At 32.4% G+C, this 142,204-nt stretch overlaps 14 protein-coding genes, 3 long non-coding RNA genes and 1 pseudogene across 30 annotated transcripts; 12 read left to right on the forward strand and 6 right to left on the reverse strand.

Moving 5' to 3' along the window:
* Positions 1-436: 436 nt before the first annotated feature.
* LOC105134588 (uncharacterized) lies at positions 437-1,927 on the forward strand. Its single transcript, XM_011039048.1, has 3 exons — positions 437-713; positions 834-1,059; positions 1,244-1,927. The coding sequence occupies exons 1-3, from the start codon at positions 471-473 to the stop codon at positions 1,663-1,665; spliced, it is 891 nt and encodes a 296-aa protein (XP_011037350.1). The 5' UTR covers positions 437-470; the 3' UTR covers positions 1,666-1,927.
* A 7,826-nt stretch (positions 1,928-9,753) lies between these two features.
* On the forward strand, positions 9,754-10,893 carry LOC105134589 (transcription factor bHLH118-like). Its single transcript, XM_011039050.1, has 3 exons — positions 9,754-9,957; positions 10,100-10,441; positions 10,548-10,893. The coding sequence occupies exons 1-3, from the start codon at positions 9,793-9,795 to the stop codon at positions 10,713-10,715; spliced, it is 675 nt and encodes a 224-aa protein (XP_011037352.1). The 5' UTR covers positions 9,754-9,792; the 3' UTR covers positions 10,716-10,893.
* An 8,871-nt stretch (positions 10,894-19,764) lies between these two features.
* Positions 19,765-22,311, forward strand: LOC105134593 (uncharacterized). The gene is made up of 4 exons (XR_844019.1): positions 19,765-20,116; positions 21,048-21,143; positions 21,923-21,956; positions 22,037-22,311. It is a non-coding gene; the product is annotated as an uncharacterized LOC105134593 (long non-coding RNA).
* A 1,778-nt stretch (positions 22,312-24,089) lies between these two features.
* Positions 24,090-55,273, forward strand: LOC105134590 (tetratricopeptide repeat (TPR)-containing protein). 4 transcript variants are annotated; one of them, XM_011039051.1, is made up of 19 exons: positions 24,090-24,273; positions 41,405-41,665; positions 41,805-41,913; positions 42,353-42,460; positions 43,022-43,203; positions 44,167-44,362; positions 45,418-45,675; positions 46,446-46,592; positions 47,374-47,455; positions 49,184-49,297; positions 49,396-49,562; positions 50,031-50,143; positions 51,473-51,584; positions 51,702-51,770; positions 51,982-52,108; positions 52,241-52,355; positions 52,959-53,149; positions 53,263-53,375; positions 54,655-55,273. In XM_011039051.1, the coding sequence occupies exons 2-19, from the start codon at positions 41,415-41,417 to the stop codon at positions 54,916-54,918; spliced, it is 2,718 nt and encodes a 905-aa protein (XP_011037353.1). In that variant the 5' UTR covers positions 24,090-24,273; positions 41,405-41,414; the 3' UTR covers positions 54,919-55,273. The 4 variants fall into 4 exon arrangements, with proteins under 4 accessions (XP_011037353.1, XP_011037356.1, XP_011037355.1 ...); XM_011039054.1 differs by lacking the exon at positions 24,090-24,273 and adding an exon at positions 24,430-24,505 and having other exon boundaries at positions 54,655-55,272; XM_011039053.1 differs by lacking the exon at positions 24,090-24,273 and adding an exon at positions 24,571-24,618.
* Positions 30,688-34,767, forward strand: MEF7 (Tetratricopeptide repeat (TPR)-like superfamily protein). The gene is made up of 2 exons (XM_011039055.1): positions 30,688-34,303; positions 34,704-34,767. The coding sequence occupies exon 1, from the start codon at positions 30,832-30,834 to the stop codon at positions 34,105-34,107; it is 3,276 nt and encodes a 1,091-aa protein (XP_011037357.1). The 5' UTR covers positions 30,688-30,831; the 3' UTR covers positions 34,108-34,303; positions 34,704-34,767.
* Positions 55,274-57,814: 2,541 nt separating the features above from the next.
* Positions 57,815-58,572, forward strand: LOC105134594 (14 kDa proline-rich protein DC2.15-like). Its single transcript, XM_011039057.1, has one exon. The coding sequence runs from the start codon at positions 57,933-57,935 to the stop codon at positions 58,341-58,343; it is 411 nt and encodes a 136-aa protein (XP_011037359.1). The 5' UTR covers positions 57,815-57,932; the 3' UTR covers positions 58,344-58,572.
* Positions 58,573-58,635: 63 nt separating this feature from the next.
* Positions 58,636-59,415, reverse strand: LOC105134595 (uncharacterized). Its single transcript, XM_011039058.1, has 2 exons — positions 59,168-59,415; positions 58,636-58,977 (listed from the first exon to the last, which is right to left on the reverse strand). The coding sequence occupies exons 1-2, from the start codon at positions 59,323-59,325 to the stop codon at positions 58,746-58,748; spliced, it is 390 nt and encodes a 129-aa protein (XP_011037360.1). The 5' UTR covers positions 59,326-59,415; the 3' UTR covers positions 58,636-58,745.
* Positions 59,416-59,573: 158 nt separating this feature from the next.
* LOC105134596 (uncharacterized) lies at positions 59,574-59,918 on the forward strand. Its single transcript, XR_844020.1, has 2 exons — positions 59,574-59,633; positions 59,671-59,918. It is a non-coding gene; the product is annotated as an uncharacterized LOC105134596 (long non-coding RNA).
* A 223-nt stretch (positions 59,919-60,141) lies between these two features.
* Positions 60,142-63,184, reverse strand: LOC105134597 (60S ribosomal protein L5-like). 2 transcript variants are annotated; one of them, XM_011039059.1, is made up of 10 exons: positions 63,153-63,184; positions 62,974-63,066; positions 62,764-62,833; positions 62,552-62,643; positions 62,035-62,161; positions 61,858-61,937; positions 61,618-61,734; positions 61,042-61,176; positions 60,730-60,899; positions 60,142-60,467 (listed from the first exon to the last, which is right to left on the reverse strand). In XM_011039059.1, the coding sequence occupies exons 2-10, from the start codon at positions 62,974-62,976 to the stop codon at positions 60,368-60,370; spliced, it is 894 nt and encodes a 297-aa protein (XP_011037361.1). In that variant the 5' UTR covers positions 62,977-63,066; positions 63,153-63,184; the 3' UTR covers positions 60,142-60,367. The 2 variants fall into 2 exon arrangements, with proteins under 2 accessions (XP_011037361.1, XP_011037362.1); XM_011039060.1 differs by having other exon boundaries at positions 62,974-63,055; positions 63,141-63,175.
* A 5,147-nt stretch (positions 63,185-68,331) lies between these two features.
* Positions 68,332-82,781, reverse strand: SAC9 (sacI homology domain-containing protein / WW domain-containing protein). Of its 3 annotated transcripts, XM_011039062.1 has the most exons (15): positions 82,704-82,781; positions 82,442-82,472; positions 81,106-81,704; positions 80,148-80,280; positions 78,467-79,683; positions 77,704-77,811; positions 77,378-77,548; positions 76,607-76,849; positions 75,393-75,668; positions 75,126-75,329; positions 72,996-73,772; positions 72,150-72,347; positions 70,082-70,537; positions 69,755-69,985; positions 68,332-68,839 (listed from the first exon to the last, which is right to left on the reverse strand). In XM_011039062.1, the coding sequence occupies exons 2-15, from the start codon at positions 82,452-82,454 to the stop codon at positions 68,561-68,563; spliced, it is 4,905 nt and encodes a 1,634-aa protein (XP_011037364.1). In that variant the 5' UTR covers positions 82,455-82,472; positions 82,704-82,781; the 3' UTR covers positions 68,332-68,560. The 3 variants fall into 3 exon arrangements, with proteins under 3 accessions (XP_011037364.1, XP_011037363.1, XP_011037365.1); XM_011039061.1 differs by having other exon boundaries at positions 75,126-75,668; XM_011039063.1 differs by lacking the exons at positions 82,442-82,472; positions 82,704-82,781 and having other exon boundaries at positions 75,126-75,668; positions 80,148-80,270; positions 81,106-81,261.
* A 4,045-nt stretch (positions 82,782-86,826) lies between these two features.
* On the forward strand, positions 86,827-95,471 carry LOC105134600 (Rhodanese/Cell cycle control phosphatase superfamily protein). Of its 7 annotated transcripts, XM_011039064.1 has the most exons (14): positions 86,827-86,992; positions 87,639-87,736; positions 88,586-89,542; positions 89,685-89,785; positions 89,873-89,987; positions 90,338-90,415; positions 90,634-90,726; positions 91,434-91,517; positions 92,276-92,374; positions 93,605-93,667; positions 93,805-93,835; positions 94,006-94,052; positions 94,463-94,521; positions 95,059-95,471. In XM_011039064.1, the coding sequence occupies exons 2-14, from the start codon at positions 87,689-87,691 to the stop codon at positions 95,288-95,290; spliced, it is 2,007 nt and encodes a 668-aa protein (XP_011037366.1). In that variant the 5' UTR covers positions 86,827-86,992; positions 87,639-87,688; the 3' UTR covers positions 95,291-95,471. The 7 variants fall into 7 exon arrangements, with proteins under 7 accessions (XP_011037366.1, XP_011037373.1, XP_011037368.1 ...); XM_011039071.1 differs by lacking the exon at positions 94,006-94,052 and having other exon boundaries at positions 95,059-95,460; XM_011039066.1 differs by lacking the exon at positions 93,805-93,835 and having other exon boundaries at positions 95,059-95,460.
* Positions 95,472-97,953: 2,482 nt separating this feature from the next.
* On the reverse strand, positions 97,954-99,631 carry LOC105134602 (30S ribosomal protein S16, chloroplastic). Its single transcript, XM_011039074.1, has 3 exons — positions 99,382-99,631; positions 98,728-98,773; positions 97,954-98,243 (listed from the first exon to the last, which is right to left on the reverse strand). The coding sequence occupies exons 1-3, from the start codon at positions 99,512-99,514 to the stop codon at positions 98,090-98,092; spliced, it is 333 nt and encodes a 110-aa protein (XP_011037376.1). The 5' UTR covers positions 99,515-99,631; the 3' UTR covers positions 97,954-98,089.
* A 955-nt stretch (positions 99,632-100,586) lies between these two features.
* LOC105134601 (ion channel CASTOR-like) lies at positions 100,587-107,646 on the reverse strand. Of its 2 annotated transcripts, none has more exons than XM_011039072.1 (13): positions 107,135-107,646; positions 106,969-107,040; positions 106,192-106,809; positions 105,747-105,929; positions 105,208-105,267; positions 104,915-105,118; positions 104,502-104,750; positions 103,532-103,630; positions 103,094-103,288; positions 102,877-102,969; positions 102,162-102,416; positions 100,868-101,359; positions 100,587-100,801 (listed from the first exon to the last, which is right to left on the reverse strand). In XM_011039072.1, the coding sequence occupies exons 1-12, from the start codon at positions 107,525-107,527 to the stop codon at positions 101,135-101,137; spliced, it is 2,646 nt and encodes an 881-aa protein (XP_011037374.1). In that variant the 5' UTR covers positions 107,528-107,646; the 3' UTR covers positions 100,587-100,801; positions 100,868-101,134. The 2 variants fall into 2 exon arrangements, with proteins under 2 accessions (XP_011037374.1, XP_011037375.1); XM_011039073.1 differs by having other exon boundaries at positions 100,587-100,783; positions 100,850-101,359.
* Positions 107,647-113,555: 5,909 nt separating this feature from the next.
* LOC105134604 (U5 small nuclear ribonucleoprotein 40 kDa protein pseudogene) lies at positions 113,556-116,263 on the forward strand (annotated as a pseudogene).
* On the reverse strand, positions 113,862-115,003 carry LOC105134603 (uncharacterized). Its single transcript, XR_844021.1, has 2 exons — positions 114,924-115,003; positions 113,862-114,869 (listed from the first exon to the last, which is right to left on the reverse strand). It is a non-coding gene; the product is annotated as an uncharacterized LOC105134603 (long non-coding RNA).
* Positions 116,264-117,157: 894 nt separating the features above from the next.
* On the forward strand, positions 117,158-117,933 carry LOC105134605 (uncharacterized). The gene has a single exon (XM_011039075.1). The coding sequence runs from the start codon at positions 117,237-117,239 to the stop codon at positions 117,759-117,761; it is 525 nt and encodes a 174-aa protein (XP_011037377.1). The 5' UTR covers positions 117,158-117,236; the 3' UTR covers positions 117,762-117,933.
* A 2,464-nt stretch (positions 117,934-120,397) lies between these two features.
* LOC105134606 (cysteine synthase) lies at positions 120,398-127,311 on the forward strand. Its single transcript, XM_011039076.1, has 10 exons — positions 120,398-120,879; positions 121,680-121,789; positions 122,124-122,181; positions 122,872-123,135; positions 123,571-123,708; positions 124,001-124,052; positions 124,145-124,224; positions 125,021-125,080; positions 125,667-125,747; positions 127,012-127,311. The coding sequence occupies exons 1-10, from the start codon at positions 120,607-120,609 to the stop codon at positions 127,102-127,104; spliced, it is 1,209 nt and encodes a 402-aa protein (XP_011037378.1). The 5' UTR covers positions 120,398-120,606; the 3' UTR covers positions 127,105-127,311.
* Positions 127,312-135,320: 8,009 nt separating this feature from the next.
* LOC105134607 (NAD(P)-binding Rossmann-fold superfamily protein) lies at positions 135,321-138,129 on the forward strand. Its single transcript, XM_011039077.1, has 4 exons — positions 135,321-135,757; positions 135,854-136,112; positions 137,140-137,322; positions 137,686-138,129. The coding sequence occupies exons 1-4, from the start codon at positions 135,681-135,683 to the stop codon at positions 138,079-138,081; spliced, it is 915 nt and encodes a 304-aa protein (XP_011037379.1). The 5' UTR covers positions 135,321-135,680; the 3' UTR covers positions 138,082-138,129.
* Positions 138,130-142,204: the final 4,075 nt, after the last annotated feature.

The raw sequence follows: 142,204 nt of genomic DNA on the forward strand, positions 1-142,204 counted from the left end.
TTGAACAATGCCATGTCAAAGCTCTTTCGCCACATGAAAGCTTGCTGGTGGTCCTTTCTCCATTATAACCTGCCCCACAGCCTCTATTGATTAGGATAAACCCTCGCTAATTTTCTAATTAGTTAATGATTACTCCTAATGTGATTATCTTATTAAACATGACTAATATTTTAGTAGCTAATGGTAGAATACTTTGAGCATATCCAGAGTTATCACGCTAAAACAATTATTGCTCAGACTGACGTGGTACCCAGCTGCCACTGAAATAAACTTGCTCAAGCTTCCAATGAATTCTTGCCACATCAGCTAAAGCAACCTTCCTCTACGCGGTGTCTAGTTCGTCCACTTAGGACATGTTGGTCCCACGTAGCTCTCCACATATTACTATAAATATGTCACATTTTTTCTAGACTTGTTCAAATTAACCACAAGTGAAACATCAGTTTTCTCCCAACCCTCAGGATTAATTCATGGCTCAAGTCATAGCCAGAATGCCTCTAAACTACCGGAGTTTCGAAGAGAATGTTGGATTTTCCGACGATCCGGCGTATTTTACCGACATTGTTTTCGGTTTTTTGGAAGAACAAGAAGTGTCTCCTGATAGCTCATGTGCTTCAGGTGGTGAATATAACGAGGAGGATGAAGATGAGATTAGTCCTTGTAACGTTGAAGAGAACAAGAAATTTTGGGATGAACAAAACCATCTTCTTCAGGTGAATTTTCACCTTTTATTTTTCAATCTATAATGTGTCAAGGCTGATGTCAAGGTCATTGCTAGATTAAATTATGCCTAATGGGGGTTGGTATTGATTATGTCATGGTTGCATTTGCAGGCAACATTGTATAGGACAAGTTCTCTTGAGGCCAAGATTCGTCAAGCTACAAAAGATACTCTGAAGGAAATTAATGGGGTTGGCATGCACTGTTTGTGTGGGAAACTGGTGGCCGGAGATTGCCGGGATTGCTTGCAAAGAGAAATCTCAATCCGGCTTCAAAATGAAGGTTATAATTGTGCCATCTGCAAGTCTAAGTGGAAGAGATCTGAAGAAATCCCTTCAGGTACAGCAAATTCATTTCTCTCTCTTCTTTATGAAGAAAATGTTATCAATATTAATCATAGATGATGGTTATGAATTAATCGGTATTGATTAAGACCATGGGATATGATTAATGAGGTACAAATACATGAATGATCTATCTGACGTCGTGCATGGTCTGAACATTTTTCTTCAAATTTATGCAGGGGAACACACTTTTTTGGAAGTGGTGGGCAAATTAAATTCAAAGAAGGGAGAGATGAGAGTGGTAATTGAGTTGAATTTTCGAGCCGAATTCGAGATGGCGAAAGCAAATCAAGAATACAATCACCTAATTAGCCGGCTACCAGAAGTATTTGTAGGCAAAGCAGAAAGGCTAAAGGCCTTGATCAAAATACTATGTTCTGCGGCTAAAAAGTGCATGAAGGAGAAGAAGATGCACTTGGGTCCATGGAGGAAGCATAAATATATGCAATCCAAGTGGATAGCCACATGTGAGAGAACAACACCGTTACCGTTGCCTGGGGGGTTTTCGGACCGTCCGGCAAAGCCTAGAGCATCCATGTTAACTTATGATCTATTGGAGACCTTGCCTGTCTTGCATTGTACAGCAGTTAAAGTCTTGTGATTCAAATTTTGAAGATTATGCCAAAGGGAACCCTGTAATAAAAACCCCTGAGTTTCTGCCTATGTAGAAGAAGTTAGGTTAGATTGTCCACGGCGTAGATTTTTCTGTTCGGTCGCAAGTACTGCTAGCATTAGGGTTTCGTCTGAGATTTAGGTTCTTCTGTATGGGGGTGGTCATGAGTGGTCAGATATGGATATGTAATATAATTATTTGAGTTATGTCTTGCTTTCCCATAATTATATGTCTTGTTGCTCATGTTTTAGCTAGATACATAGGCCAATTCACAATGGAATGTTTGCATTTTTTAAATTTCTTTCTTGTTTTTTTATTTTTTTAATTCAATTCCAAAATCATAAACTAAATGGGAAACAAAACCCATTTATTTGCGCTAGAGCCAATATAAAACTAATTATGAAAGTCCTATGAACGGCCAATTATATCATTTCTTTCAAAAGCTCTTTAGAAAATTGGCAGTTAATCATTATCCTAGGACTAACAATTTTACAGGCCACGATTGATAGTCAATGCCATCAAGTAATTGATAAATATAAAGATAAAGATAAAGATAAAGAATAATTGATAAATATTTGTTTAAATATCTCACATAAAAATTATAATTTTTTAATTTAAAATCAACTTTTCATGTCTTTCTATCGTTTTAATGTATTAATATTAACAATAATTTTTAAAAGTAAAATAAAAATTATTATGTTAATGTATTATTAAGCAAAAAATAATGTAAAAAATAATTTAACAATTCCAAACATCCCAAAAAAAATAATATATATATATATATATATATTGTTAATTGTATTAATGAGGCCTCAAAGTGATTTGCGGGCTCTCTTCATTTGCAGGCTCTCTTCAAAGGGAATTTGTCTGGTCATTATTTATTGTATTTTTCCTTATGTTGTTGAAATACCTTTCTAATATGTTGTTAATTGTATATATATTGTTAATTGTATTAATGAGGCCTCAAAGTGATTTGCGGGCTCTCTTCATTTGCAGGCTCTCTTCAAAGGGAATTTGTCTGGTCATTATTTATTGTATTTTTCCTTATGTTGTTGAAATACCTTTCTAATATGTTTTTCTTTTCTTTTTTAAAATAAAAAAAGTACTAAATCAAACGATACATTAAGGGACTGCCTATCATCAAATCTTCAGAACCTGCGATGCTATACAGAAAAGGTCGAGTATTACTGGATACATTAAGGGACTGCCTATCATCAAAACTTCAGAACCTGCGATGCTATACAGAAAAAAGATGGAAATTTCTCATGCTGGCAAGAAAAGGTCGAGTATTACTGAATCTGGAGGAATTTGGATCTTTACTTGCAGCTCTAGTTATGTTCTCACAAACATGTCAGATGATTTCTATAGTTTGACAAATCTAGAGAGAGAGAGAGAGGGATCATGCCTGTTTTTCTACCCACTTACTTCAGCCAAAGTCAGCCAAAGTCCTATTGACAAATCTAGGTACGTGTTTGATTACATGAAAAGAGGACAAATCTCATGAAAATAATAATAATAATAATAATATAAATTATAAATTATCTTTTAAAATTTTATTTAATAATTTAAATTATTAAATTGAAATGATTCTTTAATATAATATCAAAAATTTAATAATTAAATGGTTATAATTTCAAATCTTATCATTTTAATTTATTTAATAAAAATTAAATATAAAATAATATTCATCTTTTACAAGTTTTGAAACCAAAACACTACCATTAAAACTTTAAAAATAAAATTATACTATAACTGTGGGTACAACCTTAAAACCAAATGAACATTAAAATTTACGATTCAGTAAGAAAGTATTTGACAAAAATAATTAAAAACTGTCTCATTAATTAATAAATTATTATTTATAAGAAAATAAAATAAAAAAATTATTTAGAGGCATAGATATTTGAAATAGAAAAAAAAAAAAGGGCATCGAATCAAATCTTGAGGGACATTCGAAAAGGCATAAACCTGGCACGTGATCTGTACCGTGGCTACAACCATGTGAGTAGGGCCAGCACCATTCTAGCAAGTAGCAGATTTTGGTGGGCTCGGCCCAGTTGGTGCTTGATATATACATATATATAGTTGAAAAGTGAGAATAATAATTTTGATACAGTTAACTTTTTTCAGTTTTTGAAACAATATATTAAGGTTATGCTTAGTAAAAGGCTCACGGGGGTTATTTTTATATCATGTTAACATGTTTAATTGGATTTTTTAATGGATTTAATTTTTGAGAGAAGGTTGGTGTTTATAATAATTAATTGTTTTTTAGTGTAATGGGGTTAATTTTTTTATTTAATTTCATGGTATTTTTTTTTTTGTAAGAGTAATAATTAAAATTTCATTGAAATAAACTATTTTGCTTGTACAATTCTTCCTTTTGTTATTAATATATTTAATTTTAACCAAAAAAAATCTAACTTTTTGCTCAATACTGTTTATTTATTAAAAATCAAAAGCAGTAAGAGGACATACTAAAAAAACCTAGATGATTTAAAATAAAAATAAAAAAAGGTATCTATCTCACTAAAAAAAAAATTCTCGTTAAAGTAAAGTGTTTAATTGAATTTGAACTTTTTTTATCAAAATATTTGTTTCTTAAACAACATTCTATTATTATTTTAAAAGCAAGCTTCAATTACACACACACACACATATATATATATATATATATCATTATTATGAGTGTATTAAAAAAATATAAAAATAATACATTTCTCTTGATTCTTAAACTTAAAGATTTGTATGTAAATAAAACAAAGTTTTGAACTAAAATACATAATTTTAAAAATAAAGGATTAGAAAACTTTGACAAAATTTGAAGGCATAAAGATGAAAAGGAAGCATTTCTTAATGGTAAAAAAACCTTTGTTTTAGCCATGATGTCAAATTGAGTCCTTTTATTTTCAATCTTTTCCAATCAATACAACCAAATCAATTTTTAATTATCTCTCACTAATCATTTAATAATTTAGTTATTTGTTTCTAATAAAATTCAATCCCTAATTTATTAGTCAATACAACAAACATTCTGAAAACTCATTTTTTATACTCTTAAAAATTGCTTGTTGTAATAATTATTCATAATAATTTGCCTCCAATTTTTGTAATCTTGTATTACAACGCCACCTAATTATTAATTTTTATAATTTTATACAAATAATCTTTAAATATATAGATTAATTAGTATTTAAAAGTATATTTTGATTAAGGTTTTATGTCACCATTTTGCATTTGAAGTATTAATAACTCCTTAACTAAAGCATGTTTTATAATAACAAGTCTAATACGATAAGATACCTTTAATCGATAGTAAATGTTCATCCTATACCTTTAATTGATAGTAAATGTTCATCCTCAATGCAGACTTATCACATAAATAAAAGGATCGATTGATAAGTTGAAGTATTGAAATTGAAAGGACAAAGAGAAGGTGAATCTTAGAAAAAAGATGTTGGTTTAGTTTAAAATGAAACACTATTCGATAATTAGATAATACCTGGAGTTGTAGAACTTAGATTTAGGTCTGTTTTATATGGATGAAAAGCTAAAAAATAGACCTAAAACTTTCACAAGGAAGGCAAAACTCAATTCTGCTGTTTAGAAGTCTAAATCTTAGCAATAACAGAGAAATTTGAATCTGTCTTGTAGCTCAGACATTGTTCAATGTTTAGCCTACATCTCGAGTTCTAGAAATCCCAATAATCTTGATTATTTTTTTCCTGGAAAATTGAGATAATTTCCTAGAACTTTCATGATTCAAGTTTGTTCAAATTCTGATGTTAGCAGTAATGTTTTGTTCAAACAAGAAGATAAAAATTGTTACCAAATCAAGATATGATTATCTACTCAACAATTAGTCAATAAATTAATAGTTTCTAATTCTGGCCTATAAAAAGAGGTATTTACCATGCATTTAAGCATATTGATTTTCAGATCAAGATCATATTCTTTATTTTGTTCTTTATATTTTTGTAATGTTTAAATTTTATTTCATATTATATTTTCCTTAATCTCTTGTTTATGCTTTTCATTTCTTTTACTATACTTTTGTTCTTATGTTATTTATTTATATTTCTCTTCTTTATTATGTTTATCTAAATTTATTATGTCAATGTGAAAAGATTATACTAATGGTGTAAGAATAAATGTAGTGTAAACTTAACATGAACTTTAATGTTTAATACTAACATGTTTTGTATTTGTTATCTTGTTCACTCTCAATACTTTGCTTATTAAATAGTTAATCTAAATTTATGTTGTATAACACTTGATACAACAAATTCTTGGCACTTTTATAACTCAACCGTATAATATAACCTACACCGGTGCTATGAAAGGAATTTGATTTGTTCTTAACATAAGTTATAATCATGAATACGTAATAAAATTTACAAGTATTAACATTATTCGAATAAGATAACTAATGTAATCATGTTAACAATTTATAATCCGATTAGAGCATCTTTTATGTATGGTTTCCAGTTGAATAATAAAAAGAGTTTATATTATATTTGTTTGAAATACCATTAGTAGATCCTCTAACCTTGACATTTGTTTTTATTGTTTAATATTCACATTAATTTTACATTTCAAAGTCCTCTTTAATTTCTTCTTCTTTATTATTATTATTGTTGTTGTTGTTTATAATTTATACAATTATCTTTCTTGTGATTTGATTTCGGTCTTGCTAAGTTATTTATTATTTCTATATTTTCACACCTAAAAAATATATTAATTTTTTAATCGTGTCATATATCATCTTAAAACAATCCTAATTAAATAGCTAAGAGTAAGGTTACAATTAAAGAGAAAATATGGTTGCTGATTTAATTTTAAAACTATTAGTTGGCGCCCATTTTTTGTCTTTTATTCTTTTTCAAAGCGTAATGAGAAGGCCGGTTTTTCTTTTCGCCTACAAATCTTTCTTTCTTCTTTTTCTTTACAGCATGATTTCCTCGGATAGTTTTCACATTATTTGATTATTTTTTAAAATAATTTTTAATTAAAAATATATTAAATAATTTTATTTTTATTTTTTTAATGTTTGAATTTAATTAAATCCCAACAAAGTTATAACCCCAAAAAATAAGTGGATCCATTTTAAATACACACCTTAACTATATTATTTAAACAAAACTCCACCAATAAAAACTAAAAAAGAAGTCTAGTAATTGCAAATTTATTTTAAAAATAATAAGCCCCTGCTTGTTAGAGGATTTTCATGGATATTATAAAGGATATAATGTTTTAGAATAGAGGGGATAAGCAGGTATTTAATTAATAAAGATAAAAATAAAAATATTTACAGAATAATTTTGCAATAAATTATTATTTAAAAAAAAAAACAGAAAAGATAAAAAGACATGTTAAGACTCAATCTCTTTTGTATTAAGATGATAAGATATTAACCTTGTAATCTTAAAATAAATAAAGAAATAAATAACTCCTATCTCAAGATTATTAAAATTAAAAGTTATGGAGAATTTTTCCTGACCATTCCCATGAGATGCCGCAAGGAAGAAAAAAACAAAAAAAAAAAGCTGACAGGGCCAGAATAAATGCGTGGTCGGCCCGACGACATGTTCTTGAGACATATGGGGTTGCTGACAGTGACTTCAAACACTTTACCAAATGGAAAGACTTCAAAAGTCAAAGTCTTTTGTGCGTCAAATGTGTGAACACCGAAGCCGCAAATTGCACAGTCAGTTCCCATTGTTAAGAAACACAGGGCTTGTTTTTTTTTTTTTTTTTTTTTTAACACGGTACTGTATCATTTCATTTTTTTAATAAAGCTATTACATTATTTATTTGTTAAATCTTTGTAGGATTTATTTAATTGTAGCCCTGATATTTAATTTATTAAAATCTACTTATTAGATCAAATTATACACTCGTTTTATTAAATCATATTCTATACATACATACATACATACATACATATATATATATATATAAAATATAGTCAATACATACATACATACATATATATAATATAGTTAGAGCATAGAAATATTAAAAGCCTAATTTCCTTCGGTTTAAGACTGTAATTTTAAGGCTTAAAAAACCTAATTAGGTTCTTGACATGAGCCGTTACTGTCCATAATGTGGAGCCGAAATGGGTATAGTCAATTTCCAAGAAAGACCATTTCCATGGGAGCAAGCCTCTTCGTCTAAATGGCCACATGCCCCCATTTACTTTGATGCTTTTGGACCTCTTGGTCTCAGCCAGGAACGTGCCATGAGAGTGAACGAGATTAATGAGGTGCTATCGTGAATAGACAGGTTCATGGACACACGCCTAATCATGTCCATTCCGAAATTAATTTGTCCATACTAACCAAACCAACATGTGAGGATAACTTGTCTGCGCTTTCAAATTGTTTTTTTAAATGTTTTCAATGTTTTTTTTATGTTTTTTTAAATAAAAAATAATTTAAAAAATAATTATAATGTATTTTTCAATAAAAAACAGTTTGAAAAACAATTATAATGTATTTTTCAATAATTATAATGTATTTTTAAATAAAAAAAGCATAAAAAGTAATTATTACTATACTAACAAATACCTTAAAAAGAACAATTTTTCCTTAATTTTGGAACAACTAAGATTTTTTTTATGTTTTTTTATCATGTGAACAACTAAGAAATTTGTCCATGCTAACCAAACCAGCATGTGAAGATAACTTTTATGCACTTTCAAATTATTATTTTTTGTTAATATTTTTAGATATTTTAATGTATTAAAAAAATAGTTTTTCAATAAAAAACAGTTTGAAAAACAAACATTAATATATTTTTAAACAAAAAACAGTTTAAAAAACAATTATTACTATACTAATAATACCCAAAAAAACAATTTTTCCTTACTTTTGCAACAACTAAGATTTGTTTTTTCATCATGTGAACAACTAAAAAATTTGTTCATGCTAACTAACCAGCATGTGAAGATAGCTTTTCTGCACTTTTAAATTATTATTTTTTTGTTAATATTTTTAAATATTTTAATGTATTAAAAAAATAATTTAAAAAATAATAATTACTACATTCTTGTAAATATCTCTAAAAAGGGACATTTTTTCCTTAATTTTCCAGCAAACTATTCAATTGTTGAAGATTTTTTTTAGATCATTAGTGAGTTAACCTATTTTTTATTATTAGATTTTAAAATAATTTCTCAGAGGGCTTCTTAATTTTTAAAATAAAAGTAATATAAAACTCGTCCCTTTTTATTATTTCCTGTTTTTTACGATAATATTATAAACACCATCAAATATCTGATTGTCACTACCATTTATCTTTCTTTCTAAACATCAATGTTTTTTCTTTTTTAATTATTATTTCTTAAAAAGAATGATTATCGAATCAACCACCCAACCGAGCTTGAACCCAGGAGTCATTGGCTTGCACCTTGGTGCATGTGACTTGAGGTCGCATTGAGAAAACTCATGAGTACAATACATGGTTAGATTTTTTCAACAAATCATTCTTTTAAACCTTTTGAAAACTTCTTATAATGCTTTGACTCTTATTGAATATTATCTTATTAAGCTATTTTTTAGTTTTTTTTCTCTTTAAATTCTAAATTTATCTATTGATGATTGATAATTCAGTATTTGTTTTTTTTTTAAAATCTATTGATGATTGATAATTCAGTATTTTTTTTTTTAAATCAATATGGTATTGGAGTTCTAACGAAAAATCAAAATGTTATTTATCTAATAAAATAAGGATAAATATAAATTAAATAACTCAGTTATAATTATTTCGTGACCCGAAATCATAACTGAATTGGTAATATTAATTCTAATAAAAAAAACTGAATCAATTCTTGTACGTTTAATTACTCATGTTCTCTCCATCAAATCAATAATGAAAACACCTTGCATTGAAATAAAAAATAGGCATGTGTAAAAGATTATTCTTGGATTCCAAATTGGCAGCTGATGACACTGAGGAGGACAGGACAAGGTGATGTTCACTAGATGACGAGTGCATTCATGAGCTCAGTCCACCCTTTCCTTTTGTTTTCTTGGACTTGTTTTGATGGTGTATATAAAGAACTGTCAAGAAAAAGGATCGGCCATCTTCACATCTGCTCCGAGGCTTCTCATGGGAGTCATGGTTGAAAACTTTGGAGGCACAGTAATCATGGAGAGTAGCGGTAATATTTCTTCTACAAAAACAGAGAGAAAAGTCATCGAGAAAAATAGGAGAAATCAAATGAAAACACTTTACTCCAAGCTCAATTCTCTCCTCCCTAATCAGAACTTCAAGGTGCTTTCTCTCACCATCTCCACAGACATGTCTACTTGTATTATTGCATGCTAGCTTTGACCTCTCATTACGAGGCCAAGCTGTTGTTGCTTGAGTTGGCAAATTAATGATTGAAGTTTTTACATTTGTTTTGGATGTGCAGGAACCACAGCCACTGCCTGATCAGATAGATGAAGCAATAAGCCACATAAAGAGTCTAGAGGAGAAGTTGAAGAAAGCCAGGGAGAAGAAAGAAGGTTTGACAAGCAGCAGAAAAAGATCATATACATGCACTTATGATCCTACACCAATCGCTGCTCCAAAATCACCTCAGCTAAAAATCCAAGAATTGGGTTCAGCTCTAGAGATAGTTTTGACAAGTGGGATAGATAATCAGTTCTTGTTTTATGAGATTATTCGTATTCTTCATGAAGAAGGTGTAGAAGTTGTTAGTGCTAATTTTCAAGTTCTTGGAGATTCCATTTTCCAAGTACTTCATGCACAGGTAATGATTATATATACTTTGATCAATCAAGCTGTTTCATTCCTAATATATCCTCAACATGTTCTCTTGAACAATTCAATGATAAATTTGAATTTCTTTTGTGCAGATGAAGGAATCTGATAATGGTTTTGGAGCTGCAAAAGTAACCGAGAGACTGAATATGGCCATTAATGGATCCACGAGTGAAATAGAGTTGGATTTAGAGCTATGGGACTTCGAGATTCATCCTGGGATCACTGGGGAACTCCTTACAGGACTAGAGTATGAAACTTAGCATAGAATAATGGTAAATTATGTACTAGAGTTTAGAATCTAAGTTTAATTTCTTGAATTATGTGAGCTATATAGATATTACGAACAAGTTCACACATGTATGGAAATATCCTATATAACAAAGACAGCTTGTGCCTTGTTGCATGGTTTTCCCTTCAATCTGATCTTGTTTTCCCCTTTCTTTTGAATTTCTTTAGAGCAATATAATATAATACTGTACTTATAATCTTCTTATAGAATTAAGGAGCATATAATACTGTACTTATGCCAATTATTTGTTTTCCATTGCATTCGAACACCATTTTAACAGCCTTATAAGAATGGAATGTGTATATATATATATATATATATATATATACACATTCCATTCTTATAAGGCTGTTAAAATGGTGTTCGAATGCAATGGAAAACAAATAATTGGCATAAGTACAGTATTATATGCTCCTTAATTCTATAAGAAGATTGTAAGATATGCTCCTTAATTCTAGAAGAAGATTGTAAGAGAGAAGAAGTCAGCGCCCAAGCCATAAGTTTTGGCTGTTTTTTCAGCTTATCATTGGCATTTTGTGTTCTAGAATCAAGAACATTCGAATAATCATTTTATATAGCTTTCCAATTCTTTTGAAAACTAGAAATTTCAGAGATTTTGACCTTTGAGAAAACATTAATTTCAGATAATTTGCTCTCGCACACACTCCATTCTTACATTTTTGTTTTTCTGAAAAAAAAATTCAAGTTCTTGGAAAATTTTCAAGTTTGTTTGCCCTAAGAGATTAGCAGTTGCTTGCTTGAATGATTAATTGAAGGGGAAATGCTAGAAAAAAGGGGATTTTAGCAGTTAGTGATTGTGTGAGTATTAATTTTAATTACAACTATATAAATGGAGTCTTCTTATATGATCAATTCAAACAAAAACTCTATTATTGTAAAGATTTAAAAAATGCTATCAATGTATAAATCTTTTTCTACAAAAACTCTACTCATAAACTCTCAAATAAAATCTGACCGTAGCAAAATATAATCTTTTGTTACATAGCTCTATCTAGAGTTCTTCTATTTTTTTTTTTTTTTATGTTTGCATCGACTTCATTATTATATGATCATGAACTTATGTTTTATGAATATAATGGAAACAAGAAATCAAAGATAATGGAATTTTATGAATATAATTTTATGCAACAACAAATTTCCTCACAATTTTCATTTGCAATTACCAACAAAAATATAAATCATCATCACTGAATTATATATAACTAATTATTTATCTGTGTGAAATCATACCAGTTTTTTAATTTATAAAATTATATTTTTATTTTTTAGAAAGTAATTTTATGTTTGATGACCCCATAAAAATAGTTTACATTAACCATTCAATGTACCACTTGAACTCCTTATTTTCCCCCTATTTTAAATCAAGTACTTGTCTCCTTTGAGAAACTTGTGGGAAACTTGTAAGTTTAGTGTAATATATATATAAAAGGTAGTATTCTCTTGGTGGTAGATAACTTAATGTCAAATTGTGGCCCTAACTATTTTCTGCTTCATTGATTTTGATGAAATTTTATGCTCAAGTGCTTCTTTGCATTCCATTAATGCTGGGAATTAAAAATGTATTCTCAAGAAATTATTTGAAATATATACTAATTTTAAAAAATTTATAGACTGTTTACCTAGCAAGTTATGTACATTTATTTAACCAAATTATACTCACTTTATCCTATATGAGTATACTTATATTAAATCTTAGTCATTGTTCATTTATTTATATTGTTGAATAAGTCTAATATTTATGTTGTTTGACTTTTACCATTCACCAGCTGCTGGTCTCCAAGGATAGGTATATCATTGCTACAATACACTGGCACGAAAAAAGCTAAACTTCCTTTCATTGTGACGTCAAGAAAGCTGTGGATTTGAGTCTAACACACGTTTAAACTCCAATTAAGATCAGATCATAGAGCACAGTAAAAATTGTAAAAGTCTATAGATTTATTCAACAAAAAATTCTTTAAGATCTTAAAAAATAGTTTTAAATCCCTTAAATATCCATAAATAACTAGGAAACAACCAGTAAAAATAATAATAAGGCTAAAATATAAAATTAATAAAAGAATCATATTATCTACTATAAGGTTGGTTTTTTATTAGGAATTTATATGTAAAATTTAAACTCGATTCAATAATTAAATTAAATAGTATAATTATTTTAAATTAAATTGATTATTTAAACAACTTAAATTATTTTTGTTAGTCAATTTAATCCATAAAATACTGGATTAATTGTTCCACATTCTATTATAAATTAATAAGTGATGAATATAGGTTACAAATTAGTTATATATGTTTTCATCTAATTATTTTTTAAGGTTTATATTTGCTCTTCCTTTCTCATCTTGAGAGATGTGCATCTGTATTTATGGGAGGATTTTGAGTTCCTGATCAACATGATTCAATGTTTAAATGAGATATACTATGAAATTGCACTTAAAAGAAATAATAATATAATGTGAGGTAATAATGAAATTATTGAAGTGGTAACTGTAGCAATGATGATGGAGTAAAGTGGTGATGACACGGAGTTAGTAAAGAGGTGCTGGTAATATTAATGGTAATAATAACAAGGTGGTGGTGATATGAACATGATTTAAATTATTTAATAATAATATGAGTGGATTATTATTATAAAATATAATATAAACTTTATGAGTTGAAAATATTTATTAATAAATAAATTAAAATTAAAATTAAAAGGGGATTGCAAAAAAATTATATTGACTAGTTTTATGTGAATTAAATGTTTGGAAAATCTTTGCCCTGAGAGATTAGCGTTTGCTTGAATGATTGAATGAAGGGGAAATGCTAGAAAAATGGGATTGTTTCAAGCAGTTAGTGATTGTGAAGTATTAATTTTAATTACAACTGTAGAAATTGAGTCTTATTACGTTATCAATTCAAAATAGAATTCTATTATTTTAATGATTTAAAAAATGCTATCAATGTATACATTTTTTTCTACTAAAATTCTACTCATAAGCTATCAAATAAAATAGATTTTTTTTTTCCAGAATTCTATCTAGATTGTTATTAAAAAAAAATTTGGATGTTTGTACTTCATTGTTATATGATCATAAACTTATGTTTTATGAATATAATGGCAACAAGAAATCAAAGATAATGAAATTTTATGAACATAATTTTATACAATAAAAAGTTTCATCATAATTTTTATTGGTAATTACTAATAAAATTTTTCCGTTGTTATTGATGTTGAAAAGTAGCAATAAAATATTCCGTTGTTATTGATGTTGAAAAGTAGCAACAAAATATTTTTTTTATTAATATAAATATTTAGGCTAACTTGTATGCATATCGACTAATTTCATAAGTTTTGAAATTAACGACTATATAAACTTTCAATTATCCTTAGATTTGTGAGGCTCAAACTAATGATTTCTAGAAAGCAAATTTAGAATTTGATCAATTAAGTCACATCAATAAGGATTACAACAAAATATTTTTTATTAATGTTTTTGTTGCTATTAATTATTAATTTTTATGGTAGTTCATCTATGATTTATTTTTCTTACTGAATTATAAATGTTTCTCTTAGTTTTTTTTTCCTATATAGTCACTAAAAATATGACTTGGTAGAATTCTTCACAAAGACGCGACCTTATATCACATCTCACATGATAGTTCACGAGTCATCAATCATACAATAATTTAATATAAAAAAACAGCCTTCAAATAAAAAGCTTTTATTAGTGAGTGGGTTTTAAACTTGAATTTAATTTTAATTAGGATTTTAGTATTTATATGTAATTTTCTTGACTTTACAATTTTCTTAACACACGAGTCATTCTTTTATTATGTGGCTTTTTCTCTAGCTTTTTTCTTTTTAACTTCTTTTTTTTTGTTATGGTTTAAATCTTCTTCTTTTCGATATTAATTTCCCAAAATGAATATCACTCAAAACATCGAAGGAGATCCCATGCTATTAAATTATCAATCTACGAACAACTTCATTATTTGAAAAGAAATAGTAGGCCACGTATTGCCTATCTTTCTTAGATTTTATTGATCTTTGGTTGCTAGAAAATCAAATAGTCTTCAGGTAAAAAAAAAAAATTCATTTCGACCTTGTTTCAGCTCAAAAAAACACCTTAAACATATACACTTTCTAAAACATATCCATAACTTTCAACAACAAAATATTTGCTCCAAAATCAAAATTATTTTCGGGTTCAAATTTATTATTTCAGGCAAGTTTAATGAAGGAAACACCTTGGATAAAGTCTCCCCATAAAAAATAAAAAACTCATTAACACTAAAATTATTTATTTTCATGGTCGAGATCAGTCTCAATCGAGACTTTCTCTTTACCACTGGAATTCAATAATTTTCTCTTTCCTCACTTAAACTAGAAGCCAAAAAAACAAGGAAAATAAATTTGGGATCAAATTGAATTTCATAACACTACTACAATTTTTAAATTTACCAATAGAATTTTTCTTCGGTATTTGCACTACCATTCCGTTGGTAAACAAATTACTAATGGAAAGTCTCCGTCGATGAATCTTTCATCAATAGTTATTTGTCCATCGATAAGTTCATTGGTAATAAAAGGATATTATTATTGATGGATTTACTAATGGAAAAAGCAAGTAAAAAAATGTTTCATTCCGTTGGTAATTTTCTTGGAAACAAACCGTATGTAATTCCGTTAGTAATTATTTAAAAATATATATTTTATAAAAACATAAAATAATTAAATTAATATTAATCAAAACTATATAATATTCAAAATTCTTGGAAAAAAGAAGAAGAAAATCAACTAAAATTTTTTTGGCAACAAATAAATAACATGAAAAAATAAATTCAACTAAAAAAATTCATATGAAAAAAAATTAAAAATCCTATAAATAAATCAACTAAAAATTAATCTCATATGAAAAAAATAATCCTACAACAACATTCATTCAATTATTAAGAACAAAAATAATTAAAAATAAAATGAAAAACAAATATAATGAAAAAAACATGAAAAAAAATTTTTTTTTACTTAATGTAAATGCAAGTGAAGTTAAGAATAGAAAAAAAACAAATTTGTAAAGTATATTAATTAAAAAAAAAAAACATACCTGAGTATGAAGAAAAAGAGAAAGAGTTGAGGAGATAAGAGAAAAAAAGACGAAGAAGAAGAAAAAAAAGACACATCTAAGCATGGAAGAGAAGAAAAGAAAAAAAGACGTACTTGAGCATGAACGAGAAGAAGAAGAAGAAGACATACCTAAGCATCTGGAGAAGAGAAGGAGTTGAGGAGAGGAGAAAAAAGAAGAAGAAGAAGAAAAGAGACGGGTCTATTGTAAAATTAGGGATTCTAGACTTTTTATTGAGGTGTTTTATCAACGGTTTTACCAATAAATAATTAAATATTAATATTTTTAATCATTTCATCAGTGATTCCGTTTGTAATATTTAATTTAAATTTTGAATTTAATAAAAAAATTTCACAAATCGACAAATATCATCGACGACTTTTCAATCCATCGGTGATTATGTTTGTAATATTTAATTTAAATTTTTCAGAAAACCACCAAATAACACCGATTACTTTTCAATCTGTTAATGATTTTGTTTATAAAAAATAATAATTAACAATGCAATATAAAAATGAATAGCTATAGAGCTCTCTCTAAAATACCATTAATGATTTTCTGGTTGTGTAAATTATTAGGGATTGAAAGTTTATAATTTAAAAAGTTGGAAGATCAAAATATATATTTAGCCTCAAATTTAAAAACACCTTCTCTTTTTACTATATCTTTCATTTTAGTTCCTTATCTTTAAATCCTGTAATTCCCTAATAAATATACTTTAAATGGCTATCAATTTAGGCCTATAAGGGTGTAATTAAAAGGAAAAAAAAAAGACGGATCGGAAAAAAAAAATTGCAATCCACCATGATTTGTCTGTGGATGAACAATGACGTGGAGAATAATATTTTCTACCTTTTAAAGTATTTATTAATATATCCAGAAATTCAAAAGCAAAGGAAATGTGACCGTTGGAAAATAATTTTTGCTTTTGCTTTTCTTTTGAAATGACTAAAAAATAATTATTTTATGTCGTGACACAATTTTATGGGCTTCTCATCGATTGGTGTTCGGCTTTTAAGCCCTCCAGCTTTCGAGCACTGTGACTCAACTTGTCAGTCTTGGCAGTGCTGTCTTTTTTCGTCATGCTAGGAGACCTCCTTTTTGGCTGTTGTAGTGCTGAAATTTTATTTTGATCATCTGTACAAAATCCAGGAAATGTTATTAAAAATACCCAACATCTTATACCAATCAAATATTGCGCACAGGATGCATAGCTGGTTAACAAAAAAATAAAATTTATTGTGTTTTTATTGAGTATTATCTTACAAAATAATATTTTTTTTTATATATTTTAATTTTATTATTCAACATTTAATTTATTGAAGATTAAGATTTATAATTTATTGTGGTTTACTTATGGATATCTCAATCTCATAATCCCTGTTATTAGTTTAGCAGGTTAGTTTCATTGACTTGAGTTTATTTTTTAAGTTATATATTTTTTAATTTCATCATTCAATATTTGATTGATTAAGAATTATATTTCATTATTTGTTTTTAGTTATTTTCTATGAGGCTATCCTAGTTTTATGCCCTGAATAATGGATTTTACAGGTTAATCTGGGTAGACTCGTGTTGTTTTATTATGTCCGATTTTACAGGTTAATCTGGGTAGACTCGGATTGTTTTATTATGTCCTATTTTTCAATTGAATTTTTATTAATTTCATTTTTTACAAATAGATTTATGAAAAATTAAGTTTCATAATTTATTTCAATTTACTTTATATGGAGTTATATTAGTCTCAAGACTCAAGTAGTAAGTTTGGTAAGTTAACTTAGTTTAACTCAAGTTATTTTTTTTGTTTACTTTCTATGAGATTATCCTAGTCTTGTGATTTGGTCATTGATTTGACAGATTAACCTTAATTGATTTATGTTATTTTTTATCCCGCGATTCATTGTAATAAATTCATGTTATTTTAGTAGATTAACTCGAGTTAACTGAAGTTATTTTTTTAATTAATTTTGTTTTTCAATTCATTTTTCAGCACTGAAATGATTAAAAATTAAACTTTATAATTTGTCTTAATTTTTTTTAATGAGGTTATCATAGTTTCATGACCTAGATCATAAATTTAACAGGTTAACTAGAGTTAACTCGAGTTGATTTAATATATTATTGTTTTAATATTTAAATATATAAAAAAGATATTATCTTGAATTTTTACAAGTCAAATTATATTTTTACCTGCTATTTAGATTATTTTTAAACTTGTTAAGTTAATTGGATCATCCTTGTATAGTTTTAAAAAATAATTTTTTAATAAAAAAACATTAATAATGCTTGATTTTTTTTTCTGCATTGAATATAATGGATATGACTCATTAAATGATTTAAAAAAGGGACCACATATTAGTCGAAAAAACTTTATAATTTTATGCGGATACTAATCTTAAGGATTTATACTTAGAGTGTGTTTGGTTTTGCGATAGCTGTTGTGGTTGTGATTTGAAAACTATTATTTTATAAAAAGTACTTTTAGTTGAGATTAGTTTGAAAAAATAGATGTTTGGTTAAAACTGTGGTTGAAATTGAAGTTAAAAAAAAATAATTTAATATGTTTGGTTAAAAATAATTTTAAAATTGAGTTTATAAAATAATTTTAAAAAATATATATTAATATTGATGGTTTTAAATTTAAATATTGTAAAATTAATTACTCATATTATATTATAAAATAAATAATACTTTATATAAAATATTATTTATTATTCTATTAAACTATTTATAATTCCATTACGTACAAAATTCATCCGATAAGGACTATAGGTTCCATAATTTTTTAAGCGTGCAACAAAATCAGGTAAAATATTATTAGAAACAAAATTAGAATTGCGATGAAATTTCACAAATGCTACATCATCATATGATGTTCTTTTAATTTATACAGTGTTATTAAATAATATTAAATATTAATTTTTTGAGTTAAATATAATTTTAAAAAAATTAAATTTTTTTTATCGGGTCAGACACGGTGCAATGAATTTTGCTCACATGAATAATGCAAAAAAATTCACCTAATACTGTTTATGTGAACAGTGCCAAGTGAATGCTTCTTGCATTGCAGGTGAATTATAATTCACTCGGGCACTCTTCACTTCTTTAAGTGAACAGTGCCTAGTTGAATTAATTCACTTAGCATCACCTAGCATGGACACTATTGTGAATAGTATCCAGGTAAATAAAGAAAAACCAATGGAGAGAAGCAGCTCCTGCTTTTGCAAAACCCTGTTTGATGGAAAAAATTATGGGGCCCACTAAATAAAAAAATGCTTTTCTTAGGTTACCATATACTTCATTTACGCGGTTTGCTTTAAAAGCTAAAGCTACTGCGTAAATAAACAACCACATACCTGTTTACTGGGTTTAAATTCACTTAACACTGTTTACGTGAACAGTGCCAAGTGAATGCTTCTTGCATTGCAGGTGAATTATAATTCACTCGGGCACTCTTCACTTTTTCAAGTGAACAGTGCCTAGTTGAATTAATTCACTTAGCATCACCTAGCATGGACACTATTGTGAATAGTGTCCAGGTAAATAAAGAAAAGCAAATGGAGAGAAGCAGCTCCTAGCCTTTTGCAAAACCCATGAAAAAAATTACGGGGCCCGCTAAATAAAAAAATGCTTTTCTTAGGTTACCATACACTTAATTTACGCGGTTTGCTTTAAAATGCTAAAGCTACCGCGTAAACAAACACCCATTTAAAATGTCAAGAAATAAAATAAAATAAATATTTGTGGCTGGGCTTGTAAGATATTCAGTAGATTATGGAATTAGTCATGATACACGTAAGCTGGCCCGAACACCCACGTTAATAAAAATAAAAAAAAACTTCCTTGTCCAAAGGACCCGAACCGAACCCTTTGTCTACGACAAGCTTCGCCCTGTCATCTTTTCAGCGCATTATTCGGTTAACCGTTTTTTCATTTGGTAATATTTCCTTGACTTACGGCAATGAACACTTCCACCTACAGGCTTCCATCAGCTACTAGAAACCCTAACAATTAGCATAACCTTCCTGCCTCTCACAAAAAGCCGCCGCCTTGCGTTTCCCTTTCAATTTTCAACTGCACTGCCATCTGCGTTTCAGCGTTTGTCTCCATCTAAATTCTAGCCAAGCACCAACCCACCTCTCCATCTCCCTTGCTTTTCTTCTCTCTTTACTTCTGCACAAGCCTCCTCTATTCTAGCAAGTTGCAGCAGAAGGAGAGGGCTCCTTTATTAGAGAAAAGACAGGTAAATTTTGTTCCTTTGGATTTCAAGTAATCAGTTGCATACTTCTTTTATTCCGTATTTATTGCTTTAGATTTCAAGCAATCTGTTGCATACTTCTGTATGTAGTGCTTTGGATTTCAAATTGAGATATATGCTAAGAAACTTAAGCTAGTTACCCAAATGCCTATATACACAGAATTTTCATTATTCCCAATAAATGTTGAGCTTGAGTTTGAGGTGTGTCTGGATTAGCAAAATTCTACTGATCATGCATAATAGAGGATTTTCTAGCTGTTCTGGGCTACACAAGCATATGTATAAATAGATTAATTGTTGAGAGACTGTAATGGCCACCAACCATAAAACTGTAATGACAGCCGCTCTAACTCCTCGTGCCCACATACTGAAATCCTGAAGACACCTCTGTTTCGCAGAGTGTCCGTTCTCTGCTGCGGCAGTACTGCACTCCAGCAATACTATTAGTGAGAGACTGCGAGTTAGATGTAAATATACATTTCACCAAAAAATAAAATAAAAAATAAAAAAGCTCATGCTAAATTATTAGTCTTTTGTTTACTGTTTATAAAAAAAATCTGTTTGTATTGCTTTTAATTAGAAGCATATTCCGTATGCATTGCTTCTAATTAATGGAAAAGAAAATGCAATTTGTAATGACCTCATCTTCCTTGTACATGTGTTCTGTCTTTAAAAGATAATCTGCACGCCTGATATTTAATGGGTAGATTTTTATTTTGATAACATTAGTTTCCAAGACAGTTAGCAAAATGTATTGTAGGCTTTTTTCTTGCTTTTGCATCAATTGGCAGAATAGTAGGCATAAATCAAGACAGTTGAATTGCTAACTGTCACCTTTTCATCAATGAGTTAATTAACATCTACATAGCTGAAAATAATTGCCTGATTGATGTTGTTGTTGTTTTCTCAATTGCAGATGGATAATGGGGAAGATCCTACATCAAATGAGTCAACTGATTGTTTGTAAGTAGTATTGGTGGCTTGGTGCAATCTTGGAGTATAATTGTTTTGGGTAATTAATTTACTTTACCTTGTTAATTCCCCTTAAAATTTTGCTTTGTTAATTCTTTGAATAGTTGAACTCTAATATGTTGCTAATTTGCTAGTATTTCTTTATAGCATTATCCTTGCTGGAATTTTTAGATGCTGGTATTGCTGGGTTTTTTCCTTCAAACCATGCCGGATGTTTATGATAATCTATTGCTAGTTGCTAATGTATCTGCTTGTTAATGCTAACTTTTCTAGTGCGAACACATCTTTTAATTTGAGGTGTCCAAATTTGATCATGCATCTTGCATATTGCATACTGCATTGATTTGATTTGGATTTTCATAGCTTTCATCATGTTAAAGATATCAAGATGGGAAGCATTTCAAGTTCATTGTTATTTGTTACTGATATGTATTTAAGGTTAAATCCCAATTTTAAACATCTAGCATTTAAAAGACCTGAATTTAACTTGAAAAAATCTGGTTTCTTGGTTTAAAAAGAAAATTTTAAAGTCCAATTTAATGTAAGCCAATTTTAAAAAATTCAAAAAAAGCCCATATATGATGGGATTAGGTTTCCTGTTTTTTTGGCAAAAAAACCGGATTTAACCGGACCGGTTCGGTTGGACCCAGATTCTGTCCGGTTCGGTTAATATTTGATAAAATTAATATAATTCGGCTTGGTTGGTTTTTTGAGTCTAAACCAAACCAAACTGTGAGCACCCCTAATTAATTAGTCGCTGCCCTAATTTCCTGAGAAGAGCAGCCCGCCACTCATTTCCTTCTTTGTTATCTTTTGCAGAACAATAACAACCAACAGAGAGTTATAATCACAGGTACTCTATCTTCCTTACACTACATACATTTTTCTGTGTTTTTCTTTGTTGAGATTTCTTATTGTATACAATTGCTGCAGATTTTGAATGATTCCCTTGTTTTTCCATGCTTTTTAAGCTCGTCTTGGAATTGGAACAAATAATTGAAAAAAGTATTCATTTGACAGCCATCCTTTAGATCACCACTAATTTGTTTTGGGTCCATAGTTGATTGCCTGTAGGCACGATACAACACTGGAAGAGCTGTTACAACTTACAAGTAAATCAAACTCATTTCATTTAAACATAAAGAAAAAAAAGGAAGATGATTGAAATCTCTGTTAATATTGGAGTGATTATGGATTTACTATTGGTAATGGTTTCTGGGTTTGTACCTTTTTCCTTGTTTTTTCATTGTGGCATCGATGTATTTTGTCTGAACCCTGTTGTGGAAGATGTAGCTGTCTGCATATATCTTGGGGATTCACTTCTAGAATAGGAAGCATATCAAAGATGGAATGCTAAAGTTTCAGAAAGTTCATATTATTCTGTTTCGGTTTGGGAGCTGAATAATGTCTTTGGGAACTGAATAATGTCAACTAGAATCGAATTTCTTTCTATAATTGCACTTTGATGTTAGAAACCGTAACTTTTGAATCTAACCATTGAAACATCACAGTTATGTGGTCTTTTTTGTTTTCCCTAGCATAAAGAAGATAAATTCCTATCAAAAGGTGCTGTTCCTTTGCATTTCAAGGCTCTGACTTTACCATTTCTTGGATCTTTTTTGCAGAGAACTTGTTCATGCATTTATTTATTCTAATCAGACAATCTTTGAATCTGTTTTCAGTCTTCTTTTTTTTACCTTTGCAAACATTAGTATTATCAATTCATTCTGTACGTATTTTCCACAAAATCTTGAGCTGATTTTGTGTTTGTTCACAACTATTTCCTTTCCGATAATTAAGTTGCGAATTTTAAAAGTCATTTTGAAGACAAATGAACCTTTAAATCTATTGATGGTAATTAATTATGCTAATATATATGTTAATGTGATATTTTATGCTAAAATAACCATATTTCTGGCAGCAATATTTCTCAAAGTCCATCCGCCGTGTGCTCCAACTAATCAAAGATCACAGAGGCCCTAATTTCGGTCTAGCAGGTGAGGATTTATACTTTTTAAAACAGCTTTTCTTGTGGAAGGCAAAATGCAGAGAAATCTTTAAATTAAAAGTGGGAGAAGTATTTCCAAACCTATGACTATATTCCAAAAAATTTGTGCGCAGTTTGTCCTTGAGTGGTGATCACATAATTGAGAGGCCCTAACCTTCAACTTTGTTGAAAAACTTCGTAGAAAATAGAAAAATGCTACTCATATTTTCTGGCAATCAAGACATTGAGGACCTATATACATGGGAAATCTACTTTAACATTGTCCTAAATCGTTCCAATTTTATTACTTTTCTCTGACCATGCCGCACATTTTGATCAATAGACCATATGTTTATACTTCATCTGTATGTATCTCGTGCTATGTGAAAATATGCTTTAGATTGTCAACTTGAAAATTAATGAAATCGAAGTGAGAAATACCAAATAGACATCCATTGCAATCAAGACTCCTTTTCATCGGATTCATCAATTCCTTGTATCACGACATCAGTTTCTGGGTCCGGACCACATATAGTGAACTTGGAATTTAATATGGGTTAATAACTAATAAGAAAAAAAAGTGACAGATTTGAGGGAAAAATTTTTCATTACCTTTTATTTTTTTCCATATAGCTATAAAAAATATGTGAATTTGTTAATAAAAATATAATGAGTCTTTACCGGATTTCATCGGGCAATTACAAACCCAAGTTTTATCTACTTTAAACCCAGTTAGGGTCATGAGTCAGCCAGTTTTGGGTTAACTCGTTGGTCCAGACCAATAACTATGATGCTAGTTATATTTGTATTGTTTGTCTTTTTGCAATTTAGTTTCATCAAAATTTTAATATAAGGTTGTTAAAATTACGAGGTAACTTAATAATTTTAAAAATTAATTTGTATTTAACATCTAAAATCAGATAAAAAAATCAAAAACTAATGAAATTATACTGTAAACTTCATATAATCATGCAAACCCATGGATTTACATCAGTTTTATTTTATGAGTTTTAATGGAATAGAAATACTAGCTTATTTAACTCCGCTTCCTCCCAAATTAAACCAAAAAAACCCCAGCGCACTTCCCTCTCTCAAATCACCTCAGACCCATCTCTCTCTCGCTCTTTCTGTGGTGTCATTGGATCAAAAACTTGGTAGTCTAAGGGTTGGTGCTGGTAATTTGGTATGCAATTTTTTCTTTTGTTTATGTGGTTTCTAGATTGCCTTTTGTTTCTGTTCGTGTTTTGCTCGTGTTTTTTATTCACTTGACAGCCTTTGTTTTTTGTACTCTCCTGTCATTTGGCCTCCTGTTTTATTTTCTTTTAAGCCAGCATTTTCACATTCGTGGCCCAGGACTTCATTGCGCAGGTTAAATTTGGGTATATAAACTATTTTTCCTTGAATTTTTATCTCGGGTGAACCTCTATCTTCGTCTTACGATTTTGTTCTTCCTTTTGTTTTTTATTTTTCTTGCTTTCATTGCCTTCGTTGCTGGTGTGGGTTTTGATTATGTTATTTGCGTTTTCTGGTCACCTTTTCTTCTACTTTGAGCCTCCACTCGTTCTCATCTTTTCTTCTATTTGCTGGACTGTGCAGGAGTTTTCTGAGGTTCTTGGTTTTGTTTCTGTGGTGTCTGAGAGAGAGTTCTCCAGCTGTGGTTTGCTCTCTGCTTGATTGGTGTCGTCACAAGGTTTGTTTTCTTTCTTTCTCTGGCTGCCCTCTTAGTGTTTGCTTTTTTCCCTCTGAGATTTTGCTGGAATGCTAAATTGCTAAACTCTGTAAAATGGAGGTACAAAACAGTTCATGGTTTATTCTTGACCACCCTTTCCTTTTCTTAATTAACACTTTGATTTTGTTACAGTTAGGGTGTGTTTGGGAATGCACAGCCGGTTCCCTCCATTTTTGAAATTCCTTTTTATTTAAAATAGGTTATAGAAAAAAAATTCAACATGTTTTGATTGAGTTTTTCTCGAGCTAACCGAATTATGAAATAACCTAAATTTTTAATTGAGTCAACTTGTTAAATATAATCGATTTTTAAAACCGTACTTGATACCAATTCATCATCCAAATATATTAATCCCACAAGTTAAAGGGTGAATATATTAAGAATTTGAAATCCAAAATTATTAAATTATACGACCTTTAACTACTACTAAGTGCCAATAATTAACTTCTTAAACAGTACTTAAGACTCATCTTCTGATCCTTTCCCTATTTTTTGAAAAACTTCTACTAGTGGATTATTATTACAGTAGCCACAAAATAATTTAAGCCCAGTCCAATTGAATATGTATTGGGCTCGACCGGCCCATAAGGCCTAATTAAATACAAAGTCCATTTGATTTAGTTATACTCTGGAGTCGTGTTAGTTTGTTTTGATGACATATGCGCCTGCTTCTCCTCTTCTCTCTCTCTCTTCTTAATGTTCTCTTCAGTCTTCACCCCTCGGTAGAGTTTGAATTGGCGGCACGTGGTGTGAGTTATTTGCTCGTGTTTAAAGACCCTTGATTTACTGTATCTCATCTAGGAAATATTTTCATTTCTTCGTCAGAGGTACTGTAGTTACTCTGTTTTGTTAAACCCTAAATCATCTTAAAGTTGTTCTCTTTTATGATGTTTATGTCTCGCATTATGGTTTATGTATAAAGTTCAAGTGGTTTAGTATTACATCTAGTTTTGAATGCTAGCTGTTGATTTGTAGATTATAAACAATACCCTTTAAATGGTTCTCTTTATATATCATTACTTGGACGGTTTTCTGAGTGTGGATGTTGAATAATCTATTACAGATTGAATCTATGTTTTTGAAGAAATTATGGCATGCTTGTCAACATTTCAAGTTTTGAGTTTTTCAAGTGCTAGTGTAGCTATTGGATATCATACTGAATTAGGCATTGGAAAAATGATCCCTTTGTTTGATTTTGGATTTCATTTTGAAAGTTCTAGAATCCTTCTTGCTAGATTGCGTATTGGTATGTATTTTCAATTTATTTTGGCTGGATGCTGTTAATGTCGACAAAATGTGGTGGTTTTTTATTTTTTTTGTAGTCTATAATTGAAATGGCATTTTGTAACAAATTTGGGAGCTTGGTGAGGCAGAGCATATTCCAAAATGGGCAAGTCCCAGTGGGTCCTATGCTGAACTCAATTCGCTGCATGCCATCAACAAACCTTTTTATTCGAGGTGTTGGTCAATGGCTGTTGTTTTGAATGTTATATGTTGATGTGTGTTATGCATTTGTGCTTTGCTATTGATTTTGTTATTTGTGTTTTAGGTTTTGCATCTGGAGTGCCTTTTATTGATGCGTGCTTGTTTCGTCTGAAGCAAAAGAAAGAGAGTCTTTCAAACAAAAAAATCTGGACACGCAGATCAACTATTTTACCAGAATACATTAATAATTATGTACGAATTTACAATGGAAAAACTTTTGTTCGTGTTAAGATCACTGAAGGGAAGGTTGGCCATAAATTTGGAGAGTTTGCTTTTACACGAAAAGGAAGAGTTAAGACAACTCTTGTGAAAGGAAGAGGTAAGACAAAGAAGTAGGATGTCTTGCATATCCATAAAAGCGCTCATGAAGGCACCTTTACAGGCATTTAAAAGACCTAGCATCAACACATTTGCGGTAGACAACTTTGCTCCAAAAAATAAGGTGCATTTGTGTTTTTGATAAAATGGTTGGTGGTATGTTTTAGCACTTGTAGTTGAATAAGTGATAAAATGTTTTTACAAGTTGTACTTTTATTAAATTCCATAACCGAAGAAAATGAGTCCCAAGTTTTTCCTCTGGGTTGTCTACTGTAAAATGATGCTAGCTAACTGATGGGTTAGATTACTTTTGCAATCGATACAATATCTTTCAAATTATTCTCTAGTACTTGGATTCGTTTTTGTTGAATTTGGTGGCTAATTGGCTATTCAGGTGCTTCATGCATTTTATAATTTATAATTTATATTAATTTATTTTTTATGATATAATCATAGCATCATAATCTAGCATAATAGATTGATCTGAATCATCTAATATATTATCATTTTAAATATTTATTTTAAATTATATTATATTTTATTAGTTGGTCCAGTTGTTTTTGGATCCTGCCAAGGTAATCATGCCACATAGTTTAAAAATATTTCTACTACAAAAAACATTAATAATACTTAAATATTTTTTTATATTAAAAAACCTTTTTAATCCATCTAAAGTAGCATGTGTCAATGAACACTGTTATGTGGAATCGGGGCAATTTTACCCTTGGCTAAAAAAAAATTTGAGGGGTGGAATTGTTTTTTTACCATTATTTAATTCTTTATGTGAAGTTAAATTACTTAATTACTCCTGCTTCAAAATTATCTTCCAGGAGTGCATTGGTTTTTTTATCATCTTTTTTTTTTAAAATGTCAAGTTAATTTAGGCATTTTTGTATTTTAATAAATATTTAATATAATTTTTTTTATATTATTGACACATGAAGGGACATCTAGTTAGTAAATGCCATCTTTTGTGATGATATTTCAAAGGTATCAGCATCCTCTCCATGATAGAAGGACTGACGTGTGCATCAAATGCACCTTTGATTTGGCCCAAACAAGTGTCTTTACAATATTATTTATACTTAAACAAACACCTCTAGTGAACCTAATAGACTATCATCAATCCATAATAATAAAAAAAGCCTGAATCTTCTTAAATGAAGCCTAAGACATTAAAATAAAATAAAAATAATAATTCTAAATTGAAACTCTAATTGTTATCCATGATAAACTAGGGTATAATAAAATCCTTGCTTGAAAAGAAATTTTGATCAATTAGATGTGTTGTTGTCCCTTGTTATTTCAATTAAATAAGAAAACTTCTTTAATCAATTTTTCTTCAAGGGTGCCACAAGCCTTTCTAAAGAAAAGCCCATGATTTTGAATTTAAATCTAGAAAGTTTTTTATCCTAGAATTAAAATTTATAATTAAATAAATTATAAATTTATAATTAATCAAATAAGAAAGTCTTTTGATCCAGCCTTGTTTGCACTTGGAATTAAATTAATTAAAGTTGATCTTCACTTATTAATGTTATTTTTTAAAAAATCTATCTTGATCTAAATATTGAGAACATGCTTATTGAATATATCTTTAATCTCATTTGTTTTTTATCTTATAATTTACCCAATTAAAATTTATAATATATCCTTTAATATAATTGTCATTGTACTATATTTTTTTTGGAATTCAAGAAAATTTTACTTTTTAAAAAGTGTATTTTATAAATATAGATGAGTGAGTAAAATCTCCATTGTCTTAGATTTTTATTACATGTGCACATCTTGATTCAAACTCAGTACCTACCATACAAATCTCAAACTCTTTATCACGGGAAATCATCATACTACATCACTTCAGCTTCTCATCCTTACAAAGGCTTTCGTTGAATTGCTGGGAAACCATAGTCATGTTGCTGATATTCCGATGCCAGAATCATGCATCTGTTTTTAGCCTCTCTTTTTATAGTCTTTTATGTTTTGATTTATTTTATATTAGAAGTTATGTTATGTTTAACTTTTATCTTTATAAATATTTCATGCAAATATAATTTATTTATATAACGTATTAAAAAATAATTTAAAGATAAATCACAATAACTCTTTGAAGCAACTTGAAATTAAACAAATAACTATTATTTAAAAATGGTGAACTAAACAAATTTAAAAGAGTTATAATTAAAATGGAAATAAAATATTAATGTCAAGCAAAAATAAATAAATAAGAGCACGGTGTTAATTAAAATTAAATAAATAATTATTTTAAAAAAGAAATAATTGGACACTGACAAGGCAAAAACCTATTTTAAAAAAGCATATTACATTGCCTAAACAACATCCTATAAATCCTTACAAACCTGTTTTTAACCCTAAAATAACCTAAAATCTCTATAAAAAAAATTAAAATAAACAAATTAAAATATTATTAATAGTGATTTTTTTTTTTTTTAACTTGGTTAAAGGATAACCTCATCTTTGTCGGACCCCCCTATTAAAGAGAACCCCACTAACACTTTTTTGTTAGCCAAAATATTATCATTCGATCACTTTCTCTCTTTTTAATATTTTTTTTAATGATTTTATTTTTTATTTCTTAATATTTAGGGACTGAAACAGAAAATAAATAAAGTTTGGAATTGCAACGTGAAACCCTAAAATATCAAAGGATCAAACAATAGAGAATCTAAAACCTACATGGAGCAAATTTGTTTTTTCCGTGACAGTGTCAAAATGATGTCTGCTTCGTTTTGTTTTTCTATTTTTAATTACAAAATAAATTTTTATTTTATAAAATTAATCTTCAATTTATAATCAAAATATACTTTGTGATAAAATAATAAAAATAAATTTCAACATGCAAGACTATTCTAATTGAATTTGGGGATGAAATTGTGATAAAAAATTTGAGAGCCAAAAAAGAAAAAAAAGAAATTACATTACAATGCAATGAACAGTAACCGACCCCATGATCTATAAGTTTTATTAGTAATTTACTTATGCTATCATAAAATTTATCTTAGCACTTCATTATTACAATTATAACCATAATTTAAAATAAAATGCATTTTTCTTGTTCACTAGTATACTCTCTATCATAACTCATTGTGGATGTCCTTGTTCCTATAACATTTTTTTTTCTTTTTCATTTTGGGTATCAATATTTTTTTCTTTGTTATTTCATCCTTAAAAACAAACTTAAATTGGATTGGGATGAACTCGTGATATATTGTAGGGTTGTATTATTTTTTATATAAAAAATAATGTTTAAATGATATAAATATTTTTTAAAAACTTTTTTTATTACTTGGGTTATAGACTTTAATAGCTTAAATAAATTGATTTTATCTTAATTAAATGATAAAATAATTGACAAAGATAGTAAACAAACTAAAATTTAAATAAAAAACATAACCATTCATGTATAGGATGACTAGATTGGGAATTTTCTTAAAAACAAATTAAGCCTCAACTTTGATATATCTCGTGTGATATGATGTGGGATTGTATTATTTTTTAATAAAAATTAATTTTTAAATAATATAAATATTTTTATTAAAAAAATAAAAATTTATTACTCAAGTTGTAGACTTTAATAGCTTAAATAAATTGATTTTATTTTAATTAAATTATAAAATAATTGACAAAAACAGTACACAAAAAAAGATTTAAATAAAATAATTATGATATTGCTTTTTTATAACAATACATTAAAATAATCTAAAAATATCAAATAAATAAATTTAATTTATTTTAATACCTTTAAATCACAAAAACAAATAAAGATACTGTTTGGAAATACATTATAGACTGCATTCTTTTTTAAAAATATTTTTTATTTAAAATTATTATCTTTTTATATTTTAAAATTATTTTCATGTTTTTATTCTTAAAAGTAATATTTTAAAATTATTTTCATGTTTTTATACTTAAAAATAAATAAAAAAATATTTTTAAAAAATACTTTCAAAAAAATATTCTCAGAACCTTAGAATGATTTTTAATATATTTTTTAAAAAATACTTTCAAAAAATAATTCTCAAAACCTTAGAATTACCTTTGTCTCTGCTCTTCAGAGTTCACACCCCTTCCTAGAAACCAAGAAAAGCCCCGTCACCTCCCTAACCTTCTTTCTTTCCCTTCACTATCTTTGTCAAATTCCAGCCTTTCTTGCTCTCTGTCACAACTTGATCCCTCCAAATCACGCCTATGTTTCGTTGCTTCTTGAAATCCATCCACAAGAAGCCGTTCTTCCTTAACAATTCAAATCTTTCCGTCACTTTTCCCGCTACTGCCTCCCCTCCTCCACCAAAACCACTGCAGAACAACAAAAACCAACCTGCTCTTCTCTCTAAACCCCAAAACTTCATTTCACCACTCAAGCAATCTCCTTCTCTAATCCCATTGAATGACCTTGTTAATCACTACAAAAGATCATCTCATTCTCACCTAAAAACAGTACCCATTTTCCCAAAAGTCTCGAATTTGGGTTCTTTCGATGATTTGATTGAACATTTAGTTTCTAGTTACAAGCACTCGTGCTGTCCGAAGGATGCAAATTTGTTTCATTTAAATATTCTTAAACATGGGTTTGATTCTGATTTGTTCTTATGCAACACCCTTATCAATGTGTATTTTAGAATTGGTGATTGGGTTTCGGCACGAAAGTTGTTTGATGAAATGCCGGATAGAAATGGTGTTACGTGGGCTTGTTTGATTTCTGGGTATACTCAGAATGGGATGCCTGAGGATGCATGTGGAGTTTTAAAAGAGATGATTTTTGAGGGTTTTTTGCCTAATCGTTTTGCTTTTGGTAGTGCTATTCGAGCTTGCCAGGAGTCGATGTTATGTGGGCTTCAACTTGGGATGCAAATTCATGGATTGATTTTGAAGTCACCTTATGCAAACGATGCGTCATTGTGTAATGTATTGATATCCATGTACGGGAAGTATCTGGGATATATTGACTATGCTCGTAGTGTTTTTGATGAGATAGAGATTAGGAATTCTATATCTTGGAATTCAATCGTATCAGTTTACTCACAAAGAGGAGATGCAGCTTCTTGTTTTGAACTATTCTCAAGCATGCAAATGGCAGATTCAGGTTTAAGTCTGAAACCTAATGAATATACATTTGGAAGTTTAATAACTGCTGCTTGTTCTTCCATTGATTCTGGTCTGTCTTTGCTGGAGCAGATACTTGCGAGAATTAAAAAATCTGGATTATTGGCAAATCTCTATGTGGGGAGTGCTTTGGTTGGTGGGTTTTCAAGGCTTGGATCGTTTGATTATGCTAGGAAAATTTTCGAGCAGATGACTGCAAGGAATGCTGTCTCTATGAATGGCTTAATGGTTGGTTTGGTCAGACAAAAATATGGAGAGGAAGCTGTTGAAGTATTCAAGGAGACAAGACACTTGGTTGATATTAATCTTGATTCATATGTGATTCTGTTAAGTGCTTGTGCTGAATTTGCTCTCCTGGATGAAGGGAGAAGAAAGGGTAGAGAGGTTCATGGATATGCAATCCGAACTGGGTTAAATGATGCCAAGGTTGCTGTTGGAAATGGGCTTATTAATATGTATGCTAAATGTGGTGATATTGATCATGCAAGATCAGTATTTGGGCTCATGGTTGATAAGGATTCAGTCTCATGGAATTCCATGATTACTGGTCTTGACCAGAACAAGTGTTTTGAAGATGCAGTCAAGAGCTACAATTCAATGAGGAAAACTGGTTTGATGCCTTCCAATTTCGCATTGATAAGTGCTTTGAGTTCATGTGCAAGCTTGGGTTGCATTTTGCTGGGACAACAAACACATGGGGAAGGTATCAAATTAGGACTTGATTTGGACGTTTCAGTTTCAAATACCCTTCTTGCATTGTATGCTGAAACTGGACGTCTAGCTGAATGTCAGAAAGTTTTCTCCTGGATGCTGGAGCGTGATCAAGTATCATGGAACACTGTGATTGGGGCATTAGCTGATTCAGGGGCATCGGTTTCTGAAGCTGTAGAAGTTTTCTTGGAAATGATGCGAGCTGGATGGAGTCCTAATAGAGTAACCTTCATAAACTTACTTGCTACCGTTTCATCTCTCTCAACATGTAAACTGAGCCACCAGATACATGCTCTAATACTGAAATACAATGTTAAGGATGATAATGCCATTGAGAATGCTCTTCTGGCGTGCTATGGAAAGTCTGGAGAGATGGAAAACTGTGAGGAAATCTTTTCTAGAATGTCTGAGAGAAGAGATGAGGTTAGTTGGAATTCAATGATTTCTGGATATATACATAACGAACTCCTGTGCAAGGCCATGGATTTGGTCTGGTTAATGATGCAGAGGGGTCAGCGATTGGACTGTTTCACTTTTGCCACTGTTCTTAGTGCTTGTGCCACTGTTGCCACACTAGAGCGTGGAATGGAAGTACATGCCTGTGCAATAAGAGCTTGTTTAGAATCTGATGTTGTAATTGGGAGCGCACTTGTTGATATGTACTCAAAATGTGGAAGAATAGATTATGCATCGAGATTTTTTAATTTGATGCCTGTGAGGAATTTGTATTCGTGGAACTCAATGATATCAGGCTATGCACGCCATGGGCATGGAGACAATGCTTTGAGGCTTTTCACACGAATGAAGCTCAGTGGTCAATTACCTGATCACATTACCTTTGTCGGGGTGTTGTCTGCTTGTAGCCACATTGGTTTAGTTGATGAAGGGTTTGAATATTTTAAATCCATGACTGAAGTGCATGGACTGGTTCCTCGTGTAGAGCATTATTCATGTATGGTTGATCTTCTTGGACGGGCTGGTGAATTAGATAAGATAGAGAATTTCATTAATAAGATGCCAATTAAGCCTAATATTCTTATTTGGAGAACAGTTTTAGGCGCTTGCTGCAGAGGAAATGGTCGGAAGACAGAATTAGGTAGGAGGGCTGCTGAAATGCTGTTCAATATGGACCCTCAAAATGCTGTGAATTATGTGCTTCTTTCCAACATGTATGCTTCAGGAGGGAAGTGGGAGGACATGGCGAGGACCAGGAGAGCAATGAGAGAGGCGGCGGTGAAGAAGGAAGCTGGATGTAGTTGGGTAACCATGAAGGATGGTGTCCATGTTTTTGTGGCTGGTGATAACTCACATCCAGAAAAAAGTTTAATCTATGCAAAACTCAAGGAACTTGACAAAAAAATAAGGGATGCAGGATATGTGCCCCAGATAAAATTCGCACTGTATGATCTTGAACCAGAGAACAAGGAAGAACTCCTGAGCTATCACAGTGAGAAACTTGCAGTTGCGTTTGTTCTCACTCGCAGTTCAGTATTGCCTATTAGGATAATGAAGAACCTCAGAGTTTGTGGTGACTGTCACTCTGCCTTTAAATATATATCAAAGGTTGTTGATCGTTCAATAGTCTTACGTGATTCAAACAGGTTTCATCACTTTGAGGATGGTAAATGTTCATGTCAGGATTATTGGTGATTGACCAGCCAGCTTAGTTTCTTGAAACATTGGTATCATTATCAATAATTTAATAGCATGGGATCTCCTTCGATGTTTGGAGTGATGTCCATTCTGGGAAAATGATGCTGGACACAAGAAGATTTAAAGTGTAACAAGAAAGAAAGAAGAAGCTACGAAGGAAAAGGCAGAGAAGAAAGGAATGGGGTTTAGAAAAGCCTGCATTTTTGCAATTTTTTTTCAATTCATGAAATTAAATCATAATGTCAAGAAAATTACATGTAAATACTAAAACCCTAATCAGAATCAAGGCTTAAACACACTAACTAATAATTTTTTTTATTTGCTGGCTGGTTCGTTTTGTTAAATTGTTGTGTATCTTTTGTTACTTTCATTAGTTGTCTCCAAACGATGACTCGTGAACTAAAATGTGAGTTGTGATGTAAGGTTGTGTCTTTGTGAAGAATTCTACCAAAGTCATTACAAGTTGTAGTAGCAAGACAATAGCACTGTATGTTCAATTTAATTTAATTTATTATCATGAATTTCTTGTCCATCAGATTTAACTTGGTAATGCTAAGTAACCTGCTAAGAGGCTTTTATGATTTGCTGTATAGGATATCTGAAGATAACGCTAAGGAATTCTCATTTTCAAATCCTGCTTCGGTCCTTGAAAAACGAGGAAAAATTTCCTGTATCCCAAACTGATATCTCGTCCAGACTTAAGTATAGCTGATTGGATACTGCCATGAAGGGGAACAACTTGGTGTAGTTTATGACCTTGAACCAGTGGATACTGTATATAACCTTGAATGGCAAGGTACTCCTTTTACATTTTCCCAATAGACCATATGTTTATACTTCATCTGTATCTATCTCTTGCTATGTGAAAATATGCTTTAGATTGTCAACTTGAAATTAATGAAATCGAATTGAAAAATACCAAATAGACATCAATTGCAATCAAGACACCTTTTCATCGGATTCATCAATTCCTTGTATCTCTACATCAATGTCTGGGCCCGGACCACAAAAAACTTTGTTTCTACTTCAAAGAGCCATTTTGTGCAAAATGCCAAATGTTTGTTAGAGCTGATAATTATCCGTTCACATCACTTGAATATGAGAGAGGGTGTACGCGTTTGACTACTGAATACCCGCTTCCTTTCTGCTTTGCATATTTGACGAGTGAAGTTGCATTTTGAGATTTCATTAGGATTATTTTTAGTTCCAACCTCCGTCGGACTTTCTTTAAACTCAAACCTTCTTAAGCTCTTTTTTGGAAGATTTTTTTTTCACAAACTCTTATGTTAAACTGCTGTCATGAACATCTACCTTTATTTTTTTTTCAATTTTAGATAGTTTTACTTGGCTACGGATAATTAAGGATGGTGTCATTATTTTTTATCATGTTGTTTTCCCTTTGCTTTTCCCTTTGCTTTTAGAGTGCATCTACTCTCCTCCCCACTCCTCTTTTGGTGCACAGTTCAGTAACTTTCCTTCTTTTTATACAGGACTACAACCCACAATTGATTGATTTTGGTATGTTCTCTGGTGGAATCCTTCCTGAACGTTGGTATGGAAATGGATGTGATGGTTACGTGGATGACTGCTATAAAATTTTAGGTATGAAGGATTATGCATGCTCTTTTTCCTGTTTATTAACAGATTAATCAACATTGAAGATAAATCTGCCATTCTCACTGGTGATCATAGGATTTATATATTAACAGAACGCAAAAGAGAGCATCAGAAGGTGGTGACCAGATCACATAAAACAACCTAACCACATTTCACAATATAATAATAAAAATAGAATGATGACGATGCACACCACCCTTGGATACCATGTTAGGTAAAATAGCTGCATGTCCATTCGTCAATCCTTGAATACAAGTCGACTGTACCATGTCATGTGCATTTGTTCTTGTTCAAACTCTTTTAAAGAAACATATGGTACAGAAATCTTAGAGGAGCCTAGCTGTTAAACATTTGAAGCACAAATCCATATTTTGTCTTGAAATGATACGTATGCAGATGCTAACCTTTTTATGTTTCGTTGGAAGGCTCCCTGCGCTTTAAGCTGCACAGTTGTGGGGTTTGGGGTTAGGTCTCTCTTTTCCCTCAAACCCCCTACTGCATATCTAAGGATTAGAAGGATTAGAATCTTAGACCAGTAGGTTATATCCAAGATTTAACCCCCAGGCATTGCCCATGGAGACATGGAGGATGGGACGCAGGACATGAATGAATGGACGACGAGTGAGTATGAAGCAAATTGTTCACTTGTGCGCCTAGAAGGAGAGGGGTTCATATTATGGTGATGGACTGGAAATTAGCAAGCTGGCAATGGAATCCAACAATGAAGCAAGTTGTTAAGCGATTACTGATTTTATTTGCTGTTCTTAGACATGCTGATGATCTTGGCATCGAGCAGATGCTCTGCGGTGATGATTAAAAATTTTAGAAATGCTGCTTAATCTATTGTAGGTGATAATGCTGATGATTCTAAGTTCAAGAAAGTTAATGTACTTTAACAATTAAATATTTTGCGTATTTATCTATCTTGATAAGAACAGATGGAAAGGAAAATTTTGTTTTTTTAGATTAATATGGGTGTTCGGGTCAGCTTGCGCGTACCACGATTAATCCCACGGGTCCTCAAGTTAACGACCATGTAAGCCTTCAGTGGCCATCATATGAGCAACCAAGGACTCGAACCTAAGACCACAGAGAAAACAAACCCCTAAAAGCTATAATACAACTGTTGTAGTCAGTTTGTTTAAAGTTGGAAACTTTGATTTTGTTCCTGCAAAATGACAGTTTTTGGCTCTCTTTTTAGACTTCAAGACTGAGGGAGGAAAGACGGGGAATTCTGACGTGTATGCATATGGTATAGTACTCCTGAGCCGGATATCCAAAAGAGTTTACAGAGAAGGTGTGGAGGATGGGACGCAGGACATGAATGAATGGACGAGGGGTTCATATTATGGTGATGGACTGGAAATTAGCAAGCTGGCAATGGAATCCAACAATGAAGCAAGTTGTTAAGCGATTACTGAATTTATTTGCTGTTCTTAGACATGCTGATGATCTTGGCATCGAGCAGATGATTAAATTTTTTAGAAATGCTGCTTAATCTATTGTAGGTGATAATGCTGATGATTCTAAGTTCAAGAAAGTTAATGTACTTTAACAATTAAATATTTTGCGTATTTATTTATCTTGATAAGAACAGATGGAAAGGAAAATTTTGTTTTGTTTTTCTTTATTGTGGTAGAAGATATGGAAATTTTTTATTTTTTTTTCCAAGCTGAATGCAGTCGCTATGAACACATTATTGCTGTTCAGTTTTAGGAATCTTGTTCCTTTTTTCTGTTTCTTTTCTATGAACAGCTAATCGTTTCGAATTTTTTTTTTTAAAAATACTTTCTCATATTATGTTTACTCGGTTTTAAACCATATAATTTGTTTTGGTTAATGATAAATAGTTTATTTATTTTTATGTTTTTAAAATATTTTTAAAATAATTAAAAATAATTTTTCATTTTAAATTAATATTTTTAAGAATTTTCAAATAATCATTTTAATTTATTAATATGAAAAATAATTTTAAAAAAAATATAAAATATTATTTTAATATATTTTTAAATAAAAAATATCTTAAAAAATAATTATCATTATATTTCCTAATACTTTCCAAAAAAAAGGATGCCAGCAGCCTTTGTACGGTGATTGCCAGCAGCCAATGGTCTGGGTTGGTGGTCCAAACATTTTTTATTTTTTTTTCCAAGCTGAATGCAGTCGCTATGAACACATTATTGCTGTTCAGTTTTAGGAATCTTGTTCCTTTTTTCTGTTTCTTTTCTATGAACAGCTAATCGTTTCGAATTTTTTTTTTTAAAAATACTTTCTCATATTATGTTTACTCGGTTTTAAACCATATAATTTGTTTTGGTTAATGATAAATAGTTTATTTATTTTTATGTTTTTAAAATATTTTTAAAATAATTAAAAATAATTTTTCATTTTAAATTAATATTTTTAAGAATTTTCAAATAATCATTTTAATTTATTAATATGAAAAATAATTTTAAAAAAAATATAAAATATTATTTTAATATATTTTTAAATAAAAAATATCTTAAAAAATAATTATCATTATATTTCCTAATACTTTCCAAAAAAAAGGATGCCAGCAGCCTTTGTACGGTGATTGCCAGCAGCCAATGGTCTGGGTTGGTGGTCCAAACAGAATAATTTTTTTTTTAAGATATTGTGAGTTTGTGATGTATTATATTTATTGTGTCAGAAAATATTTTTGCATTAAGATTTTATAAAGTAAGAATTGATTAAATTAATTAAAAATTATTAAAAATTATTAAAACAACAAAGATTAAATTTAACAAATAACTTTTTTTTGCCTTCTTACTATTCACCGGCCATGAAAAATTGTAGTTTAGTTATTTTTTACTTTTTCATTTTAACCCTCTGATTTTTTAAAATCTAACATTTTAGTTTTAAAATTCAATTGTTTTATGTATAATTTCAAGGAAGAGAGAGTAATTGGAAAATAAAATATCAAAGAGTGGTTCGAAATAGTTTATTTATTTTTATGTTTTTAAAATATTTTTAAAATAATTAAAAATAATTTTTCATTTTAAATTAATATTTTTAAGAATTTTCAAATAATCATTTTAATTTATTAATATGAAAAATAATTTTAAAAAAAATATAAAATATTATTTTAATATATTTTTAAATAAAAAATATCTTAAAAAATAATTATCATTATATTTCCTAATACTTTCCAAAAAAAAGGATGCCAGCAGCCTTTGTACGGTGATTGCCAGCAGCCAATGGTCTGGGTTGGTGGTCCAAACAGAATAATTTTTTTTTTAAGATATTGTGAGTTTGTGATGTATTATATTTATTGTGTCAGAAAATATTTTTGCATTAAGATTTTATAAAGTAAGAATTGATTAAATTAATTAAAAATTATTAAAAATTATTAAAACAACAAAGATTAAATTTAACAAATAACTTTTTTTTGCCTTCTTACTATTCACCGGCCATGAAAAATTGTAGTTTAGTTATTTTTTACTTTTTCATTTTAACCCTCTGATTTTTTAAAATCTAACATTTTAGTTTTAAAATTCAATTGTTTTATGTATAATTTCAAGGAAGAGAGAGTAATTGGAAAATAAAATATCAAAGAGTGGTTCGATGGTCACATCACGCCCTCTAAAAAAATTAATTTTCATGTTAATAGATTCATTTAAGAGTTTTTATATTATTAAACCCAGTTTGGGTTCACTGGAATAAAAGGACAGGTATTGAAATAACCTGATCAATCATAAAAATTATAAAAATTATAAAAATAATTGAAGTTTTAATATTTTATATAAAAAAATTAAAAAATAATTTATATAAATATAGATTATATATGTTATAAAAAAATAAAGTTTAAAAAGTTATTTAAAAAATAAAATTTAAAAGGTTATTTCAAAAAAAATTTAATTTACATTGAAAAGATAATATTTTTATTTTTTAAATTGAAGTATTTAAATAAAAAAATTATTATCTGAAAAAATATAATTTTTTTATGAATACAATATATATATATATATATATATTAAGAGACTTTTCATTTATACATTAAAAATATAAAATATTATTTTAATATTTATATAATAAATTTTAATATAAATTAATAACCAATAAAAAAATATGACAGGCTTGCGTGCATAATAAAGTTAGGCAAAACAATAGAAAGATTTTTGGAGAAAAAAAAATCTTTGATTTGCCTTCATGTTGAGAATATTTTTTTCATATAGTTATAAAAAAAATATATGAGTTTGTTATAAAAAAAAAATATAATAGGTCTTTACCAGATTTTATCGATCCAATTGCAGCCCCAATTTTAACTAAACCTAGTCAGGATCATGGGTTAATAGGTTTTGGGTCAACTCACTGGTTAGACCAAGTTTGATATTTGTGATTCTAACTATTTTTGAATAGTCTTATCTTCTTACAATTTGATTTCATCAAATCCTTCACCTAGGGTGTCAAAAAAGCAAATTAATTAATTATTTAGTGGTGGTCAAGTGATAAAGACTTTGAATCAAGGAGTTTGTTCTCTCTGTGGTTTCAAGTTCGAATCCTTGGTTACTCATATGATGACTATTGGAGACTTACATGGTCGTTAACTTCAGGGCCCGTGGAATTAGTCATGGTACGCGCAAGCTCACCCGAACACCCACATTAATTAAAAAAAAAAAACAAGTTAACTTAATGATCTTAGAAATTAATTTGTATTTAATAAAAAACTTACAAACTAATAAAATTAGACTCTTATCTGGTAAACTCGGTATAATCATGCAAACCCGCCAATTTACATCAATTTTATTTTATGAGTTTTAATGGAATATAAATACTAGCTTATTTAACTCCGCTTCCTCTCAAATTAAACCAAAAAACCCCCAGGGCACTTCTCTCTCTCAAACCACCTCACACCCATCGCTCTCTCCCTCTTTCTGTTGTGTCTTTGGATCAAAAAGCTTGGTAGTTACTCAATTCTTTCTCGTTTTCCTTGATTAGTTGGAATATCAAATAAAAAGTTTTGGGTATATATTGACTATTACGTAACTCTCTCGTTTTCCTTGATTAGCTGGAATATCAAATATAAAGTGTTGGGTATCTATTGATTAATTTGCTACAAAATTCATTAATTTTCTTATGTTTTCAGAGTTGCTGATATATACCACTACTGGTTGTTAATGTTTGTGTCATTCTGTTACACTTCTGGTGCATCCATATCCTGTCATGCTACTGCTGGTTTTTTTCGTTACCCCTTTGAAATCTATTTTTGCTTTAGATCTCCATGCCAAGTTTATATGATTGTCTATCTACTTCTCATCATGATATAAGCATATCAAGGCAGCATAATAAAACAAAGTAAAAATGCTACTATTGCTGCTACTGAATGGTAATTAATCATGATGATATTTAAATGATAGCTTTTCATAACTTCTGCTATTGTTGCAAATGCTGCTACTTGGGTTGTTTTTGTTTCTTTTGAAATACCTAGTACCTAATGCAGCTGCTATAACTACTAGTATTTTTACTTGGACTATATATTTTACGATGCTTCAATTTCATACCAGAAAAAAATTACTTATGATTTTATGTTTTTACAATTCGAATTTACATTGTATTTTCCATGAGTCTTAGTACACGGGGAACAATATTCCCCATGTCTTTTAGAGTATTTGTAATGAATTTCCTTGCCTCGTGGCATTTTTCTTTTTCTTTTTAGGTTTATTGTAATGGAATCGAAAGGAAGTGAAATTGATGAATTTGAAAAGGCATTGGAATCTGCCTTGGATGGAAGTACAGAAGAAGATGAAAACGAAGAAGGAGAATATAGTGATGACGATGAAGAGGAAGAAGAAGATGATGATGGAGAAGAAGAAGAAGAAGAAGAAGAACATGCTTTGGATTCAATGGAACAAAATCAACAATTTGAATATGAAGCTCTTGCCGAGAGAAAACGAAAAACACTTGCTGATGCCAAGGGGTTAGTTACAATAACGATTTGCCTGCTTTACGTCGCATTGTGCTTCTTTTTTCTTTATTAGTTTCTTGAGAACATAGTTTTGGTTGTGCTGTGTTGTGGATGTACTTATAATTTCTAGTTGTTAAAATGATGAGGATAGTGAAGGGTCAGCAAAGAAGGCAAGACAAGAGGACATGACTGGAGCTAGCTTGGCTGAAATAGAGGAGATAATGAATTTTGGTATGAGAAAAAGGAGACGACGACGAATGGTATGGCATTTGTTTCAGGGTTGATTACTATAATTAGTTTTTACCTAGGTGTGAATTGTTTTATGTGGTTGTGTTTGCTGAATTAGAAGCATGTGCACAATTGAATTCATTCTTTAGCTAATATTAGAGAATTACTTTAGGCAAAGTATTCCACATTGTTTTGTTTTGTTTAGTGGTTGGCTAGAGTTAAGTGTTCTGGATGTGCTTTTTTGATAGGAGTATAATCCTAATCAATGTTGCTGCTTGTTAAGGTTTTCTGGTATTGTTCCTATTAAAATCAGCTCGGATGGTTCAAAGTTGCCTGTGGCATTAATTGAATTTGATGTGTGTGGACATCAATCCACTTGGTTTTACTTGTGCTATATTTATGCATTAATAGTGTCTGTTTTCTGTTTATTCTGTGTTTTACGTGTTGTTCTTGTCCTGTACCTTTATGCAGCCCAAGAGAAGAGGCAGGCGGAAGGGATCAAAAAACAAACTTAGCCCTGAAATTACACGGATGTTGGGTGATGCTACTCTTCACTATGCTCATGGTAATTATGAAGAGGTAAAGATGATTTATCAATCTTAACTTCTGTTGCTACAATGCAGTTTTGGTAGGTTAACCTTGAAGTTGCAGTTGGTGGCTCTATGTGCTTGATAGTGGCCATATGAATTACTTAATAAGAGATTTAAATTGGTTGAGAAATGAAAAATTCAGTAGGTCAACCATGACTTTGCAGTCAATCTGTCTATAAGCTCGCCCTTGGCATATATGGATTACTTTCAATAGATTTAAATTGGTTGGGAAATGAAATATTCAGCAGGTCAGTCATGATTTCACTTTCTATCTTTGTATACATTGGTACTTTCATATATAAATTTTTTGTAATAAATTCAAATTGATTGGGAATGTGATATTTAGAAAGTTCTTATTATATGAAATATGTTTGATAATAATAATTGGTGAGAAAAGAAAGGAATCAGTTAGAAGAGGGAAAGATAAATTGAGATTACAAGATCAGGCTTCTGCAGTTGATTTTGTTGCTAGATTCAATTTTTCATAAAAACTCTTATCTTTTTACCTAAAGCTATATGTTTCTACTTTATCAATTCATCTTGGTTTCAGGCTTTAACAGTTTTGAGTGAGGTTGTTAAACGAGCACCACTGGTGGCTGACTCATACCATACACTTGGACTTGTCCATAAAGCCCTTGGAAATACTGAAAAAGCCATGAAATTTTATAGGATTGCTGCATTTCTGAGACCGAAAGATTCATCTTTGTGGAAACTACTTTTTAGCTGGCACGTGTAAGCTCTCTTAAATTTGACATTATCATGTGGTCTTTTGAATTTGGTTGACCAATATCTTTTCTTAATGGTGCTCTGACTGCATTGCGGTAAACTGAATTCGATTGATAGTATATGCTTGATCTAGATCACTGCTCTTAAGTTTTGGAAATTTGCACCTCATTCAGCTTACTTGGAATTCTGAATGGCTGTCTGAGTTTTAGTTTTCAAACTGTACTTGCTGCTACTCGGTAATTTTGCCAGGTTCAAATTTTCAGTTTGCCAGGTTCAAATTTTCAGACTGTACTTGCTGCTCCTCATTAGCTTACCAGGAATTCTGGATGGCTGTGTAGGTTTATTTGAGACTGAACTTGCTGCTAGTTGGTAATTTCACCTGGTTCAAATTTTGATTGGTACACGTAGCTATTGAGATTCCTTATTTGCTGATTTGAACTTGAATTCAAAATAACTTACATTTATGAAAAGAATTTCCTGTAAGAATCTACACTGGATCAAGTCGTCTTTATAAGTGAATTATTTTGTGTCGTTGTTAAGACGGGAAGATGACTTTTCTAATCTGTTTATTCATGTTCAAATGTCATATCCTTGTTATGAAAAAAATAATCAGTTGCTTGCTTGCTTGAATAATTAGCAAAAACTTTTTGTGCAAAAATATTATAATAGAAGCATAAGCTTACAGGATCCATAAAGGCTCAGTTCCTATAGAAGTCAGTGGAGACTATTTATGTTGTATTAAGGTAGTGAACAGCACCAGCCAGGAATCATTTCCCTTTCACTATTTATCCTATTTACTGTTGGTCACAAAATTGCCTGAATATACCTTTACTCAAAACATTCCACAGATAGCATTGAGCAGAGTCTTATAGATTCAATCATTATTTAGAACATCATGGGCATGCTGTAAAGTTAACTAAATTTGGTTTCTCCTCATTATGGTTCTTATGGTTGTTGAATAAATTGCAGAGAACAAGGAGACATAGCTCGAGCATGGAAGTGCCTTTCTAAAGCTATAAGTGCTGATCCTGATGATGTTAGTCTAAGATCCCTTCATGCATTATTTTATGATGAACTTGGAGATCATCAAAGAGCTGCTGAGTCATATGAACAAATTGTTCGAATCTGTCCTGAGGATGTTGAAGCAATAAAGACAGCTGCAAAGGTTTTCTTTCAGCTTTGTTCATAATCCCTTTATTCAATATAATTATGTTTACATGTGCAATTGTAATCCGATTATTCGCTTTGTTTTAATTAGCTATAGCAATGTGGTAGCCCTTGAGCTCTAGTTCTGTGCAATAAGGTCATTAGAGTAGGTAATGAATATTAGCAATCATGAGGAAGAACAAATAGCAGCTAGACTATGTTATTGAAAGATTTTTATAATGCTTACTTCCTAGCTAATTTTGTTTTTCTTGGTGGCCACATTGAAGAGACATAATGGATTCTCATAGAATAACTGTAGAAGGAATTAAGAAGGATGTTTCGGTTTCATTACACCAAATTACCTAGATATGTGTTAATACAAAACCAATCTGAGAGGGTAAAGAAGTTTATCTCATCAGTCGTAATTTGATGTGGTGACCTCGTGAGACTTCACTTATTCAAGTATAGTGAGGTTTTTAAGTAACATTTTTATGTTTTCTTTTATTTTTTTCTTGTCTTTGAAAATTACTTTGGTCTGTTGATAATTAGGTTTCATGCGACCAAATGCAAACCGGTGTGGTTGTGAGAGCAGCTTCTTAATGTAACCTTTTTTTTATGTTTGAGGTTTCATTTGTGATCCTCACCCTTAGTGTAAAATGTTTTCCACAAAAAGACTTGTTTCATAGACCTTCAGTTCACCATGGCACACGACGAAAGTTTTTCTTCACAGAATAATCATTGTAGAGCTGATAACAAATACCCATTGGTGGTGCTCTTCAATTATTTTACCAGAAGCCTTTGTCAGTTACTGTGTTTTCTTGTCATTTGGCTTAGTTTTTACTTGCACAGTATTTTCCTGGATCAGAAATGTTAAATGTACAAATATTTCCATGTAAAAGGAGTGGCTATGGCTGTTTCCTGTTATTATTTCTGTAGCATTCTCTTTTTTTGGTTCCACATTTTTTATTTGTCTATTTTCTTTCCCGTGAAAACTTTTTATGGCCAGCTTAGCTTGTCTCATTATTTTTTGTAGTCGATTTTTAGGAGTTCATTTGTTTCTTTCTTTCTTTTCAGATGTACCTCAATTGTGGTCAGATTAAACGATGTGTAGGCATTTTGCAAGATTATCTCAAGGGTCATCCATCTGAAGCTGATTTAAGTGTAATCGTTTTGCTGGCTGATGTATTCATGGAAATTGATGCACATAATAATGCTCTTCAGCATATTGAGCATGCTCAGATGATCTACTATTCAGGAAAAGAACTGCCTTTGGAATTAATTATTAAAGCAGGAATCTGCCATGTTTTCCTGGGAAATATTGAGAAGGCAGAGGTTTGTTGCTTTAGAATATCAAATGTTGAATTCTATCATTACAATCCCAAACCCTTATAATCCATAATCCTCCAACTTTATCACTTCTCAAAGCATCTGATGGCAGATAACGGGATTGTGTCTTATGTCAATCAGTTTGCTAATTTTTACTTTTTAATAAATTGTTTCTTTTTAACTTGCCATTGCATTTATCTGGCTAGGCTAAAAAATGGAAACCTAATAAAATCTTCATGCTTTTTGGAATCTAAAATAACAAAAATCTCTATAACTTGGAAGATTTAGGGTCCATTTGTTTGGCATAATACTTGCTCAAGTTCCTAGAGGATACTGAATTTAAATGCAGTTTACTTGATGAAATTTTCTTGTTAAATCTTGATCAGTCTCTTGTGCTAATTTTCTGAAGTTCTGATTTCATTTTTTTTTTTGGTATGTTATTTAAGAAATAGCTGCAAAATACAATTTTAGGAATTTGACAATTGAAGCCATTCAGGTATCTGGGGTTACTTATTTCGATCCTGCTAGAAAGATATAGATGCTTTGGAGGCCTTGATAACTTGTTCTAGCTCTACCACAGAAACTATTTTATTTGGTCAAGTATTTATATATCTGTAGTGTGAAAGACATTTTTACAATCTCTTTCTTTCATACCACATTTTTAATCTTGTCAACCCTAATACAACCATTTTAATCCAGTTGGGTGCGATTGTAGTTTTAAGGGTTTGGAGCATATGTATTCTTCTTGCTACTGATTCCTTTTTCTTGATTTTTAGATTCACTTTAGCGCACTACAACAGGAGAATTTCTCCATTCATCCTGAATTCATTACTAAAGTTGCTGATGCATTTATGAGTACTGAGTGTTTTCACTCTGCGTTGAAGTATTATCATATGCTGGAGTTGAATGTTGGAGCTGACAATGTAAGGGGAACTTTTAAAATTCCTCTATATTTGATTTGCATAGAAAAAGGGTGCATTGCTTTCATTTTAATTTAGTTTTATAGACACTTGTAATCATGTTAAGCACAGCATATGCTTGCGATGATCTTGGTATCATTTTAAGCACAACATACATTTGTGATGATCTTGATTAAGAGAGCTTGTTTTGTAACCAAGTGAATGCTCTCGTGATCACATTTAAACAGAAGACATAAATGAACTAGTAAATATATTTGCCCTGCCTTTTATACTTTAAATGCTATTTGTACTGTAAAAGTGTGAACCGTTCAATTACCTGTTTAGAGCCAATCTGATAATAGAACAACCTGCCAGCTTCTTTATGTTATTCATGCAAACTGATAGGAAGTTAACCAAGTTTCTGTCAGAGATACAATTTTGGAAAAAAAAAAAAAAAAACAGGAATAAAAGACAGAACTCCTCTCTACACGGCTACTCCAATTAGTCATTCTTGTCTTTGTTTGGTCTCATATGTAGTGGAATGCTTATTCCCATCCACAAAATGCTCTGCATGGCTATATTACTGAAAAATTTATGCAAGAATGATGAACTGGCTTCTCTCCTGTTCTCCTCACACTTCTGGTGGTTGTTTTGATACAGCTTTCAACATTTTTTAATTACTGAGCCAAATGATTGAGAAATAACAAAAGCATCTTTGAACATGCACATGCACACACACATTGTATGCAGATTTAATTTTTGATTCGCACTCATGTTGATCTTTATATTGCATTTTCTTCTATAGGAGGGTGAAATCCATGTGAAAATTGCTCAATGTTACTTATCCTTGAATGATCGTGCAAAAGCAATTATGTTTTTCTACAAAGGTAACGTCATCTCACAAGAAATACAGATTTTATTTTTGTTGGAATAGTATTTCACCATACGTTTTCTATCTCACTCCGCTTTCTTTTTTTCTTTTTTTTTCCCCAAAGAGAGTTTTCTGTGGTTGATACAGCTTTGGTGTTTCAGTATGCTGTTTCTCTTGTGCTTCAACTAGGACTTTTCATGTTGAACTAGGTTGTGTGAACTGATTCATGATGATCTGAATCCATATTTCAAGACCCCCACTTGATTTTTATTGTTATGTTATTTTGTTTATTTGGTATTTATATGTGTACAAGGGGAAGAGGTTTTCCTTTCTTGTCATCCAGTGTCCAAGTTCTCTGTGAATTATAAATCTACCATGTAAGTAAATGTATAAACGAAGTTTGAAAGGACAAGATTCACTTGCTAGAATGACTGAATTAATTGGCAGGATCAGCTGGTGTAGAAAGAGGGGATATCATGTTCCTTGGAATTGTTTGTTCAAAAAATCCTCATATCAGATTGATGAGCCTTATTAAATGATTCACAGTTTAAGTATTACTTTAACTTCGAAGGAACAACCTATAAAGAATTTTTATTTTTATCTTGGAACAAACTGTAGGAAATTTAGTCATGCTTCCTAGAAGATTCAAAGGCCCTGAAAATGCTATGAGGTGTCCAAATGGTTGAAGTAATATGTAGGAAGATGTTGTAAATGCAGCCCTTAATAATAGGATGATGATTTATTTGATATAATTTATGACTGGTTACGGGGGCCATGTTTTGTTTTTGTTGGTCCAGTCTATTTCTCCTCCCTTGTGCACTCATTCCATGAACATTCTGAACTTAATTGTTTGTCAAACATTTTTATCTCTAAACCTGAGCAGGGTCAAAAAGAATGTGATAGATATGTTTATGCTCAGTTCATATTGAGGGATAACATGAGAGTTGTTAATGCTATGGAATTATGTCATCTTTGTGGTGTCTTGGTGCCTGTGTACAGTGGAAAAATTCAAGAAATTTCTAAAAACAATATCCATTGATGCATTTGTTGTGGGATAGAGTCATTGTCTGGGCTTTTTCATTGCATTCCTTGTCAGAGGCTTTTAGTTCTTTATCCAAAATTTAGATCAATCAGAGTACACCTAAATTTTGATGTCAGTCAGAAATGGTTTTGTAGTTTTTGGTTCTCTCATTCAGACAATGTCTTGTTCTGCTTCCTACAATTTCTTTTGACTTTTAACCTTGTCAATAAATTTTCTGTCAAAATAATAAGAGTTGAGCAAATAGAAAGTAAGCTAAATGCATTATTAAGGAAATGAAGGCTATATGATTTGAGGATGAACAAGAGTTATGGTAATCGGAAAGATTTTTCCTTGTGCAACATAGGTATGTGAATGCACGTGCTAAAGAGTGAGTTGATTTATTGATGATAGGGATGAGATATGTTGAAGGTGCACTAGCAATATCATTGGTTGAAGTTAAATGGCTTGAACCATGCAACAAAAATGGCCTCTGGACTAGGAGGAATGTTAGTTGATATGAGTTTTGGGTCAAGGATTTTGTGCGGATGTTCAATTGGAAGAATTGTTTCCAAACCTTTTGTGATAGCACAGTTTGATGCATTCTTTGGTAGTGGAATTTGCATAATAATATGGATTCAGATATTTGGCCTTTCATTATTTCTCTTTTAAGCTGCACTCTTGGCAGTTAAGCAAGTTTTTTGGCTGATCAATTTCACTCTTCAGCTTTGCCCATGCTCAAAGATAGCATTGATGCCCGAGTGGCTTTGGCGTCGCTTCTCCTTGAAGATGCTAAAGAAGATGAGGCTATTTCTTTGCTTTCTCCTCCCAAAGATTTGGGTAACATTGTTTTGATACATTTTACTCTTTACTTCAAAATAGTTCACTTTTGGGAAAGCACTAATTATCCTTCTTTATCTAATGTTTTATATATGCAGATTCTCTCGATTCTAATTCCTACATGCAAAACCCATGGTGGCTTGATGGGAAAATAAAACTAAAGCTTTGCCACATATATAAAGCCAAAGGGATGCTTGAAGACTTTGTTAATACAATATCACCCTTGGTCCGTGAGTCACTCTATGTAAAAAGCCTTCGTCCAAAGGTAATTTTAATGCCATACAATATAAGAAACCTGTAACATTAACTCTGTCCCTCTGACTCCTTCCTTCTAGATGTCTACAAGCCTTCACAGAAGGTCTAATCTATCCGATCTTGGTCTTGATTCACCATCTGCACTCAGATGTTTAAACATATTTTTAATATTTTCTTATCAGTGACAGGGCTGTGGAAGTTTTTTTATCACTATTTTATGCAATACGTGCACTTCCTTGAGAACCTGATTTCATAACTCCTCAAATGTATTTACAACCAGCAAGCCAATGCATTTTAGCATTGGAAGTTAGAATCATTGTCTGCATTTATGGGTTCATTAATGGTCTGCACTGGGCTAAAGTAACTGAGAACACATGCAGCTGTACTCATTGAATATGTCCATGTTTAATTTTTGTTCTGGTTTTTAGACACCATTTTCTCTGCAAGTGTGGACTGATTGATTCTTGTCTAACATTAGGTGAAGAAAAGGCTGACAATAAGTGTTCTGCGTGAAAGAATCAGTATTCTGAATGTTCAGGAAAATGACGATATTTTTGGAGAAGTGAGACCACTGGCATCTAAATCAGATCTGTGAGTTTTGATTTTGCTATGCACACCCAACCCCCCAAACCAAAAAAAAAAATAAAACGAAACTTTCAGCGCATAGTTTGGGTTTCTGTACCACTAATCTTTGTTCAAGTTCGTCATCTTGGCATCCATATTTAGTAGTGTACCTTTTTTATTTGTTTTTGAAAGAGTTGTCTCAACATGAGAGCAAATTTTTCTCTACAGAAGACATGTTTGGAGGCAGCAAGAATATAGTAATTTATCTCCTAGAAGTGACTCATGATGATAAGGGTGTTTTCACAGTATATCCAAAGGATTCAGAAGCCTGAACTTGCTCAAACATTGTTTAGTGGAACAGTTTATATATATATATATATATATAAGGTTGCTTAATTGATCGAATAGGTTGGGGAGAATTATGCTATACATAGAAGTGGTGTTGGTCTGAGTTGATGCCTTTTTTATGCTTTAAAGTTGCTAGAATGGTGAACGCACCTTTTTGTTTTTCTTGGTGTCTGTAACAATGTTTGAAGTTCAGTGAACAGTGAATGTTAAACAGAAGTAAGTGATGGTTCCGTGGTGTTCAAATCATTCTAGAATGGTCAGATTGCTGTTTTGTTGTAAGGCATTGCTTTGCCTTTGGATTTTATTTATTTTTGGGCCTGTTTGGACTGCTACTATATCATCCTCAGAGTTGTCTTTTTATCATGTGCCATTTCTGACAAAGCATGTGGTACTCATAGGTAGATAATGATTACGAATTAATGTTGAAGTCTAGATGGCAACTACCATAATTCAAATGCATGCACTAGGTTTCATAGCTGGTTTCTCCATTTCCAATAGGTTTATTGTAGGCACTGGTGAGGTTTAGTGAGGGTGGACAGTACAAGGTGAAGCACATAAATAAGAAACAACATTAGTAAAATCACAAATCAAGATTACATGAAAATCAAAGCAAAAGGTTTGGATCTTGGTGAAAGAGTAGAAACAAAATCTTTCAAATTTAGAAGATAGTGGATGCTGGTAAACGTATTGTTTTTTCATGCATGGGGACATTGATGGGTCTGTGAGATAAATAGGCAGACAATTAAGAAAAAGACCTGTTCAATTGGTTAGATTATCTTAGCTTGGGCTTAGGCCAAATGAGGTTAACCCTCAGAAGTTAAAGTACGGAAATTTATTGTTTACTTTCAGATTCTTATTGCTATTTTTAATTTTATACAGCATTTCAGCGTTGTTTATTTAATACTTGGACCATAAATAGGGATGGTTGTGTTTGTATTTGCTTTTTCCTTCTTATCATGCTGATGGGAGCAGCTAATTAACCATTCACTGATGGATGCCTGGAACTAGATTGAGAGCTTGCAGAGCAAGAAAGTTGCTTCAAAAGAAGGAAGAACAGAAAGCAGCTGATAAAGCTGCTGGTATTGATTTGCCTAGTGACTATTCAGATGATGAATCTCTGGTAAAGTGCAACTGATTTTTGTATGACTTGCCCAAGCTTAGTTATTCAATTTACCAGCAAGTACTTGTCACTTGGGCCGGATGAGCTGATATATAATTCTCTTTTTGGTGGTTACAGCTAGAAAACAGAGTTTCTCCTCTGCATGATTTTTTAAAGGACGAAGCACATCATGATCTTATTATAGATGTCTGTATTTTTTTTCCTTTATTTTTATTCATCTATTCCTTATTTTTTTATTTTGATTGATTGATTTATTTGTTTGCTTGAAACTTATTGAATTTGCACTTGCAGTTTGTTATAGAAACATTGTTAAGGAATTCCACTCATGCTGAATAAAGTCACCTGTGGATATTCTTTTACTTTCTGATAGTTAGCTCTCTCTTGGTTTGGTACATAGGTGTGCAAGGCATTGCAATCGTTGCAAAGATATTCTGAAGCTCTGGAGATTATAAATCTCACCCTGAGATTGGTGTCTGATAAACTGCCTGGTGATAGGGAGGAGCAACTTCAGTCTCTTTTAGCTCGTAAGTCTCAGCCCTAGAAAGACGTACCCCCCCACACTGAAAACCATTCAAGTCTGCTTTTCCATCAAAAAATAAAATTCTGCAGGCTTTTGGGGTTTAACTGAAGCTGAGTATTTGTTTTTGTTTTCTCAGAAATATCTTTTAACGCCACGGATCCTAAACATGGTTTTGATTATGTAAGATCTGCTATTCAGAAACAGCCGCACAGCATTGCTGCCTGGAACTGTTATTACAAAATAACCTCAAGGTGATTATTATGTTATATCTTAATGTTAATTTCCTCCATTGTGTTTACTATTTTCTTATTTCATATGGAACATGAAGCAGGATGCTGGAAAATTTGTGGAATCTGGTATAATAAAGTGGTGATGTACAAATAGATGAACTTATTCTTGATTATCTTCACAAATTGCTCTCAAATTCTCACAATACTAGAAAGTTCTTGATTATATAATTTTAGTCCTCACAATATTAGAAAGTTCTTGATTATATAATTTTAGTCTATCAAATCACACACGCAATTTTTAATATATGTAGATTGAAACATATGTCTTGAATCTCCCTAAGCTTGTGCTTACCAGTGCCTCTCTGGCATACTATCTGTGTACTTTGACTGATGTTTACTTATCATCTCACTTGCCAAACAAAAGGAAAAGGTTTGTGTCAGTTTCATTCCTTTTGTTTTCCTTCTCTTTGCTCGTGGACGTAGGACTTTGTGACCTTAATGTTCACATGGTATTTCACAGCCTTAAAACAATAAACCCCAAGCTGGAGTTTGTTCATTTATACGACCACTTGCATTTTTGTTTACATCTTGTTGTTCATTTATGGATTTCTTATGATATCATAGATTGGGAAAGAGCCACTCAAAGCATGCCAAATTTCTACGTTACATGCGAAACAAACATAAAAGGTGTGTTCCACCTATAGTCATTTCTGCTCATCAGTTTACCATGCTCAGCCATCATCAAGATGCTGCAAGAGAATACCTAGAAGCTTATAAACTGATGCCAGAATGTCCTCTAATTAATCTGTGTGCGGGTAAGGCTTTCTTCTATTTTTGTTTGACAATTTGTTTATACTTGCAGTACTCTTAGATTATACAGTGATAGATGATATGTTTATTTTCAATTTATTTTGTTTTCCATCTTCAGGAACTGCCTTGATCAACTTGACCCTTGGATTTAGACTCCAAAATAAGCACCAGTGTCTTGCACAAGGCTTGGCATTCCTCTATAATAATTTACAGCTAACAGAGAACAGCCAGGTATGGTTCATTGTCGTATGTACTTGATTTTAGTTACTTTATGTCATTGTTGCTTCTTGTGGGTCAGACATTTTTAATACCTGCTTGAGATTGACTAAAATTTCTTCATGTCTTGATAAAAAAATAAAATAAAATTGGTGTTGTAGAATCCGTTGGTGGAAAGGAGGTCAAAGAATGTAAATGAAGTTTCTGACACATCTTTATACCAATTCTTATTATTAAAACATCTATATTGCTGTAGATAGGGGAAGGAAAACAGAACTGGACCTAACACAACAATTAGCCTTTTACATGCACCCACATGATCTTGTATGCGCAATAAATTGGTGTTCCTTTAATATGATCTTGCTTGATTATTAATATGTCCATGCAATTAATCTTAATCCATTAAGTCAAATAATGGTTGATTCTTCAAACCTGCTGAAAGTGGGTTAGTTTCCAATTAAAATCATTGACAACCAAATTGCAAAAGCTTTAGTCGTGATCTTGAAGCTATTTCTAATTGACCTAATGCAACAGTTGGATTCCTGGCATCAGTTTCAATGTTTGTTGGCCATTGATTCAATTATGTATTTGTTGCTTGTTATTTCTGTTTTTCATCACAACTTAATTTTAGCCCCTAATTCCATTACTTTTCCTACTTGCCCACAGCTGAGTTACCATAGAGCTTCCATTACTTTATACATATACAATCTGCTACTATCTTCTAGATTTTGTTGGGCTCTATTACCTTGCATGAATTTCAGTGATCTTTTGATTATGTATCAAAAATTAATAACGTTTGTTGGTACATGAATATCACACATGCCCTTGTGTTTTGGGTGGTTAGGGGGATTTTATAGAACTGAATGGTTACCACAACTTTTTTTTCTCTCCCTAATAAAGCTACCTTTTAGATCGTGGGCATTTCCACGTTGACCCCTAACATTAGATTCAGTCAGTAGAACATGCATCGTCCTTCAACTGTCAGGCTGCTGAGAGAGTTGCTAAACTGCGTCAAGGTGGTCTTTTCATCTACTTTTTTTGACTTTCACCTTGAATGAACTTTTTCTGCTGCAGCCATTATTCTGTTGAAGTTGCTGTATTTTCTTGTGGCGCTTGAATACTAGCATCTCTGGCCTTTGTTGTGGCGCTTGAATACTAGCATCTCTGGCTGCTAATCACTTGTATGCACAAATGCTTGGATTATTGAAAGCAAGATATGATCAATCTAGTTTCCACTTTCATGGATTTTTGTTTGTAAAATGGTGTGCAAAATTAATATATCTGCACCTTGCAGGAGGCATTGTATAATATCGCCCGTGCCTATCATCATGTTGGACTAGTGTCTCTAGCAGCTTCATATTATGAAAAGGTGCTTGCAGCTTGCGAGAAGGATTACCCCATTCCGAAACTTCTGAATGAGAATTCAGAAATGGAAAATATGAAACCAGGTTACTGTGACCTGCGTAGAGAAGCAGCTTATAATTTGCATTTAATATACAAAAACAGCGGAGCATTTGATCTTGCTAGGCAGGTCTTGAAAAATCACTGCACTTTCTGACTAAGCATCCTCGACACTGACATCAACTGGTTTGCAAGAATTGCGGGTCATCTCTTTTGCAACATATAGCTCTCTAAACCGAACATCAGATTAGTAAAGTTATGTGGAGATGATTAGATTGCTTAGGTGAATTTATTATTTAACTTCTTCCAACTTTTATTTTATTTTATTTTGTACTTTTCTCTGTCATGGAGTTTCTTTGGGGTGCCATTTTCAATGTTCTTTACTGTACCTACCCAGAGAAGAGGATTTGTCGACAGAAACTTTACTACCATTTAGCTTCGAGCTATCAGTGCATGTGGCAATATGCTAGATGACAAACGATTCTAAAATAATATGGTTTTAATTTTATTTTTTTAAAATAAAACTTACATTATCTTGTATTAATTCAAGTAAACTTTCATCTAAGTTTTGAGTTGGGATATTAATTAAACAGGATTTAATAATTTTGGTTTGATGAAATCCAGCAACCCTTTACTTAAAATGATCAAATTTGTTCCTAGCCACTGAGAACTTGTAAAAAAAGAAAGAAAGAAATCTGTCGGTAAAAAAACCACTGAGAACTTGAAAAAAAAGAAAGAAAGAAAGAAATCTGTCGGTAAAAAAGCAAATCAAATTATAAAGAAACACAATACAACATGATCGTTATCTCAAATAAATTAATTGCCAAAAAAAACGAAAAAAAAAAAACATGCTGGCAGAATTCTTGATTATTGTTTACAAATCCAAATGTCAACAAAACACTTGCACGTAAATAAAACATCTTGTCCCACATGAATTCTTGATTATTGCTTTTATTTACCTTGGATTCAAGACTAATATCAACAAATATTTTAAACATTTTCCTTGATATTAATAAATTATTGAACCTTATTATTTTTATTTTATTTTATAAAAATTATATATGAAATAATATAAATTTATACAAGTTTCTAGTTTAATGAATTTTTGAGAAAATATATTAATAAATAATATAAAATTAATCTTAAAAAATTAATCTTTTAAATTAAAATAATTTTCTGACATTCCATGCTGGCAGCCAATGCACCTGACAAAGAAGGCACAGGTTGTATCACGAGAGTAAACAAAAGAAATCTCTCCGTTTTCTTGAGTTTTTGTGCTTTTCTTACAAGTTGAAAATAAACTAAAACATGAAGGCCATTGAGAACAATGACACCTGTTGCTCAGTTTATCTATACATACGATGTGAGAAACTGAAAATTAGCACAGAGGGTAACCATCTCCTTGATTTATAATATTATTCAAGCCATAACAAGAGAACTGCTTGATGTACTTATTGTCACATATTATCAAACCACTATGAAGTTTTAGGAGAAAATCATATATCAGACAGTGACAGTCGCGTGTAATTTGTCCAGTTCATCGTAGAACATTGGGTTTATGGCTATAGGGGAGAAAGGATCCTCCAAAACACCAGTTCTGCTAGATTAACAAAAAACATCTTCAAGGGAATTCTTATGAAGATTTCATGCATGGCCCCTCTAATCCCACAAGGACCGTTGGAGGTGTTACTTGATTCTGTTTGGATTGGGGATCTTGGGATTTTTGGAACTAAACCAGACATTTTTAAGTTCTTAGAAACTGAACATTTAAGCAGAACAACGTGTCCATCGAGACCGCCATGCTAAGCTCCCATTCACATGGAGAATCATTTCTGATTATGGATTCTGTAAACAGGAGAATAAGGTGACTCCATCTTTACCAGGCCTAACGCGCAGGTCTTTAGCTTCAACAGTCACAAAGTCTGGATTAGCTACAGCCATAGGAATTTGTTTAGCAGCACAGCGCTCATATACTCTCTCAAGCTCCTCAAGAGCATAGGACAAGGAGCACCAGGGGAGGAATGGAAATAAAAAAAAGGAGTATTGATTATGAGTTTGACTATGACCATCTAAGGTCTTACGAGTCTTGCATAATCAAAGATTATCAACTGTAGGTCTCCTGATTAGCCCCAAAGACTCGTTCATGGCCCTTGACACGGCCACTTAGCACAACCGGTGCAAATGAAGTGGTCATTAGGTTATCTACTGATCAAAGATGGTTCAGGTTGAACAGAAATCCATTCCAAAATTCTGTTCAGAACCAAGGTAAAGAAAAATTACCATCAAGTAATACACAAAAAGCATAAAAATCCACATGGGAATCTCTTTGGCTGGTTAGATACTTCCCCTCTTGATCTGATGAGCAGCACATGCCAAGTGCACTGCGGATTTGTAATGTTATGTGTTCATTCATTGCTGTTTTTTTTTTTTTTGTCTCGAAACAGCAATCAAACACTTCCTTGATCTCCGATCACGGAGCACGAAACTGGACGTGAGAAGACATACCACCTGACCATGAAATCAAGAGAGGAAAACTAGCAGTAACTAATTTTTCAGATTAGATTTATTGGATAGGGAAGCCAGACATTTTCCTGCTGGTTTTTGGCAAATGTGAATTATTTGCAGGGAAGTGAGTTAATCAAAACCCAGCCTTGGTTAAGTACAAACTTGAAGCTTACTGCTATGTTTCTGATTTTTACAGCACAAGAGAACGAAGATCCTTAATTATCAATGAATGAAAAAACAAAAAATAAACAATAAAAAACTAAAACTGTGCGTGTAAGACATTCAACTTGCGTTCTCAGATCCAAATATTCATATGCAAAATCGATGAAATATGATACAGAATGATTTCCTTTGATTACCCCCACATGGAAACTCGAACTTCGAAAATTATTAGAGAAAGAAATTTTATTGCATGTGTAGGACAACTAATCAATACTGAAAAGATAGAGCAAAGATCCTTATCTTCCACCCTGCAAAGCTAGGTCATGCAAAATTATTGGTTCCAATTATCTTTTCTGCATGATTCATGCTAAGGATTTTTAAAAGCCAAGTTGTTTTTAATCTCCTCCTATAAATTGCTCACCCCACTTCTCTACTTCCCACCACCACCATTCAAATTCTCTAGCTCTTGAGCCATCAGTATAGCTTGCATTTTAGAGCTCAGACATGGCTTCAAGAGCACTAGCCTCCACTGCCCTTTTCCTCTCCCTCAACATTCTGCTCTTCACTTTGGTGAGTTCTAGTGATTGCCAAGGAAAGCCTGAAGGCCCTAAACATCAGCCATCACCATCAACAACACCAAAGTCAAAGAGCACTTGCCCTAGAGATACCTTAAAGTTGCAAGCATGTGCGAATGTGCTGAACTTGGCGAAAGTTCTAATCGGTGAAAAAGAGAAGGCCACTTGCTGCAGCCTCATTGATGGCCTTGTTGATCTGGAAGCTGCTGTATGCCTTTGCACTAGAGTCAGAGCTGATCTCTTGGGCCTCATCAAATTGGACATTCCTGTTGCTGTGGAGATCTTGCTCAATGAATGCAATAGGAAGGTTGCTGAAAAATTCAAGTGTCCATCCTACTAAATTTCCTTCAGTTTAATGAGTCCCTTTTGTTATTTTTCTTTTCACGTCGTCTCTACCTCGTGCTTTTTGTGGACCTTAGCTAGTATGTTTACTAGCCATGCCATAAACATTGCTACATCAATAATTTGTTTCTGTTATTTTCGTTTTGATGGGAAGAGGAAAGACTCTTTGCCTTTCCCCCTCTAATCATCTGTTTCTGTTATGCTAAGAAATTTGCCTCTTTCGTTTTTCTTCTCGTCTTTCAGTTTTCTTATAGAGCTATATACTACATACAATAATTCATGGTGTCCTTTCAACTCAAACATGCTAAATAGTATTATTTAGAATTCACATTTTCCCCTCGACTCGGAAAATTTTGTAGAGGAATGCTAAACAATTACAAAAGTGGGCAATTTTATATTGCTATTCAGATGGTTCGTTTACTGTCTTTCCTTTCTCTCTTAATCTGGCCACCTCTTCTTTCATAGCTTCTTTCCTCTTCTTGCTAGCTAGTACTTTTGCTTGCAAACCGCTTATACTAGGGTCCTTTTTCTCCCCTGGTGGTGGAGGTGGTGGCCTTTTGGCTGCTGCATTTGCATTCCAGCCACCGATGTTCAAACCCGTCAGAGCAACAGCCAAGCCCAATGCTATTGTCCTGCATCATGAAGGCAGGAACCCCCATCACATTTGGCTAAACGTATTAGCAAACTCATGTCTTGAGTATTCAGTTGCAGTTGCATGTAATTTGGAAGTCATTACACCAGATTCATCATAACTCGTGGTATATAGAAAACATAGATTCATCAACATTATACCATGGCCTATTTCAAAAGAAAGATACCCACCTGCGATGGACAAGTTTGTTATCTGAAAATGGCTTGGAATCTCCATGGCAAGCCCTCACTCTTTGAAACCTTGGAGATGGAACAGGTGATGTCTTCTTAGATTTGGCTACAGTAGGTCTTGCTGTGGTAGCTGGTGTTATGTAAAGTGAATGAGCCATGACTCTATCTCAGGGGATTGTCTGAATAGAAAAAGGAAAATTGGACAGACAAATTTATCAGGTCAATCGTTACATGGCGTGAAACTATTGGTGGATAGTATTTTGAGCTCTAGTTGTATTGGGAAATGTATATCCATTGGATGATACTAGATAAGCTTCATTGCTGTGCTTTACGTGGACCCATTTTGTTGCTGTTTTTATAGCTTTGATGATATCCAGCTGTATAGCTCTGGCTTGTGGCCATCTGAATCCTGCTGTATAGCTCTGGCTTGTGGCCATCTGATAATTAAAACAACAAAATAAAGAGGGCTTAAAATTGGCATCTAATTAAAACAAAATAAAGAGGGCTTAAAATTGGCATCACAGTATATTTTCCTGCAGTTGGGGGTCAATTTCTAAGAGCGAAATGAGATCGGGATTCCACAAGACATTAGTTACGATACTTCGAAACCCTTGACGACTCACCCTCTATTCCTAGGTAGAATTCGCCGATGCCCTAAAGTAACATCAGTCTCAGAAAAAATTTTGCTCTGCTGAACACTTGTTCAACGATTTTAAAAGCTTTAGGCATTTGATTCTCATTGAGCACCAGTATTTCACATTAGCCAATTGAAATGGTGAATTTCTATTGTACTTTCTGGTATTAAGCCATCAAATACCCTCCTGTTCAGTTCAGCCATAAATATTCGTGCACCTCAGATTTCGGTCTGATCTAAAAACAATTAAGTTGGGGATCTCTATCTCATCATTCCAGCTAATCACCAGCATATGATCTGGAATTGAATTTCTACTACAATCAACGCAATCAGAGCATTCAGCCAAAGCAATGTATTAAAATGCACTGTCAAAATTGAAAATGCATTCCATATCAAGCTAAAAATTTCAAGATCTTGTAAACTGAGAAGGTTGTTGTACTTCAGGCGACACAAAAGGCTGCAATAAACAGAATTAACTTTAAAGACATAACTAGATTTCAAGTAACAATTCATAGTAGACTGCCGCAGGAAATCGACATCGGAGCTTAATTGATGGGTGAATGTTTTCACTCGTCATCTTCATCATCAGCAGCTGAGTTGAAGGTATTCAATCGCTCAACCAACTTCTCTTTCCTTTCCTCGTAGGTTAGCTTCTTCAAGTTATACCTGAATACACCAACAAACTCAATGATAAATCGTGTAGCTCCATGCAAAAATGGCATGAAAAGCTGAAGGGAAATACACATGGCAAAATCATGCTGGCGATTGCGATAAATACAATGGTTGAAGATATAAACACAAATCAAAATAGTGAACAAGTGAAATACACATGGCAAAATCATGCTGGTGATTGCGATAAATACACTGGTTGAAGATATAAACACAAATCAAAATAAGCATTATAGTATTCAACAAAATAGCAACCAACCTCTTGTGCTCCTTGGGTGGCTGCTTCTCTGATTTCTTGGTTGTTGGATCTGCACGAATAGCAGCATGAACCTTCTTGTACAATGCCTCCATACAATCAGCATCAATTCCTCTCTTGAGGTACTCACTAAAGTGAGACTGGTATTTTTCAGGTTCATCCTCCATCAAAGTCTGGGGTGAAGAAACACAAACTAAACATTCATGAACCATAATACAAAATATACAAGCACAATTTCTGATTGACACAATTTTATGATGCTGAAACAACAAGATAAGGAAAGGTTAAGTGTTAATTTCAACTAGCCAGTATTACCCTCATGTATGCTGCAACATGTCCACCATAAATATATTTCCGGTGAACTTCAGCATCAAGCTGCTTATTGTCCTTTCCAAAGCCAGCAAACCTCTTTTCACTGTGAGGAATATCCAAACCACCATCAAGAGCTCCCTGTAACAGCAAACAGCATGAATTAGTTCAATGAAAAACATCAAAGGCACGATTCAAATACCATGAATAAATGATGAGGTGCACTCACATGTATAATATTGAAATTCAAAGAGACTAAATGACTATCCTGAACTACAAATACAAAAGGCAAACAGCCAAGGGCATAAAAATTTTACTTCATGGAAAGGAATACAAAGGTCCATCCATCAAAATGGATGGTATACTGAAAATGTCAACTGCAACTTCTAATCAAATAAAACCAATGAGAGCAATATTTCAAATATAATTGCATTAACACACTTTCCACATTATTGATAAAATTGACTGCATGAAATCTTTAAATAAATATTATACTATAGTGATAAAATATTTTATGACAGAACACTCTCAGAACACAAATTATGACAAAGGGGGATTTGGATAGCATGTCTCTTAATATACCTTGAGAGCACCAAAGACACGATTTCCAGTTGTAGTTCTGACTAACCCAACATCAAGTAGGGCACGAAATGGCCTCCTGGTGTCAGCTGGTTCAACTGAGAAATCCTCGCCAGTGGCCTAATACCCAAGATCTTAGTCAGAAACTTCTTGTAACATTCATTATTTTAAGTAAATAGCATGATAAAAAAGAATAAAGTCAGTTTCATCAATGAAGAAGGATCCTTTATCCTGAGAGTATACCTCAACATTGCCCTCATATTCCTCATCCATCTCAAGCATTTTCAACACGCGGCGAGCCAAGAGAAGTCCAGTACAGTAAGCTGATCAGGTTTCCAAATAAGCAAAAGGTTAGAGCCATGTGTGTATCAAGGAAGCTCACATATTGAGGAAGCTCATAGTTCTCAGCTAGATAATCACCTGCTGCATAGTTTGTAAGACCAACTTCAAGCCCATATCGAGGAAGTTCATGAGCATAAGCAGAAGCAAGGACAGTGTCTCCAGTAATGCTAGCTGATGTTATTTGTGCAACAATGTCCTTGTTGCTCTAAAAACAAGATGTTAAGGAGCCAAACCTATAAAACACAATCTAAGACATGAAGTTCTTTTCCAAATTCCATGTTGAGCAGAAGCAGACACCTACACCTATAAAGTAAACAGACTTTCATGCAAGTACATTCACATGCCACTATCTTAAGACCTAATGATGCAATTCAGAGACAAAAGGACTCATTTCATGTCAACACCATGCACAATTCATACCCATATTAAATGAAAATGCAGATTGGCCCACTTAAGATATTCAGTATTCTACTTCAACAGTTACAAAATACAGTAAATAAAGAACCCAAGAAAAGGTGGCTAACCAGCGAAAAATACACAGTAATAAAATATATGTATATATATCACAACACGTTAAAAAACATACAAAGGATACAAATCGGACAACAAATCGATACTTGGGCGTATTGTACTTGTTCTTGTCCTGATTAATCAGTCGAATCCTAGCCCTGTAGTCAGTCTTCCCCTCTACAACAAACAATTCCCATCCATTTATCAATAAAGCAGGAAAAACAACAAAAAAACATTAAAGCAAACGAACTTTATCAACACACTATATCTAATAAACAAAAAAGTGACAATCTTTACCTCTTCTTCTCTTAAACTTGACTTGAAACCTCTTGGAGTAAGCCCTAGATTTCTGAGCCTTCGCATAGGCCTATCCACACAACAACAGAAACAAACAAATTAGCAAAAACCAATTTCAATAAAAATCGTAGCTTTTTAAGTCTAGTAAAATGGAATCCAGGAAACAGTTTGACGCGTTATGTAGTTGAAAGCTATAGTTTTGAGAGTTACCATTGTTGGAGCTTGATCTGTTGGAGGGGAGGGGGGGACGGCTAATAGGGTTTGAAAGACAGTGGGAGTTATAAAGGAGCTTGAATTATAAACCCTAGTGACTGGCCACAGGAGGAGGGGGGGACGGCTAAGAGGGTTGGAAAGACAGTGGGAGTTATAAAGGAGCTTGAATTATAAACCCTAGTGACTGGCCACTGGGTCTTGAAATGGACGGCTGGGATTGAATTATTTTTAGGCAGCTAGGGTTTCGTTGATTTTAATGGTGTTTCCGTCATTTCGGTAGCCCGTTCATGAATACAAAAGCCCAAATCTGTTTTTGATGGGTCCATAATCAATAAAAATCATTGAAATTAAATTATAGATGGGTTTGACTTTGCCGTCGAAATTTTTTTAAGCAAATAGAAGTATTTATATAATGCAACCGAAATTTAAATGTGTCCAATCAAATATTTTTAGATATTAGATTATTTTTTATGTTATGATGCATATTAGATATTTTTTTAAATTTAAAAACGTTGTTAATTTTTTTAGTATAAAAAAATTTAAACTATATAAAAATTGATTTCGTTTGATTTGGTCAACTTCACATGTTCAAAAATAACTTAGGTGTCCGATAAAAATATAGTTTGAATAAAAAAAATTAAGATAATATCTCTTTTTAAATATTAAAATGATAACATATTATATTGACTCAAATCAAATCAGGTTAACTTGTTAAATTCATTACGTAGCTCCAACCTTGATAATCTAATAAAAAAATATTAAATTCAATTCTCAATAAACTCAATGTTTAAAAATGGAATTGAAAACAAAATCCAACTATAAACAATAGTTGAGTTAACTTGGGTTAACCTCTGAAATTTAAGTCATGAAACTGGGATAACCCTATAAAAAATAAATTGAAAAAAATTATGAAACTTAATTCTCAATCAACTTAATGTTAAATAATAAAATAAAATAAAAAATAAAAAAGGCAATTGAATCATGAAATTAGAATAACTTCATAGAATGCAAACTGAAATAAATCATGAAATCTAATTTTTAATTAACTTAATATTGAATAATAAAATAATAAAAATAAATCCAACTTAAAAAGAATAAAAAAAAGAATCAAATAGCCTAACCCACAACCTAGATCATAAAATCATAATAGCCCCATAAAAAGCAAATCAAAAATAAAATTTCAATTCTCATTCAACTCAATATTGAAAAATTAAATTGAAAAAATAAAATAAATTACATGGGTTAACTTGGGTCAACTTATCAAACTCGAGTCAAGATCAAGATAACTCTATAAAAAACAAATTAAAATATTTATAAACTCCAATAATTAATTAATTTAATATTAGAGGATGAGATTAAAAAAATTAGAAAAAATAACCTAAAAAATAACCCTAGTTAACCTGGCTAACCCATAAAACTCGTGATTTATGTCGTAAGATGTGATAACTATATAGAAAGTAAATTAAAATAAAATATAAATTTAAGTACCTGGTAAACTCAATGTTGAAAGATGAAATTTAAAAAAATAGATTCAAAATTTAAAAAAAAATCAATAAATTTGAGGACAAGGTGAAAAAATGTTAGATATTTTATTGTTCATTGATACAATGAAATGTTAAGGCCTTTTAATATATGTTAATAAAAAATTATTTAAGCATTGCCACACATATTTTATAACAGTAATGTATTTAAAGTTTATTATCTCTATATCTCATTTAGATAATTTGAAGGTATCTAAATATAATAAGAATGAAAATAAATATGCTTATGCTAAAATATAAAAGTTCAATTTAGCACAAGCTTAAAGTGTGACAAAATTGATAATTTATTATTGGTTTATTTCTTAAAACAGCTTGTATAATATATATATTCAAAATCCTTTTCCATTTTAGCAAAAATGAGAGTTATTTATAAGTTTTCAAAATAAACAAGTTGTTTTTAACTATTGGAATCTTATTAACAACTAAAATAGCCAAACCAATTCAAATTCATCAAGCTAATTGGTTAACTAATTCAACTTAAATCCTATTTTTTTTATAATTTGAACCTGATAAATTTTGAATTGGTTAATTGATCTTACATGCATGCACAATGAAGTGTGCAAATTTTTTTTGAATTATGCTATTAAGATAAGATACAGATTTACATATTGCACTAAAATGAATACTTAATTCTAAGTTCTCACTTACTTCTTTTTTGGATTTCTTTTTATTTTACTTGTCGATATGTTCTTCGAGTAACCTTGTTTAAATTAATTCTCAGCAATATAGTATTAATTATTTTTCATTCAATTATTATAATTAAAATACAAAAGAACATGAATATGTGACTCAAATGTCAATAAGTAGGACAATTTTTAATTAATAACTCAAAACTTGGTTCAATTAGTTATCTTTGAAATCTTTTATCTTGAATTATTGTCTAACTTGATTTTCAAGTTAAATCATGTAGGGATTAACCTAATATAACTCCGTTGACTAGGCAATCAAAAAAACAACCTAGATAACCAATAAAAACACAATCTAACTTTAAAAGATTTCAAGACAATATTATTTTTAAATACCGAGACAATAACATATTGGATTAATTTAAGTTGACACATCAACTTGCCACCGAGATGCCACCCAAGTCATAGGACCATATGGATTTAATAATAAGCTTGTTTCTTAGAGAAATTATTTTTTATTTAATTACATAATAACAAAAAAAAACCATAACAAAGCAATAAAATAAAATGACGGACAAAGCAATAAAATGATGGATTGCACATAAAAAATTGCTAATAACACTTCTATTATCTTACTCGAGAACAAATGTATTAATTAATTTAATAAAATAATATATTTTTTAAAATAGTATAAAAATTCAAGTGAGATTTAATAAAATAATATAAAAATATATTATTAATTAACTTAATAATTTTTTAAAAATAACATATATAATATATTTGAAATTAATTAATTATTGAGAAAATAATTTTTTTTAAAAAGCATGCAAATCATATGAAAAAAAAAGAAGCCAAGATGCAAGTGGCTGCCAACTAGGCTTGTGCCTGGGTTTTTTTTCTTCTCCGTGTCATTTTTTTTTTTAAAAAATTGATGACATGTCATCTGCAAACTCAATTTTTTTCCACCAAAGAAAATTGATTTAGATGTTTTTTCACCTAAACACTCACATCACCTCAAAAAAATTAATTTATCAACTTAAAAACCTAGCCAAGATGCAAGGGGCTGCCAACTAGGCTTGTGCCTAGGTTTTTTTTCTTCTCCATGTCATTTTTTTAAAAAAAATATTGATGACATGTCATCTGTAAACTCAATTTTTTTCCATCAAAAAAAATTGATTTAGGTGTTTTTTCACCTAAACACTCAGATCACCTTAAAAAAATTAATTTATCAACTTAAAAACCTCTAAGAATGCTTAAAAAAACAAAAACAAATAAAAAAAATTTCTCATCCATGATTTACTTTTTCTAGTAACTTGAAAGCCCAAAAACATCTTCATAAAACTTTTCTTATAAAAAGAGACACTTCTCATCCATGATCTCTTTTTCTAGTAACCTGAAAGCCCAAAAACATATTTATAAAACTTTTCTTATAAAAAGAGACACTTTCACACCAAATTTCATTATTTTTGTCATCTGAACACAACCAATTAACCTATCTCTCTATTATCCACTATTTTTCGAATGGATTTCTTTATCATCTTTCTCAAAGTCAGAGAACACAATATTAAAAAAATAAAGTTTTGTATCATATTGTTTAATTGCAAAACTAAAAAGACCAAAAAACAATTTAAAAATACAATTTAAAAATATCCCAAGGCAAAAGGAAGCAAAAAGGTGATAGTATCCTAAGGCAAAAGGAAGCAAAAAGGTGATAGTACAATTTTTTATTTTTTATTTTTTTTAAGGAGCTTCTATATTTTATTTGTTTTAATTATTGTCCTCTTTTTTCAATTCTTTTCAAATAAAAAATAATTTTTTTATAAAATTAAACATCAACCTAATATCAAGATATATGTTTTTTAAATCGAGACAAACATATATAAATTAGATCGAAATAAATTTTCAACATCAAATCCTAATCAACATGAAATTAAATAATAAAGTTAAAAAAAATGATATAAAACAAAAAGAAAGGGGGGCAAGAGTTGACACCACACTTTTAAAAAAATAGAAGAGTTACAAATATTTTTTTGTTTCAATTTTCATCCTCTCATTGTCAATCTTTTGCAACACAATTAAATCATTTTTTAAAAAAACAAAATCAAGCACCAATCAGAATGTTATTTTAAAATCACAATAATCATATAAAAATTAAATTAAAATAAATTATTAATTTAAAATTCCAATCAATACAATATAAAAAAATAAAATTAAAAAGAAAATAAATTGATGACTGAAGTAAAAGAAGGATAAAAAAAAACTACTCTGTAATCCACCATGTTATAATGTTATATGCGAGGGGAGTAATGTTTTCTCCACACGCTTTATTTATTTTTTAATTTCGTACTAATGTGTGTTTCTAAAGTTTAGTTGTCGGAAATCAATACTTAACTAATACTAGTTTGTTTTGAAACAAAAACGAGTGTATTAAAGAAAATTGTTTTGTTTTTTAATGCATCTTACTTCTAACCAACAGCACGGTCGTAGGATACATTTTTTTTAATTAAAATGACAACTTTCTCCATTATTGTTTTTTTTTTAATTACACATACCAAAAACATTATTGTTTCACGTAACTCTGTTTAAAATATTTTATATATTATTGATTTTATAGAAATTATGTGTCTATATATTTTTTTTACATTTATTTTTTTTATTCGACCATAATTTAGCACAGGACAATTATCTGGTTATCATCCTATGTAGCTTTTTTAATTTAAGAATTACTTACATTAAAAAAAAAAAATGAGGGCATGTCATATAAGGCTGTAAATCATGTAATATAAATGAAATATATGTAATAAAATATTTTTAGCTTGATTAAATCCTAATTACTCATTTTATATCTCAAAAGGCATAGCAATAAAATTTAACCAAACATTATTTAGCTATTTTAAACATTCACAAGCATAACACAATAAATTAGTAAACAAACATAGATTTTACCCCATAGCACAACACAATAGCCAAAACACAACAATGTTTGTTATGATGCACCGCACAGAAAAGCAAGAAATTGTTGTTTTTTGAGTAGAGCACTGCGTGGTCCGCACAAATAATCACAAAAATTTATTAATTAAGCTAACTAAAATGACAAGAGGAATTTACAGTGAGAGGGAATCAGGAAAGAAACATGAAGCCTAAAACTTGAAATCTGAGGAAGATAGAGATTAGAGATACCAATCAAATGGGAAAATTCGAAATCTTGAAGCAAAGAAATGCTGTACTCTTGCAAAATTTATCTGGGGCAAGGGCTATTATGATTTCCAAGAACGAATTATGTTATTGCATCAATGAACATATCACCACTATTACATTTTCCTAATATACAACAAACAAAAATGGTAAAAATTAAATAGCAACCAAAAAACAACCACCATCAATTCTCAAACCTTCTCCTCGTGCATGAATGATTATTCAAATTGCAGAAAGGCTAGCCCATTTCCCAAGTTCATGAGGATCTGCAAAGTAATATAACTTAATTCTGTTTGCCAGAGACAACCCTGCTGCCAGTAAAGTTCTTGTACTGGAGTCGTCCACTTCTGCTGGGTCGTCTGTGAATGCTGTAACATCCCCCAAAAGTTTGAACGATACCATACGGGTATGTATTTGTCTGGGAAAATCAAAGTACATTGCAGTTCCAGCCTTGGCTTCTGGTAGTCGGTATTCACCAATAATAACCATGTTGTTTGGTTCCTGTATAATTATTGTTTTAGTTGATCGCTCAGCAAAGATTCTTGTAACTTCAAGATCAGACTTGCATTAATTTAATTTTACGTATGAATGAGCGTGCAATAAAAGGAAAGAGCAAAGTAAAGCAATCATAAATAAATGCAATAAGCTCAGGCTTTTGAATTTATCTAATTTTCAGTTCACTGGTTTGTCCAACATCTTGACTTCATCACGTGGGTATTCAGTTATTACCCAGTTCTTAATATTCAGACTAGTCAAGCAATCATATTTTAAAAATTGCTTTGGTTGAAATAAGTGATCATAAGCTCTGATTTCCACCCTCTCCCTCCAAAGTTTCAAGGAGCGCTTTGGTACAGAATATTATAATGTCAATGGCTACATAAGTCACTTATTCCTCTCAACATGACCCTAGCAAACATAAAGTAAGTGAGCAATCCAACTCTTAAAATGCTAAAGATAGTTTGTTTCTGTAATGAGTACATTCTATTAGCATATAGTTAGGATCAGATAATGTTAGGCCAGGATTTATTGTTCGTAGGGTAGAATTCTTATTTTACCGAATACAGGAACCGTACACAGTTGTTTTTTCAATTATTAATGATGTTTTTGTGTGGCTTTCAAGGTCTTTTGACAACATCACAGTTGCTCCATTCAGAAGCCAACCTATCTGCTAGGAGGAAAGGACCGGATAAAGATGTAAAATGAAAAGGGTAGGGGAACAAAATAAATGCTATTTCTTGGTCAGGATAGGAATAGTGAAGGAAGCAAAAAAAACTCCAGAATCTGTTGAAAGATGGCAGCTCTCTATTTCCTCCATAGAGTTAGGGTTTGTGGGGTTTTTAGTTGCTGCCGCCTACTTGCATTTCAAACACCGATCAATAATACTAGTTAAAATAAAGCTGGCATGACAGATGATACCTGGAGTGCAGATACTTGTAAATACAGCACAGCAGGTGAGATGTGTCTGTCTTCTAAAAATGTGACTGATGTATCCCATTTATCAATATCTGAATATGGAGAATGGCTAACTCGAGGCTTAATTGCACTGAAAGCATCTAGGCGAAATCCAGCAAGCAAAGGAGAAGCAGGAGGCAAATACTGTTCCAAGACCAGATCATTGTCAAAGAGTCTCTCGACCTCAATTGGAACCTGGAAGACAAAGGGAGAGTTAATTGACAAAAATCCCTGGCACAGGTTTCAAGATTAATCTGGAGTTAAAAATTGGCCAAGCAAAAGGTTTTGCACCTTGAATCTATTCAGTTGTGGAGCCCTATCAAGCCAGCTATTGAAATTCATCTGATCAGGGCTTTGCGATGTAAGCCCCGTCTCGTTTTTCACTGGAGTTCCCGCCACAAGAATTCTTTGGGCATGAAGACATGGATCATTTTCAACTGCTCCACCAAAAGAGGCACGTCGATTTGCTTGTGCAAATGGGTTTTCATCAAGGGACAAAAGATTGAAGTCTTTCTCGAAATTAACAGAACGTGACCCAGGTCGCTGAAGTCGTAGTGTTATCCAAATGATTCGACATCTAACAGGATTCTTGAAGGTAAATTTCACATGCCTAGGTACTTTATCTTCTGCACCTAACTTTTCTGGTCCATAAATTCCTGAGGAAGAGGTGGCCAAGGACTGGACGTCCCATTTTCCCATGCATGACCTTTCTTCCTTCTGTATTTTATTGCTGGCCCAGATTTGAACCTGTAGTAACAATAGAAGAGAACTTGTCAAAAGCTGTCTAACTTCTCTAAGCCAGTTGTTGACTAAGTTAGGTCTTTCCAAGTCCAGGCCTTCTCAATTTCATGCATTTAAGAGTTCATGAGCTAAAGCCATATTGCAATTCCTGATTTGACAGTCCTGTTCTATTTTTAATTTATAAAGGGTAAGAAAGCAATCAAATGGATGTTTGTTACTAGAGGCTAAAGGTAGCATCTCTTGATAGGCTGACTATGGCAAGTGCGCACACAATGAAAGCAAGAACTTTAATAGCATGTCATACAGAATACAAAAGTTGAGTGCAACTGACTTTATAATTGTATCAAAACAATTCCAAGTAAAAAGGACCATCAGGACAAAGTATGAAGCAGGCACAACTAAACAGCAAAATCCAATCCCATCTCAACCAACAGAAGGACATGGGTACAGCAAGGGCATGAGCAGCGGTCAAGTTACATCACAAGATTGTTTGTTACAGATATGGTAATATGGCAACTTATTGCGATCTATCTCTGGGAAACAATCTCCAATTTAATGATAACAATCCAAAAACTAGCGCAACAGATTAAGTATTCAAGATTCAGATAAAAGAGAACTAGCAAATCTGTTAACCCTAGCAAACTATAGTCATAACAGGAACCCATTATCCCAAGACAGGCAGAGATATCAGTATTTATTTAATGCCAAAAACACCTAGTCACAACAAGAGACGATTGCTAAAGATTTTGGATGCACATCAAACCAAACAGGTGCTACCATGCTAGCTTCTGAAGAAAAACATTGCCCAGTCTCAAGTAAAACTACTTGCCAAAGGACAACAATGAAGCTGCTTAAGAGCAAAAACAAACACAAGCCCACACAGGTACACACATTTTAGTATTAAGGTTAGAGCCATCATAGCTTTATGATGTGAGGGAAAAGTTAAATTTCAATTTTCAAAGCCATGCACTTGGTTCCACCTGACTATCTATCTCTCATCAATCATAATAGCAAATATCTCTAAAAAAACTTCAAAGTTAAAGAGTACAAAATACAGTGTCTGCAGCATGTGCTTAAATCACTTCAACTCAGGCATGTTATCAAGCTTCGACAAACTTCTGTTAAGAAACTGACCCTTGAATGTGCTTATACGACTTCAATTCAACTCATGTGTGTTTTTAACTGAAACAAACTTTGTTTCGAAAAAAGAACCTAGTTTTATTTACCGGAAACGATGCAAATGGATGAAAAATCACATGCAGGGCTTTTGTGGAGAGAAAAAGAGTGTCCTGCACTTCAAGTGCATTTTGCAAGCCTATCACCTGTGACTAAAGATTTGAGAGTCAGGGAAACTTTTTCCAAGCTGAATACCAAGAGATAATCAGGGACTGTTTACATGGCAGGAAAGCATACTCTTTTAATGCTAAATAAGGATTTTGAGAAGATTTTTTCCATTCAAGCTCAAAACTGACCAAATGAAGATGGTAACATCTGACTGGCATTAGATGCTCATTTAGTGATTAGGGTTTTGACACGCACGCGTGATGAAGAGCATACATATATACACCATTTATCTACTCCCTAATCTAAATAACAGAGAAGGGACAGGAGCACTCACTGTGGGAGCATCAGTTACAGAATAGCCACAGGGACTAACAAGCAAGATAACTCCACTGACATCAGAGAGGGTGCCCAGAACAATAACAAAATCAACAGAGTTGACAGTTGGAGGAGCCTTCCAGTATGACTGCCGTGAGCCAGAACTCAATGGAGAAAGTAATGACAAAAATGGTGCTGAATCTTTTGCTGTTTCAACCTACAAAAGATAATCAATTGTCAAAAACCGAGAAAAATTTGGAGAAAAGAATTTAAACCATGCCATGAAAAAAGCTACATGAATAAATAGAATCATCATCAAAGAGTGAAACTTGGATAAAACTTTTGTGTGGCTTTAAATCCTTGGTCATGCACAGCAGGCTCTCTGTTGCTTTATGTATTTCTTTTCTTCTTTTTGTTTGATTGTAGGTCTAGAGAGATGGGAGGAGAGGGATGTCATGGCAGGCCCATAGAAAACTAAGATAGGGAAAGTGAGGCAGGAGAAGGAGAATGCATGCCACTCAAAAGAGTTAGCATACTACGGCAGATTATGAGACATGGTCTAAGACATAAAAATTCTGTCAGACAGAGAAGGCAATGAAGACATACAGATGATAGATTGAATCCAGAACGTACTAAGAAACTAAGTTAGTAGATTGAATCTAGTTAGTAGTAGAAATAACTCCATTAGGTATCTTTCTTGTGAAATTCAAACATAAAGACAGATATGGATACATAGTAAGTATCATGGAAATATTTAGCAGACTAATTTGACAGGCCACTCAAATTCTACAAGAAAAGAAGAAAATGAGAAGAAAATAATATGATATGTACTGAAAAATGAATTTGACACAAGTCAAGTGCATACCGAGTGTAAGAAACTAGCGAATGGAAATTCAGCAAGTGATTCCAGCCCAGAAAGCAAATGGTGTAGGATCCTAACAGTTTGCTGACGATTAGAATACTGACTTTTTTCAGGAACAAAGTCCCTCGAGGAAGACCCTACAACCTGGTCCAAAGCCTTATATGCAGCCCTATTGGAACGGTCTCTTCTTCGCAAGCTAATCAGAACCCTTACATAGTCCAATATCAAAGCATGGAGTACTATATCACTGCAGCATTGTTTACAAACAACACTATCCAATGTTACAGAACGATTAGTGGAGCTGTCAACCTCCCCTGAGTTATTGAGCAAAAGAGCTCCACTCCCAGCACAGCAAACTTTACAAACATTTCTTTTGCACTCAGAACACAGCAAGATAGATTTTGAAGCTCCCACAGAAGAAACTGCAGAGGGTGCAAGTACAGGTGCTGTTGTCTCAGCACGCACCTCACACATGCCCCCAGAACAGTGGTCCCCAATTCCATTAACATTCCAGAAATCTACCACATTATTGTCAACAGTCCCAAGACCAATAGAAGCATTAAGTTTGTCTTCCAGAGAAGCTTGTCCAAGCAAAGCAAGGGCGTTTGAAACTTTACACAACCTATCCACATATGATTCATCCATCAAAACATTTGGATTTATCATAGCAGGATCAATTCCAAATGGCAGCAAAGCTCTATCCCTTTCAGCAGCAGAAAGATTAAGCCGGAGTCTTTCAATTTCAAGCCTCATAGCTTCCACAAAGTTCAATTTTTTTCCCTGCAAAATTGTGTTAAATTAATTGGGAGCAGTCACTTTATTGGGTCAATAAATCAAAACTTATTAGCAGACCATCTTGAGGAAATGTAGAGGAAGAAAATTTATGCAATTTAAGGACATAGCCATTACTAAGTTAAATGGAGGTAATTTCACTCCTGTAGTAATGTTTCTTATCTGAATTAAATACTGCAATCCAGTTGATCATGTAATAGCCTGGGTTTTGACACTTAGGATCATGTAGAGTTTACAATTAGGAAAAGTTTTTGAAGCTATGCCAAGGAGAAACATTATCACCCTAAGACAAAAAATGGCCTGTGAACAAGAAACTGATAAAGCTCTTAAAATGCACATTAAATTCATATCTAACTGCTTCGCTACTGGTTTTGCTTCTTCAAATGCTCTGCTATTTCACATAAGAAGTCCCACAACCCAATGCTAAAAGCTACAAATTCCTCTCAACATCAGTATGCTTTTCATGTGTGGTTGTGTAGTCAGATGGAGAGACCAGAGAAAGGGCCTTGAAGCAAAGCATGCTGTTTTATCTGAGTATTACAGCTATTGTAGTACAAGACCTGCACTGAGACTGAGCTCAAATATCAGGCATCATACAAAAATTTCAATTTAGGGTTCCAACATTAGTATCAACATGTCTCAAATTTCACATCTTACATTTTTAAGTTTATCAGATCATATCCTCAAATTCTCGAAGGCTTTTGGTATGAGCTTATTATGATTTTTCTTCTTCTACAGGAGACATTTTTTCAATTTAATTATCTCCCTGTTTTCTCTTTTTTGTTATTTATCTGTCATTTCTTCTGCTCTGTATACTGTTCTCAATCCTGCTCTTTGTTTACTGTGTTCCTTTACTTAGCTCACAACTACCTCTCACATACAGATTTCTACGAATCCTTTAAAATTCTTTACCAAACTCTACAACAAAAGTTAAGCAGGCAGATTTCTCCAACCTGTCTCACATTGATAAGTATGCTTTTTTTGCTTGGAAATAAAATAGTCCCTTAAAATCAAAGCTCAAGGAATAACCAATTTTTTTTTTTTTTTGTAAGTGATCTTTTCAGAGAATCCCACATCCACCCAGTTTGGAGTTTGTTTCCAAACACCATTTGGTCTTTCTCCATCTAATAGCTTTTGCAGTGGTTTTCAGGTTCTCCTAAAAATTTTTACAGGATATGATGAAATACTAAAAGTGGCTACAACTACACTAACATAGAATGAACACACCAGGCATTTGATCAACCCGAAACAAAAATGATCCATAGAAAAAGGGAAATTTTTGAATAAGAAAGAAGGATGCAATAACATAGCAAATGAAAGAAAACACGAGCAGCAGCATACCATTTGTGGCCCTGCAAATAATTTTAGACAGTTGATGTACTTCTGGGCACTGCTATCTTGTGATGAAGAGAGCTTATCATCAGCTACGGTACCGCGATGTTCAGTTACAGCTTGGTCCAAAAAACCAAGCAAGTCATTTTCCTCATGTAGATTGTTTTGGGTTACTGGTTGAGAAAGAGGATGAGAAAACAAGTTGTCACTCCCCTCATGTACATCATACTGCATCACTGGTTGAGAAAGAGGATGAGAAAACAAGTTGTCACTCCCCTCATGTACATCGTACTGCATCACTGGTTGAGAAAGAGGATCAGAAAACATGTTATCTCCAGTCAAAAGATCAAGCCAGTTTGTAGAATCACTTTTTTGAATTGATGGCGTTATATCATTGGATAGAGAAGCGCTGGAAAATGGATTGGTTTCGGTACTGGATGGGAATAGGGTGGATTCCTCATGAGTTTTTTTGGCAAGTTCGGTTATTCTTGCACCAGGGCCTTCATTGCTAAACACTCCTCTCCATGGAAGAGAAACTCCAAGGATCTCTACCTGTGAGAAAATGTAATACAACATCATTGTCCATTAACAATTAAAGCAAACCCCGGACATTGGGGAAAGTTAATGAACAGAATAAGCAAAGAAAGCAAGGGGGGAAATCCTTTGATGGAAGACACTTTCAAATGAATGTCCTGGGAAAACATGGCACTCCACTATACACAGCTCCATGACATGGACAAATAATGGAAAGAAGAACATGCAAAATAAATGAATGAAAACACGTTTCAACTATCCACAGCTCCATGGCACGGACAAATAATGGAAAGAAAAATGTGCAAAATAAATGAAAATTTTCTACTTTAGTGGAAGCCAAAAGTGCTTCTCCAGCACATTAACCAACCCAATAACTCTATGACACTACCAGAACTTGCTTAAGAAATGCTAATTCTAAGTAGCACAGGTGAAGCAGTAAAAAGCCCAAGGGCATCAGCGAGTTTGATCATCACACCAGAGCATCTAACTAGTATAGCTCCTTGAGAGCATGAAACTTTAGTTCTTTTAGTCAACTTGAATGTTCCAAATGTATGCATTCATGTGAAACATGCATCTTGCTCAATGGGGATATTTTTTAAAACTGTTAACATGAAATTTTAACTTTCATCTCTCTCCAGCTATAATTTCTCTTAATAATCAATTTTCTCTTATCTATAAAAAAATTTCCCCAGCCAGTCATGTCCTGATGCATTTATTTCTGTAGAGAAACAAAGAAAGTCATCCTCCAAGAATACCATAGTACAGAAGTCCTACAAACAATTCAAAAGCAAATTCTAGAGAATGGCAAGTCCATTTACTATCAAGTTTTCCTCTATGAAGTCTCAGAGCAAGGCAATGCATGTCAGCATGTCTAGCTTAAAAAACAATAGCATGATCAAGCATTAATATTAAACATGAATTAGATTGAGAAATATTCATGAAAGAATGGTTTTCACCTCGCCAAGAGTCAGAGGACTCCTTCCAGAAACAGCAGGATAAAATGTAATTGCCACTATACGAGTTAGGAAGTCCAGCTCTCCCTCTAGTTCTTCAAACTCATACAAAAATGGCAAGGTTGATGTATTATGAGTGTGAAGGCGTGCACCAGCTCCAGTAACAGCCATATCCTCAGCATTAATTGGTCCTGACAAGGGTATCAAAAGGTTTGTCCCCTTTACACACTGAGGTATGGCAGCACCCTGTAAAGAAAGTCCAAAGTAAGACCAGGAACTATATGAGATTCTGGTATGTCCATATGAACATGCATGCTTTCCTTTTGCATCTAGATGGGCGCGCGTGCGCGCGCCCACACATATATATAGCTTTTCCTTTCTTTGGCTGGGTAGCATATAGTGCATGTTTGTAATAAACTAAAGTAGCCTCCAAATGTTTAGAGATAAATACAGAGTTACTGGTACCCAAGTAGACAGCAGACAGCATGTCTTCCATCAGATAACACACCAAACATTTTCCACTTCAAGCTCAAGAATACCGAATAACTAGCCCTTATTCCATCTATAATCTATTTCATGATGTAAAAACCTTAAACCAACATGCAGGAAAAGAAAAAAGCAAAAAAAGGAAGAGCAATGATCTATCGATGGCCCTTCAACATATTATATTCAATGATCAGGACCATATTTTTACAGAGAAAAAAAAACTATTCACAAGGTGCATTTATCAATGTAACGGTTAAGAAGCACTCTGTATAAGCATATACTACAGACCTCCAAAACTAGTTTAAGCCCATCTAGGTAGCGTCCCGTCCTCACATCAACAGTTGATGGGTAAGTGGAATCATCTGCCCCATGAGATACTGTTAGAAGAAGCTGACAGACGTGGCAAGGCTCACCAAGATAAATAAAAAGTTCAACCACATCTGCACCTTGTGGGCAAACCTGTTAGATGAATGATGCATGAAGTTAAACACGGTCTATAAAGAAAGTGAAGAAAAAAAGAGTTGAAGAAAAGTTTCCAACTTGTGAGTTGATCCAATTCAAAACTTGCATGCTACTTTCATGCAAAGACTAAGCAAAATAAAAAAGGTATTTACCCATATCAAGTCTTTTCTCTTGAAACTCAGAAGACTGGACCCACCACTGGAACTTGGAGTGATGTTGGGGACTGGCTTAAGAAAGAATCCGGAAGGTCGAGAAGGAACCTGGAATGATTCACTCATTACATACTCGGATGTAAACAGCTATCTTCAATATCTACTTAGACCAAAGGTCCGCATTTAGCAATTACCTTATTTCATGTCAATACCATAGTCAAGAGGTAATATGATACAACAGGATGTTGAGTTTTAAATACAGCAAAATTGAGTAATTGATGAGCTGATTGATAGGAATCTTGGCAAAAAACCATAAATCTGGTATTTGAATTCCAGAAATGTTTCCAACAAAATCTTAAGGTAAAAAAGAATGATAAGGCAAAGCGATAAATGCATATCTCACTAGTCATACATGATAACCCATCAAGAAATCAGAACAAAAGGGCAAATATTGAATAATATAGGAACCAAAAATCTATGCAACTATGTTTAGAAAGGTTGCCGAACTTTACACTCAATTTGTCTCAGTGAGCTCAGGTTAAAAAAAAATATATGAAGAGCATTAAAATTAAAGAAAATGGATTCAATAATTGGGGTCAATGGAAAATATGGCATGCAAAATGGAGCTAAGCAACCAAGTGCCTTTATGGTAATATGAAACTGGTCTTGCTGCATTGATAGAGCAAAATATTTAAATAAGAAAACACAGCTTGTGATAAGGAATCCCAGAATAAGTAGCCGATATAGAGAATACAGAACATACATTTAGAGGTTGAACTGGAACAGATGGAAGATGCTTGAAAAGTCTCAATCCAAGAAACATCTCCAACTGCTTCTGACGAGAGCTATCTACAAGTACATTTTTATATCTTCTCTGCAAAGTGATTTGAAAATTCTGAGCTACAGAAAACTGTTTAAATTTTCCTGCTTCTTCATTGAATATGTTAAGAATTTGACTGTGCATAGCTTTAGAACCCGTATAAAGTGTTGCATGGATATCACCAGCAAGAAGGAAAAGATTAGCCAGCTGAGATAGAGGAGATAAAATTGTTGAACTCTTGAACTCCTCAAATGACATGTCAAATCTCTTCCAGGGTTTATCTGGACATGGATGCTTCCATGTTGTAGTTCTGGTGTTGTGATCGATATAATATGTTTTCCCTGTGACTGCATCAGATCGTTTCGCCCAGCCTGGTGGCAATGGAGCTGTATACCCGCCATAGTTATTGACTGACTGATAACCGTATGTCAAATCACTATCAAGTGATATGGCCAACCTCCTGCATTGCTCCACAAAACATTGTAGAGCACCAAAATAACTAGCAGCATTGGTTCTATCCAAGGAATCTGCACAGTTAAAACGGAGGACTCCATTTTGATGTGATCTTAAGCAGAAGGCACCTGCAAAATCATCAGTATAGATGATTTCACCCCTGCAATCATTAAGTCTTTGTCGTGAAGGTAAATAATCCCCTTCAGAAATGCCAACAGCCACAGTGGGTTCTTTGAGAAGTTTCCACAGTCCTTCAATTGTTTGTTGTTCACCATTTAGTTTTACACTGGCATGCCAATCATAATTTATAAGATGTATCTGCGTACGGGGAAGTTTTCCAGTTGATTTTATATAGCTTAAAGATTTCTCAAAATGATGAACTAGAAGAGCTTCTGACTTTCCTAATCCATTCCTAAGCAAGTTGATGCATGTAATTGGAACAAAACGTTTTTTCTTTTGACCTTCCCCAACAGCTATATCAGAACTGCGAGCATCATATCGTTTACTCAACCTCTGATAGTACTGTGAGCTTCCTTTATAAGGTTCCCGAACTGAAACATAAATCTCTGCTTCTGCAGCAGTCATCTTCAATTCTGCACCCCACCAAATTGGAATTGTTCCTCGTCTCCAAATGTATGTGTTGAAAGGAACACTCTGACCAGTCCTCTTTGGCACCCATACAAGTTGCTCACATTCCACTTCATTTCCTGTTCGTTTGGTCAGTTATGCAAAACTCATTTGAAAATCATGCCCAACTAAGATAAGAGAGAGAAGTAATAAAATGAACAGCATAAATGATTTAGAAATCAAATAGAAATATAAATAAATATATGCAATAACATTGTTATTCATACATGAGAAGGGGTCTGGAGTAACAATGACTTCTTCAACAGATATAACCAGATAAACATATGCATCTAGAACCAATTCATTTCTCTATTGCTCATTGTTCTATGATGATACTTTATTTCTACAAAATAGGAACCATGGCCCAGAGAAGCCAGTATATGCCAAACAGGTGTATATAAAAAATTTAGTAAATGGTTGTTATTTATGAACAGTAAAAAATAAGATGACAGAAAATGTGAAACAAGAACAAATCAACGCGCAACCTAGGGAATTTCAACAAGAAAAATGGCATCAGATTCCAGAGATGTTTTGGTCATCTAACCTGTGCTAAAACATGAATTTATCCCCCTCGCCAAGTATCGAGTACCAGGATGCAGTCTACTACGGCGAGCTGTTAGAGCAACGATCCCTTCTAACTGCCCTGAGCTTCCAAAACTTCGACATTCTGCAAAGCCCTATACATTAATATCAACCAAACAGTATCAAATGTAAATTTTATGTTGTAGCCATGATATTACTCCTCTTAAGATAGAACAAGAATCCATTGCAAGGTAAATCATTGCGAGCAAGCAATAGAGAGTGGTAACCAGAGGCAGACTAGAAACTGGAAGCACATGGACAGTTACGACAGAGGAATTGCCTCTGATTAACACAACTGAACCAACTCAAACAATAATGATGTTTAAATGGACTGTACAATATTGTTATTTTTTTCCACTAATGATGCTGACAAGAAAATGTTTAAAGAATTTTAAGAGTTAAAATAGTGCCAACAAAAGCAAACACTGTTCAGCTTGTTTGAATCAGTTTGATTCCAATGGTCAATGGATCCCTCTTGGTTGAAAACTTGAAAACAGAGTCATTTAAATTGGTTTCCACTGGAGAAATTATAACCTAATATGCTCAATTACAGGCATGATAGCCCACAAGCATGGCATTGGGGATTGCTGGACTAAATTCAGTGGTTAGGGAGACCATAACAGTGGTTAAAACAATATCAAAATCCAATCCAGACATTCTGTCCTCAGTTCTTCATGGATGAGCCGGAGATGTCATACCTCAAGGAAAAGAATTCATTCTCCTTTGCTTAGGTTTCTACCTGGGAGCCAACAAGCTCACTCATAAGCTTTTAGCCTTACTCTCCTTCATTCAATAATTTATTGTCACTTACTCAACATCACAAGTGTGCAAGTGCAGACTAAACATCAAGAATGACAACTTTTAAAATATTTGACAATCAGATATGTGTTAGTAATAAGACACTGAGCACAAAGCAAAACCTGCATGAGTGTGACACAGTGCTGTGGAAGCCCTATGTTTTTGAAAGACATTGATAACCATCCATTCCAAACAAATTCATCATCAGGATTTTCCAAGGGCATGCGACTTGGAAAAGGTCGCGTGATATCTCTTGTCTCGCAGAAGTAGTGCTTCCCATCAATGTCAAGCTCAGTTAACTCTAGAACATTTTTCACCTCCCCTTTACCCTGCTGCTGAGGATTTTGAAGAGATATTTTGATCCATTGGCTCTCTGTTACTGTATACACAGATCCTCCACCAGGCAAATTTGGAATGCTGGCAGTCAACTTTGTAGCTACAAGAAGCAGCCCAAAGCTTCCTAAGGCAGCATATCCTAATATCGCCTTCGCATTTGTAGTACTCTTACAAAGCCATCGTGATCCATTTGTAATGTAATTTAAAGCTTCATCTTCAGATTTAAAGACATCAAAACCTAACTTCCCACTAAATCGAAGCAACCCTGTTGTTGGGTCAACATATATCACTTGAGTATCAGTTCTAGAAGACAAGCTGGCAATAATGTAAACTTCACCACTATCCAGGGTTGCAACAACCACAGATGTGAGTCTTGAACCACCAACTGCAGTAAAAACCAAGGAGCGAAAATGCATGTAAATATTGGCTAAACTAAGGTAAAAGCAGATGCATTCCCTATTAAAATTAATCTTCCTCTAAGCAGACAGCCAAACTGAATTTTGTCGTTCAAATAAGAACAGAGAAAAAAAAAACATATGGAATAAATTGACATCAGAAATGACTGAGGAGCTCCAAGAAATGTCTATCATCAATCATTTTTCCCTCAACATGGTATAATTACGATTGTGGATCTTGCAATCCATATACCATATGTCCCTCACACCCTCTCTATGACTATTCATCACTGAAAACTAGATTAACCAGAAAAACCCCAGTGGCCACTTAAAAATGCATTAATCTAGTTCTCGAATTGACACTAAAATGACAAAACTACTGATAATCCATTATTCCCTGCATATGATAACCCTAAAAAATAATCATCGGTTTTGTGATCTATACACTCCATAATCCATCCGACAAGTTGTTTATCAACAAAAACTAAATGAAAGAGTCGAGTCGAGTCAAATCGAATTCAGCGTAACAGTACATGTCCAAGTGATCCCATAAAAAAGACGCATTCATGATCTAATTCTCCAGACCACGTAACTATCTCAAGAAAACTCGCGCATACATTAGCGAGAAAGCTACACAACGTCGCCGGTGTTCTAGCTAGCCCTCCCATTGAAACATGAAGACGTTCATAATAATAATAAAGCAAATGCAAGGATTCTGTATACTCACCGGGTGATTCCATGCGCCCTTAATCAATAACCTGGTGATCAGATGCCAAAAAATCACTCAAATAATTATAAAATATATGCAAAATCGCAATTTTAAAAAAGAAATGCTCTAAAATATCAGCAGATCGGAAACCGTTAAGATCTGAATTAAGAGATCTACAAGCACTAAAAACTGCCTTTTCCATTTCAAGGACGCCAAAATTACCTAATTATTTCAATGCGCGAGATTTTAGAGAGAAAAATTAGAGAGAAAAAGAGCTTACCAGAACGGAAATTCTGAAGCTTTGAAGAAGAACGCGAGAGAGAGACCCGAGAAAATCGTGGAAGAGTGAAGAAAACTAGATAAAGCATATTGGCTTAATTCAGGAAATCACACATCAGTCCCCAAGTTATCCAGTCATTTCCAATTGAGTTTTTAAACTATTTTTATTTTCAATTTAGTACTTAAAGTTTTCCGCTATAAGTGCTTATTTTATGTAATAAAAGGAGGCTCGGTTTGGTTCGGACGTATAATTTTAATTTTTTAATATACTTGATGCTATTTTTAATTAAAAAAAAACTTTATATATAGGTTTTTTTTAAAATGTTTTTGTAGTAAAAAAATTAAGTAAAAAAAATTATATATAAACTAATCAAAACTATGTGTATTAATAAATAAAAAACCATAGATGATAACTAAAAATAAAATTAAAAAAATTAAAAGATAATCGTGGATCAAAATATTTAATTTTGTAATATAGAGCATTTTCTCGGTTGTGTTCATTAAATTTATTTGTTAAAATAATATTTTTATTCAATCAAATAAAAATAAACACGTATTAAATTGATTAGATAAAATAAAAGTAAAAAAATAATATGCAAGGCTACACATAGTAAAAATATTATCTGAAAATAATTTTTTATTTCAAAAAACAAGTTCAATTATACAAAAGATACAAAAAATTATAAATGAATTAGAAAAATATCTTCAAAAACTAAATACATAACCAAAAAATAAATATCATTTAAATAGACTCTTTAAACAAAATAAAATAGAAAATGGATGCTGATCTAAATCTAAATAAATGAGATTTGAAAAATAAAAAGCATAAAAAAGAAGCTTTAATTGAAAAAGATAGAAAAAAAAAAGGTTAGGTATTACTAGGTCTAACATGCCAGTCCAACCAACATCAACCCATTTTGACAGGCCCTGTGCACAGTTTATCCTGGCAACCCATCTAACCGGATCCTTGTTTTTTATTATATGTGAGATAGATGACATGTCGTTGTTTCTAATTTTTTTTTAAAAAATAGTAAAACAATGTGTCATATGAATTTGCTCGAATCCTGATTATTATGATGACTGAAAAATCAAGACTCGAAGTTTTTTATCCATAAAACCTAAAAAAACATCTTAAAAATCATGATTAACTTATTCATAACCTAAAAAACTGTCTTGAAAATTAAAATTAATCCAAGCTCATATTTTTTTTCACGAACTTTATATGTAAAGAAAAAAATGACACATAATATAAAGTTCAATAATCAAATGGAACCACTTGACACAGATATCGATTGTTTTTATGGTCTAGATTGGTGTTAATAATATTTTTCTCTCTGCGATTAGAATCTAACAGCCTCTTTCTTGATCAAGAATTGCAAAATAATAAAGATAAAATTTCTGTATCAAGATTGAATTGGAAAAATATTGAGTTACTGAAATTGTATAATTTATGTTATTTTTAAAGTTCGAAAACCAAAGTATATTTTTCTCAAAATTCTTAGCATGCCATTTATATTTGGAGCCTTTTTTTCCTGCTCATTTCTTCTAATTTCACAATTGATTAAGAGATTAGTATAACCAAATCACATAAAATAAAACTTTAATGATCAAAATAAAATATAAAAAATACACAAGAATTGCAAAACAATAAAAATAAACTTTTTATATTTAAATTAAAGTTTTGATAACCTCAACCTGACATCCTCTCTCTTAATCAGGAATTAAAATAATAAAAATAAACTTTTCATGTCAAGATTGAATTGAAAATATATTAAGTTACTGAAATTATATAATTTGTTTTATTTTTAAAGTTTGAAAATCAAAATGTATTTTTTTTTGAAATTCTTGGCAAGTCATCCATACTTGGAGCCTTTTTTTCCTATCCCTTGTCTTTCAATTTCATAATTGGCTAAGAAATTAGAAGTAATTGATCTTTAATTATAGTCAAATCACACAAAATAAAAACTTTAATAACCAAAATGAATTTAAAAAATACATGGGAATTGCAAAATGACAAGAACCAACTTTTAATGTCAAAATTAAAGTTTCGATAATCTCAATTTGACAACCTTGGGAATTGCAAAATAACAAAAAAAAACTTTTGGTATTAAAATTGAATTGAAAAAATATTAAGTTATCAAAATTATATAATTTATGTTATTTTTAAAATTAAAAAATCAAATTTTATTTTTCTCAAAACTCTTGGTATGTAATTCATATTTGAAGTTTTTTTTTTCCCGATCCTTTTCTTTCAATTTCATAATTGATCAGGAAATTAGAAGTAATTGGCTTTTAATTATGATCAAATTACACAAAATAAAACTCCAATGACCAAAATAAATTATAAAAAATATATAGTGCCATCTTCAATGTTTTGTGTATAGATAAACAATACTGATTTTATAGTTAAAATCTCATGTGTTCAAGTTTTTATTGTATTGTTTTAAAAATATTTTTTTATGAATATAAATATATAGTTATGGTGTTCTAAAGCTGGAAGGACACTCTTATCACTGAGATTGAATGGAAGTAATTTCTATTTTAAAAAAAATGATAAATTCTCATAGAAGGGAGATTTAATTGAAAAATTATAATATATTGGATTTAATTGATGAAAACATAGTGTTAGGACTTGATTGAAAATTAGAGGACGAGCTGGGGACAAATTTGAGGTTATCTCGTCTTGCTTGGAGAGATGATCGTATACGATACAAGGTTATCTTGCTTGGAGAGATGATCGTATACGATACGGTCATTGAAGGCGGCAACCAATTGTATTCCGGCAACCCGCATAACACATCTTAATTAAGAATAAATAAATAATGACCAGAAAAATTAAATAGTGGAGCCCGCGGGGCGTGTGATGGAGGCCGGGATCTTGCAGATGGCGCGTGAGCGTTGATTCATCTGCAAATTTCATGTTAATTCAGCAACATTCAACACGTGGCAATACAGATAAAAATATTATTAATCCAGCAGCATTCAACACGTGGCAATAAAAAACAACACGGAGTGATTTAAAAATAAAATTTTACAATAAAGTAAGTATATGTACTTGATACATTTTAACTTGAATGCATTATTTTTTAAATAATTTTAAATGAATATAAAAATCCCACAATTGTTATAGAAAAAGTCTCGAAAAAGATTATAAAAACAAAAAATTACTGGGAAATAAAATGATTGGTTCATGAATCTTTAATATGTTACTAGATTTTAATATTGTTTTTAGTATTTTTTGATGATTTTAATATATTGATGTTTTAAAAAATTATTTTTATTGCTATTAAAAATATATATCAATTTACTTGTTATCAAAATGGCTATAATTTAGTTGAAACAAAATATTTTTCATCCTTTATACACGAGAAATGTGACGTCCTATTGAGTATCTTTATAGAAGCAAATATAGGTTTTATCGACATATAAATGATTTTCTGACCCAAAGTTATCTAAGAAGCACTAACCTTGAAACAAGCTTTTTCCCATTATCTTTGCTACAAGGCTGCATGTTCAAGAACTGAGGAAGAGGCACATGTATGGTTTTTAAATTCAATCAGAAGTGAGAACCAAGTTATGAATCAATAAATTAATTTAAGTTAATTTAGGTTAATTTTTTATATAAAACTAAAAATAATATCAATTTTTTTTAAAATTATTTTGTTGTGAGTCCATCCTAGTTTATGACTAAACTATACTAAATTATTTTATTTTAATTTTTATTGAAACCCGGTTTACATTAAAATTCTAATTTATTAAAATCACATATCAACCCAAGCTCTAAAATATTATGAACGATAACGTTTAATATATTTTAAAATAATAAAATAATTTATTGCGATAATATCAATATAAACTTATAGAATATATATTAGGTTTGAGTTTGAGCATAGCAAGTCGAACTCGGTCTTTCCTCTAAAAACCTTATTATCGAGTCAAACCGAGTAATAACCAACAATTGCCATCTGGTCCAGCCCCAGCCGGGAGGGCGAGAATTGAGAAATTGACAACATCTTAAGCAACAAACAGAAAATACAGAAAATGAAGGGGATAATGTTATAATACCAAACAAATAAAGGGCAACGATATGAAAATAGTATTATAAATAATAAAAAAAATCAAATCCAAAACTCGTCCCCACCTAAAAAACGAGAGGCAAAGAGAAACCTTAGAGATGAGCTAGAGGCATCGACAAGCCACACGATTCGATTCTCTTACATGATATATACTTTTTGAGTTGACAAGTTGCCACGCAAATACATTGCCCATTCTCAGTTTCTTAGAATTTGAGTAAGTTTTAGTCCTTGTCCGGCGGGCTTGCTTTAGTTTAGCTTACTGTGTTGTAATATGTCATCTTTTTTGTTGAACGCTGTAGTTGTATGTCACTGTTTGTAGTATGAATGCTTATAGTGTTTGTATTTCGAGCAACCCAGTTGAGCAATTGGTCTATTTACGTTAAGTTCCTATGGGTTTGGTTATAGCTTTAGCTTAGTGTGTTATCCATCCTGATGATTTACACACACACATGTTTTGTGAAATGAATTCTCTACTTTTTCATGGTTTTGTTTGAAAATGGAACTAAAGCTTGATTTTCTAGAAGCCAACTTAGAAGGCCTTATCATGGTACAATGAATTAAAGTGGTCACGGTTGAATTCTGCTTATTTTGATCCATTTCCCACTTTTCTTTCATAATTTTTATCCACATTGATGTCATTTGTTTTCACTATCCAAGAGAAGGAGTTTGCTCCTTTTTTTCCAAAAAAGAAAGGGCTTTAGAATTGAATTCCAAGAAATCCTCTTAAAAGTTGATTACTTGTCATAAATTGAGATGATCCTCATTCAACTTAGCTTGGTGTGATTACTATTCATTTTTTTCAAGGGCGAATTTGAAGATTGAACTGCATGTTAATTTGTAAAATTTTTACCTCCATGCAGAACATGGAAGCTTGGTGATTTTGATAAGGTTTATATCGAGTAAACAAAAGATGTTGCCTGTTTGCTCTGCCACTCCAAGTTGTTCCCCTCATTCTCAGGTGAGATTCGCTTCCTGTACTGTAATTTAAATCATGCTGTTGAGAAGTTTCTATCATTCTTGTATCTCATGGTTTCATCTCTGCCCTTGGATTTGGAGATGCACAACCTCCAACAGGGTGGAGATTAATCCAGGACTATAATTGAAGTCTATGCTAAAAGAGAAAAATCTTGGTTCAAAAAATAAAAAGAAAAAAAATTTATGGTGTCAGTATAAATGTGTGCTTTTGTATAAAATGCGTGATGTATGTGAGATGAAAATCTGAGGTGCTGAAGTGAAGGTTTTGAATTGATGGTATCAATTAAACCTCAACTGGTTAAGCATAAAGTTCAGTACCGCATTATGTAGAGTGCATGTGCCTAAGTGATGGTTTTGAACTGAATGCATCAGCTGATACCCATGCTCTAATATGGTATCATAGCCCAGTGCAGCGTTCTCTTTCATTCTTTTTGTTAAGCCTAGACATCAGAGGGAGGTTGTGTAAATTCCTTAACAATCTAGTTGAAAGTTTGGTATGGCCTTATAACCTGCGTGCACCTTTCTATTTAGCAGTTTAAGCTTTCGGGTGAGATGACATTTTCTCTCCACTTAATCTAATTATTCCCATCAGAATGAAAAATTAAGACATGATGTCTGAGAAACTCTTCAATATTCAAATTCCTTTTCCTCCTTTAAAGAACAGAATTTGCAGCATCCGAGTGAAGTCTTGCAGGTGGTAGCTTCCATGCACTTTGGTTATTAATTCACCGTGCTATGCGTTATTGTGTCACATCTTTCTTCATATACCTGTGAAATAGTATTTCTATTGTCAAGCATTTCATTCATGTATTTGAAACAACAAAAACTGTAGATTCCATTACATGGAGGTCTGCAACCATTTTGCTCAGTCTGGAAGGATATCGAGTCCAGATTTTATGTAGAAGACAGGGTACTTTTGGGGATGTCAAATGGAACACATCCCCAAAGAATGTCCTTCAAAACACATGCTGTCAAGTCTTTCTACTCCAGTTTTGTTGAAAGCAATGAACAATCAATATCCTTGGCTTTCATTAATGATCATTCCTGCCCAAATGAATTAGGCGACATTAAATGCAAGTTTTATAATGATTGGATTTCTTCAGTTGGAGCAATAGATGAACTGCACCCTATGGGAGGAGGGGGGAAACTGAAATCTTTTGAAAGTTATAACATAGCTGATGTTGAAGAGGAACTTGTGGACTCTACAGACCAGTTAACTGAAAACACAGATGGTTTTATAGGACTTGTGGAACCCCAAACATCAACTATCGATATAACACCGGAGAAACCCAGCTTGGGGTCTGAATCCTTGGAAATGGATAGTGATTCATTATCTAGTGCGAAGACTAGTTTGGATGATTTATTGGGCGGGTTTAAGGACTCCATCAATACTTCAGTAAATAAGGGAGAAAATGTCGTGCAAAGCTCACTAAACACAATTACTACTTCAATAACATCCATTAAGAAAAGTGCTTCAGAAGCAGCTGATAGTGCCTTGAGTAAAGTATTCTCAACTTTCAATCAAACAGGAGAACTGGCTGGCGATAGATTAACTAGCTTTTCAACTGGTTTGAGGGAAGCCCTAAAAAAAACTACTGGTGCTTCTCTTGAAGTGCTGAGAGGTGCAATTGTTGCAGTTGAGGAATCTATAGTAAAAGGGACTTCTTTTGTTGTTTATTCTTATGGGTCTGCCAAGGAATTGCTTCCTCCAGAGATCAGGGGTGCACTGAATCTGTCTGAAGAAAGGGCAACAGAAATATTGAGGCCAATTGGTGCAACTTTTCAACAGGTATATTGTACTAGGCACATTTTATGAAATTAAAAAATAATTCCATCTCCTGAAAAAATTTATTAGGTTCATTTTAGAACTCTTTTTGACCTAACTCATTTATATTCCCAAACCAACACTGAATTTCATATACCATAAGCAGGTTTACATTGCTATCGAGGGGCTAGAAAAAAGCCTTGGCTTGGATCCAAATGATCCAGTTGTACCTTTTGTTCTTTTCCTTGGAACCTCAGCCACTTTGTGGTATGGATGTCCTTTCTTGCATTTAGGGATTTGTTAATTTAATCTGCATTACATGGGAAACTAAAGTTTTCTATCGGATTCGTGCAGGGGTTTTTATTGGGTGTGGGCATATGGAGGTTACTCTGGAGATTTGTCTCCACAATTGACTCTGAAGCTCTTGGCAGAGAAGGGAGACACCATACTCATTGATGTCCGGCCTGAGGCAAGAGAGTAAATTTTTCTGGCCTTTCATGTTCTCAAGTTTCTTTTGTTAAAAATCTGAGTACCTCAATGAGAGAGGCTAAAACCTACTGCTCTCACTTTTACTAAAGGATTTCTACTGTTTTTTCAACTCTCTTCATTTATAACTTCTAGTTTTTGGTGACCCCATTTCATATTTTCAATACTTATTTATTTTTCCACTAAGAAATATCATTTACATCACACCTTTCACCCTCATTTCTTTTATATTATAGTAAAAACAATCTCAAATTGGGTAATCTCATAACCTCATCAATTTCCTTTTATTTCCTTGACCTGGAATTGAACTTGTTGGACATTATTTATGTGAAGGTTCTCAGAGAAAGAGATGGCATTCCTGATCTTCGGCGAGCTGCACGGTTTCGCTATGCAAGTGTAACTCTACCACAGGTTGGTTTTCTTTTTAATACTGTCCAAAAGATATGGTTGGAGGAATATTACTATTTGTTACAAGGAAGATCAAAGTTTAGAACAATTATTTTGTTTCTAAATGTTAAATAACTCTTTGAACCAAAAAAAGAAGAAGATGAAATAAAAATAAGCATTGGAGCTTGGATGCATCCTTTCTTTTCGTAACGTTTTGTTTTATATTCCTCAACTTTGTTCAGGTTGATGGCTCAGTAAGGAAGCTGTTAAAGGGTGGAAAAGATCTTGATGACACCCTAATTGCTACAGTCATTCGTAACTTGAAAGCTGTACAGGTACAGCTTTATGTTTTAAGACATTTGATATAACTATTGTTTATGCATGCTGAAGGTTTCAGAAAAATGAGAATTCTGAGTAGTTCCAAAAAGAAAAGAAATTTTTTGGGGAGGGGTGATGTGGGCTTGGTCTAATCAATTTTTTTGTGTTTTATCATCATTAGCCTCTGAGGACACAAGAAATTGTTTCACACCTTTCCATTCTCTAAGATTTCTTTTCATCAAGCCATGCTCATGTGCGAAGGACTGTTGGACACATACTATAGCTATCCAAATGACATGCACAAAAATTCAAGTAGAAGATGCATAAAATTTAAAGTGTTCAGGGCATTGTTTCGGTGAAATTACGTACACGCATACTTTTGCTTTGAATTGTTGGTGGCGTCATGGGTTCAATGTGCCTTAGCTGGAGGTGCTGATATAATTTGTTTTACAGAATTTTACTGGTGAAATAACTTGTAATCACACTTTCCATTGAATTTTGGGTGGTGGGATTGGTCCAGCAGGGCCTAAGTAAATTTTTGGGGTGGCAGGGTGTCCCGAAGTACCTAAATAAATTATCAGGGACAAGTGATCAGTTTTACAAAATGTGTTATTTGGTATTATTATTGAAGCATGGTTACTACATCACAAACTCCTGTGTTTTCCATGTTTAAATCTGGCTCCAGGAATATTTTCTCAAAATTTTGTTTTTCTAATACTTGTAGGACAGGTACCAGGTAATAGTTATGGATGCTGATGGTTCTCGTTCTAAAGGCATTGCAAGATCCTTGAGAAAGCTTGGGGTTAAGGCAAGTATTTGAAATCTCTAAGATTTTTTGCTGCATAAATGACTGAGCATTTATGCCATCATTGAACTAAAAGGGAAGAAAGAGAATTTCTCTACTCTCCTTTGGTCGAGCTTCTTGGGGATTAACATTACTGAGAGTTTGCCCCTTATCAGTTACCTTTTCAAAAATTAACAATCTCGATATTAACCAGATTCTGGAAGAGTAACTTAATGCCTTTTGTTCATTTATAATGTTATTAACCAAAACACTGTACTCATGTATCTTTGGTGTATAAATGCTATAGATAGAACCCATTTTTCATACATGTTATTCTCAAGATAGTTTCTGCACATGAGTTTGGCTTGGGGATCTGAAGAGACTACTTCAGAAAGCACACTAGTTCTACATCTCATTCTTGTCTTTATGAACCTCTGAAAAAGGAAAACAAAAATTGTCTTTACCTTGCCTGACTTGGTAAGTTGCAATGGGTTAATCAATTTCAATGTTCTTTTAGTTCACTCCATGGCTTGCTAAGCCATATGGTTGTCTATATTGCTCGTGAAGAAAATAGTGGAATGTATGAATACAAGATAATACCATGGTTTATTCATAAAAAAAATCATATAACTTAGCTTTAGAAGCTGGTTGTATTTTGCAGTATTAAACTATGTGACCTGTGATAGAAGAAAATTGCCTAATGCCAGGTCTGTATTGTTAATCTGGAACTGCAAAACATTTTAACATATTGCCAATTGTTTGTTTGCATTTTTACATGTCAGAGACCATACGTGGTCCAAGGTGGCTTCCAGTCTTGGGTAAAGCAAGGTCTCCGAGTCAAGGAGCTCAAACCTGAGACAGCACTAACTATACTTAATGAGGTAAAGTTATGGCATGACTATTGTATTCTCTTAACTAATTGAAATATCTAGAAATGAAAAATTCTATTTGTTGCAAGCCATTGATCAATTCAAAGTATTTGTGTGGCAGATGACATGCTGTAGTATTACTTCCTTACCTTGCAATAATATATTCTATCAGCTCAGATAAATCCGGGAAAGTTTATTAATTTGACATTAATTTCAAAAACACATGATAAGAGTAAATTCTTTTGCTGGATGCACTTCGGTGCCCCATGTATATTATCAAAACGGTATTCATAAGGCACTGAACAACACAAATACACACAGACATATGAGGTGTCTGTGCATGCAAGTATATAGATTCACATGGAAACTCAAACAGTAATTTCTCTGTGTGTGTGTGGACAGTGTGGGGCACTACATGCAATCACACATGTCTGGACATGTGTGCTGTGTGCTTGTATATATGTAATGGATGGGCTACCATAAACTGGATAAGCAGGCCATGGGGGTTGTGTATGTTTTGAAGGATGACAGAGCTCAGATCTATGAAATTAAACTATGCACATTATCCTAGTGACTAATTCTTTTCATAAATATGCGCCAAATCTGAAGCAATTTTGAGAAAAATAATAATCTGTCTTGAATACAATCTAATGGTGATAGAATTGGTAGCTCTTTGCTAAACACTATTGGTTCAGATTGAATTATTTATTTAGTGCACCAGATTGAACTGTATGGAGCTCAGTAGTAGAGGTGATGGTTAGTTTAGCTGTAGTTTCAATAAATTTTCCAACATGTTAGGTGTTATCAATTAAATAACTCTTGAAGCTGTTGTGTGCATAATAAAAGGTCCTGTCCCAGATACCTGAGCCCAAGTCTATATGGGCATTATTTAACCTTCAAACAAGTTGATATGATTATTTTACAACTCAGAAAGCTCATATGAGCTCAAAAGGTATCTCGATATATGCCACGAGCTGACTTTTTGGATAATGATACAATCTGGGATCTCCTTGTTCATGCAAATCAAGAACCTTTACCTACATTCAAAACATTTGTCTTGTTGCTAAGACCATTCAGTTATGTAGGATTTATATTCATTGTGCTTTGTCAATCTGTGCTGTTCTTTTTGTTTGATTGAAAATTTTAAATATATGTACATTCTGGAAGTGCTTGCCTTTTCTAGTGCCAGATCTAAGTTTTTTCTCCAAGTACTTGACTTTTGACAACTTGACATCATTTCAGGAGGCTGAGGCAATTCTAGAAGATATCAGACCTTCACCAGTGCAAGCACTTGGATATGGTGTGGTAAGACTCGGATTACTTTTTGTGGTATTACATCAGGTCTTGGTTAATCATCAAATCACGATTGAGAAATATTTATCTCTCGCCTTTCAAATGTCCAGTGCATCCTTTGCTAACAAAAATATTAATGTTGTGAACAGGGTTTTGCTGCAGCATCATACGCATTGCTAGGTGTGTCCTTTTTCTTCCTCGTGGACAGGCTTTCTGCTACTTTCTAAGAATGATCCCCTAAAATCTGGAAGAGTTCGAGATTTTTAAGTTATATTATATAGAACCAATGCTATAGATTCTGTTTTTTTCCTCCCATCCTTCTTGCCAACAAAACTTGAACTTTGTTTCAGAGTGGGAGAAGACCTTACAATTTATTGCTATTGTTGGCCTCGGTCAGGTATACTATTATTAATTGTAGTTCTCTGGTCTCTGTTTCTTTCACAGTTACACACACACACACACACACACTGATATTCTATTGTTGGCCTCGGTCAGGTATACTATTATTAATTGTAGTTCTCTGGTCTCTGTTTCTTTCACAGTTACACACACACACACACACACACTGATATTGATTCTAAGCTGATAGTGGTTAAAACAAACTTGCACTTTCTGAACCTGAATTATTGTGCTTGTACACAGATCCTTTGATTCATTCCATAAAATAGTGTGGATTTGACCATTAAGCTAGATGCCCCTCTGGCTATTTTGCATGTGTTTAACCATAAGGAAAGTTTTATTTCATTGCTAAATTTACTTTAGTGATCCTTTTGTTTCTCTAATTATTGGTTTGTCACACTCCACCAGACTATCTATCGGCGGGTTGCTTCTTACAATGGCCCAGAAGATTTTAAGCAAGATATGAGGTATAACCTACTCCAGAAGTCTTTCTTCATTCATGCATTTACCATATCAGACACAATTGTATATGTAAACCTATATGGAAACAAGGTTTGAAATCAAGTCTGTTTGTTCGTGCTCAATGAGTTATGCAAGGCGCATTCAGTATATTGTCAGATAGATAGGTGTTATATGTTGTACTCTTGAGAATCTGATCAGAATATGCTGGTGCAACATCATTAGCCACCCAATTGACATGCTTAAACTTAAATGGACCTCGGTGTTTGCACTGGAAAAGGCATGGGAAATTTTGTATATAGCGAGTCTTGGCTTTAAATGTTCTACCAACACTAGGATCTTGACCGTGTCAGCAATCAAGTCGTGTTGATAACCAAACTACCTATGATGTTATCAAGGTCAACATTTCCTAACCTCCACAGGACTTTTGAGAAGTTATTTATTCATTTGGCAGTTGGATTCTTTTTGCTAGTGGGATCATGTATGCCCAGGTTTTTGGATTGTTGAAGTCTTGATTAATTGGGATTTTAAATGTTTGTTTGAAGGCTTTTGCTCTCCCCTGTTAGAGTTGGAGCTCAGGCATTTTCGTGGGCTACTGGAAAATTAGAAAACAACCGCCTCGGACTACCCACATCACCTTCGTCTACAGATGTTCAAAACCGGGTGCTGCAAGCTGCTGCAAAGCATGAATCCCAACCATCTGAAACTGGAGTTCAGAACCCATCATCCAATTCGGTGGCGCCATTAAATGAGAATGCAGATCTCTCAGAAGCATAGGCATCGAGCAGGAATTTACTGGTGTGGCACATCAATCTGAGAACTTGACCGAGCTGTACATATAAAGAATAAGACACATTCTACCTTTGTCCACCGATGCTGACCTCTTAGAGAACAAATTTTGTATGTTAATGCCAGATAAATGAACAAGTTCTTGTACATTGCGTTGATTTCGTGTGCTCGTTGACGCCAACACAGATTCCCATTAATAATTGAATGAATACCATGAAAGGGCAAAGAGCCTCTTTGCCAAATTCATATCCCAATTTTCTGTTCCTTTGCGGCCACTGGATGATGCCGGGGCTTTTGCCAAGTAGTCTGACATGACCATCATAAGTAAAATAAACACATAATTACCAGAATATGCACTTCATCCAACAAACTATTAAGTCCGAAGAAGGCAATTCAGCTTTCAGCCAGCCATGTATCATGCTTACAGGAACCAGTTTCCTTCCCAATTCATGCATTCTTCTGCTGATAAGACCCCCACAGCTCCCAATGCAACACAGAAACCGATAACATCCATTTCATTAACAAAGCATCAATGCTAACTTATACAGGGTGATAGACAGATAGAGGATAGAGCCATATAAAGTATGAATAGGTTCCGTAACACGTGGTCCACCTATGCATCCCCGTAACCTCCAGTGGTGGTAGGGGCAGTAGACCAGCCCTCACAAGAAAATATACAAAGATAAGGACGACCTGAAAAGGGATCATAGAAACCATGGACATGGAGATGTTTGCCATCTCTTGAGTTTTTGCTATCTGTAGAAATTAGTCGATAAAGTGGCCTGCTCCTGCTCCCGAATGTAGCTAGGAGTACCGAGAGAAAGGAGCAGAGAGAGAGATTCTCTTAAAACTGCACCATATTTTGCATGCCTAAACCGCTTAAATTGACCAAGCTGTGAACAAATCAAGTTTGGACATGCCTGTTCTCTGCTTGAAATAAATGGCTGAATCTTCCACTTACTCGTCAGCCAAAATTAAGATGTAAATAAGGGAATCATCCGGCAGAAAGAAGGTTCCTTGATGAGCTGATGCCAATTTGGGGGAAACTGTATGGTAACTGAAGATCCCATCATTTCAATGAGTGAGAAACTGTAATGAGGCATTTATCAATAAATGAGTGTGCTTATATCCAAAAGCACATGTCAGGTCAAACATAAAAGCCATCTAATACTATTGAAGCATGGTTTTGTTTCCAATTCGAGGAGGGTCTAGAGCTAATTTTTTCAGTGCACTATGCCACTCTTCTTTGCTTTTACCTTTGGAAGCACAGTCCAAAATAATAAGAGCTAAAATGCATCTCTAAAGCTTCCTGTTTAATTTCTAACGTGAGACGGATCAACCAAGTAGAAAACCGGGACAACTTTCCGTCCATTATTTTTTCTGCATTCAAGAATCTTTACAAGCTCCTCTCAGCACCATTTGGAAGATGCATAGTTTTCAGCAAAAAATAATCACAAAAAGCTTGGACTCTTCAATTGCTTTCAAAAGTGATGGAGAAATTCCATCTTCTCTCCAAGCTCGTTATCTATGAAGGTTAGGATTTGTTTACGCTTCAAAGCATCATAGAGGCAGCAGGTATAACCAGAAGGAGGGTCCTCTCCTCTTAAACGAAAGACATCATATTTCTTTGGAGGGGTAGGGATTGATGTTGAAGAAGAAGCCATGAGAAGAGAACATTCACATCATAATTGATCTTGATTTCCTTATAAGGTGCTTCAAATTGCATGCCTTTAGTTGAATTGAATGTTCTTGACACCAGATCCCTCCACACCCAATCTCCTGCTTCTTTACCCTCACTAAACCAAAATAAATCAGAAGAGCTCCAATGAATCTCAAACCAAAAGTCCGCAAGCATGGCCTCAATAGAGGTCGTTCATATCTAACAAGCAAAAACATGGGAACTCACGCTGACATCAGGTGCTTAAATTGCACGATTTGCGCAAACGCTCAACACTCAAGGGACACTGTAAACATGCTCATTGCCTCCTTAGAGGTTAAAGTGAATGCCTATTGCATTAAGCCCGTGACAGAGAGGGTCTCTAATCTTATGCCTACATGTCACCATTTATGTATTGCTAAATGCATTACTGCAATCAGCTAAATTTTCTCAAGCAGAAGCAAAAGGACGTACAGGAACATCACATGATAGATGCTCAATATTAAATTATATTGAAGTCCAACATTTAACAGTATCCATTTAGCCTTTTTATCAGCTACCTTCACAGTGACGAGAGAAAGGGAAATTGGGAGTTCGGAATAGGCAAGGAACGACAACAATAATGATATACAACCTATTGTGCTCATTCATGCTTATGTGTAATAGGCCAATCAAGACTGTAAAATGAAGTTGTACACGAGGAAGATGATCTGCCAAATACACAAGAAATAACATTCTCTGCCTTGTGAGTGGCAAGTGCTCTTACATCACCTATCCTACATTCTAATATCAAGTGCTTCATTGCTTGTGTAAACTAAAAGCAGGCAAGATAAGATCTCTAAAGTGCATTCAAGTATGTGCTCAGTAATGCTAACTACAGGCTTCTCATACAAAAACCTAACAAATGAATATAAACAGCAATACGCATCATGTTTGCATAGCATATAAGTGGTTGAACATATGCATTAAGAGTAGATATAATGACACAAACATGAAATAAAAGCAAATATTAAACTCAGGTTCATTCAACAACCTGAAAAGGGAATTTTAGCTTTCAAACCATTCAGTGCTGGATCAAGCTTACAGGTACAAAACAGAACAGAAATATAAAACTACAGAAATGGCAACTTTTACTGGGTGATCATCTTCTCTGGGTTTGAGGTATCACCAGATGGTCCCTTTTTCTGTCCCATCACAACCATTGGTGGTGGGTTTATTAAACCAGCTCTCATAAGAATGCCACGTACAGTGTCTGTAGGTTGAGCACCAACCGATAACCAATACCTGCAGAAGCAAGTAGAAGAGCAACTCAAAAGCAACAAAAACAAAATTACAGAGTACCAACTCATTTTATCAACCATGCAACTAGATGCAGCTATCCAAGAGGTTTATGTGAACTAAAAACCGATCTATCAGTTTTCTCCTTTAATTCAGATTTGATGAAAGTTGACACACACCTTTCTCATTGTGAAGATATCTCCTACTTGAAATAAATGTATAGCATGCATATTGATCTCGTATACAGTATCGTGTTTTAGTGAATTAAAAATCAATCTTAAACACTATATCTTGCTAGAATCTCCAGGATTATCTACTCAGGTTCAACTTAAACAGCGCAATCTCCTTTGATTCAGCTAAAACATAAATACTCGGATAAATTTACATAACAGCATATACAAGAAACATAAACAAAACAAAACAAAAACAAAAACAGAGTGAGAGAATATAACTAAATGGGATATTTTTTTTTATTTAAAAAAAAACTTACTTCACAAGGTCAACATTAAGACCCAATCTTCTAGCATCGCCTTTAGCTACAAAAAGGAAAAGCAGAAAGGTTTAAGAATAACTAAGTAACTTCATTAAGTTAACAATATTGAAGCCATTGCAAAAGCTAAGCTCACTAATCAAGATGTATCTTCCCCAAACAGCGAAACGAAAGATCAAGCATAATTAATGCTTTGGTGACTATAATAGACTAAATACATCTACTTTATTTGATGATATTTAAGTAATTGTATTAGTCATATGAATAATGTTGGACCAAACCTTAAAAATTAGTTTTTCCCTACTCCTGGTGATCTTTGTGCTTAAAATTTTCAGACTTCAACAGAAAACACCCTAAAGTATAAACAATCATTACTATTAATGGTTATATTAAACTACATAAACATAAAAAAATGAAATGAAATGCATCCCACTTTGCGAACAATAACCCCACAAATTGTAACTCTTTGATAACAACTTTATCTACAGAGAACCTATAATGATAGTATGGGAACCTGAAAATGAACCCAATTGAGAAAAAGTTAAGTTGAAACTGAATAAGCCTTCGAATTTCAAGTCGTTAAGAATATAAAGACATCACGTAAACTGACCATACAAAACTAAAAAGAGAAGGGTAAGAACAAATGGAGGGAACCTGCTAAGGGGTCATAGAAACCAAGAACTTGAAGGTGCTTGCCATCTCTTGGTGTATGGCTATCAGCAGCAACGATTCTGTAAAATGCCCTGTTTTTGCATCCCAGTCTAGCTAAACGAATCTTCACTGCCATTTTCTTGAGTTCCTCAAGCGAGAGAGAGCAAGACACGAAGGGAGTGTGGATATGGGTTTTTATATGGATAACGAGGATGAGATGGTTTGTGGATACGGGTTTTTCTAGTCGTTGATGATAAGGGTTTTTCTTAGTTGGGCTTCTCTACTTCTTTCTTGTCAAAACTACGCCGTTTGGAATGCATATTTTCTTTAGAAAGCTTAAAGCCATACAATTTGCCCCCACTCCTTTCAACAAACCTTCAGGAAGAAAAAAAGAGAGAAGAAGAAATTATTTGTGATAAATAACCATAAATAAACTACAATATAGTATTGATAAATTAATATTCAATAAATCAATAACCTCAATTAAATAATACTTTTATCATTCTCCACTTGAACTAATATAATAAATTAATAATTCATTGAATTAATAAGATACATATAGAAAATAAGATCTCGCTCGATGTATAAATTAATAACCTTTCTATACATTAAAACTATATAAGTACATGACTCATTTAGGAGGTTTTTTATAAAATATAGTGTTTTTATAATGTTTTATTGAACTTTATCTCTAACTTTTTTAGTACATTAATAAGAGAAAATTAAGCTATGTGATTATTGCTTGAATGTACATGGTGTGTGACACAAACACATAATTATTGTCTTCAGCTCCATCTCACTCTAGTATATAATTATAATTATTGTCTTTAGCTTTATTTTTATGTCATTTCTCATGATAATAATTTCTTTCTTGATAACTCTAATAATTTGTTGTAGAGTGGAGTTCTCTTCTTTCTTTTTTCCTTTTATTTTTGAGATCTTGTTAGCTAAAATTTAATTATAGAGGAGATTGGACGAGAAAAGTTTAACCATCAACCTTCAATTATCATGTTAACATTTAAAATAATCATGTTCTTTAGTGAAGGAGAGCGTCCCTCTCGCATCAGGTAGCCCCAAGGAAAGATCAAAAAACAAATCAATTAAAGAATGATTCTTTTGCCTTCTGTAGTAGTGTCCCACTTGCTCCAGCCAGTAACAGATAGAGATACCTGAGGACTGAGAGATATAAGAAACCGAGTGACGCAACATCTACAATCACATCCTGGGAAACAGTACAACTCTTTCGTAACCAAATATGTGGTTTGTAATACAAGTACATGATTCTGTTCGCAACTATAAACATTTTACATAAAGCTCTTAGGCTCTCTAGCATGTTAATTCAGAACAATGAGTTGTTTCATTGCTTGCTGCCTCATCACAGTATAAGCAAATTGTGGGAAAAAATCTACTAGAATTTTCAGTGGTTGGTGAGTTGTTTCATTGCTTGCTGCCTCATCACAGTATAAAAAATCTACTAGAATTTTCAGTGGTTGGCAATCGAATTTACCAATTGACCGGGGACTCTATCCTTGCCAAAAATCCAAAACTTCTGAGGTTGAACTTTTGTACAAGAAATATTCTAGATGTGAATGTACATTCTCCCATTGCACATATGTACCTCTGCAGTACTTTTTTCTTCTTCTTTTGCCAGACTCAGCAGAAACTGCAGAACACTTGCTGTTGCTATTTTCGTAGGTGCCCATCGGATTTTTTTCAAAGAACATATCCTGTTATGGTGTGTGAAGACAAAAATGTCTCATTCCCATTCCTTCTCTGCAATAACCACAAAAACGTCTTTTAGTGACCACCTCCTTCTCTCACTTTTGGCGGGTGGATTGATAACAGCTCTTTCAGCATTAGATACACGGTATCCAATGACAATCTCTCTTCTCTGTCTGGCTCGTAAGAGTACTTCATAGAAACTCAATTCCTCGCCTTCAAAAAGGTAAAGATCTGCTTGCCTTATTTGTAGCTCATTTCCCTGATGAACACAAAATGTTTCATGAATGATGAGTAAAAATGATCAGAGGATCACAAATTTCAACATCATCAATAGCAACAAGTTTATCAGCACAACCAGGATGATGCTGATCGGTTGTGGTGGATTGCCTCAGGCTCTAAGCAATAAAGATAGGGTTCACTAGCAAAACCTTTGCCGTTGTGGCACAACATATTAAGTAGTTAAAGTATGATTCAAAGGAGTGACCAACTGAATGCACTAGGGAAAGAAGCTGATGGCCACCCAATGTGTTTAATTATAAAAAATGAATCTTTAGTTTAGCTGTCTTAAGCCGATTAAAGCCACAGAATGCATTAAGAAAATCCGACAGAATGATGCAAGCTGATTCAGATCCTTATCGAATTATGGAGAGCATGACAGAGGAAAAGCTTTCTAGAACTAGCATACAGTACACAGGGAGCAAGCTGCTACTTGCGAGGGAAAAAAGGGTTGAATATTGCTAAAAGGTGTTTCAATTTCTCCCCACTTGCAAGAGTTGGCCAGAAAACTATAATAATCCTGTAAAAACTGTCAAGTTATACATCTGTCAAACCATCTCCTACAAAGAATTTCCCAAATTTTCATTGAATTGAGCAAGATTGCAGGATCTCAATTATTATGTTTTTTTTTTTTAACCTTGAGTGCATTTGAATTAAACAAATAGATCATGCACCTGTTGGGATTTTCTATTGCAATTTTGTTAAGTCATTTTGCCCTTCAAAATTTGGGTTTGCCATAGAATGAAATCAAATCTCAGAATTTAACAGGAGAAACAAAAGAATACCTCCTCTGCGAAGAGCTCTTTTAATACATCATTTATTTGTTGATCCTCTGCGACCATGGCCAGCGCCATGCTGACAAGCTCATTTGATAGAACATAATCGCTGATCTTTGACATGGACAGTAAATTTTTAGTTCTTGGGTCCAGAATTTCACTTATTATTACTGATTTATCTGAAGCCTGCTGCATCTCCCCAATCCACGTGCCTTGTGAGAAGCTCCCTCCATGAACCTGGTTTGACATTGGGAGACGCTTCGACTGCATGGATCATGAGAATAAGAACGAATGATTACAAAGATCAAAGAGCGCTAAATCTCACAAGTGACCTCCAATGTCAGCATATTAGTCAACACCAGGATTCTGTACAACTATCTTCTCTTGGGTTCTGGAGAGAAGAAACAAATTTTTTTCTGGCTTTTCCTTGATTTGATGAAGAGCTGACCACATACTCTTCAGAAATGAAGGCAAAAACCCCTCTGTTCATAAGATCACAGGGCATCTTGGAGGATGGAATGCAACAATAATTGTTCAAAAAGGGATGAAAGGTGACAAGCCCATGTTGAATGGAAAAGACTCTAGCCACCCTACCCCCTCCCAAATCATTGACTCAGTTTCACAATTTTTAAATTGCAGTTTCTGTGTGGCAGAAACCAACTGCCATAGATGATACATATATGTGTCATAGCCTATCCACCAGAACTTTAGTTAGATCAAGTACCTGAATATCACGAATCAATAGTAATGTGGCAAGAGATCTGGAGTCTGCTTGCATGGCTGAATCTTCAACTGACTCGTCAGCCAAAATTAAAATCTAAACAAACCAAATACTTCATCAAAATCTTTTTAACAAAGAATTACAATACTTCAAAAAATATAATCCGGTCATCATATAATTACATCCAAAACCCAATGATATTAAGTATTATTCTACTTACTGAATCAAAAGATTGCAAAGGAAGGCTTTCTAAATGACGTCTTATGACTGTATTTCCCTCTCGATTAACCAATTGTATATTTTCCAACCTACTCAAGTCTAGGCCGCCATCAATAAGCTTCTTTTCCCTCTCTTTTTCAGGAACATCATTGAACATCCAGAGCTCCGAACCTTGTGCTAAAAATGCATCCAACACCTAAACTTGCAATGATGAGCACACCTAACATTAATATTGTTTCTAGAAAATGAAAAAGTTTAAGAGAGAGAAAAGAGCACTCCAAATTGTAGCAAAAATATTAAATGTAGAAAGAATAGTTCCAGTGAAGAAACATTTGTTGCAACTACAACTGAATTCAGTAATGACAGAAGTATTCTGAAATGTCTACCACCACTTTGCCGCAACGGAGAAGTTATGATTTCATAATCCTTATAACATTACCATAATCATATCTTCCATGTCACGTCTCCAACCACAGAATAATATCTTTTCTGCAGACTTTGGACCAATAAAGTCTTTGGGTAGACTTCCTCTCCATACCTGCAGCATCCAGGCGAAGAAAAGAAAAGATTAGGGGCTTCACAAAAGAGCTTACCACAATCATATCATCAATGTCCCTCCTCCATCCACAGAGTAGAATCTTCTGTGGCATTCTTGCAGGTTGGGCAATGTGCATGAATGATGCTTCTTTGACCTGATGATGAAATTGATTGTATTATGTAAGTTTTTTTATTATGGTCTACCCACTTACCTAATTTCCACCGAAGGAACCATTCTAGCGTGCACATCTGAACTGGTTCTTTATATAGAACAACCAACCTGACCATGATCTGCTGTTTTAGTTTTCATTTTGTTTCCTTTTCAATTTTACTGATTTCTTTACATCATATCAAAAGCACACAAGATATCCTTCACTAAATTACACCGATCTGTTATTTAGTGAAAAGAACCATCCTCAAAGGGTCCATGGTAGACACGTCAGATGCAAAGCGATAGCATCCCAACCACACTGCAACATGTACAACACTAAAGAGTTCATGCATATATGTGCAACAACATAATTACCTAAAGGCCAACAAAATGCTAAAACTAACTAAAGTGAATCTATTTATTTATGGGTATGCTCAGGTATCTATAGGTAGGACTGACCTCATTTTCCTCTATGCAGATATCTGCTGCATTTACTATGGCCTTTTCTTTCCCTTTTCATTTTGTAATTCTATATTTGATATAAAAACATCCTGGCTCAGGCAAGCTAAGACGACTTTCTTTCGCTAACTGGGTAAGGCACAAGTCCCGTCTCTTATCATGCAAATACCACATAGGGTGACAGAACAGAGACAGGGAAGCTTGGGTAAAGAATGCGAGAAATCTATAAGAAATCTTTATTTCTGAGTGAAAAGGAAAGCACCGTAGGTAATGCTGCTGGAGCATAGCTATCGTCATCTTCTGCTATGACAAGGACTTCATCACCTTCTTGTAGAACATATGAGTCTTCAGGATTCAGGATAATTTTACCCCCAAAGGAAGCAACCTTGATCCCACAAGGTATAGCATCAGGGAAACTGATTAGTATGTCCTCAAATTGCATGCCGTGCAACTGTGGCCATCTTTTGATATAAAACTCACAATTTTCAAACCCAAGTATGTCTTCCCAGATCTGTCATAAGCCATCCATATTTATCACATGCAAAAAACAAGCAGGGAAGTAGTTTACAGCATAATAATGGAAGTAAAAATCAATGTGAAAAAATCAGTAAGGTAAATAATGCTCACACTGATGTCAAAGAATGTGACTAGAGTATTAAGGGTGCAGCAATTAACCTGTGCAAGTCCTGGCTGCCGAGCACATTGAATCATCAAGCGGCCAATAACATCATGAGCTACAACAGTTTTGACAAGATCTCCACCAACAAGTTTCACAAGAACCTCATTGTCAAGATCACTTAGCTCCACGACAATGTGCCCTTTCAGCCCTTCTCTCACTCCTATAAGACTTAAGACGGTTCTCAATGCACGAGCATCACTCTGTAAAAAACCATAAACGAGATAACGGTTATCAATGCTTATCGAATATCAGATATGAAGCACGTCACTTCTTCACTCAAGTAGCAGACCTGGTCAGCATTTCCATCTTCAGCAAGGACAATTATTGCACGGGCCTTGGAGACAGATACCTGAAAACTTAAGGCATTACTAAACCAAGAAAAGTGACAGAGAAAATAATGGTTTCACCATTCATGACAAAGTAGATACTCCCATCATCGGGTTTAGAAGAAGAAGAAGAAGAAGAAGAGAGAGGAAGTTCAATGTGGACTTGAAGAGTAAATAATATTTACTGAAGAAACCATGACAAGAAATGTATGTGCAATCTTTAAGAATACAATGCAATATTGTGCAATAAGCTTGCTTTAAGAAACAGTTAATCGTATAATTCTTGGGAACTGGCATGCTTTAGCAAAATTAGGTATGTGCCCTGAAACTAAATTAGACAAACATAAATTTTTGATAGGATAACTAATCAGGCCATTTAGCATTAATGAATCACTTATTGATTGTACGACTGAAGAAGATTGAATCTGTCCAGCAACCACAGCTTTCAGCAGAGAAGATATATGCTACAACTTGTAAGCAATATCATAGAATGTACACATACCTTTTTCAGGTCAGCCAGAATTAAAGGGCTCCCGCTTCTGCATATGACAAATGTTCCTTTGAAGTCGAACTCCATTTTAGCAATATCCATTTCCATCTCTTCTTTGTCTCGTTCAGCCATCACCACCACAATTCCTCCCCCCAAACTCTCATTGGCTATAGCAAGCTGATTCAGCAGTGATCCCTGGTTTCAGAACAAAAAGTTTGGTGACTGAGGAAAAATTTGCAAAATATTCTGCAAACACCTAAATATATTTATTTTGTGTTATCCATGTGCTTTTATGAATTTCTTCAGAGACTTTTATATTAGGAAGGAAATAATTGTTGCCAGTTTATTTAAAGGTCTTTGAGATGAGCTGTCTACACTATTCACAACTAAAACATTGCCAGCAAATGTATAGAGCAAACAAGCTTCACACTAACATGATGTGGAATCAGAATCTTACTAATTTATCACTCCACCCAAGAATTAGAGTATGGTTTTGCTCAACCACTTTGCTTTTTCCTTTCCTTAATGAATCGAACTTCTCAGAAATAGCGTCAGACACGAGCCCAAGCATCATAGCAAAAATAAGCATCCCACCAAAGCTAATAGAAACAGAAACAAGCCTTGGACCAATCCCCTCGGTATTAGCATGATTGCCTGAATCCGCTACAAACGTCCAAGACAACCAAAGACAATCCGCTAAACTATCATTTGTCACACCAAACATTGCCAAGCCACCAAGACAAATAACCAGCAGTGTCGCAACTAACAACGCCAAAGGCTTCGCATATGGACGAACCGATAAGAAAACATCCACCCGATATGCAAGCTGCTTATTCAATAGCACCGCTTCCCAGATATTACCCGACGATCTCGATGTTGATACAAAATCAATGTACTTGAAAGCAAGAACTGGAATAGACAATAGCGTAAGTGAAACAATCAAAGCCAAATTCTTTAACCCATTATCACCACCATAATCGTAATCATCAATCTCCTGCATTACTGAATCAGAAGCATCTACATTGGATAATGAATTACATGCTCGCAATGTAACATTTAGTTTCAATATTTGATCCTGCAATAAAAAATACAAATAATCCCAGTTAAATAACAACAAAACCCTGCATTAAGGTCAAAGTCACTAACAAGGACTCCAAATAATCAATATAACCGTAGAAGACTTAAAAGCACTAATCTTGATAATGAAAATCAAAACTTAAAGAGAACGACTCACCTGCAAATCAATTACTTGGTTATGTAAGGTAAAATTCTTGTATACCGACGAAGCCAAAGCAGTAATAACAATCTGCAACATCCCGAAAGAAAGCCACTTCAAAAAACATTTCTTTATTACTTTCCCAAAACCAAACCAACAAAAAGGGTACTGTACAGACACTTACAGCTACTGTGATGGTCAAATTCCATCCGAATCTGACCCGATGAACCGATGGCCCGGAAGAAACCTTCTCAGTAGACTGCTTCTTCTCACTGGGAACAACAGGTTTCCGGTCCAAAAAGGAATCATGTTGTTCTTGTTTTGAAGGTTTGACCAGTGGTCGAGGGAATTCCACGCGCCGGCGAAGTATGCCGTATTTAGAAGTGGCTGCGGGGGGGGTAGAGGAGGATGGTCGAAAAGACTGCGATTTAGAGAGTTTGGGACCAGGAGAATGCTTGGGAGTCGTGGAGAATCTGCGGTGGGATTTTGGAGGTGACTGGTGGATGAAGGAAGGTGAAGGGAAGAACCAGTCCCTGTCGAAGGAAGGAGACGGTGAGTCTTCGGAGTCAAGGGACATAGTGGGTTTCTTTATTGAAATGTTTTCTTTTTCTGTGTTTGATTAATGATTTGAACCATTCTTTCAGCAGGTCTTCTCTTTTTTTCTTTCTTTCTAGTAATAGTTAACGAGGTTGTGTTGGAGTGATTAGCCTTGTACTCGGAAGGGATTAGAATAATCAATGCGTGGAAATTTGTCCTTTGAAAGTTGTCTGTAAAGTGAGCGGAAGAATTGGACTTTGATTATTCTTCGAATATTTTCCCCATTACAGTATGATTACCTTTGCTTCACGTCATCATCATTATCTTATGGCAACTTAATTAGAGCTAACTGGATATGGTTAGAATGAACCAGATAGATGATTGTTATGTTTTATATTTAGTGTTTATTAGACTGGACAGATAATTAGTTTTATTTTGTATTTAATAGACAATGAATAAAATAATAACATTCTTACCTCATCTAATGTCTTGTCTGATGTTTAAAGGGTATATTCTAACATTTACTTTAATTTAAAATTTTATTTTTATCTATTTTTATTTTAATGAATATATATATATATATATTATTAGTATTTATTTAAATATTATTTTATTTTGAATAAAATCTAATTTTTTTATATTAATTAATCTAATTTTTTATATTAATTAACACTTATTTTGATAGCTAATTAACTAATCAAAATTGTGGAAATTAAATTCCCACAATTTTATGTTATATTTTTATGTTAATATTATTTATTTTTTCTTCCTCTCTCTCGACTTATAGCATGTCCAAGCTTTTGTAAACGGGAAACCACTTGATTGATAGCCCGCACGATAAGGAAAGAATTTTTATGGGAAAAATAAAGTTTAAAAGATGGTTGTATTTTAAATAATAATAATAATAATGATGATGATGATGTTAAATTTTGATTAATTTAATAATATAATAAAAAATTAAGACAACAACAACAAATAATTTTTTAAAAAAAATATAGTCATAAATAAAATTAAGCTAACATGTAAAATTAATTATAAAAAAAAACATTAAAATAATTTTATAGAAAAATGATACCATTTAAAATTAATTATAACAAAAACCTTAAAATCTAGCTTATTAGCTTATATCATGCCGTGGGATGGAGTAAATATTCCTTTTAAGCTTAAAAAAAATCTAGGTATTGTTAACATGTTTTTTTAAAAAAAAATATTTAAAATATAAATTTAAAATCAAATGTGAAAATGAATGATATTTTTATTCAATATTGAGACAAAAATATATTGAATCTATTTCGATTAACCTAAGTTGATATGCAAAACATGCAGAGATAGTTTTGAAAAAAAAAAACTAAGAAGCTAGATCTCCAATTAACTCAATGTTTAAAAATAAAATTGGTAAAAAAACGACACTCAATTAAAGAAAACACGAAGCGAATTTGGATGAACTAACCAAACTTACGAAACAAGTTATGCACTTTATTGAATTCAATAGTTTTTTATTTCATAGATTATTTCTCATTTAATAGATTTATATAAAAATAAAGTGTTCATCCATTTTTTTTGCATTAAACATTTTTTTAAAAGGAAAAAAAACCATGTGAGACACATGAGACTAAGATAGCAAAGATATATAATTGATAACAAATGATGGAATTGTATTTTTATGTAGTTTTGAGTTGAATAAAAAAAATCAATTGCTAAAAAATGGAGAAATTGCATTTTTTTTAAATTAAGGGAAAAAAAGCATAAAAAAAGAAAAAAATAGTTCTGGTGATGTGGTTTAATCCATCAAAGTCGTGATTCATGTTATAAACTTAATTGAGTTCAATATTTTTTTTTATAAATTTATATTTAACCTAAATATTTAAAAAAACTAAAAATGAGGACAACAACGCGTCTCAAAAGTCCAACGTTGTGGGCATTTGAAAGGAAAAGCATATGCACTTAGGCTTTTAAATTCAAGTTCGTATGTATTGGCTTGCTATATATAAAAGGGTAAACAATCTATTGTTTGAAAAAAAACAGACAACGTGTCATATTATAACCCGAATTCCAACCACCGTTGTAATGCCCAGAAAATCTGGGCTATGATTTTTTTACTTAAAAAAACCATTTTCAACCCATTTCAACTAGAAAATACATTACAAATGCCTTTAGAACACCAAGAAATCAACCTATCAACCTAACAAACCCAAAAAACATTCCAAACTGTAAAATCAAACCAAAGAAAATATTTCATCCTCGACTTAGATATGATTTTTTAGGCTATATCTAGACTTAAGACAATCATTATAAGACTCATTACTTGGTGGAACTCGTTAACACCAATTTTAACAATTTTAGTTGTCAAAAAAAGAGTCAACGATGAACTCTTTTTTTTTTACATTAGAATCTCGCGAGCTCTTTCTCTCATAAAAAAAAACTAAAAAATAATAAAAATAAATTTTGGTATCATATTTAATTTCATTAAACCTAGAGGACCAATTACATATTAAGTTAAAAAGATGGGGAACTAAACTAAATTTTATGGATGAAATTAAAATTCGCCATCTATTTTTATTGTGTTTCTTACTTTGATTTTTTATTTTTCAATTTCACCCTTTATTCAAAAAAAAAATTGACTGGCTATTAATTTGGGTTTAAAAAAGTTCAATTATACAAAGATATCAAATTGAAGATTTTTTCTAAAAAAACCTATTCTAAAGATAGTGAATAGTAAAATTACCATCCTTTTAATTTCCTTTGATAATTAATAATTAATAGTCACAAGATGAAATAATTATGAGCTGAGAATCCTAAGCATCCTTATTTCAAAACCATGTCCAAATTCTTATTTTCTCTACAATAACCAAAACCACTTTTTTCATTTCTTCTTAACTTAGCTTAACCAAAATGAGAGTGAAAAGGGACAATAATAATTGTCTTTGATTGCATCCACTACATAATTGACTTTTTTTTTTAGAAATAACAACAACACAATTAGTTTCTTTGACTCTCATAAAAAACCCACCTCGAATGAGAGATATAGAGAGAAATTTGATAAATTAGTTCTTAAAAGAACAAAAAAAAAACTGTAAATTTTAGAGGAATAAGAAAACGAAGTAAAAGAGTAAGGAAGTAAAGATTTGCTTGAGGTAACACTAAAAAGGCTTAGTAAAGACATCAGAAGTCACTTTTTGGTCAAGATTATTAGTGCTTTAAATACTAGGAAGTTTGTCTTGATTAATTATAGATGTTTATCCCTCTACTGTTTCATATTTTCTTCCTTTAACTCGGCTTCTCTCTCCATCATGGGCTTAGAGGAACTATCAGAGAGTTTTTGGTCAATACGTTAATGATAGATAAAAAAAAGACTCGATTCCCCTAAAAATGAATCTAAAAGATTCTATAAAATATATCCAATAAGAACACCCCTTAAACTTGGGCTTGATATCTCAAACCTAATGTATAATAAGGGGGGCTCGAGGAGAGTGGGTTTTGGTTTGGTAGCCTGAGCCTAACTCCCTAGAGGACATAGGCTCAGGCAAGAAGCTCAGGCATATGCAAGGCGCACATCTAGCGTGGGTGTGCATCTCAACACCCCTATGAGTTTGGGTTCGAGAGTGCATCTAGAGTCCAACATTCTTGGGTCAAAACAGTGCATCTAGATCCATTTTTCACCTTTAATAGGCTCGAACCTAACACACATCAGAGAATTTTTCTTGGATCCCACACAGGTCTTTTAATATTTTATATTGATCAAATACCTTTTATTTTGAGTGGAATACAACTCAAAATATCATAATGATAAAAAAAAAAAAAATTGATTGGCTATTAATTTGGGTTTAAAAAGGTTCAATTATACAAAGATATCAAATTGAAGATTTTTTCTAAAAAAACCTATTCTAAAGATAGTGAATAGTAGAATTGCCATCCTTTTAATTTCCTTTGATAATTAATAATTAATAATCACAAGATGAAATAATTATGAGCTGAGAATCCTAAGCATCCTTATTTCAAAACCATGTCCAAATTCTTATTTTCTCTACAATAACCAAAACCACTTTTTTCATTTCTTCTTAACTTAGCTTAACCAAAATGAGAGTGAAAAGGGACAATAATGATTGTCTTTGATTGCATCCACTACATAATTGACTTTTTTTTTTTAGAAATAACAACAGCACAATTAGTTTCTTTGACTCACATAAAAAACCCACCTGGAATGAGAGATATAGAGAGAAATTTGATAAATTAGTTCTTAAAAGAACAAAAAAAAATTGTAAATTTTAGAGGAACAAGAAAACGAAGTAAAAGAGTAAGGAAGTAAAGATTTGCTTGAGGTAGCACTAAAGAGGCTCAGTAAAGACATCGGAAGTCACTTTTTGGTCAAGATTATTAATGCTTTAAATACTGGGAAGTTTGTCTTGATTAATTCTAGATGTTTATCCCTCTACTGGTTCATATTTTCTTCCTTTAACTCGGCTTCTCTCTCCATCATGGGCTTAGAGGAACTATCAGAGAGTTTTTGGTCAATACGTTAATGATAGATAAAAAAAAGACTCGATTCCCCTAAAAATGAATCTAAAAGATTCTATAAAATATATCCAATAAGAACACCCCTTAAACTTGGGCTTGATATCTCAAACCTAATGTATAATAAGGGGGGCTCGAGGAGAGTGGGTTTTGGTTTGGTAGCCTGAGCCTAACTCCCTAGAGGACATAGGCTCAGGCAAGAAGCTCAGGCATATGCAAGGCGCACATCTAGCGTGGGTGTGCATCTCAACACCCCTATGAGTTTGGGTTCGAGAGTGCATCTAGAGTCCAACATTCTTGGGTCAAAACAGTGCATCTAGATCCATTTTTCACCTTTAATAGGCTCGAACCTAACACTCATCAGAGAATTTTTCTTAGATCTTATGCAGGTCTCTTAATATTTTATATTGATCAAATACTTTTTATTTTAAGTGGAATACAACTCAAAATATCATAATGATAAAATTACATTTCGGTCCCTCCTCTAAAAAAAAGGACAAGATTCATGAGTTTATAAATATACCATGAATCTTTCAAGTCAAATGTTCACAATCTCTTCATTATCTACTGAACATATATTTTTAAAGCATATCTTTCTAGAATATTATTTATTTTCTCTTTCTGTAAATTTACTTACTTTACCATCAGAGAGTCTCCATGTCCATAAAAGAAAATCTTTTGTGGGTATCAACTACTGGTCACCTGATTTAATAAACATCAATTGCTATTATTAGAGCTACCAATCACCTAATTTACCAAGCGTCACTTGTTATTACCACAACTACCGACCGCCTAGCTTGTCAAACATAAAATTTTATAAGTTACCAACCCTTTAGGCTTTTTATATAAAATACCTTGATTATGAAAAATAAATCAAATTGTTTTAACTAATAAATTAACTAATTATTCATCAAATTAGCTTTATTCTTAAGTATTTTGGCATTTTAAAACTCGTTGGTTAGTGGTTTTTAGTGAGAGGTTTGTGGTTGTGAAAAGATTTTTTTTTTGGTTTGGGTTAAATGGAGGTTTTTTGTTGAATTGGTTATTGATGAGAAAGAATGATGTTGAAGGAGAAATAATTAAAGGTGGCTCGGGGTGGCTGAGCTTGGTGGTGCTAATGGCTGTTAGAGGAGGCAATGAAGGTGAGGAAAGATCATTAAGAGATTCATGATGATAAAAATATATGTTATATGAAGGACATAATAATTATTATATCATAATAACCATTATATGGATAATTAAATATAATAAAAATGATAACAACAACAATATACCATCATCATATTATTGATTCTGCATCCAAATTATTTTTTAAATTAATTTTACTACTAAATTATTTAATTTATCAAATTATTATAATTTTTTTGAATTCTTTCCAAGCATGCATTGATGAAAACATACACGTCACTCACTCCGTTATTCCTTTCTTGGACTCGCGTCTTATTTGTGGCCCAAATCCAGAGGCTTGGGTTGGGCCAAGCAGCTTAGAAAAACCAGGCTTTCGATTAAACAAATAGAAGAGGAGATCCACGTATCGTTTCATTCATTCCAGCAGAACATCCTTCAAATTCATTCCAGGCGGCCAGGGTGTAAGCAGAGAGGAGACTCTCACCATCATAACATTGCATCATCAGGTGCTTTCTCTCTTAAGACCTCTCTATTTCAGCTAAACCTAGAAAAAAAAACCCTAGACATTAACTAATTTTTTGCTATGTTTCGAATCAAATCACATTCTTTGATTACCATTGAAATTGACTTTATGGGATTTGAGCTAACTTAATTTTAGTCCTCTTTTAGTTCAAGAAAACCCAAAAATATTAACCCTAGAAATATTGCATGCATTTTTATTGTCATTTTACTGGTGTTTTTCTCTTATAATTTCTTATAGTTATTTAGTTGTTGAATATGAGAACATGTAGTCTGGAAGTAATGTTCGTTTCCTTTAAGCATTGCTTGTAGTGTTGTTGAAGAAAATAGAGAAATATGGAAAGGTGATGGATTGATTATGTTTCAAGAAAATGTTGCTATTATTTTTTATCCCAAAATCTCCTTAGAGCTGTTGTTCTTGCTGGTCAATGGTGCTAAGCAGTGAGCTTCCACTGTTTTGCTGCTTTTCGCATGCTTTGTTTTAGAAATAAATTCATGTTTCTGTAGAATAGCACTGATTTAGTTTGCTGCTGGAGTCTCTATTTGGGTATTCGAGTTGATCCGTAGTGTGCATCTCCTTATTTTTACTTCTTGTGTGATTCATTTTCATTTTGCAATTTTGCTTTTTTGATTCTCAACTCTAATGCGCCACAAATTACATGTTACATGTCTCTGAGGCAACATGTGACTTTGTCACTAGTTGAATTTCATTTGATACAACCGCTATGTCTTTCATTGCACTCATGGGATTTTTTCAACTTCTGAAATTTACACAACTCCTTGGTCTTTTGCCCCACATATTTTGCAGTTGCAACAAGATATTCAAAAACAGCATGCCAAAAGAAATATGGAAGAGTCTAGTCATTGTCTTTCAACGGGTTAAATATGGTTTCTATCAGTTGTTATTAATGTATAGCACTGGTCTTCTCTTTTCTCATGGTTGATGAGATGGTGATTCTTGCTGTTCACTGGCAAGCTAGGAGTTTTGGTTGTGTTGCTTTGAGCACCATCTGCTTCAACATTTAAGATTTGGACAGTTGTATATTGGAAATATTTATGCTACCATGTCCTTGCTGAAACTTAGTACAGTACAATGCTTTGTATTTGGGTGTTAGAAGGGGTTTTTAGTTTGGATCATGTTATCATTGTGTGAGATTCATACCCATTTTGCAATTTCAATCTTGGTTCTTAGCTCCATTTCATTAGGTCTGGATGTAATATGCCTCAAGGCAATTTTGGTTCTTAGCTCCATTTCATTAGGTCGGGATGTAATATGCTTCGAGGCTCTAGCCTCCCCCTGGGAGTCTTATATATTTTTTCACCGCCTTGATTCTTTATCATATGCTGATATATTTGCCTGTAGTTCTACTTCAGTAGGAGATTGGTTAGCTTGTGTTTGATGTGGCACGCTTTTTGCTGTACTTTCTTAGCTTTTATGACTATTTTTGAAAGAAGAAGGAAACGAGGATTTTTCAAGTTCTGAAATATTCATAAATCTTAGCTAACAGTGCCATAAATCTAGTCCTTGGGCCTGCCTGGTTTGTGATTTCGATTAGAAGTTTCTCCTATTCCACATTGCTTATTTTCTTTAGCATGGATAATAACTTAATTTTGTGTTCCAACTCAGGATTTTAGTCCTTTGAGACAACAGAAGTCAAGATGCAAGTTGTTCCTAGAGAGGGAGAAAGTGCTTTGTCCGTCTCTGGTCCAAGGCCAATGGAGTGGTCTACTGTTCTATATGCAGGGCCACATGGACCTGTAAAAAATGGAAAACAGCATAAATCTAGTTTGGACCTATTATGTTACTCACTGGTCACGAGAGTGCTGTATATACTATGAAGCTCAATCCAGCTGGAAATGTCATTGCATCAGGATCTCATGACAAGGAAATTTTTCTATGGTACGTTCATGGGGAATGCAAAAACTTCATGTTATGAGAGGGCACAAAAACGCAGTTTTGGATCTTCACTGGATTATTGATGGGTCCCAGATAATATCAGCCAGTCCTGACAAAACTGTCAGGGTGGGATGTCGAGACTGGAAAACAGATAAAGAGAATGGCACAACACTCCTCTTTTGTGAATTCATGCTGCCATTCCCACAGGCCTTCACTTGTTTTAAGTGGATCTGATGATGGAACTGCAAAACTTTGTGAAATGCTCCAGAAGGGTGCCATCCAAACATTTCCAAATAAATACCAAATCACTGCTGTCAGTTTCTCTGATGCATCGGATAAGATATTCACAGGTGGTATAGATAATGATGTTAAGGTATGGGACATCCGCAAGGGTGAAGTGACCATGACACTTGAGAGCCATCAAGATATGATTACGGGTATGCGCCCCTATGCATATCTGCTTCCGATTGGCATGTAGAACAAGCTCTGCATTTGGGATTTGTGCCCCTATGCACCACAACATATTTGTGTGAAGATTTTTGAAGGGCACCAGCACAACTTTGAAAAGAACTTGTTAAAATATAGCTGTTCACCAGATGGAAGCAAGGTTAAAATATATGTGAATGCTTGTTAGATACGAAATCAAGTTACTGAACTTGTACTCATTGATTTTGAAGCAAGTTTCCGACCATGTTCATTGTCCTAGCATGGTGATATGGGGACGTCAAATTTTCATGTATTTGTCTTGTTTTCAACTATTTTTGTGTTGATTTTCAATGTCTTTTTGAAAAATAAAAAACCCAAAAATATGTTTTCAGTGTCTGGTTAGCTAAATCTGTTGTACAACCAAGCCTCCTGTCTTGCTTTGTGAAAAAGAAAGATGGGAGTTGGGGGTTTTGTGTAGATTATACAAAACTTACGAGATAACTGATATACAAGGAAAAACACCCTCATATTATTGAATCTGTGACTTCTATAGTTCATTTCTTAGGAAGAATTAGATGACTACCTTTAGGACCAGATATTTCTGTGTTCAATGAGTCGCAACAATTGATTTGTTGGCTGGAGTATGAACATGATAATGACACTATAGAAAGACGACAATTATGTTTCAAGCTATGGTAAGGAATGTTACCTGCTTGAAGGTGAATTAATCATGACGCTTGAAGACCAAGATATGATAACAGGCATGCAGCTAGTCCAGATGGCTCTTGTCTGCTTAATGGATAGACAACAAGCTTTGTACTTGGGATATGAGCTTCAACATTGTTGTGTGAAGGGTAAGCTTCAACATTGTTGTGTGAAGGGTAACCCGCACAGCTCTGAAAATAACCAACTAAATTGTAAAATTCTCCGGGAATATTTTTTGTAAAATTATCAGCATTGCTATTTTTTTTCCAATTTCATTTAAATATTGCTATTGGGTTAGTAGTCAGCGCAATAAACTTAACTGGCATTAACTTCAAATCGTATCACAACGTTAAAAGTAGCCGTTGCAACTAGTCAGCCCACTAGCATTACTAGTGACCAATCAGATCATAAAAGGAAAACTAGCCGTTGGCAAACCCTCTTTCAACGGTCATCTCCCTGCTGCATGATATATATGCCTAGATATCCCAATATCCCCTTCAACAAATTATCTCAATCTTCAAATTCCAGTCCCCCAGTTACAACAGATCATCAAAAATCTCAAATGGGTCTCATAAACAATCACAAATCTTGCCCAGTGACTGAATCCCACCACTCCCTCCACAAATTCTTCGTTATATGCAACTACATTCTCTTATGTGCAGCGTCTAGTTGTATATTCCTCACTCTTTCTCTCCGCCTATTCCCTTCCCTCTGCGGCTTCTTTGTCATTCTCCTCCACGTGGTCACCATCATTGCAGCTGTATCGGGCTGCTCTGCGTCCTTATCTGGGTCCAACAAATGGTATGCAGCTCACATGGTCAGCACTTCTCTAACAGCAATATTTCAAGGATCAGTTTCTGTCCTTATCTTTACTCAAACCGGTGATTTCTTGGGCTACTTGAAGTCTTATGTAAGAGAAGAAGATGGTGCTGTAATCTTGAAGCTGGCTGGTGGGCTTGCTTTGTTGATTTTTTGCCTTGAGTGGGTGGTTTTGGTTCTTGCTTTCTTGTTGAGGTACTATGCTTTTGTCGAAGGAAATGGGAATAGTGCTGGCGATGGTTCTTTTGATAGAATTGGGAAGGTTTGAGAAGGAAGGTTGTGAAAAACTGGCCTTTGGCCCTTGCGATTTTAGAGAAGTTCTAGTAATTATGTGGATTTGATTTGTACTGTACCAATCCTATTCTTTGTAGTTTTGGTTGTGTCATTCATGTTTGTAACAATCCTATTCTTTATTTGTTAAGAGAAAATTTTCCTATTCATTTCTTTGGTAATTACTAATTTGCTATTTTTTCATCAAAATTGTTCTAAGCCAAATTACTATATCATAAACATGAACCAAAAAGATTTGCCCACTAATTTAGAGGATCCTCTCTTGGCTTAGTTGGTCGATTATGGGGGCTTGATTGTGGAGCATTTTGCTCATTCTTATTTCTTTTTGCATCCATTATGCATATAAAACTCACAATTTTTTCTACCCAATATTTTCGAGTTAAGTTTCAAGGTAGCAAAGTTAGGTTTTTTCACACCTTCATGAAATTTGAGACCACTTGCCATTTTAGTCGAAACTAGAAGTGGAATCGCGATATGATTTTTGGAGTTGATTTTTTTCTTCATAAATATAATATTTAGGTAGAAGGGAAAAAAATGTAATTAGGGTTATAGATTTTATTAAATAAATTGATTTTATTTTAATTAGATAATAAAAATAATAATAAATTGATAAAATAAAAAAAATGATTTTATTAACTTGGGAAAAATACCTTTTTTCAAATGAGAAAAAATAATGTAGCTAAAGGCTCGTTTGTTTGATATAAAGTAGTTTTTTTTAAGTGAATTTCGAAAAAGTGAATTATTTTCTGACGTTTAGTAGAGTAATGAAAAATAAATTGGAAAACACTTTCTAGTATTTGGTTACGTCATGAAAAATAAGCTAAAAAATAACTCATTAATGTTTTATTTTTCTCAAGTTTATTGAAATAATGAGTAACAAATTTTACAAATCATAAAGTTGAATGAGAATGATATTGAAAAAAAAATAATTTTATAAATTATCTCAAATAAAATAAATAATAATACTTAACCAATTTTTTTTTATTAGAAAGTATCTTCTATTGACCAACTTTTCCAATGACAAACAAACACAGGAAAGTTTGGAAAGTAATTTCACGGAAACCACTTTCCAAAAAATAAACACAGCCTAAGATAAAATCAATCACAAATCAATTCAAGTTAACATAATAAATTTGTAAAATGTGTAATAAGAGCCAAGCCAACTTGAGCCAACCCATCAGACATGTGGTCAAGGTAATGAAATAAAGATAACTCAATAGAAGAAAAAACCAGAAAACCCACTTAAAAAGAACTAATATCAAATGATTAAATAAAAAAATAAGTAAAAAAAAATTAACGTCATCTTGCATTAACTTTTTAAATTTATGACCTAAGTCATTAGACTGTAAGTATTATATATGAAAAAAACTACAAAACTTAATTTTCAATCAATTAGATATTGAAAGATAAAATTAAAAAAAAAAATTATACAAAATGATCTAAAACCAAAAATAGCAATTAAAAAAATAAAAATTAAATCTAAAATAAAAAATAAATTAGAGGATACCAATAGAATTTTGATCAAAAGATTAAATTGAAAAGAAAAATCATTTTAACAAAAGGATCCCAAAAAACAATAAAAAAAGGACTAAATTTAAAAAAAAATAATTATATCACAAATTGAGATTGAAGGATTAAATTAAAAAAATTAAAATTTTATAAAAGGATCTATAACAAAAATAAAAAAATAAAGATCAAAGTTTAAATGTCAAAAAAATAAGAGAATAATTTTAAAATTTTAAATAGTTAGCTTGAGTTTCAAGAGGATGAAAGATAAAATATATATATATATATATATATATATATATATATATTATTTTTTTTAATGACAAACACTAATAGTATCACGTGCCACTCTACTAGAAAAAAGATGTTTTGAAGATTTTCAAACACTAACAATATCACGTGCCACCCTACTAGAAAAAAGATGTTTTGAAGATTTTAATGATACAGTGAAAGGGTCATAAAACCTTGGTTGTCTTTCATGAATTAACAAAAATTTTAATTAAATAATTATTTATATTTATTATATTATTAAATTTCTCTATTCAACTTAATAATAATAAAAAAAACTTATAATGATAAGAAAAATAAACTTGTAAACACAAGCTATAAAAGTTTGTTTTTAAAAGTAATCAAGTTATATTATTGTGTTAAAAAAAATATAAAGATAGAAAAAGTTTGGACGCTGAATTTTAAAATTTTACTTTTCAGGATAATTTATTTATTTAACCATGCTTAAAAAATTAAAAAATTAATTTTACCCTATCTAATAATAACAAATAAGATTTGAAAAAAGATTGAATTACCCTAATACCAAGGGCATCGATTTTTTAGGAAGGATAAAGTAGTAATTATACTATTTTAGTGAAAGATGATATATGATGCATTTATATTATTTTTATCTTGCTATATAACATTCCTTGTTATTATATCTAGTCTAAGCTTGAATTTAGCTGATTTTAGAATTTTTTATTTTAAAACATCATTTTAACTTTTTTTTTAATTAGAATAATAAATTAACCTCCACAGCCTATAACTCGTCACTTGGATCGAGTCCTGAATGAGCCGGGTTGGTTTAATAACTTCGATGGCAATGGCGCTGGCATTTTCCAAAAAAACATATCAAATGACAGAATGCTTCGATGCATAAAAAGAAATGAACTTGGTCGTGATGCTTATCACAAGTCCGAGTGAACTAATTACCTTCACACATCCTATCGACAACAGCGGCAACATAAGCAACACGCAAGTCAAAACACACCAAAGATCGTTAGGCGAGGAGTCCAGATTTCTTGTTCCGTCCCTCCCTTACCCAAAAAATGGCGTCCTTCTCGTCTCTAATGATGAATCCGTTGAGCTCACCATTCTACAAATCCCTAAAACCAGAGTCTCTCCTCTTGGTGGGCCCTGCAGCATCACCAACAGCAACTCAACTGTGGTTGCTGACACAAAACAAGAAGCCTAAACAGAAGCCAAAGTCAGTGTCTTTCTCTGCTTCTTCTTCGTCTTCTTCTGTGGTGTGCAAGGCAGTGTCTGTTAAGCAACCAGAGACTGAGATTGAAGGTCTCAACATTGCCGGGAATGTTACTCAGGTAAGGCTTGGTTGATTCTTTTATGTGATTTCTAAAGTGGGCTTTCTTTAAAGTCTACAACTTTTATTTTGTAGTTTATTAGAATGGGTTTTAGTTTGATTCTAAGTGGAGGTAAATGCAAGTGGTTTTTAGAGTAATTCAAGTGATCTGTGAGGTGGGTTCTGTTTTAAGTTTATTTAAAAGAGTGTTGATTTTCTTGATGTCAGTGGTTATTGAAATTGGTTTTGGAGTAAATTAAGAGAATTCTGATCTGGGTTCGTGTTTTTCCTTGAGAATTGAACTTAACGATGAAAAACGATTTTACTGTAAGTGGCATAATCAAGTGTATTTTGCAATGGTTTATGGGAATTGGAGAATTTGGTTGGCTTTATTTATTTGGAATTTGAGGTTGAACTTAGTTAATTATGGAGATTTGCTCAATGAAATGCTGTTGCTGTATGGCCCGTGGGATTATAATCTGTAATCATTTCAATTTGAATTGGAGAACAGCTTTCTCTCCCTGCATTCCAGTTAAATGTGCTATTCAATTTAATTTTCTCATGTTGTTTTGTGCTTTAGATGTATCGCAACTAGAGCTGACCTCTGGACTTTGTCTATACTCTCTTGATTTTAAGAAGAACTCGGTTGTTCCTTACGATAAATTTCCTTATTTTAGTTCTTTTTATATCGTATTTTTTAATTACCAAGCATCATATGAATTTTCATTTCTTTTTTTTACTAACTTATCATTGCTGCTTGCGAATATGGGCCAACTAAAAGCTCTTAGTTTACTGGTATTTGTGAATTGCTTTGTGATGCAGCTTATTGGGAAAACTCCAATGGTTTACCTAAATAATATCGTAAAGGGGTCTGTTGCAAACATTGCTGCCAAGCTTGAGATCATGGAACCATGTTGCAGTGTCAAAGACAGGTGAGGAGGGTGAAATCGCAAGTCTAAGAACTCAAAATTTTGCAATATCTTTTATCTTGCATAAACATAATTAGCAAGCTTAATGATTAGATGAAAAGGTAGAAGCCACACTAAAATTTCAAGCATAATCAGGTGAAATATTCCTGAAATCTGTTTAAACATCCATAGTTCATAGTCAATTAGCAAATGATTCTATTAATTGAAGTCTGAATTTGCACACTTTATGTTGATATTTGACTTCTGTCCCAGATCTCTTGGGATAGGACTGCAATTATGCCTGTATCCTCATTAGCGTTTCTCATATTCGGTCATTGTTTCTTACGTTGGGTTTCAGGATAGGTGATAGTATGATAGCTGATGCTGAGCAAAGAGGACTTATAACTCCTGGAAAGGTAATAAACCTGTGCATGCATCTGGAAATTGCAATCTGCTGTGGATTTCTCAGCATTGATTTTTGCCTCTTTCCATTTTGTTTGCTTAGCTCAGATGTGGTACATCTTGCAAAACATTGAGTAAAAGGTGCATCCAAACTATTGGTTATTTACAAATTTTATATGCACGAATAGTTTGTTGCAAAGTTTGACCAGACAGAACAATGGTTAAATCTTTGTTTAATTTCATGTGCTCTCTCTGTTGTGGGATCATTAAAGGGTTGGGTTATCCTATTGCATTGGGATGAGACTTGATCAATACTCTTTATCAAAATGCATGCTTCCCTTGTATAGCACTTACATTTATACAAGCAAGTGGGCATCTTTTGAACACGGGTACCTGCATCGATTACTGGTCATGTACTCTATCTAGCCATGTGTGCATTTCAGATTTTTGTCATTTTTTCTAATTTTACTATGTTCAATTGATGTGCTGAAACATCTAGTTGTTAATTTGACACTTTTGAATTGTAATAAATATTTTTTCATATGTTTATAATTGTGGTTTCTTGCACAAGCACAAGCCACATTTAAATTATTTCATTGCATCATTTTTATGGACCAAGCAATGTAGATCGATAACTCTATAAAATATAGTGGCTCTTGCATGGATCTTTTAACCATTCCGATGGAATTATTCTCTGTTTTCAGAGTGTTCTTGTGGAACCTACAAGTGGAAACACAGGCATTGGCCTTGCATTTATAGCTGCTTCAAAAGGATATAAACTCATCTTGACAATGCCAGCATCAATGAGTTTAGAGAGAAGAGTTCTTTTTAAAGCGTTTGGAGCTGAGCTTGTTTTAACTGATGCAGCAAAGGGCATGAAGGGTGCAGTTCAGAAAGCTGAAGAAATTGTGAAAAGAACACCCAATGCTTACATGCTTCAACAATTTGATAATCCTGCAAATCCTAAGGTTACTGAAGAGTTTTGTCCATTAATAATCTGTCTTCCTGAGGATCTTTATTAAAATTCACTGATTCATTCCTGTTGAGTCAGTTTCTATTGTTTGCTGCTATCATGTGGGCATGGTTTCATCTGGTCTGCACTAACCCAGGGGGAGGGAAAGATCCCTAATCATGAAAGAAGGATTTTTGTTTCCTTGGTTGGACACATCTTTCACATTAGAATTCTTCTTAGATCCTCGGAGTTGTGCAGTTTATGATTGAACCTTATGCAGTTCATGATTGAACCTTATCACTAATTATCTAGTTATTGAAAGACTCCATTTTTTTTGGCCATGGACTTGATTCTGTGGACACCTTCCTCGAGAGAACTTGTGGAATTAGAATGGGGAGGCATATAGATCCAGAATCCCAAAATTTGGATTTAAATGAATGTTCTATTGCAGATACACTATGAAACAACTGGACCAGAAATCTGGGAAGATACAAGAGGCAAGGTAGATATTTTTGTTGCTGGTATTGGAACTGGTGGTACCATTTCTGGAGTTGGTCGGTTCCTCAAGGAGAAGAATCCCAAAATTAAGGTGCTTGTATTTCCTGTTAAGCATTGTCAAATGGCATTCCTTGAACAAAAAATAAAGGAAAAAAGAAAGGGACAAAAGGCAAACCATACATGAACACCATTTTCTGTTGATACCCTTTTGAGCTTGTTGACGAACCAAATTTAAAACTTCATAAAGCCTGTAAGATGGAGGGAATTCCAAGCATATGTGCTGTAATTTGGTCATCTGGTTGGCAGTGAATTGTGTTCAAGAAGAATTTTGTAATATGTACTGTTTTATGTGTTGTTTCCCACTTAACATTTGAATAAATTAGGTTATTGGTATAGAACCTTCAGAAAGCAACATTCTCTCAGGTGGAAAGCCTGGTAAGTAAAGTCTACTAACTTCCAATTTATTGTGATAGGTTCTACTGTTTTTAACAATTAAAGGACTGTATATTATTTAATTAAAAACGCAGGTCCTCATAAGATTCAAGGGATTGGAGCTGGTTTTGTACCAAGGAATTTGGATCAGGATGTGGTTGATGAAGTAATTGAGGTTGAAATCTAATCATTCTTCTGTCTCACAGTTTGAATCTCATTGTATATAATTAATTGACTGCCCAAGTCATTTGGACATTGATTACTGAACTTCAATAAATCACGTTGTATCATTATGGACTGTGATGTGAGTTGGTAGGCATATAAAATCTTAAATTCAAATCTTGATACATACATGTGTGCCAAAGAACCACTCAACCCCAGCATTCAAGCTATTAGGCCACAAAAATGGTTTTTTATTGTACTTAAAAAAATATGTGATATATAGATGATGCTTTGCTTGTTTGAGAAACTGCCTCGTGTTTTTGATTTTGATAATTAGTAACTTCATTCATTAGACATGTATTGCTGCTGCGAAATCTTAGTTTCCCATCATACAAAATAATTTTTTATTTTTATTTTTTTATCAATGAACAACCATGTTTGTGTGTTATATTAATTGAATAGGATTGGTTTCTTCATCCTGCAGTATAATTATAGAGATGTGACCTATTTATGAACTTAGATTAGAGCACAAGCTTATTCCCTTGGTGGTTCCTGCTGAGCTTGATATATCTATCAAGCTAACAATTTTTATAGCACTTCGGTTTATTTGTTAGTAAGACAATAAGTGATTGCATGCATATTTAATGTTGACCAAACCCATGCCCACCATGCCTATGCAGCTGAACTGCTAGTTTGTTTCTTTTGAAGGCATCAATATATGTTTTAAAATGCTGTTTAAATCCCTGTTTGCAGTTACAGTTGGTTATTGCATTTACCTATCTTAATTCTCACTGATGGTTATTTGGCAGATATCAAGTGATGAAGCTGTTGAAACTGCAAAGCAAGTGGCACTCCAGGAAGGCTTATTGGTTAGTCCTTTAAATCTAACTTTAAGCCATCTGAAACAAAAGCAAAGTAGAATTTCCTCTGAACCCCAATTGCATTGCATGTATATCCACACGCATGCAAGCCCTAAAAGTAAGTTTAAAGCTAATATGTGAGACAAGAAAAATTGATGGACTTCTAAATCATTGTTCACCTTAATTTATGAAATGATTAACTACATCGCTTTCTTTGCCATCAAATGTACTTGGCCATTAATTATGCTTTGCTTATGAATTCGCCACTGGCCACATCCTGCTCCTTCTCTGTTATTTTTCTGAATTATGAACCAAGCCTTCTGTTTTCACAAGTGGTGCATGAGTCCATCCCAAGACAGACTCTGGTAACTAATATGTGGGATGTTATCATTTACCTAGTCTTCATGATGAGAAGTGCTAGCACAGTCTGCTGCAGCTTCTCTTTTTTCTTTCAACTAGTGATGATATACCACTACTTTGTTCTAGTTTAAGATCTCCTTTTCCCTGTGACCTCCATCCTACTCTATCCCTCTTTCTCTCATATTCATTTCTTGGTTTTTTTTCATACATAATTTGATGAATGCTTTATTACTAGGTCGGCATATCTTCCGGAGCAGCTGCAGCTGCTGCAATTAAGGTCGGAAAGAGACCTGAGAATGCAGGGAAGCTGATTGCAGTAAGTCCTTTCAAGTAGATTGTAATGGATTTGAAGTTTTAATTAGTATTGTTTTTCCTGTACCTTTGAAAAATAATCACCTTTCATGCTTCAAAGTAGCCTAACTTACAAATTGGCTGAAATATTTGGAATGTGGGGTTTGGTGGAAGCCCTGCTATGAAAGGGAAAAATGGTAATGAAACTTTTTTACATGTCATGTCTCTTTCTGAAAGGAGTTATTGCATATTGAGCAACATTTATGAAAACAAGAAGAAATTCCAAGTAACTTGTGGGAACCTGTAGTTACATATTCAATATAATCCATCTACACCAATAAAGGCTCCAAGAAAATACTACTAGGAGGCTTTGGAGACTGGAATATTCTTAAGAGTTTTGCTTGTTACACTTGATTTCATGCAATTGTAGTGTCCACTGACACAAAAACAAGCAGTTGTAGATAAATTAAGGTCAAAATGTGAGTGATGCTAAGAAATTAATGGCTGTTGTCAAGTGATTTGTTGAGGGAATAATGAAGAGACATGCATAGAAGTTTCAAAGTCACATTGGACCCAGAGTGACAAGGTAGTGACATGCATTTATTGGTGTGATTATAGCTACTGTTTTAGTTATATTTGATTACTCCTACTATATGGACCTCCCCTGTTCTGTTTTTGGTGTTGAAATTTAAGCTACAGGGGGTTCATGCTTTTATCTGCGTTGCCTGAACTCCCTTTTCTTTTTATGCTTTGGCACCTTGGAGGCATGAGTTTATGAAATGGAATGATTTCTATGATGATTTGTTTAACCTTAGTATTTGAAGGATGCATTCATTCATTATACTGGTTTGACCATGTTTTAAAGATGCTAATCCAGTGAAAATTAATTGCTGGGGGCTCATAGATTGGGCCAGTATTCTTGTTTTGGTCATCAACTTGTTGGGGTCTCAAAAAGGTTTACCTTCCAATTGGTTAAAAAAGGATTGATCCTGGACCACTTCACTAAAACATACTAGTTAGTTATACACAAGCAATTGGCTTCCACTATCTTCACTTTTTGACATCAACAATTAGAAAAGCTAGTTTGCTTAGACCAGTCTTTAACAGATTATAAAATCTGAGCCTGTCGTCAACCACTTCTAGACATGCAATTCCCCTTTGCCTTTAGCACTTAAAAGTAGTATGAATCATAGAATGTGTATTTGTGCATTTCTACCTTACTATTGTTTTTCTTTCTTATTTTTTGAATTCCATACATGTGTACTGATTTCATATTGTGATGTACTCAGGTTGTGTTTCCAAGTTTTGGGGAGCGATATCTCTCCACTGTTCTTTTCCAGTCAATCCGAGAAGAATGTGAGAAAATGCAGCCTGAGCCATGATACTCTACTAGCTTTTGTTTGTTTTATTCCTTTTTCTTATCCGTTACACATAATAAAAAAAAATGTTTTCCTTTCCATGTCTCCTGTGTGCATCATTGATTGGATCTTAGCTTAACAATCCTCTGTTGTAACTGGTCGTAGACTGGTTTTACACGTTTTTGTTGAACTTTTGAAAGGGGAAAATATATTGAAATTGGAAATTGTAGATGTGATTTTGCCACCTGAAGCTAAATTGATTGGTGTTTTGAGAGAAACAGGTTTGCCATTTGGAGCAAGTCTGAAATTCTTTGGTTGCTAAATGCTAATCCAGTCAAGGCTATGATATTATACAGTTTTTCGTTTTACCGTATAAATTCTTCTTGCACCTTAAACAATTATAATTATGGTTAGTGCCAGTGATGTGCAACTGACATTGGAGGAAAGTTTAAAGCCATCGAAGGTTGAAATGGTGTTCATGGGGCAACTTCTTTTCCATCCTCTTTATCTTTTTAGTTTCTGGGATCAAAACGTGGCATATTTTTAATGATTATTTCTCTTTCTTCAACTTTTTATTTATTTATTTATTTAGCGACGGTCGGAGAAGGAAATGGTGGAGGAGCCCTAGTGTGTGTTCTGTCTTTTAATTTTTTCTTAACATGGAAAAATTATATTTGCATCCAGTGAAACAATTTTAATAGAGGTTTCAAATCGATACACCAAAACTAACATATATATATATATATATATATATATATGTTAGTTTTGGTTGATGTGTAGATTTGTTTTAGAATATATATATGTTAGTTTTGGTTGATGTGTAGATTTGTTTTAGAAAGTATTTTTATTGTCGGACAAAAAATTTATAATAAAAATTAATTAATTTAATCTATAGTAATGTATTCAACCATCAATATGTTTTTTTAATCAAAATTAACGGTGAGATGTACTATGTATGATAATTTAGTATCTAACTTAGATTTATGTGCATGTTCCACTTTGCGTGCTGGAATAATTTTTTTTGTTGGTAAAAAAAATTATCTTGTGAATGCAAGTATATTTAAAAAAAAAAAAATCAAGAATTGAGATATCAACTTCATTACGCCAAATTAGTTGGCATAATTTAGATAATAAAAAAACAAGCAATGACCATAAATGAATCAATCTAAACCAAAAAAAAAAAAAGTTTTATGAGAATCTAAACAAAACTAATAAAAATGAAAAAGATGACGAAGCTTATATTCTAGATAATCTAATGCAGAATAACAAAATTAAAAAAAAAAAATTAAGCTGGCTAAAGCAAGCATGTCAAATCTACAACTTGATTTATGATATTAGGATAAGCTAATAAAAAACAAATAAAAAAAATAACAAAGCTTAATTCTAAATAAATCAATGTAGAAAGATGAAATAAAAAAATAAAAATAAAAAAAGGATCTAAAAAACCCAGCAAATCAAGTAAGTAAACCAAACTCCGCAACCTCGATCATGCGAATGAGATTATTTAATAGAAGACAAACCGGGAAAAAATACGAAACTTAATTCTAACATAACTGAATGTTGAAGTATGAAATATAAAAAAATATTTTTTTTTCAAAAAACCCTAGTTAAGCCGAGCTAACTTGCCAAGCTCACAGTCTAGGTGATTAAATCAAGAAAATCGAATAAAAAAAATCATAAAGCAAAATCCAATATGAAAGGATGAAATTTAAAAAAAAATAGTATAAATAAAAAACCTTTAATTTCACAAAAAAAATCCAAAACTAAAAATAACAATTAAAAGAAGAATGACTAAATTTGAAAAATAAAACACTACTAGAATTTTTAGATTTATTGACAAAATTTTATATTGGTATTTATATATGAACAAAAATGCTTCGTTGAAAAAACTCTTGTTAGTGATTTGTGATTTGTCGACAATAATTTTATCGATAGATTTACTGATGGAAAATGCAAGCCAAAAAAGAAATTACCCTCTTTATTCCATTAGTATTTTTATCGATGAATATAACACATCATTGACAGCAAATTATTTGTGATTCCATCGATGATTTTTTTGTTTGTCAGTATTCCTCTCGGTGAATTTGACATATAACAGTCAAATAGATCATTTATAATTCTGTCAATGAGTAAACAATGGTAGTGATATTTGCAATAATTATTTTTCAACTTTCTACAATATATCAATGGACTTAATTCGTCGTTAACCTTGTCATTAATAATTTAAACATATTGACTGCGCATGCAAACTAACACAAATATCTCTTAATGAATACGTTTTTTTGGTAAAAGATACATCATTACAACATTCGGAATGAGAAACTTTTTATTTTCACACCTCTTACATAAACATCTAATACCACCTCCACTAATATTTCTCGGATTAAATAGTGTGTAATTAATAAAACCCTAAACTCCATTGTAATAATTCATCATTCACAACTTTTTCAGTGAATCTCGATACATCCATGAATGATCATCTATTACTTATATCAAACACGTATTAATTAATTACATAAACTAAATAAATTTTCAAACATTGGTTTAACTCAAACTTTTCAAACTATTTTAATAGTACAACTAATTTATTATCAATTATTTACATACATTCAAATTTCTATATATTTATCAAAAATTTCAACTCAACAATAAAATTGATAAAATATAAAACATACCCATTAAATAAGTAATTATTTATTTCATCAAAAAACACCTAAGTTACAAATTTAAAATAAATTTTATCAATCTACAAACAAATATAATTTTACAAAATCTAAAACAAACCCAACAAATCATATATTCATATAACAAATTTCTATGATAAAAGTTATAAAAAAGTAAACATCTAAACAAAATACATATACTATAAAAATATGCAAAAAAAATTAACATTTTAAAATTAAGTTGAAATAAAAAAATAGATAATTTTGCTTACTTAAAGTGAGAAATCCTCAATAAAATTTGAATCAAAACAGGAATGTTAACAAACCAAGTGTTGTGGTGGACATATTTGTAGTGAGATATTAATTTGTGATAAAATAAGAGGGAGGTGTTGTTTGCTGTGAAGAAAAATGAAGGAAAAAGAAGAAATGAAGGAGAAAGATAGAGATGAGCGTCGCTTGTCATGTCACAAATTAAATATTACAAATAGATTTAATTATGTCTATAAAAATATCACGTTATTATACTTTTTGATTTTTTTATCATTTTTTTCGCCACTATAATTCTGAGAGAATATTTCTATCGGTATTTGTCGATTGATATCGCAAAGACATATTTAGTCAGAAAAATTCACTGTAATCTACCAACAAAAAAATTATATCAATATTTCTATTTATATTTGTCAATTTTCTAGTAGTGAAATAAGAGGATCACCCTCAATCTTTCTAATGAAGAATGAAATTAAAAAAAACTTATAAATTTAACAAAATAAACCAGAAAATATAACAATAAAAAAAATAAGAATTAAATTTGAAATAATAATAAAAAAGAGGATAATTTGGAATTTTTGACAGGCCAACATGAATTTTACAGAGAGGAGAAAGAAAATAAAAAAATAAAAAAATAAAATTTATGCTTTTGATGACAAACCGCACCATAAGGATTACATGTAACACCCCATATGGAAGAACACCATGTGCAACATCTGAAGTTATCTTGGAAGGCCGGGTTTTGCTACTTGAGAAGGTCGTAAGCGTCGCCAAAACGGCCTCCCTCAGTCTTTGGCGTGTGAACTGCATATGTTGACCAGACTTACACTGCTTGTTAACTACAATTCTTTATATTTGTTTCAAAATTTGATTTAGTCCCTCAATCTTTAATTATTCTAAATCAATAAAATTTAAATATATTTTGAGAAACCAAGCACCAAGCCTTTTCCCTTACAGTGCAATATCAGGAAACCAAAACAAAATATTAATTCAATTATTTGAAAAAAACTAAGGAGGATCAAATAGAAAAGAGAAAAACAACAAAAATGTTGCCCTACCCAATCCCAACTGGGACAAAATTAAAAGGGTTTAATATTTACCAATGTCTCAAATTCTTCTATTCCCAAAGCTTTAATTACTATAAATTAATAAAATTAAATTTTAATTTGTAAAAACAAATAATAAAATATTTCGTTGACACCTCACTGTCCCATTCGAAGATAGACACAACAATCCCAAACCAATATTATTGCAATGTCAAAGGGGCAAATTGAAAAGAATGTTGAAGGACTAAACATGAAATATCCAAGGGAGAGAAAAAGGAAACCATTTTAGAATATTGTTGTAATTCAAGTAATACCGAAGGAAAAAGAAATAAATAAATCTTGTAAATAAGATAATTTCAATAGAAAAGATTAAAAAATAAATATATTAGAAAATATGCATAAACTGAAAATTATAATTGATTGATTATATATATCCACATTACTTCTTAACTGAATTGATACATTATTTCAATGAAATACTATATTTCTCCCTCTCTCTAGGAATCAAAGACCAAAATTAACCATCTAGGTGGTGACCAAGTGGTAAGGACTTAGGTGGTAGCCAAATAGCAAGAACTTGGGATCAAGAGATTTGTCCCCTCTGTGATCTCAGGTTACGTGCATATCATAATGTATAATTTCATTACACCAAATCATCGACCAGTATGTGCATATCATAATGTATAATTTCATTACAACGTAAGAAAGAGAGATGAACTTGCAAATCCACGAGTCAGTAGTCATTCTGAATCAATAAAACCATTAACAAAGGACTAATTAATCCATGGTGGAGCTAATTAGTGTCAAAGAATCAAATCCCTTTTCAGCTGTTTAATTTAATAATTACTTGATTTAAACAAATTAACAAGCTGGTGTGCTTTGCCCTAATCCGACATTTCTGTCAAACGAGCAAGCACCTATAATTTCTATCAAAGAAAAAGATGGATGTTAGGTAAGATGTCAGCATTAATACTCCACAATTCCACTCTCATGTCAAAGGCTTTATTCATGATCGATGGCCATAAATCAATTATGTAGATTAATTATTGTATGGCAGCATTAACAGTACTCATGAATCCCTATAAGACTAGGGTAAGAACTTTCATGTATTTAATTAATTCACATGTATATTCACACAGTTGTTATTTTATATTTGGGTGTCTTTTTCCAACCAAAAATTATGGCCTGTATGTTGACTGTCATCACAGTCTTGAATCACCTTTGTTATTAAGTATCTTTTTATTATTTATTTCCTTTTAATCAACTTGCAGCTCCTTGAATATAGAAATTAAGTGCAAATTAAAAAAAACAAACAAAAAAAGTGACCAAATGGGTTAGAGGTCCCCCTACCCTCCTGTTCTTCCTGTTCTTGTAGTCAAGCGATGACTAAAAATAGTGGCCAGGAGCAAGGTTTAGAAAGTGTGTAGGATAGTATTAGGGTTTTGAAATTAATTTACGTGCATGTGTTTGGTATTATGTTAATTTTTATGGTTATGGTTTAAAAAAAATTATTTTTATAAAAAATATTTTTAGTTGAGGTTGATTTAATATTTATATATATTTAGTTAAACAGTGGTTAAAATTGATATTGAACAAAAAATAATTTAATATATTTAGTTAAAAATACTTTTCAAATTGAGATTATATATATATATATATATGTGGTTTTAAATTTAAATATTTTAGATTTAACTACTACTATTATATTATGAAATAAATAATACTTTATATAAAATATTTTTTATTGTTTCATTTATTGTCCCATTGAACTATCTACAATTCATTACGTATAAAATTCATCTGATAAAAATTATAATTTTTATAATTTTTTTAGCATACAATAAAATTACATAAAATATTATCAGGAATAAAGTTAAGATTATAATACAAGTGAATTTAATTCATTCTAAACTAATTTTTTTTTAAAAAAATATTTACGTGAACATAAAAAAATAGTACAAGTGAATTTTTCACTACACTAAATTTAAAAATATATATATATTATTCATATAAACAGAATAAATAAATTAAAAATTTACCCGTACCATTCATTTTAATGAAGAATACATAGAAGAAAAGCAATCAAGAGCTACTTTGCTTTTACCTGTATTTTAAATGCAAATTGCAAAAGACAGTAGGCACACCAGGAATAAATTAGGTTTTGAATGTTAGCAAACAATTGTTTCTGTCTACCTCGTCTTTTAAAGCATGAGAAACCCACTATGTTCCTGCTGTGGATTCCAAGTATGCAAAGCATAAACAGTGATTGATCATTGAACGTCAAATTGCAATATTCTTTAGGTTTTGTCAGCCTTGGTCACTGTTATCCGAGTTAGCAAGAGCTTCGACTCATTGTTTTATCCAATCAACTGACAAAATGTTATCACATACTTGTTGATTTACTGTGGGGATAATCTATCTCAAAAACCAATTCGACTCGAGTCTAGGCTTACCGGTTCTGATTGACAGGTCCGACCAGACCAGCCAGGCGCCGTCGGAGCCACTTCTTTCAAGTTATAACAGTAGCTAAAACCATGAACCCATGGAGCACTAAAAAAAGATTTTGCCATGTGGCTTGTAAACAAATAATATTCTAGACGCCACATTCTGCCAAACGACCAAGACTATGCTATGAGTTTTTTCTTTCCTTTTTTTATTTTATTTTTTGAAGTGAATGTTCGAGCTAGCTTGTATACCTTGTAAATCCAATAAATATATAAAACATCACGGGAATGAGAGGTATACACTGAAGGTCTCGACGTGACAATAAAAGAAGCTTGTCTTCTTTCACTCCTTTATTTTTCTTGTTTTGTCTATAAGCAGCTGCTGGCTAGGTTGATTGCACTTGCCACCCTTGGACCACGTTTGTTTGATTATTGGAGTCCCCTCATTAGTAATTTGATGCATCGAGTTCCTTCACAGCAAGCAAAATTACCCCCACCTCTCCCATTACGATCATATTTAACAAAAATACAAGGCGTGAGGGTTTTCTACTCTAGCACAAGACACGGTTTACTGTGGATTTATACGGTAGAATTATCCTTTTGCCTTTGAAATAAAAAGTTTCTTGATCCTGGAGGTAATTTAATCCTTTTCAGAAATCCATTAGCTATTTAAAAAAAAATTGTTTAGGGATATGCTTGTATTTTTAAATTTTCTTGCATTGTTAAAATACACTATTTTTCATCCCAAAATTAACAAGAAATGTTAATGAAGAGTAATCTAGTTTTTTTGAAATTTATGTTATTTTATTGTTTTCAATTTAGCTCTCATTTTTTTGATTTAATTTTTCTTTTGTTAAAGTTTATTCGTTTTTAAATTAACCCTCCAATTTAAATTTCTTTGATGCATTCTAATTTATTTTTTATTTCATTTTTCTTCCTTAATCTTTTAATTATAACTTTTGTTTTTTTTTCTTTAGTTTCATCCTCCGTCTTTGAAGATGCTCCGGCCTTTGAAGATTTTATGGTTATCTTCAATTTCTTCTTTATCATTTATTTTATTCTTATAGTCTAGACCGTGGGTTTTGCATATCTTTTTGGAAAAGAAGTTTTTTTTTAATAATTTTGTTTGTATTTATTTTATACAAATGAGCTTTATTTTATTAAAAGTATTTATTTTGAAATAGTATTTTTTATATATGTTTTGCCTTACATAATGTTTTTTTATTCAATTAATTATGTATTTGTTTATGTTTCTATTATCTTTTATTAATTATAATAAATAAATTTAGTAAATACAAACATGTAAATATGTCATTTTACAATATCAAATGTCTTGGCTTATATTATTTTTTTAATTTTTTCAGTTTCTATTTTGATTATTATTAACAATTTTTTTTGTTGTTTATAATTATATAAATATAATTATTTGTTTATTTGATTAGATGTTTGTATAAAATTTTTGATTTATACTTTAAACTTTTTTAGAATCCCCAGGTCAAATAGCTAGTAAATAATATAATTAAGGGGTAATATTATGTCCTTAAAAGAACTAACTTAAAATTTTAGCACCAAAACTAGCAGAATTTAAGTTCTGTCCTCTCTAAAACATCATAGCTCTAGTCTTGCCCAGAAAAAGTGGTGCTAGCTCCGGCCATTAATAGTGAGTTAAAGTAAAAGATTACGAATATTTTTACTTGGTTCTCTAAGCTGGTTTCCACATGCTCTTGCGGACCAATCCTTCAAGGATTTCTTCCAATAAAGCTTACTGTATCCTCAAGTATTTAAACTCGAGATCATCACCTGCTTAGGCGGCTAAAACCCCCTTCCACTCGGGCCAGCTTTCACATGTTATTAGAAGACTATTTGTCCCAGCACAGTTAAACGATAACAGGGAGCAGGGACGGTAGTCCTGTAGAAACCATTGACTTGCTATAATGTAGAAGGTTTGAATAACGTAAGTGGAGAAGAGATGTTAATTTCACACAGTACTCCAAGCTAGCTAGTGACATAAATTAGTTAGGAAAAAAGAACCCCACGTTTCCTTTTATTTATTATGATGTTATCGTCTCCATGCTTTGCCTTTGTTTTTCTATATAAATACCACTCAAGGCTTCTCATATTGCACTGATCTCCTTCCATTCCCAGACCAACTAGCTCCTGCATCTCTCAGTCGTTCAACAATGGAAGTAAACAAGGAAATAACAGAGCTCTATCTCTCTTCTTCTTCTTCGTCTCCTATCCCCACATTTACTACAAGGTAAGATCAGACACAAATAGCTCATTAACTATATCTACACATTCAAAATGTTTGTTTATTTGTATGGTGTAACAATGCTTAATTATGTATGCGTAGATGGTGGTCTAAGGACACAGTTGCGATGGTCACAGGAGCCAACAAGGGGATAGGGTTTTCCCTTGTAAATCAGCTTGCTCAACTTGGATTGACTGTGATCTTAACTGCTAGAGATGTAGAGAAGGGAAACAGAGCTGTTGAATTGCTAAAAAGCCATGGTTTACATGTCCACTTCTACCGCCTTGACGTTTCAGATCCTGCTTCTATCAAGACCTTCGCTTTGTGGTTTCAAAAGAAGTTTGGAGTGCTGGATATCCTTGTAAGCTATTTTCCTCTCCTTTTTCTCATAGTTTCTCGATTCTTAACCTAGATATATACTGGTGTGGAGTGAATCCAGACTCTGTGAAGTTGGGGAGTGCACTACCTTTGAAATATTTTTATAAATTTAGGGAGGATTTTCCAAGTGTTTCAGACTTTGGAGGACAATCCCCTTCCCCTGGCTAATTCATCATAGACACCAATCATCAGGTGAATGATGTAGAATTGTAGATGAGCAATACACGAAACATACACTTGCCAATACAGACTAATCTCATATGAAGCATGGGTTATTAATTAGGATATTCTAATAAATAATTAATTAATAGCATAAAAAAGCTGCAAAAGTTGACCAATAAATTTTTTCCCCCAGCATTCAAGGTTTTTTTTTATTGAAAACTTCAGAAATCTGAGGACAGCCTTCCAGATTATTTGATATTACAATATTGATTATTTTTTAAGTATTTTTTTAAGAAATATATATATATATATATATATATATATATTCACGTCAATCTGAACAAACAAGTCTTAAGAAAATACAAAAGATAGCTAGTTGTACCTGAAATTTGTGGAAGCTGACGTTGTTTGCTAACAACTAATTAATATTCGATGACTTTTGTCTTCTTTTTTTAGTTCCTTTTATGGGTAATTTGTAATGAAATTCTAGCTTGGGGATGAGGTGAAGTTCCTAGTTCGACGTAATAACATAAGAGATATCCAATTTATTTTTACATTCAAATGTTTTTTTTTTAAATAACAACTCATTAATTTTTTTCTTTATTTGAAATTAATTTTTTTTATTATTAGATTATTTTGATATACTAATATTAAAAATAAATTTTAAAAGATAAAAAATATTATTTTAATATATTTTCAAATAAAAAACACTTTAAAAAATAAGTATTATCATCTAATCTTGATATGAAATCCCATTTTATATTTAACATATTATGACTGATCAAGTTTTTATTGTAATTAATTGTTAAACATTATTTATTTATTTATTTATTATTGATAATCTCCAGATAAACAATGCTGCTGTATCATTCAATGACATTTATGAGAACTCAGTGGATCATGCAGAAATTGTGATAAAAACCAATTTCTATGGAGTCAAATTGCTCACTGAGACTCTCTTGCCGATGTTTCGCCGATCAGATTCCATAAGTAGGATCCTTAACATTAGTTCGAGACTTGGTTCAATTAATGTAAGTTAATTAATTTTTTTTTTTAATAGTAGTCGGGTTGTTTTATTTTTATTAATAATATATATTATCTAAGATTTTAATATCCTTAATTTTCATTTTAAATTTGAAGATAGAAATAGAGAGCCTTTTTTTTTTTTTATTTTTTTCTTCAGAAACATATATAAAAATCAACAATCAATTATCAATTTTTTTTACATATATAAAAATCAACAATCAATTATCATTTTAAAAAAAAAAAAACCAAACAAAATATATTTTAAAAATTGTATACAGCTTGGTTCTTGGTTTTGCTTTTACTGTACAGACTAAACATTTATTGCACCAAATTAATTAACCATATTGCATACATTAATCTTTCTGCAGAAGATGAGAAACCCTAAGATGAAAGAGATGCTTCTAAATGAAGGATTATCTGCACAGGAGATTGAGGGGATGGTGAATTTGTTCCTCGAAAATGTGAGAGATGGGACATGGAAAAACCAGGGCTGGCCTGAAATATGGACAGATTATGCAGTATCAAAGCTAGCATTGAATGCATATTCTAGAGTTTTAGCCAAACAATATGAGGATTTTGGATTAATTAGTGTGAATTGTTTCTGCCCTGGCTTCACTCAAACGTCAATGACTAGCGGCAAAGGCACTCACACCGCAGAAGATGCTGCTGAAATTGGTGCTAGGTTGGCCTTGCTTCCTCCTGGGGAGCTGCCCACCGGAAAATTTTATATAGGGTTTAACCCCGGAGTTATTTCTAAATTATAGATTGATCCACTGTAATAAAACATATATACTTTTGTGAATCCTCTTTTTTTTTTTTAGTAACTGTAGGAGTTCGGTAAATTCATGCACAACTTGATTAATTTATTAAGATTCTAAAATTTAACAATCATATAAATTTTTATTATTCCTAAAATTTATGACAATTAAATTAATAATCTCTTAAAAAAAGTTTAAAATTTGACCAAATAAGCTATATAATTCAGGATTATTTTTTTTTATATAGCTTAAGAGGTTGGTACATGCTAGCTAAGAAATAGATGAAGCCTATTAACGTGTTAATCTCACATAATATATATCAATACGAGAATAAATTATTAAATTTAGATTGCTACAAGCTAGTTAAAAATAATATTGTTTTAATATTTAAAAAAATTAAAAAATTAAAATTAAAATTTAATTAGATTGTAAGTTAATCTAAAGTTTCACTATTAATTTCTACCTAGATTTTTTAAACTCAATCTAAATAATCAAATATCAATCTTTTAGATCAAATGGAGTTTAATAAAATTAAGGATGATTTAAGATGCCACCGAACTATAAAAATAAAAGTAAAATAAAAGAATGTTAGGTTGCAAATCAAAATGTAATAATTTAGCTTCGTGATAGTGATTTTATCACAATAACACACACAACTATATATATATATATATATATATATATATAATTGGGCAAGATTCCAGGAGCCGCCCGGCCTGACTGGTTCAAATTAATAAAGCTGAGGGCAGCCCCTGATTGAATAGCTCAGTCTCCGATCTCACACATACACCAATAATGCAATAAAGTACTGTGGATTGGGGAACTCGATGAGGATAATTTATTATGCACAAACCTGACAACATGCATGCTTGATTAAAAAAGGAAAAAGATTAATGATTTTATATCGAATAAATTCTCTCTTTGTCGCCACCACTTGAACCAAGCCCATCGAGCTGGGCGCCATGCCTCATGGAGCTTGCTAAAACTATACAAGACTTGATTGAGTTTCAAAGTAGCAGAAATCAGAATATCTTTTTGATGCATACAAGTTATAGTTGTGTACTAGATGCCATCTACACTAAGATGTCACGGGCCTGTAATTTTTTTGTTTTTTAGATTAACATGTGTCCGGGCCAGCTTGAGCACACCACGACTAATCCCACAGGCTCTGAAGTTAACGACCATGTAATTTATTTGTATATTATCCTGAGCTTATGAAAAAAATATAAAAAACCATTATTAAAAAAATAAAAACAATAAAGATAATTTTAAAAAATCATATAAAAAACAAAAATTATATTAAAAAAATCAATAAAGAGAAATACTATAGCAATCTATAATATTTTATATATAAAACTATAATTATAATTCTCAACAAATTCATTATTAAAAAAATAAATTCAACAAAGATAATTTTAAAAAAAACATACGAAAAAATATTATAATAAAACAAAAATTATATGAAAAAATACTGTAGCAATAGATAATATTTAAAGAAAAAAACTATAAAGCTAAATTTTCAATCAATTTAATAATAAAAAAATAAAATTGACAAAGATCATAAAAAAATAAAAGATAATTTTGGGAAAAAAAACATGTGGGGAATGAAAAAAAAAAAGAAAAAACATGTTGTGAATGGGAAAAAAATATAAAAAAATAAATAAAATATATGAAGAAAGCTATATTATTTTCCCCACTTATTTTAGACCTATTTTAAAGTATTGTAAATAATTCTCTTAAAAATAGTACAAAAACGCATACAACAGAGTGTGTGTCTATATATATATATATATATATATATATATATATCTTCTCCAAGTGTCGGCCAGAAAAGCATATGCAAGACGGTGGGATTAAAATAATAATAATAGACATGATTACTACTATATAATAAAATCGTCTATATGAACATATGGTGCATTATTCTTGTCCAAGGTGATGATTTCACGTGAACAAGATACCACATTGAAGGTAGAATATGCATGAGCATACCACAATGATGGAGCTTCCGAGATGCTTGGTAGTTCCTACCTAGTGCATGTCTTTATTTATTAACAAAAGGCTAATTAGGTATTGAAAAACCAATATAAATAACATCTATTTGCATTGATGATTACTGGAATAGTTGATTAGGTTATTGAGGATATTGTGGTTTTTTTATAGAGTACATTAACTTTTATTGAATTAATTAAGGATAAATAAAAAAATTATTTTAAAAACCCAATGCACCAACCAAAATGCAAAATAAAAATTTTTAAACTTCAATTCAAGGTTTTTTTTTTATTTTCATAATAGTTTTTTTTTTCATGTCGCGGCAATATGTGTTATTAATGATGGCATAGTTTGTCATCATCAAAACTTTCTTTCCCCTTATTTTCTCTTTGCTCCCTTCTATTTTTGTGCTTACTATATACAATTTAAGAAATATCCTCTAATTTATGAGGATTTTATCATTTTTATTTTGATTTTTAACTTTTATTCTTAACCCTTTTATAAAATTCTAATATGTTTTTAATTTTATTATTCAATTCTTATTTGTGATATATTATTGTTTTTAACTTAGTTCTTATTTTTTTATCCTTTTATTAAATTTATTTTTCTTTTTAATTTCACTTTTTAATCAGAAATTTATTTTCAGTTGATCCTTGTTTTTTTATTGATTTCACTTTTTAATCAGAAATTTATTTTTAGTTGATCCTTGTTCTTTTGATTATTTTTTTAAATTGATTTTTTTTAATTTTACCTTTCAATAAAAAATAAAATTTAATTTGAATCCTTATTTTTTTAATTATAAATTTTTATTTTAAATTATTTTGTATAATTGAACTTTTACATTATTTTTTCTAATTTCATTATTAAGCATTTAATTGATTACAAATTGTGCTTTGTGGTTTTTTTGGATAGTCAGGTATACGAGTTTAAAAATTTAATGCAGGTTGGAATTGATTATGCTTTTTAAGAAAATAAACTTTGTAATTTTTTTTATTTTTTAAAATAATTTATTCTAATATCATGAATCGGACTATAAATATAGATATAGAAGAATATCATGTACTCAGTCTTGATGACATGCATTTTATGCTAACTATTCTGCAGGACTTGAACATCATTTTTTACCTTGAGCCGCGGCTTGCGTGGATTCCTTTTTATATGTAATCCTCTTGATTTTGCTGGAATTAGTTGCAGTTACAGTTGCAACTTCTTCCACTGTTTTATGCTAAACTTCACTTCTGGCCTGCTGATCTTTTGCTTCTGTTGTTTTGTTTCCCATGCTAACTAATGCCAGAATTACTGGGACTTGTAACACATAATTCATCATTTCGGAACTCAGTAAGCATAGTTTCTACACAAGGAGATCCACTGAGCAAGTAATTCAAAATTTTTGCAGGTATCTTCAAAGGGCTTACACTGTCCATAAACTTCAAGGACTTCAATCTGCTGAACGGAGAAGGTTTACCCTCTAATGTATCCATAACCATAGCTAAGGTCTGGACAATTCAGCACCAAAATTCTATTCATGTCAGTGTCAGATAAGCATCTAATTTCTGCAATTTTATTAGACTATTTCAGAGAACATAACATAGAGGGAGGGAAAAACAATGAAAACAAGGGAAGAAATCAAGAAGCAAGGCATAAGAGTGCACGTATTATATACTATCTGATTGTACCTCGAAAGAAGTGCATAGCGCGACAGATTCTGCATTTCGAATCCCTTAAAAGAATTTATGCAAATTTTCAGAGAACAACCTCTCCGTACCCCACAGCTCTTTCATCATTCGAAGGTCATTTGATCTCCACCTGTTGCCACGGACGACATGACCCACTTCCGTTTGTTTTGGAGAAGGGAGGTTGATCATAAAGAAATTCAACTCCGTCTCTCCTTTAAACTTCAAAAACGTAAGCTTTGGTGCAGAAATTTCCACAATGTCACAACCTACCCAGTTCACACAGTTAAGCTGACTAGTTTAGGTCCTGATATTTTCAAAATACCAAATCTCCAAGCATCAAAATGGCTCAGGAATAGGTTGACCAGATTGGGACACACCACTGAAAAGTCAAAGCATTCAGCATGGGAAAGGCTAGCAGACGGCCACCAGCAGAATTCAAGGTGCAAATTTGTCAATTTGGG

Source organism: Populus euphratica, unplaced genomic scaffold (assembly GCF_000495115.2).
Source record: "Populus euphratica unplaced genomic scaffold, PopEup_1.0 scaffold213.1, whole genome shotgun sequence".
Lineage (NCBI taxonomy): Eukaryota > Viridiplantae > Streptophyta > Magnoliopsida > Malpighiales > Salicaceae > Populus > Populus euphratica.

Coding starts and splice junctions, on each gene's coding strand:
- LOC105134589 (XM_011039050.1), top strand. CDS start 9,793: ATGGGAGTCATGGTTGAAAACTTTGGAGGCACAGTAATCATGGAGAGT. Junction 9,958..10,099: donor TCCCTAATCAGAACTTCAAG/GTGCTTTCTCTC, acceptor TTGGATGTGCAG/GAACCACAGCCACTGCCTGA. Junction 10,442..10,547: donor TCCAAGTACTTCATGCACAG/GTAATGATTATA, acceptor TCTTTTGTGCAG/ATGAAGGAATCTGATAATGG.
- LOC105134602 (XM_011039074.1), bottom strand. CDS start 99,514: ATGGCAGTGAAGATTCGTTTAGCTAGACTGGGATGCAAAAACAGGGCA. Junction 98,774..99,381: donor TTTCTATGACCCCTTAGCAG/GTTCCCTCCATT, acceptor TCCTTTTTGTAG/CTAAAGGCGATGCTAGAAGA. Junction 98,244..98,727: donor CTTAATGTTGACCTTGTGAA/GTAAGTTTTTTT, acceptor TTGCTTCTGCAG/GTATTGGTTATCGGTTGGTG.
- LOC105134590 (XM_011039051.1), top strand. CDS start 41,415: ATGGAATCGAAAGGAAGTGAAATTGATGAATTTGAAAAGGCATTGGAA. Junction 41,914..42,352: donor AAAGGAGACGACGACGAATG/GTATGGCATTTG, acceptor ACCTTTATGCAG/CCCAAGAGAAGAGGCAGGCG. Junction 51,771..51,981: donor ATCATGATCTTATTATAGAT/GTCTGTATTTTT, acceptor TTTGGTACATAG/GTGTGCAAGGCATTGCAATC.
- LOC105134601 (XM_011039072.1), bottom strand. CDS start 107,527: ATGTCCCTTGACTCCGAAGACTCACCGTCTCCTTCCTTCGACAGGGAC. Junction 105,268..105,746: donor TTCTGGCTGACCTGAAAAAG/GTATGTGTACAT, acceptor TTAAGTTTTCAG/GTATCTGTCTCCAAGGCCCG. Junction 103,631..104,501: donor CTCCAGCAGCATTACCTACG/GTGCTTTCCTTT, acceptor TGGATGCTGCAG/GTATGGAGAGGAAGTCTACC.
- LOC105134606 (XM_011039076.1), top strand. CDS start 120,607: ATGGCGTCCTTCTCGTCTCTAATGATGAATCCGTTGAGCTCACCATTC. Junction 121,790..122,123: donor TGTTGCAGTGTCAAAGACAG/GTGAGGAGGGTG, acceptor GTTGGGTTTCAG/GATAGGTGATAGTATGATAG. Junction 125,748..127,011: donor ATGCAGGGAAGCTGATTGCA/GTAAGTCCTTTC, acceptor TGATGTACTCAG/GTTGTGTTTCCAAGTTTTGG.
- LOC105134597 (XM_011039059.1), bottom strand. Junction 62,644..62,763: donor CAAGTTTAAGAGAAGAAGAG/GTAAAGATTGTC, acceptor TGTTTGTTGTAG/AGGGGAAGACTGACTACAGG. Junction 60,900..61,041: donor ATGTTGCAGCATACATGAGG/GTAATACTGGCT, acceptor TCTTCACCCCAG/ACTTTGATGGAGGATGAACC.
- MEF7 (XM_011039055.1), top strand. CDS start 30,832: ATGTTTCGTTGCTTCTTGAAATCCATCCACAAGAAGCCGTTCTTCCTT.
- LOC105134595 (XM_011039058.1), bottom strand. CDS start 59,325: ATGGCTCATTCACTTTACATAACACCAGCTACCACAGCAAGACCTACT. Junction 58,978..59,167: donor AACAAACTTGTCCATCGCAG/GTGGGTATCTTT, acceptor TTCATGATGCAG/GACAATAGCATTGGGCTTGG.
- LOC105134605 (XM_011039075.1), top strand. CDS start 117,237: ATGGGTCTCATAAACAATCACAAATCTTGCCCAGTGACTGAATCCCAC.
- SAC9 (XM_011039061.1), bottom strand. Junction 79,684..80,147: donor AAATTCATGTTTTAGCACAG/GTTAGATGACCA, acceptor CCAAACGAACAG/GAAATGAAGTGGAATGTGAG. Junction 77,549..77,703: donor AGAGAAAAGACTTGATATGG/GTAAATACCTTT, acceptor TTCATCTAACAG/GTTTGCCCACAAGGTGCAGA.
- LOC105134588 (XM_011039048.1), top strand. CDS start 471: ATGGCTCAAGTCATAGCCAGAATGCCTCTAAACTACCGGAGTTTCGAA. Junction 714..833: donor AACAAAACCATCTTCTTCAG/GTGAATTTTCAC, acceptor TTGCATTTGCAG/GCAACATTGTATAGGACAAG. Junction 1,060..1,243: donor ATCTGAAGAAATCCCTTCAG/GTACAGCAAATT, acceptor AAATTTATGCAG/GGGAACACACTTTTTTGGAA.
- LOC105134600 (XM_011039064.1), top strand. CDS start 87,689: ATGTTGCCTGTTTGCTCTGCCACTCCAAGTTGTTCCCCTCATTCTCAG. Junction 90,727..91,433: donor GTAACTTGAAAGCTGTACAG/GTACAGCTTTAT, acceptor TAATACTTGTAG/GACAGGTACCAGGTAATAGT. Junction 92,375..93,604: donor CACTAACTATACTTAATGAG/GTAAAGTTATGG, acceptor ACATCATTTCAG/GAGGCTGAGGCAATTCTAGA.
- LOC105134607 (XM_011039077.1), top strand. CDS start 135,681: ATGGAAGTAAACAAGGAAATAACAGAGCTCTATCTCTCTTCTTCTTCT. Junction 136,113..137,139: donor TTGGAGTGCTGGATATCCTT/GTAAGCTATTTT, acceptor GATAATCTCCAG/ATAAACAATGCTGCTGTATC. Junction 137,323..137,685: donor CGAGACTTGGTTCAATTAAT/GTAAGTTAATTA, acceptor ATCTTTCTGCAG/AAGATGAGAAACCCTAAGAT.
- LOC105134594 (XM_011039057.1), top strand. CDS start 57,933: ATGGCTTCAAGAGCACTAGCCTCCACTGCCCTTTTCCTCTCCCTCAAC.